The sequence below is a fragment of the Lynx rufus genome, unplaced genomic scaffold (genome assembly GCF_022079265.1).
Source record: "Lynx rufus isolate CCGP_SWC_20201006 ecotype Redwood Valley unplaced genomic scaffold, mLynRuf1.p SCAF_2, whole genome shotgun sequence".
Taxonomy (NCBI): Eukaryota; Metazoa; Chordata; class Mammalia; order Carnivora; family Felidae; genus Lynx; species Lynx rufus.
In genome coordinates this window covers 83,316,220-83,460,398 of record NW_025814834.1, presented here as the reverse complement: position 1 = coordinate 83,460,398, position 144,179 = coordinate 83,316,220, and the positions used below count along the sequence as shown (strand labels likewise).

Sequence of the window (144,179 nt, the reverse complement as noted above, 5' to 3'; positions counted from 1 at the left end):
ATCCTTCAAATACTCTGATGGTATTATATTTCAATGGAATGTAAAAGCAACTTCCCTTTCCTCCCTTCCTCTATCCCAACAGTATAATCCCTTCCCTACTAAGAACCCTGCTGTTATTGGGAATGTAATTGCCTAGCATCCCACAGAGAATGCATTCTCTGAAGTGCCTGCAAAGTTTTTCCTTTGAGACAGGGCAGAGTACTCTGAAGGCTGGAGGATGTTCAGGATCTGTTAAAACAATGAACTTTATTTCTGCCCCCCCACCCCCAATGAAAATAGAAACCTCCCAAATTAAGGACCTGACTCTAAGCTCCATTTTCATATTATCCTTGGGCTAGATCTACATTATTCAGTTTATGCAACTACAGGATTCTGAGCAGGACCCGAACGTATGATCATTGAGAATCTTACTGACGCATGACTGCAGTTTCTAATTCCCACTGAATACTAGACATGCAACTCTTACATGCAGCCCACACCACTACTTTTGGTTTTCCTAAAGCCTGTGTTTGGTGACCTTGAGTTAGTGAAGGAAACAGAGAGGCCATGTCTTCCCTTCACTGCCACCATTCCATCGTTCCATCACAGCCACCATTACGACCTTGTGTTGGCCCAGGGGGATGAAAACAACTCAGGATCAGGCAATAACACTGACCAGAGACCAACAATCTCATTCATCTTGAGAGGCTTTCCCCCATCTATCCTTTCCAATACGACTTCATGTATCACGTATCTACAGTGTGGCTTTCTCTTGATTATATTGAACTAGAATAGAGTGACATCTACGCTTGCTTTCAGGGTTGCCAAATACCTATGCTTGTAGCTTAGATGCTGCAAATTGACAAGAGGTTGCTCTGTATGTTTATATTTTAAGTGATAAGGAAATATATGTGCTGTTTGCTGCCATGACAGTGAGAGAGCTCTGATGACATAAATGTCTCCAGAAAGATGAGTGAATTGGCCCTTTCAGAGAGCAGGGCTGCCAAGAAACCGAGGGAGTGGAGGTGGTGTCAGCTTCAGGGAAACACAGTCTGGCCTATAAATTAGGCAAATCACTTTCCCTTATAACTGTACTTTAGAAATTGATTTTTATATTAAAATGGACAGATAGATAGGACATTCAATTAACATGCCTCACTTTTATCTCTTTTGGTTCAAATTAACCCCCTTTTAAAAGCTCTGGGCACCACTGAAAATAAATTTAACAAATCATTTGAAAGTTCCTAATCCCTGATTAGAATCAAATCATTCTGCTTTTTCTACTGCAAGCATCAAAATGCTTTTTGAGAGGTTTTTGGGGAGAGGTGGAAGGGGAGAAGAGTTAATTTGTTGGAGAAAAAAGTAAGACATTTTCAAATGACAGAAAAATCTTTACACGTTGGGGACCAAAACCTCATTTTGCATTCACAAAATCAAACTCAGGATCTCCCATCCTCGGATCAGTTCTCTTGTTTTCTTGGATGATTTAATTGGCACCCACCAATTAAGAAACCAGTAATTCATCCACAAATATTTACTGAGTACCTACAAAGTGACACACAGAGGTAGAAAATAAGCAGACAAAATCTTTCTCATTGAGTTGACGCAAGAGATAGACAATACACAAATTAATGGGGCTGTGTTGTCATATACATGGCTGTGAAGATATATAAATCAGGGTAAGGGGATAGGCAGCATCAGATTATATCAGTTAACACAGGATGGTGACAGAAATCCTCTCCGAAGAAGTAACTTTTGAGTAGAGACCTATATAGCTAAAATAACAATGTTGTGCAAACATCTGGGGAAGAACATTCCAGATGAAGGAAACAAACAGCAGGGACAAAGACCCTTAGATAAGAAAGGTGCTTACAGAAAACTGGTGTAGCTGAACCACGAAGAGATTGGGTGGTAGGAATGAAGTCAAAGAGGCATCCAGGGGCCCAGACATGTAGCTTCTCACAGGCCATGGTAAAGATGGATTTAATTCTAAGTATCATTGGAAGCATTTGAGAAGAGGAATAGAATAATCTGCTTTATATTTTTAAAGAACCTTCCAACCAATAGGAATTAAAATCACTTTTTAAAAAATATTTATTTCTTTTGAGAGAGACAGAGCATGTGTGCACGCATGCAAGCAGGGTAAGGGACAGAGAGGGGAGAGAGAGAATCCCAAGCAGACTCTGCACTGACAGCACAGAGCCTGATGCAGGGCTCAACTTCATGAACTGTGAGATCATGACCTAAGCCAAAATCAAGAGTCATTGCTTAACCCACTGAGCCACCCAGGCGCCTCTAAAGTCACTTTTAATTCTCTGATATTTGTATCCTTCATCTTTGGTTCACAAATTCAGTTGATTCTTCTCCACATATCCATTCTTTTGTTTCCAGCCACATTATAGATCTAAACTACATCTCCTTATATGTGGACCATCATACCGACTTCTAGCTCTCATGCCTGCCCCCAGTTTCTCCAAGATCTAATCCAACTAGCAGAAGTGTCAAATTGCTCTTCCCCAAATACTCACCTGTCCATGCTATTGTCCTGCTTTGGAAGAAGCAATTTACTCTCTGCTGGCCATAGGATAACACTTACATTTCTCACTCTATAGTGAAAACTTTCACAATAAGACCCAAATATCAACCCCTAAAGACTCCCTTACCCCTCACCCCCAAAAAATTTATCAGCCAACCTCCTCATCTGTCCTTAAACATGCCTGGCTAATTCTTGATTCTAAGCCACACCTTTCCTAGAATGAGACTCTTTTTCCCTTTATATCAGCCATTTACATGATTTGTCCTTGGGGACTTAATTCAAAGAGCACCCTCTTCTCTGACGTCCTTCAAAATGCCTCCAACTCAGAGTGTGTGAAATGCACATGTCCAGCATTGCCCATTTTGGTATATATTTCATAGTCTACCTTGAGATACTATGTACTTGGCTTCACATAATTATATGCTGTCCTCACAATAAAACTGTAAGCTCCCAGGGCCCTTACTACTTCTAAACCAATTCAATGGCTTACACACATTTGGCACAGAGTCAATCTTCAAGCACTTCTTAGAATCATAGACCTTTTAACTAAAAGAAACGTTAGAGCTTTTTGTTTCTGGTCCCTCATTTTATGGGCACAAAAATCAACACCCAGGGATGTGATGAGCTTTGCCCAGACTCACATAACTACTCAGTGACAGAAAAAGAACTCAGGCACAGGTCCCTTCACTCTTTCCAACACATCATGCTGAATGGATCAAAGAATCAATTCCAGTAACTTGTCTTACTGTTATCACATTCTAACTATTATGGCTACAAACTTTCCTTCTTTTTCATACCTTCCCCCCCACCTACAACACTGCTATGGCATGATCAGATGTCCTCCACCAACCATGAAAAACATAATTATGATTCTCAGTGAGAATCCAGCTCTGAATGTCTTTACAAAAATGGAACTCATTATTAAAGATATCAAAGGGATTGCACAATTGATGAGAGGCTTGAAAATGGATGGAATACGCAGTCACTGAGGAGGTATGGGAGGTAGGCTCCACAGTCATGGTTCCAGAACAGGGTGAGTGTGAACAACATAGCACCGCCATGATGTGATGAATGAATGACCCCAACTGCTCCTTCTATCTGGTACCGTATGTGCAAGACCAAAGTCCCCACTCACCCACAAAGTGGCAGATTGCTCAAGTGTATGTACCACCAGGGGACGGGGAAAGGAGAAGTCTGGATCTTTCAGCTTTGACAGTAGGAATCAGGGAACCAGAAACAATACTTCCACACAGACCACTCATGAAGGGGTTTAATCATCAAAAAAGTAATTGTGTACTCTCACCAAGGGGGAATGATGGAATTCAAACAAATTTCAAATGTCTACTATACTGACCATCCCTACAAAGATCAGAGAAAACTGTCTGCTCTTTAATTCCACTTCTGCTCAGCATGATAGTGTAGGAAAGGGGTAAGGGGATGAGTGTGGTAATGAGACATGTATGGATGTTTGGCTGTCTTGCTAAGAGATCTACCACTTGTTTGAAATGGGCCAGGATCATTTCATCTTTGATGAAATGCCAAAGCATAGGCATAATTACATCCAATTATCCTTGATTTTCACATAGGGAAACTGACTCAGAGTGCTCAAAAGGAGGTTAAAATCAGAATCCTCCTAAGAGGTATATTTGAATGCAAATACCCATAATTCTACATTGATTTTTTAGCCCCCAAGTACTATCATTTCAATTATTACTAAGATGATAATAAAAGATTATTTTGTCCTACCATATGCCTGCATTTTACTAGGAACTTTATATACATTATCTCATTTATTCCTTAGGAAAATATTGTATAGTATTATTTTTCTACATTTTAGGCAGAATAACTGAAGCTCAGAAAATCCAAGCTACAATTTGAATATTGATCTATTTGTTTCCAAAGTTTCTATGCTTTCCATCTTGTTGTTGGAAAAACAGATGATACAGGAAAAATAGAATATTTGGATCCAACTCCTGGCCCTAGCTGTTATAAGTTCTGTAGCTTTGAGCAAACTGTTTTAATTTTTCTGTATCACAGTAGCTTTATCTAGAAAATAGGGATAACTAATAATCACTACTCATTTTCCCTCATAAGGCTGTTAGGAAGAACACATATAAAAGGGCCTTGAAAACTGTAACTATAAACCTATAAATGCTGTTCAAATAAATCTTAGTAATTACCATTATTATGATGTATAAGACAACTGGAGACAGTAGAATACAGGCTGAGACACAGAAAATAATCTGGCTGAATGTGCTATGCTGGTGAGGCAGGGGAAGGGGTCCTAGAATGTAACTTTGCTCTGACCAGGTCTACCTGTGTATGGGAAGGAGGAGCAAGGAATATCTTAAAGGCTGTACCCTATAGGATCTGAAATTAGGATATCATTTTGCAGATGTCTTGCTGTTACAGAAATGAATGAAACAAAATAATTTGAATTTAAAGACAGTCTCATTGCTCTTGACAGATTGGTTGCCTGACAACATTTTGGAACTGCCAGAGGAAGCAAGGTTACTTTTATGTAACTTTAAAACTGTCAGGAAAGTGGAGAGTAAAATTAAGTTTGTTCCGTTTTACAACTACAGGTAGAGGTAAATTGCACTGCTAGATGAAGGAGAAGGAATGTGACAGCTCTAATGTTATAAATGAATATCTTTATGGGCACTGAAAGTTTGTGTATGGAGAATGATTTTTCTGCCATTCAGTAGGATTATAGAAAACTGATGTATTGCAGATCAGACCCAAAAGAGAAAAGTGGAACCAACAACAATATAATAACCACTCAAAAGGAGTACAGATGCAAGAAAAGATCCATTTGTTTTAATTTAAAGATATTTCTGTCTGAAGGAAATGTGAAAATAGGAGCATCCAAACTGATGTTTACATAGAATTACTTCCAATTTACATTTCGCCAGTCTTCTTCTTTTTATTGGAGTTTATGAATCATGATTGTAACATGAGTATTTATTTATGAATATGGAACAGTGTGCATTTAAATACACCCTTCAAACACTGAAAGCTGTACCTATAACCGTTTGCCCATCTTTTCAATTACAATAAAGAAATGTCCCTCCTCTTTTGAAAGGCCAAGACTTACAGATAGGCCCTGGATCCTAAGTCCTCTAACCTTCCCAAAACCCTATTAACAAACCCCTCCCTCTGCAGTCTCATCAACCTTTAAGCTCCTCTCCATCATCACCCAAATATAATCTAATATCTCTCACCTGGGAATTTGAGGAAAACATGTCATCTCTTACCCACTGTCCTGTCCCTCTAGGACCCTGCACAGCCAAGAGTCTCAAAGTTAGACATTTGGATTCTGTCTCTTTACTCTCATGCACTCTGCAATCCACTCCCATCAGGCATCTTCCTACACTAAAAACCATCCTCTTGATAAAAATTCTTCACATTGCTTGATTAATGCTTCTCAAGTTCTCAGTATCATTCAAGACATGTGGCCATGTACTCCTTTCTTCTTTCTCTGGGCTTCCTTAACATCACACCTCACTCCCCAGTTGTGCTATCATCTCTCTGTGGCTGCTTTTTAAGCTCCTTTGCTGGTTCTTCCTCTCCCACCTGATATTAAGTGTCCTGGACACTCTTTTCTTCTCATATTAGAGTCCCTCCTGAGGCAATCTCATTTACTCCTATTGCTTTAAATTCCAGATATGTGAAATGACTCCCAAATTTATACTTCCAGCCTACCCTCTTCTTTCAGGCTTCAGAACAGCATACTAGAACTAGCAAACACTTGGTGTTTGCCCTCATTTTTCTCCCCCACTACCAGTATCTCAGAATAGTCCGAATTCAACTTTTGATATCCCTTCCCACTTTGTATTGGCCACTCATTCAATATACTTCACCTCAGCACTTGACTTTATTATGTATACCCATTTCCATGCCAATGACCTCAGAGTTGCCTTTGAACTGAGAGGTCCCACATCTAGTCTGTATACTTTACCTCCAGAACATACCTCTCTCTTCTCAACAGCTGTTAATAATCAAATTCCAACTATTAGCATCCTTTACCTGGGCAGTTACAATGACGTCCTAATGGACCTCCCACCGTCATCTCCAATTTTTTCCATATATGGGGGGATGTATGCTTCTAAAGGCAGCTCTAATCATGCCACTTCCATACATAACACTTTCCTTGGGGAGTTAAATTGCACTTAAGATAAAATCTTCACATACCCGAAAGATTATATACATGAAGCTATACTATGAGCAGAATGCTACTTTCACCTCTGTCACCATATGGATCCTGCCAAGAGGACAACTTGCAAACCCCATAAAGAACCAACCTAAGACAGCCCTGCCTTCAGTGTGCTTGGGAGATTAAATGTCACATAAAATAAGATGAATATGGGTCTGCTAGAATGAGAAATTACATTTTAATCATTTTTAAATGAATAAATTCATAAAATCATTTATTAGTGTATACCTTAATGACAATAATTCTATCCTTCCATGAAATGATCTAAAATACACTAAATTACTAAAGTCACCTTTTTAAAATTTGTTAAATGATTTAAAAAAATTAAAATGGACTTATTCTCTTATTCAATAACCAACAAATACTTTTGCTACCTTGGAGTGCCCTAACATAAAGAAGAAAAGGAAATCCAAATTTTATACTCACTTGACCTTTGTTTGAAGCCATTTCAAGATACGTGTTTTTAATATAAAATAAGATTAAGTTTTATTTCTTCAAAATTATTTATACAGGAAAATAAGGTACATTAATTTTATCTGTAATTTTATTTCATTATTTTTTGGAGGACCAGCAAAAAGATGCCAAATGTTAATTCCTTAAAATCAAATCCACCTATGATCTCTCTCTACAATAATTAATCAAGCACAATGAATGGCATCGCTCAAAATTTGCTGAGCTCCAGAATATCTTTATAAGATGATTTTTGCAGCTGTTAATAACCGTATAAACTCGAGTGATAGTTCATCATTTATTGACTGTCATCATTATCCTTCATTCAATTATTTTAGTGCCTCCACAGAGTTATATAAAATTGCTCTGGTGCCCACTCTCTACTACCTGGCACCATGTGCTCATCAGGCAACCAGGCAAAAATGCACAAGGCTTCTCTGTTTTAATACCAAAGTATCAGTTTTGCTACCTGCCTTCAGTTTATGGATTGCTCTTTAGTCATCAACCCAGAAAACCGCACGCCCAGCAATCATTGGAATGCTACACCTACTTGACCCACATTCAGGGCCTGCCAGAGCCAACTAATGTTCCAATGGAGAAACACATTAACTACCGATTCTCTAGGTTCTCTGAGCTCTATTCCCATAACAAGTTAGGGCATCAACAACCAATGTCCCCAGACTGTACTAACCTACTTCCTGAATTGCAATCTAATGTAATGAGAATTGGCCATTTCAATAGTGGCTAGATCTTTTGCAAAATTGTAGCTGCATATATCGTCTCCTATGTCTCTCAGAGACAATTCAATAAATTTCCTCCTGATTTTAGCACCGAGAAATGTGTCCTTTTCAGTAAATGGGTATACTTCTCTATGTTAGCCTAGGAGAACTACCTAACTTGCCATGTTCACTTTTTGCTTTAGCAGCTGGGTATCAAAGAACTAAGTTTATTATTGAATTCCTCTAACTAGCTTACTGAGAGCTCCTGGTATAATAATTTCTCCTCTTTTCTAAAATCTAATTTTTCCTGGGTGCCTGGGTGGTTCAGTTGGTTGAGAGTCTGACTTTGGCTCAGGTCATGGCCTCACAGTTGGTGAGTTCAAGCCCCATGTCAGGCTCTGTGTTGACAGTTCAGGGCCTGGAGCCTGCTTTGGATTCTGTGTCTCCCTCTCTCTCTGCCCCTCCTCCACTCACACTCCGTCTCCATCTCTCAAAAATGAATAAATGTAAAAAATTTTTTAATAAAATTAAAAAATAAATAAATACATCTATCTTTTCCCTCCCTCACACACTAGAAAGATACAGCACAACTTCATCAGTAACACTGATTCAGTACAACAATAAGGCACAAACCCAGAAGTAACTAAAAAGTTCCCCAAAAGGCCTATGTATTGAGCAGGGATATCACCTTGAAAGAAAAGCAGATTCTCCTCAGTAATTGCTTTGTTATAAAAGTGAGGATTCTCACTGGGTTCTTACCCTAGATTATTCTGAGTCTACACATTCCTTTCAATTCCTCTGTACTCTCTCTACCCTCACCTCAGTTAGGAATCATTGATCTAAATCAGGAGTTGGCAAACTTTCCGTAAAGGGCCAAAGAGTAAATACTTAAGGCTTTGCAGGCCATACAGTCTCTGTAACAGCTACTCAACCCTGCTATGGCTCGGAGGCCACCATGGACAATACATAAACAAATGAACGTGGCTATGCTGTAATAAAACTTTGTTTATAAAATCATGTTGTTGGGGGGGGGCACCTGAGTGGCTCAGTTGGTTAAGTGGCTGACTCTTGGTTTCTGCTTAGCTCATGATCTCACAGTTTGTGAGTCCAAGCCCTGCATCTGACAGCACAGCCCCTGCTTCAGATTCTCTGTCTCCCTGTCTTTCTGTGCCCCTCCCCTGCTCTCTCTCTCTCTCTCAAAATAAATAAATAAACTTAAAGAAAAAAACAAAACAAAACAAAACATGTTGTGGGCTGAATTGGGCCACGGGCTATAGTTTGCTGACCCCTGATCTACATGGTTTCTAATGTTGTTTTTTAATTTTTATTTTAATGTTCTGAGATGTTTATGTCTAATATAGTAGCCACTTGGAAATATTTCATTGGAGTAGAAGAGAAATAAATTATAAATAATGGAACAACACTCAGAAACTCTATATTATATATGCAGTCAAGATATAGTTCACTAAAGTCCTGGATACTGAAAATTTTGAATGGGATCTTTGTTTTCCAAAAGTTTATACTCTCCTATAGGAGAAGGGTGCCTCTACAAATAAGTATAACACAGGTGCTGAAAGAAAGCTGCAAACAATGTCCTGTGGGGAATCACAAGGCCCCCTCTGGTCCTTCAAACCCAGGGAGTAGAAAGACATCCTATAGAAGTGATATTGGGTCCAGGTGGGACTTCACCAGGTGAAGATAAAGGAAATAGGCATTTCAAATAGAGGGGCGGTATGATCCAAACAGAAGTGAAATAGGCTGGCAGTGTGCAGAGAAATTCCTTAGTGTGGCTGTAATATAGGACAGGCCTAGAAGAGAACTAAGCAGTCATAATGATAAGTTTTGTCAAGGATGCAAGGTTAAGAAGTTTGGAATTTTTAGTGGGCAACAGAGAACCATTGAAAGCTTTTGAACAGGGAAAGAACTGTACCTTGGTCTTTATTGAGTATCAAGACAATTAATCTGCCAGCAGCAAATAAAAAAGGACAAAAAGTGAACATAAAGTCTTCTTAAAAATGATGTGCAAGGTGGTAGAGGCAGAGAAGAGATGTATGCCTCTCCTTTGGGGCATATGCAAATCAACTACAGGTAGGGCTTTTTCAAACTGCATACTCTTATCCTAAAGATTTTGATATGGCTCTTATTGGAGAATCCCACCCCCCATGCTTCATTCACAACTGGTAACTGAGAATCAATGCCTTTGGAAGTCATTGTTACAGTGTGCTGTATGTCTTAGAAGTGTTGGGATGGGGGGCAAAAGTTGATAAACTCAGGGAAGAAATATAAAGGAGGTGAAATATGGTAGTAAGAGTAGAAATACAAATGGATTTAAGAGTCTTTTCCCAAACAGGACCCGGAAAGTCCATTCTGAAGTATCTGGGAGCTGGGGCAGAATCTATAGAAGTGGGGGTGTCAGAAAGGGCACAGTCAGAGCAAAGGTCATTTCAGTGACAAGCACATAGGATCTGAAGTGTCAAGCAGACTGTGTAGGTGAAGAACAAGCCAAATATGGAACATGTGGATCTGAAGCTTGAAGGAGTTGAGGGTGAAGATGAAGTAGAGATGTGGGCATTGACCAGAGAAGTGATAGTCATGGACCCTGTTCTGCCTCAGGTTGCTGAAGGAGCGTGTCAGAGAGAAGTAAGTGCCTGAGGATCACACACGTTTTAGTGCCACAAGAGGAAAGAGAACCAAGAAGGAGCAGTAAGAGAAGGAAGGAGAAAAAAATAAACTGTCCCAGAAGGAGGGAGTCAAAATAAAGGGGACCAACAGGGGAAAAAAAGGTCAAAAAACCAAGGACTGAGAAACAGGCCTTCATACTAAACAAAGATGTCACTGTTCACCTTTGGGAGGACAGATGGGTTATAGCAGAACACAGGCTGCAAGGGATGGAGGAGTGAGCTGGGTGAGGAATTGCAAGTAGCAACTGTAAATCCTCTTGAGAAATTTGGGAGTGGTTTGTTCCTGGGTTACTATAAATAATAGGAATGCAGGAAGCAGGAAGTCAGGAGATGAAAGGGACATCTCAGTAACAGGAGAAGGGTTTTCAGTGGACAGTGTTTGGGATTAACTAGCCCCAAGGTTACAATCAGCCCATGGTATGATGTACAGGCCTTGAGATGTTTGCCACCCAGAATACAGTGGGTTCTGGCTTTCAGTAATGGGACAGGTGGCCAGAAATCATCACCATTATCATCAAAAGTAGTTAGAAAACCTCTGAGTGAAAGTCACATGCACTTTGCTTAAAACACTTTGTTTTAAGCAAGTGAAGCTTATAGTATGGAGAAACTAAGAATCCCAGAGAGAAAACACAAACTTTGAGTGCATATTAAAAAAAAAAAAAAAAAAAAAAGCAGCTGAGAACACATTGACTAATTGAAATAATAACTATACATTATGGGCAAACGATGGAGACCATTCATTTTGTGAGGTGGAATGTGAAGACAAAGTTATAATTTGTACATGATTAAGCAGTGTTGTTGAGGGGTGGCTCCAATCGTTTTTGGGTGACCAGAGAGTGTCATAACTGCTAGCCATGCACCAATTAACCACAAGGATTCACAGGCCAGCTCATCTCAGTAGCTGTGTCAGATTTCTGGGTGTCCTGGCTATCACTGCTGAATTCATTCATTAGTTCCCTCTTTTGTAAGTTCAAGTTTTCCACAACAACAAATATATAAAAATAAAAATAAAAAAAAAAAATATATATATATATATATATATATATAAATGTATATATAAATTTTTTTCTCTGTGATTGGAGCCCACCCCTGACTGTGCAAATCAGAGTTATGGTAGGTAAACACACACCAGGGAAGAGGACATTTCTAAAATGCATTTCTACTCACATGCCATTTGTTCAAAAACCCCTGGTTCTTGAAGTACCTGAGAAAGGTGTGGTTGGGAAGTTGGGAATTCCGTGCTGTCATCAGAGAACAGTCACCACTCTTTCAGGAGGGATAAAGAAACTGCTGCCATTTCTCACTGGTCAGAAAGAAATCTTGAGTTGTGATGTGAGCCAAAGCCAAGCACTTTTTCAGTGTTCACTTTTTTACTTTGTCACAGTGTCTACAAAGCTGAGCTGGGCAGATCTTAACAGCCTGGGCAATGTTGACTGTAGGCTTGCCTTTACAGAGTTTACTTTTCCCCTACTGAAAAAGCTTCTTTCTCCTAGTTATTTTGTGGCTAGAGCCTCCTAGATGGGGAGGCTGCTGGACCTTCCCACCCCATCAGTCCCAGGCCTGGGAGATGACATCATGCCCCCTGACTGACAGGTGGATTGGAATCAGTTGCATGATGAGGCAGATCAGATTGAGTGATAATGCCGGAATGTTCCAAATGGCCAAGTAAGGTATATCCCTTCTGCCTTAGAAGGAGACCTTTATAATTCCTTTGTTCCAAAACATCCTCAGACACTGCTGTCCCCGCCCTAATCCAAACCATTCACTTTTAGGCCAGGTCATTGAAAAACTTCCAAATGATGCTCCTAAAAACATAGCTCCATTCTCTTAGCATCTCCACCCATTTCAGTGAGACTCTCTCCTTCCTCTGAACAGAAATAATACTAAACTCAACAGCTAATGACCTCTTCTGTACTGGATACCAGCCATGTATCCTTGTTGGTCTTACTGGGAAGGCCAACAGTCTTATACGTGTCCTGTCACGGGGCTCTTTATATTCTTGGAAGAAGTGGAAAAGGCAACAATATAGTGACCACACAGCAATCTCTCAGAGACCACCCAGCAAGTAGCTGAGGAGCACAGCTCATCCACAGATGGCCTCTAACAGGCTCACGGGATATTCTCCCATCCTGTGAGAAATCATGGGAGAGGCTGGGAGACACTTTCTATTACAGAATCATTAGCAAATGATCCACATACAGTTCTGTCTCTTGGCTGCTTCTAATCCTCACTGAACTGATCTTGGTACCAAAATAAAACAGAAGCTGAGGCCCAATCTACCATCCCAGTATCTCTCCAATCGATCACTTCATGAAAAAATTTTAAGCTTCTGCAGAGCAAAAATAGCATAATTTCAGAAAAAAGAAAACAACAGATTGTCATCCATATTTGTTGAAAATATTTTCCCCAAAGAGTTAATATTTATATTACATAAAATCTCATATAAAATGATGAGAAAAAATATCTAACGACTGCCACTTATCAGCAATTCAACTTTGGGCATAAAATTTAATTTCTTCCAGACTCAGTCTTCTCATCTATAAAATGCAGTTAGGAACACCAATCTTGCTGAAGTAGTGTGTAGATTAATGAGATAATGTATTCAAAATGCCAAGATCAAAGTACCAGCATAGTAGGTTCCTTTCTTTCCCCTTCATGTGCTCCAACATCAAATTGGGGAAATACTTTTATTTTGGAGGGAATATAGTTAGGAGGAAGAAATGAGAAAATATTCAATCTTACTAGCTACCCAACAAATGCAGATTAAAAGATACCTTGCATCTTTTACAGAGGATAAATGAAAAATAATGATACTGTCTTAACCTTGTCAACCCGGTTGTCAGGAGGACTGTGCTTTCATTCATTCTCCACTAATGGCAGCACAAGCTGGGAAACCCTTCTGGAAAGCCATTTGGCCAAACCCTTAAAAACATAAACTGCTCATATCCTTTGACCTGCACATCTATCCTAGAAATTTCTTCCAAAGGAATTGTCTGAAAATGCAGAAATACAAGGACAAAGATTTTCATTGCCACGGGATTCATCATAATGAAAAGATCTAGAAACAAGTTAGCGTATAGTATCAAAGTACATAATTTAGTTACATAAGGGAAAAATCAAAGAACGCAAAATCAGATCGGTATTATGGTTATGTTTTTATCTGTGCATGTAAACAAGGAGAGGGCAACATGAACAAATTTTAAAGGACTGCTAGAATCTGAGGTAACAATTGTACTGAGATAATTGTTCCTTTGATTTGATTTCTGACATTTTTGTTGCAATTGTGTGTATAATTAGTAATTTTTCCTTAAAAAAAAAAAAGGAACATTATTCCCATTTCCACAGCCTTTACCTTAACTAGGACCTCCACCTTTCAGCTAGCTCAGAGACTCACTCCGTACTATTTTTTTTTCTCTCATTGTGTTTCTCTTCCTACCAATGTAGGCAACAATAACATTCAACATTTATTGGGTACTTTCTCACTTGTCCCAGGCACTCTATACAAGACCTTTAAATACATCTTTGTCTTATATAAAATCTTTACAACTGCCACATGAGGAAGGTATGATAAGAATCCTCATCATTCAGATGAAGAAAAAGAGTTTAGGAGTCTCTTGTGCTCTAGGATCTGAAGCAGAACCTATATTTATCTGACCTCAGTTTTAATATAGATTTTTAGCACATAAAAATTGTTACTTTTAACTAGAGGTGAGCATAAAGGGGTGTATCTTCTTATTTCTATAAAGACAAAAGAGAGGCCTAATGCTATGAGGCCCACTTCAGGGATCTAATGGCAAGAGAGTTTCTGAAAGGATTATCTTTATCCCTTTAATCCACAATCTCAAGAATCTTACTTGCTCAGTTAGTCAATCTGTTTGGTTCAACTGAAAAGAAAATAGCAGGTAATTTTGAACACACTACTGAATATAGAGTAGGTATTTAATGAATATTCACAGAGTCATTAATGACTCTGAAGACTTACTTGGTCAGAACCCAGGCAGGATTGTGAAGTCCGTTTTCAAAACCCACTGTCTCCCTTCTTCTTTCTTTCCCTGCTCATCTCTTTCCTTCAGTTCTAACTTAACCACCTCCATCCTTGCTAATGCCCATTATCCACATACTCTGTCCTGAAACCATAAGAAGATACTATAAGGAAGGGATATAGTAAATTTGTACATGCTCATATGTGACTTTTTAAAAGATTACTATCACGTGAAGCTCAAAACAAAGAAACAAATCTCTAATTGTGAAACATTAGCTTCTCAGGTATCAGACACTAAAGAAAGAAATTGCTAGAGAGAGTCAACAGTCAATAAATCCATTAAATGATAGTTAAAAGAAGTGTCCTACTTTGTTAACAAAGGGCATTAATAGATCTACCTATTATCAGATGCATGCATTAAATCACTTTCTTCAAACCATAAATAAATATAGTACCCAACTATACTTGGGTATCTTAAATACAAATTGTTGTGTACTTAAAAAAAAAAAACAACTTTGTATGCACATTCCTTCTTAAATTAAAAAAAATTAATGCACTAGGATGCTCTTGTATTATATAGTGCAAATAAAACTAATAGAAAAATAAAAACTTCCTGATTATATAATATTTTTGAAGGATAATTATATCTATGCAAACAGTGTGATGCATCAACTGAAAACAGTGGTAAGATATAAAAAAAGACATTTGCCAAAGCCCTTAAGGCCTCCTGGTTGATTAAACTTGACATCTGTCCAACTTAATAGGACTGATCTTAAGGAATTCAGCTCTTCTTTCCTTATCCATTGTTACTTCAGTTGGACCTTGTTAACGGCTTTATTAGTGTCAGACTAGATAAGAGGGATTGGCCTTTCCACCTTCATCCAAAGCATTTCCTGGTGTGTAGACTCAGGTGATGAAAAAGAGCAAGCACTTTCAGAGTTTGCTTCCTCTGAGGAAAACTTTTCGTGAAACCATTTTTGGGTCTTAATTGGAAATGCTGATTTTATTCGACCAGGAGGGTAGCCATCTATATGAAGTCAAATATATTTCCTGATAAAAGAGATTCACCTGGCCAGGATGGCATTCACATTTCTGGCAGAGGATGGACAAGTCAAAGACTCCAGGTGGGTTGCTGTTATCTTGAGACAACAGTCTGCTGAACAGGATGGGCAGTAATTGACCATCATGTTACACTAGCAGAACAAAATCCATTCCAATGGATTGAGCCAGCTCTCTTCCCAGGGGGTCAGAGAGTGAAGCAGACATCCTAATTATCCACAGCCAGCTGAAACCACACATACTGAGGCTTTTTCCATTGGCTTCTTGGTTATGAGAGATACAGAGAAGCACACAAAGTGTCTAAGCAGATGTTAGATCTGCAATGTCAATACCCAAAGAATACATAGCCCCACATTAGACAGGGTGTTAGTCTAGTGCCCCTGGGGTCCATACTGACTCTCCTCCCTCAGCTTCCTTAAAACCTTGACTTTGGGAGTGAATCCCGGAATAATGATCAGGGCCGACTTAAATAATGAAATTGAAAAACCTTTGCTAGAAATTATCTCCATATTAAACTTACTAGCAATTGCCATCAGTGTTCTCTCTTTCTCCACCCCCTTTCCCACAGAGACTTTGAACTAAATGTAAATTATATGGAAGTTGAATTAATAATATAATAATCAGGGGCACCTGGGTGGCTCAGTCAGTTAAGCATCCAACTTCAGCTCAGGTCATGATCTCACAGCTCATAAGTTCGAGCCCCGCATCAGGCTCTGTGCTGACAGCTCAGAGCCTAGACCCTGCTTCGAATTCTGTGTCTCCCTCTCTCTCTGTCCCTCCCTGGCTTGCACTCTCTTTCTCTCTCTCTCAAAAATAAATAAACATTATAAAAATACATATAATCATATGTTGATCTTGAAAGATAAAATGAGAATGCTAGCTTCTCACATTAACATCTCAATGATATTCAGTCAGTTCCATCCAGTGACCCTCCAGAAAGCTGTCACAATGTACAATGTTTCTTAAATCATTATAACCAGGAAAATCTAATAAGTAATATGAATTTCCTCGTTAACATACAAAAACTTATTGTGAGCCTGTTCTCACAGCTCCACTGGGATCTGGTCCATTTTTTTCCACCAGCCTCACCTCATACTCTAGCACTGTTTTTCTTCTTTGCCTGACTCTACCTAGCCTTCAAAATGCCCTTCCTCCAGGAAGCCCTTCATGATCTATTTGCTATTAGGATCTCTGCATTACCATTGTGCCATTTGCATATTCCTGTGATAGTATCTGTCATGTTTATGATGATAATATGGCTAAATTGTTTGTCTACCCACCAAATTATGATTGAAAAATCCATTGCAAGTACTCACTTCCAAGTCTGGTCCATACTAAGGACTGAATAACTCTAAAATAAATGGATGGATCAATGACCAAATAAATGAATGAATCCTAACCCTCTTGCCTATAACATCCTTCCCCTCTTCTTTTATCCAGTTATCAAAAACCTTTCTTATCTCAGAGACAAGCAGGTATGAACATACTAAAAAAACAGAAACGTTAAAACAATGTAAATATAAATGGAGTTCTAAAATTAAGTGGCACAACTCTATAAATTGACTAAAAGATATTGAATTGCACAGGGGAATCTTATAATATGCAAATTATGCCCCATTACAGCTATTTTCTAATGAATAGAAAATAAAATATTTATATTATAGAACGGTCCAGAGTGAGAACATTTCAGAAATAGAAAATGGTGGGGCATGAAAAGTAACAGGAGTAACGGAGTTTCCTCATTTGCTTTTTTTGTTTGTTGGTGAAATTGTTTTTCACCAGGACAAGATGTTGCAGGAACTTTGCATTAAAAATATTTAAATGAGAGTGTCAGAGGTCACAAGTCGAAACTGGCCTATTTCCAAATTGGCAGAAGGGACCCACCCAGTTTCAAAGTTTGATATATACATGGTTTGGAAAACAACAACTTTTGTTTTATTTAAGTAATGAATTGAATTCAAATTTATTTAACTCTAAAAAATGTATTGACAATAAATTAAAAACAATACATTTTTGCAATGGAATCTTATTGACATAAGTTTTGTAGTTTGCTATTTCTAAGCAAAGCGTTATCTGTTTCAATCATCCTCACTGCCTCCTAATTTCCATTAAAATTTTCTTTGGGGTGTGCCAGGTCTCGTCTGCTGAGTTGCAAATGAAAGGATTTCTTCATATAGTCTGAAACATCTCAATTACATAAAAGTAGCCCTGTTTTCCTTTTAAGTTCTTAACTGCCTTACATTGAGAAGGAGTCCATTTTAAATAGATCCTCTTTTATAAATAATAGTAAATGCTTTTATCTGCCCATCAAAATCATGTTGAAAATTCCTTTTCGACCTCATTTTTATGACATCCCCACCTCTTCCGATAGAATTTATTCTTAGAAAGGGAAGTCACACCACAACAATAACTTCAGACCTCTTTTCATTGCCCGAGGTACAAATTCAACATGCAAATAATTCTTTTCATTATCTGCCTGTTAAAACATAGAACAAAAGTTAAAGACAATGAATTCCTGTTGGAAACATGAAAGTTAAATATACTCTTTGACAGACACTTAATAAAATCAGATATGAAGAACAGGAAGGCTAAGTTGTTATAAGCATCAGTTGGCATGTCTTACAGTTCTTGGTGGTCTAAGATCACCGCTTTAAATTTCAAAGGATTTGAATAAAGACAGCTTCACAGTTGCTCTGGAGTCTTCAGATCTGAAAGAATCCTTTTACAGATCTAAAATGGACTGATTTGATATTTATTACCAAGCCGTCACGGTCTTGCAAAAAATCAGTGATTTATATTTGTAACCATATTTCCAATGAGAATATCTTTTTTATTGGGGGAGGGGGAGGGTGTGGGACACATAGATCATTCACAGCTGTCCTTGTCAAACAGTTGCTTTTTATGTGCGATCATTGCTAGATTCAACACTATACTGGCATTTCCATACTTGCTCTTAGTAGGTTTTCTTGTTGTTATTGTTGTTCTGATTAGAAGCATGCACTGCATTCTTTCTAAATTATGTGTCACTTTGTTGTGATTGTTATTTCTGGCAATTTAACAGTCTGTGAACAGGAAAGCTTTGAAATGACTGTCCTCTGTCCTTTGGCATAAACCAATTACCAGGATTTAAACCTATCTGACAAAAAGTGTAGTGACAGATTTGAGAACAAAGTGGTTTTAAATTGTCATTTTTGAATATTTAACCTTCCCTCTTTTCCATAACTAGATGTTTTCAAGTACAGTATGTGATCATGAAAACAGCATCAGCTTTTCTTATTTCCTTAATAAAAAGTGCATCTTCCAGACTTTCCTATATCCTGTAATGACGAGCAAGAGCTTCAATTCACTTAAATTAACTACTTCCACTTAATACAATAGTGATGTGTTCGAAAACTTTAGAACCAAGATTGATTTCTGAAAACAGAATTTCATTCTCGAAGAAACACATGCAGCCGTTTTCCAAGTTTTCTTCAAGGGAAGAGAATAAAAGCAGAAATGCGTTTTCTCAACTTAAAACTCTGAGAGATATGCAAACCTAGTTTAGAATGTGGTGCTCCCAGGTTTCCCTGCAAAAGTTAGAGTGTTTTCTTAGCTGTAGCCGATTATTATTCATGATGCGTCTACAGAAGAATTCTTCTGGCTTTAGCTCACCAGGCAGGCTGTCAGGTGAAGCAGCTTGGAGGCAATTTGACACAGTAACAAAAGTAACCAGATTCCTTCCCAACCACATACTGCACCAAAGCTGACATCACTTTCCCGAGCCATGAAAGTGTTGAAACACTAAAAGATATGTCTGGCTAATAGGATACGAAGTAAAATAATGAAAAGCACTTTTCTTTGGTTATTCTCAAACAGGTCATAAATATTTACATCCCATTATAAAACACCTTAATAGCTTGGTGAGATTGAATGCAATAGTGCTTAATGCAATATAACTCCAAACGCTTTATAACTCCAGTGGACTTTGTAACTACACCTTATAGAGTTTACCGTGCAGGAAAATCTGTGAGCTGACTGGTTAAAGTTCTTTGTTTAAAAAACACGCAAAAGAAACACTATGTTCACTATGTGGACAGTATTTATTAAAATAACATCTACATTTTTTTTATATACAGTTTCATCCAGGGGCTATGTGAGTCTTGGAGGCATCAGACAAGGCACTAGTTTTTTTTTTTTTTTTTTTTTCCCTGAGGGTTCCTGCACCACATATTACACATCTTATGAAAAGGAAAATGCATGTGCTTAAAGCAAAGCACCTTCTGTCTCATGAAACTTACATTTAAATAATGCCTTACGGTTCACCAAACATTCTCTTGTTATTGTCTTACTCAATCATCACAACAATCCTCTGAGGTGAGTAAAATGAGTAGGGGGGAAAGGGTGTGGGAGGGAGGGAATGGATATTTTTGAGCACCTACTATGTACTAAACAGCACAGGAATGTAAAACTACTCATTGGTTGCATTCTGAAAACTATGTGGGCTGCGTGATTTCATTGCGTGATTTTATTTGTGAGGCTCAGAAATATTAATTATCTCAGCCAGTGTCATATAAGGAATAATTGGCAGAGCTGGGATTCACTCTTGAGTCTTGTTCCAAAAAGAAAAGTGTTCTTTCCTCCATTCGATTAACTGTGAATATTGACTTGAGTAATTCTGAGACCGAGGTTTCCCCAATATTTTGTTGTTAAAATGTCCCGTCTTTTATGAAGTGTGAAGCTTCTTGAGTATCCTTCAGTGGCTGCTCTTAGAAGTATCCTTTCTTGACAAAATGAAACATTGAAAAGCCCATATTAGTCTCTCATATTTCTTTTTAATTCTATAAGTCAATGAAATACAGAACTTTGAGAATGAGTATATTCTGGTTTTCTTCATGCAATGATCTGGAGCAGGTCTGTCAGGTATGATCACAGGCTAGAGTCCTCTATAAATAGGATGGGGAAGAGGGAGTCAAATTCTCTGTCTTCATGAGTAACATATGAATGATTCACAGGTGGATAAGCAAAGGGAAACTCTCTTTATCTTTTGACCCATTTACTACTGGCCCAGTTACCTACTATCTGCATGTGAGAGAGGGATAAGAATACTGCATCAATGAGTTGTTAAAATTCCCTCCTTCACTTTTTGTTTCTTAGTCTGATGGAGCTCAAATTATGTTCCTTGGACCCCAAGAGTTTTGTTGAGGTACATTTGGAGCAATTAAGAGGTAATTGTAGCAGGGGCATCTGTAGTGGCTCAGTCAGTTAAATGTCCAACTTCAGCTCAGGTCATGATCTCACAGTTCATGAGTTTGAGCCCCGCATCGGGCTCTGTGCTGACAGCTCAGAGTCTGGAGCCTGGTTCCGATTCTGTTTCTCCCTCTCTCTCTGCCCCTCCCCTGCTCACACTTGGTCTCTCTCTCTCTCTCTCTCTCTCTCAAAAATAAATAAACATAAAAAAAAATTAAAAGAGGTAACAGTAACAGATAAAATTAGAGTGCTCTTCAGCGGTTTCAGCAATATTTTTAGCTACTTTACATATGGAGGTTTCGTTTTATGATTTCTTTTGAGAAAGACTTTTGTACTATATATATAAGTGCATATATATATATACATATATATAAACATACATATGAATACATATAGAAGATATTGAAAACAACCAACCTTAGCCTTATGCTTATCAGTCTGAGGTCCTCACACACCGAAAGATCTGCAAACCTGTAATAAAGTTTGGGAAGTTTTTCTTAATAATACAAAAACACTAACAGTCAATTTTAGCATAATGAGTTAACTTAAAAAAAAAAGATACTTGTGAGTAAATGCTTGGTTAACTACTCTGCTTTAGAGAAAGAAAACATAGGATTTACATCTCAGGGAGTTCAGAACATCAATTACATAGGTCTTTGATGGCCAAAAAGAATAAAGGAATTAATTAACACTTTAAATAGAGAAGGTAGTTTGAAAGACCAAATGATATAAAACATGAATTCTATAATGAAAGACCATTATCAAGTCAGCAGATTTTCTCCATCAGGCTCTCTTCCTTCTCTGTCTGGTTTCCTTCTAGTTTCTCTCTTGATCCTCACTAAATTCCAAAAGTCACTAAGAGCTTGCAGTGCATTAAATGTGAAAACTGGCATCCAAAGTCTTCTCAGTGGGAACATCCCAGAGATCACTTTTGGCAGAGCCAGGAATCCTGAATCTTGTCCTGAACATGTGTCCAAGGACTGGTAGAAATCCCTCCTTCTGGAGAAGTAATCAAGCATCTAACAGTACTATTTAGCTGTAAAATGGGATTAAAGGTTAACATGAATGGATTCATATTCACAGTGCCAACAGTAAGAATAAATACTTGACAGAAATTTAATATGAGTATCACAAGCCATAGGTGAAGAACACTGTTGGCATAATTACATTAGGATTTCACAGCATTCACCGTCAGATTTTCTCCTCCTCTGACCACGAAAGAAAAAGCCTTTTCCACCATAAGTCAGGTAAGTGCCATTGAAGGGCTTGCATTCTATATTTGACTTCTTGATGTGATAGTCATGATGTGACAGGCTTAAAAGCATTTTTAAAGTGTTTCCCTCTTAGAGAAGAAGGAAACTCACAGTTTTTGATTTCTTGCTGTGTGTCAACCTGATTTAATTTCATGAACCCCCAATGTGCAGGGGAGATTATTAAGGTTTTAATTTAAGGGATTTTTTTCTGTTTTTGTTATTTTCATGGTTGTGTTGGCACGGTTGGCCAGTCGTGCTGTTCTGAGGCAGCCCTTGACCTCCAAAGGAGAACTTTGGATTGCTGAAAGAATAACAGTACCTGCCATGGCCATTTTGTCTGTGAGGACCCTCACCTATTCAACTGGAATGCGACTTCTTCATATACCATCTCGTCAATCATGTGGCAACATAGTGTCCAAATCCCTCTTTCCTGACAGGTGGGTCAGGGCCAATCACTGAGGGGTAAATGGGTATAGATCAGGAACTGGGTGGAAGAAATTAAGAACACATCCAGAACAAAGAGGTGAGTAGACCAGAAAGCTAGAAAAAGAAATACAAATGAGTCATCCAATCAAGTGGTACTTCCCAGTAGAAATCAGAAATGAAGACAGTGGGCTAGTATGATGACAACAGTGAAGCTGGCCCTTTTGACATCAGGGACACAGGGAAATGCAGAACAAAAGGAATACAATTAAAGCTTAAATAGACCCTCCACCCAGTCTCCAGTGCTCACATCCCTACCTTGGTCCTTATAGCATTCTTTACTCTTTCCCTTTTGAGGGTATGATTTTGAAAACTAAGATTGATTTGCCTGGATGTGGCTCTGGGTCACAAGCAGAAAAATGCCAAACCATTGCACAACTTTTCTCTAAGGATCAGAGATAAGGATCTCTGTTGCATTAACTTCTTGTTAATGTTTTTCAGCAAAAAGTTCAATGGTTTTGTTTTTTTTGTTTTTTTTTTTTTTTAAGGTCATGAAATACTGAGAAACTCTTGCCCACTTTCTGTTGTTACTGTATGGTCTGATTTTGTCATTCACATTTTACACTTCAAAATGTGGTCAGCACTGAATGAGACACATCAGGGAACTATGGGATGAGGGAGTTAGAAGGTCCTCGGCAAAACTTGTATAATGCAACCACCAGCCTCTTCCTTTCTTCCTTATCAGCTGTGCCTCTAGTAACCTCTGGAAAGGAATTCCAGAGGATTAACTGGCCTTACTAGTTCTCCAGCTTGGATAGCTGTATGTATTCCCAGTTTTTTCATCTTGTACATTTCACAGCTTCACATAGCTATCAGTTGAATGTCCATGGCTTTTGTCTCTGTTCTGCTGGCTTCATTGAAAACCAGTTCTACCAAGACTAAAGTTGATCTCTGGTCCAGGAAAAAATGATTCTGGGCTTCCTGTTAGATATGGTTGGTTTTCTTCTAAACTAGGTAAAAACACACCTTGCCATCACCTGGTTTTCTTTCTTTCCAAAGATCACCTGTCTAATCTACCTGATGGACTCCTCTTCCTCTATTTATTTGACTGTGACCCAAGTTTATATGAAATAATAACCTTAGCCCCACCATATTTAAGACACAGTCATCCTCTCTCTGCTCTGGATTTTATTAAAGAACTTTCTATACCAAACATTTAGATGTACTGAAAAGTCTCTCCCTCTTGTTTTGCCTACAACAGGCATCCATCTCTACAGTTAGCTTCTTTGTACTTCTTACTAAGAAGAATGTGGGAGAAACCACCAAAACACAGGTCCATAGATAGGACAGCTGGTTAAACCTCCATTATTACAAATGTCAGACATGAGTGTCAGAGAAATTGAGTGACTTGGCCAAGTGAACAACTACCAAGGAGAGAGATTTGGGTCTAGAACCCAGATTTCCTAAAAAGAAATGCAGTCCTCTATCCATTATAGTCTTCTATCCACTACAGGACACATCTTTACATACATGTCACAGAATATTTTTGTAGAATGAAGTGCTTTCACAAAGACCAGTTCAACAGAGTAGAAAGATTGGAAGCCACAAAATAGAATTTGGGAAGATATTTAATCCTTTGCAAAGACCAGATACCTCTGCTCCATCCACTGCAATAGCAATAACATAATCTTATGAACTCACTGAGAAACAAAGAGTCTTCTGTCTGCTTTTTAGCAAGAAGGAATCACATTGGGCCTGAAAGTGCTGGACTCTTTCTCCAGCCCCAGGTCAGATTTCCCTGGGGATCAGCTTAAGTCCAACACTAGTTCTTGGGGCAAAATTTTATAGTGCTACCTCTAGTTTAAAGGTGTTGCTCTCAACTCAAGAACTGAGATAAAAATATTTCTCCTAGTATAAGTTGCTTAGAATATACCTTCCCTACCCCAGGGGCACCAATATGATGGAAACCTGCAACCAAGAATAAGCTATACAATGAGTATCTAAGGCATCTGGTTTTCCCAGCCCCAGGCATAGATTAAAATTTTATAGGTCACTAGTAGCAAGATGATGACTATAAATGTCTAACCTCAAGCTATAGGAACGTGAATCTTTCAGCATTTAATCTACTTCATTATTCTCCTTGGGATGATAAGACAACTTAGCTTGGAGGAATTTTTATTATTTCTCAGGAAATGTAGGCAACCCATGATCAATATCATGAGAACAAAAGCCACTGAGAAACAATAATTAACAAAAGAAGAGGAGAAGGCTTTGGGCTAGCACCAAGAATTTAACAAAAAAGCTAAGTCTTACTTATCCTAAAAAATAAGTAGACAGTTCTCCAGGTTTTGTATACTACTGAGCCACTTCTCCCTTCCCAATAGCTCCCCAATTTTCAGTGTGACACTCCTGCAAAAATCCTTATATAGTTGCCATGACTAATTCTAGAACTATTCTCAAATAATGCCAATTGGCTATTAAACCATGATTGTGGCCTAATACTTAACTGATTGACAGCCAAAGAAAGGTCATTGGTCACAAAAATACCCACTAAAATCCTGGAAAAATCACTTGATATGAACTGCCTCTTTTGGTGGCTTACGTTTACAGTTCTTTCTTTTTTAAAAAAAATTCAAAGCCATGAATACAGATAGATTTCAGTTGTCCTTGTGTTTCTTGCCTGAAAGAACCCTTTAAGTGCTCTTGAAATGGTTAGATGAGTAGCAGAAACAATTGCGTCCTTTCAACCCTGATCACAACAGTTCTAAGATTTTGATGAGTAAAAAGAATTGGAAAGATTTTAAGTTAATAGTGGCCCTCCAATTTCTAAAGTTCTTCCAGAGTACAAACTATGTTGCTTGTACTCTTCTGGCATGGTTTTGCTCATTTGCAGGAAAACCATATTTTGCACCACATCCTCACATATTGATATGTTGAGGAAATAAACAGCAAACATCACTTCCCATCCATCTGCTAAGCTTGTTAGAAAGATGAACACCCAGCGTTCAGATGTTTTGCACTCAGGTTTGAAATTCCACACTAGGCATAATTTTCTTTTACTTTTCAAGACACATTTTAGTCCAAGAAGAGGGAATTTACTCCTTTGTTGAAAATAAATGACATCAGTAAAATAGAAAGGCCAGCCATATTGGACATTGTCAAGACATGTCTACAACTTGGTTTCTTTTGAGACTCTAGAAACATAAGCAATAATTCTGAGGAAAGAAAATTTTTATTTTCAATTTTCTTATAAGCAAGTCTAACCAGTACTGTTTATGTGGTGATAACATAAATCAAATACCAGAGGAAATACTGAAAATGGCACTTAATCTATTATTTCTAATAAACTGTTCTCAGAAGATCTTTATAGTCATGCATTCATACCCAGAGTTACACAAGTTCTTCTTGGGTTGCAAATATTTTAAAAGTGTGAAGCAAAACAATAAACTCGAAGGAGTAGGCAAAACCTCACAGTCACAGTGCCCACCAGAAACGGAGCCAAACGCTCTTATATAAAGAGCAGGAGAATAGAAAGTACATGCATCCCTAGGTTTGTCCCTTCCAATATTTTGCTTCCATTTCTATTTGGAATTCCAGCTCTTCAGGGAAAGTTTGCCCTTCTCTTCTGTGTCTGATTTACTCCTCACACCATAAAAGATGGAACTGGTGACCTTGAAATTATGTCAGTGAGAGAGAAAACAGCAACAAAGCAGATGCACAGCTGAGAATTTCTAAGTTATATCTAACACAAACCCTTGGGGTCCTGTGCAACATAATATTTTTATATCAGTGTTGGTTTTCTTTGTGTGATTATAAAATGAATATGTTATAGATCTTTTAATTTTTCATAATGACATGAAGAACTTCAGTTAAACGAGTACAAGCTCATCTGTAATTTTATAAAATTAAATATATCAAACTTCCTCATGGGGCAACAGTTCCTGGAAATTGATCTTGTAGAAGCCATAGTGAGGGCCTAATGAAGAAGCAAAGAACAAAAAAATAATGAGTTTTGAACAAAAGGATTCGAAAAGGTGTCTATAGGCCAGTGCTTCTCAAGTTGTAATGTACACTCCAATCACATGGGAATCTTGTTACAATACAGATTCTGATTCAGTAGATCTAAGGATGGAGGCACAATCTTGCACTCAGCTCCCACATGATACTGATGTTACAACTCTATGAACCACGTCTTGAGTGACAAGTGTCTAGTAGCCCATCGCCCAGGAACCAGGAAATTCAGAATAGGAAACTAGACCTATTAGACCTCATAAATATTGCAAGGAAAGAAATGAAGAGTAAGAAAGATAAACAGATGAGTTTCATGCAAAAAGAGTAAACTATTGTAAATCAACAGACATTCATTATGGACTTCTTTTGTGCAAGGCGATGTTTTATGAGCAACAAAGGACTAACATATAAGTAAAGAAATAATCCCTACTCTCAAACTACTTAAGTCCAGTATTCTAGCTTGTCAATTCTCATCTTTCTTCAAATACAGGACACCTCTTTAGGGAGAATCCCTTTTATCTCAGGTACCAGATTCGATGCCCTCCTGCCTATTCTGAGATCTTGTTTTTCCAATTGTCCCTCCCTTTCCTGTATTGTTCAAATGTCCTCCCAGCCTCCTTGTCTTCTGCCTATATATTCTCCTTAGAGTAATCTTACCTACCCTCTACTGCCATGGCTTCTAAGCCAGTGGCTCCTAGTTCTCCATCCAAGGCAGAGATTGCTTTCCCAAGATAAAGTCCTTTTTTCAACTTGCCTATTGTATATCTCCTCCTGGCATGTACAATTTAACTGAATTTATTATCATATCCACAGAAGGTTCTTCTATTTTTTTTCTATTTCCCAGAATCTAGCCTTTCTTCTGTATCTCACAGCTACAGTTTAGTCTCATAACTGGCCTCTTTGCCACCTGTCTCTCTCCTCCACTGTGTCCATAATCCATATATGTGCCAGAATTCTCTTCCCATGAAATAAATCTGAATATGTCAGTACTTTTCTTATACATTTCAGCACTCTGAAAGCTAAATGTACAAACTGCTTAGCTCCGCATAGCAGATAAGGACCCTGACAAGCTTGGCCCCAGCTATCACTTTAATCTTCTTTCCCACCCTCCAAACCACATGCACACAGCATATGCTTAGACTCCACTATTCGGTTCACCAGTCACCAACAACATCACACCCTCTTAGAACTTTGCCTCTGCACATCTTGCTCCCTCTGCCTGAAATATCCTTCCTCTTTCTCTGCCTGGAAAATTTCAATCCATTCTTTAAGATCCAGCCAGTCTCCGTGAAGCCTTTTCTGCTGAGTTATGTATGTCTTCTTCTAAGAGCCTACAGAAGTTACTCCATACTTCATTTAAGGCACATACCAGATCAGAGAGTGCTGTCGGCCTCTGTTTTCTCCATTAACACAAGAACTGGTTGAGATCAGACAATGCCTTACTCTTCTTGTTACCAGTGCCAGGCACAGTGCCTGGATTAAAGCAAGTATTCAGTAAATATTTACTGAATGACTAAAGATGTAAAACAGAAACTAATAATGCAAAACTACAGATGACAAATGACTGGTACATATTAAAAGGGTTATAAGCCTCCAAAGGAAGGAGTGTTTACTGCGTACAATTAATTGCTAAAATGTGTGAAGTATGTATGACCTTCACAGTAGACATTCAAGGCCAGCCTTGTGCAGGAAAAGGAAACGGGAGTTGGGACTTGAAGGATGTAATTAGTAGACAAGTGTAGGTATCATTACCTGTAAGGTAGTCAGAGGTTAGGGAGGAGAGGCAATTATATGCTATATGTAATAAGGTGACCATCCAGATTAGGTTGGACAGTATTTTTTTAAAGAGAAAGAAGAGGTAAAATTGAGTAAGGGACAGAAGGAAGGAGGAGATAGGTATCAAACTTCAGAAGAAATTGGTTTTGCTGTGGTAGGAAATAGGACAGCAGGTGGCATGCCACACCCTCCTGCGGCACCAAATCACATTTATTATCAGGAGTTGTTGCTAGTTTCTTAATACCATTCTTCAAGCGATACATGTTCACTTTTTCTGGTTCTGCCTTTATATCTGCAATCATAAATTCTCCCTGTAAGCAACCTCATAATAATTGAAACTCATTTAAAGTTTTCTTCACTTTCTTTTCTCAAAACGTACCACCCACACACATAATATCCCTTCCTTGGGGCTTCTCTCCTCCATTCTTTCTATGTTTTGATCCTGTTCCTAAAACACGGAAGCCTTATGAAAATTTGAGCAAAGCTGAGGAATCCTGGCTCACGTGCTGCATTTCCAGCCACTTAGTTGACTGTACTCGTAGCAAAGGCTACTACTATGAACAGAGCCCCCGCAATACCCCACTTCCACCTCGGGGTCTGGAAAGCCATCTTGGTCCCAGAAGACTTCACACCAGTCACCCAGCTGGATTAGAGCTCTGAAGGCAGCTTCCAAACTGCTAATGATACCAGAGAAGAGGAAGAGAGTCAGCTATTATCAATGGTTTCTGCATTCCTGATCTTTCATTTTTGGGGTTAGATGTCACAGGAAGCAAGCCCTGTAGAAACAGGGTAGATGAAAAGTCAACTTTGGTGCATAAATCATTATTACACTTGTGCAAAAGGGTGTCCAGATGCAATTAAAAGTGTACCCTCAGATTATCCTCTCTTTAAAAAAAACAAAAACCAAAAAACCGTGGTTATGTATAGCCTGTAAAACTGCCATTTTAAAACAAGGCGGATTTTCTTTCTAAGTAAAAGGACTGAATTCACCTTTGGGATAGACTCTTCCTTTGATTTGGGGTAATTGTTTCAAGAGGCCCGTTCACTGACAAGAATATAAAGGAATTCCCCACCCATTATTGTCCTTGGGGAATACTGTGAAGTAAACTGAGTGCAGGTGTTTTCAGCTGAGAAATTAAGTGTTCTGTTTGGTAATATAAACCATGGGGTACAGGTTTATTGCCAGATTCTTCATACTGGTTTCTTTCAGGGAATGTTTCTTTTATTGTACTATTTGATGTAGACAACCTGCAGCTCATCCTTGTGGACATGTGAGTATGTGCATGTCTGTGGTGAGTGCATGTCTATGTGAGTGTGTGTGTGTTTTCTTGACCACTTGAAGGAGACAAGTTGGAGAGAGTGAGAAAAAGGTCACACCAGCCTGATCTTGACCTCATGATGGATGAGAGACGATGAAAGGAACTGGACTGGGAAATCTCAAAGAAACACAGACTGGACATTTGAGGTTCTTTATGTAGAATTGTTTGAAACCTTCAGAAAGAACTAATGTAACAAATAGATTTTTAAATAATTTATAGTTGGTTTTCTGTTGGAATGCAATGACCTGGCCACACACACTTGACGGGCGGGGCTTGAGTTTCTTCCTAAGACAGCAGCTATTCTCTTTGTCAATCATCCTGGGAAAATACTGAGACCAGAAATAAGGCCTGAGGAGGTGAACCTTAGTCTGGAAAGAAGGAGGAACACTTTGGTCTCTTTGGGATGGCTGCAGATGTGAACTCCAAGGCCTAGAAAGCATTCCAGGAGGTGTGAAGAGTGAGAGGCTGGGCAGGTGGGCAGTAAAGCAGTGGGAAAGGATTTTGAGGGTATTTGTGGTCTGTGGACTTTGAGGCCAACCCCGTGTAGTCACGGCTGTATGTTAGCATCTAGAATGTATTTCCCCCCAGCGTTGCTCCATGGCTTCACCAAAGCCTTGGGAAATTTCCCAACTTATTCTCAGCTATGCTTCTGGGAATTTGAAGAATGATCCTAGAACATGCTGAGGAAAGGGGTAAAGGGAGGGACAGAGCTCCTCTCCCCTGACCAGGGCCATGGTGCTAGCCAGCAATGTCACCAGGAAAGGCCAGTTACCTTGCACTAGAAGAGTACCTGCCTGTACACTATAGATTGACAGGGAAGTTAGAAAGGAAGAAAGTACTGGAAGATTGCTCATAAAAACCTAGAGAGGAACTGAGGAGCCTAAGTTCCTGCATGGGGGTGGCAGGGAGCCCAAAGGCATTATAATTTGCATATGAATAAACATGTGCTTTAGTTCTAGATACACAGGCCAGTGAGTGCTAGGCATAAAAGCAAATCAAAGAATTTTTGTTACTTTTGTCTGATTATAAAACTTATGCATGCTCATTGCAGAGAAATTAGAAAACAAAGTTTTCAAAAAGAACACTAAAACAACCCACAGCTCTACCAAGAGATAACCATACTTACTGCTGCACAGTTTTATAATCTGCTTTCTTGATCAGTCATTTACCTCTGGGTTCAAAGAAATCCAAAACTATTTTCCACAAAAATTCTTTACCCCACCCATAGATATTCCTTTGATTCACCTCTAAGCCAAAGTGAGAGAGTCTTTTATTTCAGCCTCCATTCTAGTATGGTAATTTTCAAACAAGGATATCAACCAACCCTCCACCCCCACCCCAGCTCTACCTTACACCTAAACCAGTAACATAGAAAGACTGCATTCCAGGTGTTTGTGAGAGTGTGACCTTGAAGTCACTAGCCCCCACCCCCATATTTTTCAAAAACTCCACATAGAGAAAAATTCTTGACCAAGGATTCTCTGAGGCAACTGTAATCCAATAATTCCTCTTCATAGCCCCAAATCCACTCTAATGTGCCCACAGAACCACATGTCTAAACTATATGCTATTTTCTCATTTGACTTAGTGACACTGATATTTCCTTGGGTTATTACGTAATTTTTTAAGACATCATCTGTAATAGCTTCATGTTAGACATTTGAGAATATCTCACAATTTATTTGGATATTTAGCTTAACTCTGTTTTTTATCATTACATCTAAAACGGCAAAGAGCATCTTTGTACACAAATCTTTTATGAAGATGATTAGAGAGTGGAACAGAGAAAAAGCAAAAGATGGGCTGGTATAGTAAAAGGCCCCTGTCATCCAAGGGCCATGGGATAGGGAAAGTCCTCAACAAGAGCCCGAGAGCTACACAAGGGAGAAGAAATATGAGCAAGAGGAACAAACTCCTCCCCCTTCTCAGTTTCATCTAAGGGCAACATTGCCTTCAGCTTGTGAGGTACTGAGATACCCACCAGCAGTGTCACCTAATTCTATAAATTCCCTATTATTCAGTATCACCAGGAAATGGTCTATTTTGATTAAGAATATATTCTGGTTAATAGAGTATTGTCACCAATGACTAACATTATAAGGGTTGGAATAAAGTAATGTTTACTAACACTAAAGCTAAGGTGAATAAAAATGACATTTTTGTCAATAATTCTAACAATTTGTCAGAATCTACCCATTCATTCATTCATTTCCCAAATATTTATTGAAGATCTATAATTATGTAGGGCACTATATTAGGTGTTATTACATCAATGATCTACTGTCTATTTATCCATATCAGTACATATTTTAATCTGTCTGCCTTTACATAAGATTTGAGGTGGCCATGTCATGTCAGAGGGTAAAAATCATAATTTACAGAGAATCAAGCTATTAAAATTATTTAAAAATAAAAAAGACTGCTTTATAAAGCTGCCAAATATGTAATCTGAGTGGATCTAATGTTATATTATTTTAAAAATTCGTCTTTCCTCAAAGCTCTTAAATAGTGTGAAAATAGAACCAACATCCAAGTAAAAATCTGTGGCAGATCTAATATTTTTAATGATACAGATAGTAAGTATGTAAGAAATACGGCATGTCTTTATTTTCTAGAAAACAATTTAGTTTCAAGTTTCTTTCCTGCCTGGGTGATGGGAAACACAACTTCGGTCATTCTAAGGGAGCCCAGTGTTGGGCTACATTTCAAGGTCTTTCAGAGTTCCAAGGCATTCTAAAGTCCCATGGGGAGCACAGGCCATCAGTGCCGAGTTGTTGGGACACCCTCTGTCCCAGCCTGCACAGTCTCTCTAGATCCACTGCTCCATGCTTCTGAGTGCACTTGGGCCTGGAAACATGAGCAAGGCCAGCACTCCAGGCCCAAAATCTGTCCCTCGGGTAGCCTCTAAGACTGTGTTTTCACCTCAAGATACAGACCAGCAGCAAGATATGTGGCCCTTTGTCTGTCCCAGACCCCAGAAATCTGCTCTCCTTCTGGAACCCCAGAGGGGATCCCTTTGGACTCTCATCTCTATGTGTTTCCCCAGAAGCAGTCAGTCCTCTTCAATGGATTTCACTGGACACTTGCATGGTTTCAAAGCTATGTGTGTATCATCTCATTGAATTTCATTCATTCTTCGTCACAACTCTGCAAATTAGGCTTTATCCCTACCCTATAGGGAAGGAAACAGAGAGTTCAGGTAATTTGGCAGAAATCACACAGCCAGTGAGCCAGCACTGCAATAGTCATCCCTTATCACTCTCAATCTTATATTTCTGTACCTTCTAGTAACTCTTCTCATTCTTTTAAAAAGACAGAAAACTTGAGACATTAAGATTTTATGTGGTTTATTCTGGGGTATACCATCCCACGTTCCTCTAGTTTTTTGTTTGTTTGTTTTTGTTTTTAATCATAGAATTTAGGCTCATAAGCACATAAACTAAGTGAGACATCATTACAGTAGTAGTAAGAATTTAAATTCAGCCAGACTTATCCAGAGAATAGGATACCTATCAAAAGGACAAAAATGCATGACTTTTTAAAAAGAAATTAGTACCATTTAGCAAATATCTACCTAGCAGTTTCCACGGGCAAAATTCTGTGTTCGGTGCTCTGAGAGATAACGAAAGAGATACTACCCCTGTCTTCCCCGGGCTTGCCGGCAATGGAAGGCACATAGGTACACAAATAGATCAAAGAAGTGAATGAAACTAGGCAGGAGGGACGCCGAGAGAGGCACAGTGTGGGCTGAGCGTGGACACAGCCAGACTCAAGTTTCCAAACCAGAGTGTAGGAGCGTTGTGGGTATCAAGGCAAACAGTGTGGGTGACCCCGCCTTTGTCCGCCTCCCAGGGGAGGAGAATGCTAGAAGCTCAGCTGTTGCAGAATGTAAACCATACGATTGCCCAGAGTTACTGACTCGCCTAAAGCCATAAAAAAAATTTTTTTTATGAGTTATTTTTCACTTCTTTTTCTGCCAGGATCAAGTATCAGCATTGTTATATTCAGAAACATACCACTTTTAACACACTCAAGAAGAGCTGGCCCAACCTGGGTAGGCATAAAACAGTTGTCAGAGGCAGGAAGTCTCCCAGACTCCAGCCCCGAGCTACAGCAGAGTAAATTTGAGACATTCAACAGATTTCTAATGCACTGAGATGCCTGAACTAGCCTTCATATTTACTAGTAAAGAGACAAAGAATGTTGTTTTGACAGAGCCAAAAAGAGATTTCGGGCAGATTTGGAATACTCAGATGAGTTTTTCTAAACTCATCTAAAAATCTAAAAATTTTTAAAGTCACTGCTCAGAATCCTAAAAGTATTGCGAAGATTTCTTCTCCATCACTGCTTTCTCTGAGCTCCTTTAGGGTGTCCCCAACAATACCAGGGGCTTCGAACTATCAGAACAAATCATTATACTCCATCTGTACCCCCCTCTGCCCCCCACCATTTGTTGAATTCTTTACCAAAGAGAAAAATGTCAAGAGACTCCAGTTGCTTGGGTTTTAGGTTTTGACTGACTCCTACCCCATCAGGGGCCAGGATCTCCATTTTCTTTGTCTTTGACTTTTCAGGAGACCCAGAGAATGAAATCCAATACTTTTGTCTGCATTTGCTGCTAAAAGCCTTTTTTCCCTGGCCATGCCACAGCTCCCTTGAGGCTCATTAAGCACATTTACATTTGGCTCTTAAAATCCTAAATACCCCATTTCACGCCTAGCAATGGTGTATTGATGAAAGAAGCACTCAGTGATGGCCGGCAGGATGAGAGTGAGGACACTTTTGACTCTGGATATCTCCCACAAAGGATTTGTACATGCTGTTAAGGACTTAAACAGAATCATGTGAGCAAGAGACAATTGTTGGAAAGACACATGCACACAAACTCCAATGTTATATACTGTCAGATATACCAGTTCGTGTGCAGAGAAAATGGCAAGGGTCTAAAATTTAGTGGAAAGGCACAGAGGTGTTTGAGAAAGAAAGAGGAGAAAGTGAAAAGGAAGAACAGGAGAGAGGGGAAGCAGAGAAAACAGGAAGGAGTATGTGTAGGGAGGAGAATGTGCATTGGATTTTAGTGTAAATCTTCCCGTCAGAGTTGTAAGGATAAAAATGAGGAAATAGGGTAGGGCAACTAGTAAAGACATATGAATCATGTTTCTGCTAGATGACAGTGAGTGTGTGGGCCTGCCACATGGAAGGTTAATGAGGGACCAACGGGTCCAAATCACCATGAGATTCAGATGGAGACAATTGGTTAGGTCTTGCCCATCTTCCTTTCCACCTACACCCTACACTTAACGCCCAGAATAAAGTGATACTTATTTCTGTGACTTCATCCCCTCAGGATGAAGGGGACTCGGCACACAACAGAAAGTGACCTATCACCCCTTCTAGTGTCCTCAAGAGACATTCAATTCCACATGGTTTCCTCAAGGATGAGCGAAGAACAATGCTCAATAGTGGGGGCTTAAGATGGAAAAGAGATCTTTTATTTTTTTATTTTATAACTTTCTATATTTAAAAAAAGTAAAAGTAATAGATGCATTAGAGTAAAGTTTAGATGGGGTTATCTGTGTATTTACAGGTAATTTACATTTTGGTTTTCTTCATTATTTTTTTATGTATGAAAAACTATCAATAAAGACGTTTTCATGGGTAGAGGGATGTCCCTTGTATCACCTGTGCCTCCCTCTGCTATGTCTGTAAGCTGATTACAATTTTACATCAGGTGAACTTCCTGGTATAGAATAGATATGTTCCCAGAGACAAATGCATAAATCAACCTTTTGCCAATTGAACCTTCTTTTCAGTGTGCCAAGAGCATTTGCTATTTACAGAAACATTTCATGAAATCCTCCTATAAAAGTGAATAATCTAGCTTTATGTATATAAAGCTGCAGTTGGTACCACTGTTAAAATGGAGTTCACGTGTGCAGTGCAGAGAATTGATTATGAGGGCAGGTTCCAGAGCCGGATCACATGGGTTGCAACCCCAGGGCTGCTACCTCCTACATACATGTGCCATGCCTGGCAAGTTACTTAACTTCTGTCACTTCTCATCTGTAGAATGGACTCATCTATTCATCTATAGAATATCAGCAACTTTTTCATGAGGTTTATGTGAGGATTAAATAACATAACTACTTAAATCACTTATGAGCTGGCACACAATAAATGATCAATGTTAGCTGTTATCCTTAGTATTATTTCTATGACTATTACCGTTGTGGTTATACTGTTACTAACGCAGCCCTTGCGAAGGCTGCAAATAAGTCTTCATTCTTCCTCCAACTAGATGGCAAGCCCATGAGGGCAAGACTGGTCTCAGTCTAGGCTCTATGCCAGCTCCAGCACTAGAACGGAGACCCCAGGACATAGAAAACCACTACTGAAAATCTTAATTAGTTGCAGCCGCCAGGTAACTAACGCATGGTTCCCAGTAGTGTGCCTGGGGCCAACCGAAGCAGTCAAATGAATGAATGAATGAACGAATTCACTAACTGTGGGGCACCCCCTAGCGATCCTAAAAAATAATATATAGGTAGTATAATTCATTTAATTAAACCCTAATTTTATTTTTCTTAAAAAGGCCTTTAGGAAATTTAGGGCCGTCAAAGCTTCAGCTAAGTGAGGAAAGGCAAAAAGTGTAATTAGCAAGCCAAAAACAGATGATGTTTTCAGTAAGGTTTATGTCTTGTTAAAAGGAAACAATTTGTACGATCCTCACTAAACACACCTCATCTGTCACTCTCCCCCAGCCCCGCTCTCCCCAGGGCTCAGCTTTCCCTCTGCAGTTCTCCACACTCCACAAGTGTGCAGCTGACACACTTGAAAGGTTTGCCAACTGACAGTGAAGCCTGGACTTTGCAACTGGCCTCCCCCACGACATCTACTGCCAAGGGGGTCTCCTCAGCCAAAACACGTGTTTTATAAGATGTGCCCCCAAATCCAGTGATTCCCACATCAGTAAAGTCTTGGGCTGCCAAGTCCATAGTTTCCACATTAGTTGAAATTATCAAGGTTCAGCCAGGCCCTTGATGTTGCTTTTATTGAGCCGATTATTTTGTGCACATGGAGTGTACGCGTAAATTGTTAAAACCATTAGTTACAACCCTCCTTAAGGTGTATTGTTCATGCAGCTAGTGTTGAAAACAATGCGGCCCCTTAGGGAGGATTGGAGGCAGTTGGGAGCAGAAATTGAGAGTTAAGAAGTAGGTGTGGTTAGCCCTCCCCTGGGGGAGGGCACAGCACAAGTCTAATCCACCCCCTTTTCCATTTTACAGAGGAGGAGACTGAAGCACAGTAGAGAGGGATAACTTCTCCAAGAACACATAACCACATGTAACAACTAGGGTTTGACCCCCGCCCTGTGCTCCCTCTTACTTTGCTCGGCTTGATGTTAGAGTATTACCAAGAAAAACCCAAGAAGAGCTAAGAGGAGAGCCTAAGAGGAGGACATGTCCAACGTCACTCATACTCAGTTGGGCTTTGACAAAATTAATATGTATCTGCGTTATTAATGGGAGCAAAGAGTCACTGAGCAGTTACCACATTCAACACTCAATGCTAGGTGAGATGGTATGAGATACGGTCCCTATCTTCAAAGGCCCTAAGAGACAGTCTCTGGTTCAGATACAAATACAAGGAGATGACCTCATCTAATATGGGTCACAATCTACTGCTGGCCCCTTTTCAAGGGTTACCTCACTGTATCATCACAGCATTACTATCAGGTGGGTGAAATTATATCCCTATTTTAAAGATAAGAAAGGTAAGAGAATTATATCCCCATTTTATAGTTAAGAAAACTGAGTCTCAGGGAGGTTAAGTAACTTGCCCCCACCCAACTAGTAAGTCAAAAGACAGGATTTTAACTTAAGATGACTGGATTTGGAGCCTGTACTCCTAACCTGGATAGTTTCCTAGACCTGCCATAACAAAGACCACAAACTAGATGGCTTAAAACAATAGAAGTTTATTCTCTCAAGTTCCAAAGCCTACTTCAAAATCAAGGTGGCAGCCCTTCTAAGATTCTCGGAGAGAGAGAGTCTGTTCCATGCCTCTTTTGTAACTTCTGGTGACAACAGACAACTTTTGGTGTTTATTGGCTTGTAGATACATCACCCCGATCTCTGCCTTCACATAGTATTCTCTCCGTGCATGTGTGTTCAAATTTCCCTCTTCTTTAATACACTTACTTTTTATTCTTTTTAATGTTTATTTATTTTTGAGGGAGAGAAAGAAAGAGAGAGAGCGTGCATGTGTATGAGCGGGGGAGGAGCGGAGAGAGAGGGAGACACAGAATGTGAAGCAGGCTCCAGGCTCTGAGCTGTCAGCACAGAGCCCAATACAGGGCTGGAACTCACAAACCATGAGATCGTGACCTGAGCTGAAGTTAGATATGTAGCCGACTGAGCTACCAGGCGTCCTGAAAATTCCCTCTTCTTATAAGGACATTAGTAATATTGAGTAAGGCCTACTCTCATGATTTCATCTTAACTTGATTAAATGTGCAAAGACCCTATTTCCAAATAAGATCACATTTACAGGAACTGAAAATTAGAACTATGATGTATCATTTTTAGTGGGACACAATTCAACCCATAACATAACCGTTACATCACGGGCCTCCCATAATCCCAACTTTGGAAAATATCTCCCATCAAACCCTCTCAAAGAGATATTTGTACTCTTTGCATATTCTTTTTTATTCAACAAACATGAGATCACATCCCATCATCTACACCAGCAACTAAGCAATTATATACATATATATATGCACACACACATAAAATCAAGGAAGCTCTCTGACCCAGGGCAGTAGTGTCCAAACCCCGATTCTGTAGTGATTATTTGAAAATAAGTATCTATAGAGTCTTGAGCTCCCTTTTGCACCAAATTAACTTTTCTGAAGAAGATTTAGCCCTAAGCTGCTATTAGGTCTTTGGAAGCAAGTCTTATATAGAATTCTAGAATATCCCACAAGAAAAGGTTCTGATGGGTCCGCCCACAACATTTTATAGGTGATTAACATGAGGCCTGGAGTCTACAACTGGTCTGAAGTCACGTGGCTAATTATGACAGCAAGAGGAGGAGGAGCATGCAGGTTTCATGGCCTCTAGCCCAAATCTCTTTTCAGAACTTATAGGGCTGCTGGTCTTCTGTCTGTTCCAGATGTGCCCAGAGGTGTTCTTGGTACTCTGCACTGTTTTAGAGCCCCAAAGAGGTGCGTACATCCACCCAGGGGCACAAACATTTTCCAAGATAAGCGGGCTCCTATGCCCCATGCTTTCTGAAATATCTCATTTGACTGATGAAGTTGAGCAACGTCAGTCTGGGTAGCTCGAAAGTGCCAAGTGCCAGTGTTTTGCTCTGGGTCCCAGGAGCTTCTCTCGCTCTAGAATCCTCCACTGTAAATGACACCTCAACAGCACTTCCTTTCTTCATTCCTTTCAGTTTGACAATTCAGATATGAAAACATTTGCCAAAGATAAGAGTGAAGTAAAAGACTCCAAAGAGAAAAATTACACAGGCTCACCTTGGAGAATATGATTCTCTTCACTTAGGCCCAGTTGGCAGTGTCTGATCAGGAGGTTGAGTGGCAGAGAGCCTCAGTAGAATCACACTCTGAGATTTCCCAGGCCAGGACAGCGGTAAAGGGAAGCTTGCTCTCTCCCAAGACTGTCCACCAAAAGCAGAGGGCGGCCTGTAGCAATTTCAGTGTCCGGCTTTACGAATAATTCTCTTTCCCAAGTGGCCTTTCCACCAACAGCTTGTTTGAATAAATCAATAATGAGAAGCTCTAGTGTGTAACACAATGGAACTCTAGTTAATGGTCACTGAAGAGACTAGATGAAAATGTCTATCTCTACGGTTCTGTTCTGAGAAGCCAAATGACAGTCCCATCTTACCTCATCTTCACAATTCCGTCCTTTGGGGGTCGGAATGGCAGATATATTCATGCTTAGGTAGTAAACTGGGCTGTGAGATATTGGGGAAGATCAAGCAATTGGGGGTGTCACAGGTTTGGATCTGACACCCAGTGTCAGCGTGCTCTTCACTCTACTGCCCAAAGACTGAGCAGTTTATTACTGGGTAGACAGGAAGTACTAGAATATCCTGACTGAAAGTCCCTCCCAGTCCTTCTCCTTCTGAAGAAACTCCTGCTCAACCCTGATGCTGGATCTCCCGCCCCAGCCCAAATGCTCCCACAGCTCTCAAAGGACTCTTCCAGCACTCGTGGATCATCTCTCCCCAGGGAATGATGACAGGGAGCCTGTGGGGAAGCTGGGGGCTGAGTGGGAAGGAGCATTTGGAGGGAGTAAAAGAAGCAGTATGTGTTGTGCCCAGACGGGTACCCAGAGTTAAAAAGCAAACCTGCCTCAGTCCAAGGGGCTGGCACAGGATGAAGAACAGAGTTGCAATCAGAGATCAAGGGCCAGATCAATGCAGAAGCATAAATGGCAGAAAAAAGCAGCTAGTGGAGACAGAAAGGGAAGCAAAACTGAAGGACTACCCGATCCCCATAACCAGGCTGTGCAGGTGAGGCTCAGAGCGCGTGGTGTCAGCTGCAGTTGTGAATAAGGATGTTCTTGGTGGAGTCAGACAGGACACTGAGGGAGGGTTGGGCAAGAGACTGTCTAAGGTTGAAAGCACAACACATGTGAGAACATTTTTCACATGGCATCCTATTTTTCCCTGCCACTTGACCAACGAGGGGGTAATCTTTATCAGCTCTGTGTTCCTGGAGCCTAAACAATGCCTACCACAGGGTCAGTCTCCATAGGTGGGTATTGTTATACACTGTCCAACTCCCCAGTTGAAAGGACTCCTTTCTGACAAGATTGGGCTGAAAGGTGCTCACTGACCTGCACTTGACCCTTTTGCAGGCATATAGGTAAAGCAGCTGGCTTCTCCCAGGCAGGCAGGGCTTTCCTTCGCTGGGTAGCTGTTAGAAGGACCTCTCATATACTTTACATCCCTGTAGCCTGCACACTTGAGTCCTGGCTCTGCTCTCTGCAGCCACTCAAAATAATTCTGACCACATGGCAGTGCCTACCGTAAGGATGGAGGCCCGTGGAATGTTCCCAGAGAGGTCTTCTGAAGTTTACATGGCCTTGTAACCTCACTCCTTTAAAGAGATTAATGGGGAACAATGTAAGTTTAGAAACCCATGAGGAAGCCTTATCTCCCACAGTCTTCTCCTCAGTTCCTACCCTCCACAGACCCACCCTGTGGTCCCTGCCATATCCCATCTCAGGGCCTTCCTGCCAAGTAAATTTTTCCAATAGCAACATAAATGTTACTTCCTGTGGGAGGTCTTCCCTGAGCTCCCCTGCTCCTCAACCCCAGAGGGTCCTCCAATTTTGTCTCACTTCACCCTTTCTTCTCCTTTGTAACGGTCTCACAATTGCAATTTAAATAATCAGACAGGGACTCTGTTAGTTAACATCTGTATCCTCCACTAGAAGGCAAGGTTTTGTCTGTTTTACTCATCTTTGCATACCCATCTAACACCTGGCTCATTTTACCAGATACTTAAACTTTTCTATTGAATTACAATTTCTCAAATATTTCCAAGGGATCAGCAGCAGATTCATAGCATTATAGTTTATGACTTCTAATAAATGGTATGCTCCCAAAAGCAATTTATCAAATCTTCAGCTTTTAGCAGAAGGAAAGGTCAATGGACACCTGGATAGTGGAATCTGCCCACACTACTGCTATGCTTGGACTATGTTTCAACTGTCACGTAAGCACTGCTCATCTGGCCAGGGAACTCACAGTCTGCCCTCACCCCCTAACCCCAAATCACTTGTAATTGCTCTCCTTTATGCTATTAATGTTCTCCACTGTGCATGTATGCTCCGATTTTGCAGATTTCCAGAAATAACCAAGGCTCTGGGGCATGTCCATCATTTCTATTTCATCAGTTTCCTTTGGGCAAGACCAACCTTTGCATGTTGTTCTAAATTCTAGCCCATAAAGTCCCAGTGTTTTCAATGGCATTGGATTTGGTTCTAGTCGATTTTGGTTCTGAAACTCCAGATTGTTAATTCACTATTTTTTTTTTAATTTTCTTTAACATTTATTTATTTTTGAGAGACAGAGAGAGATAGAGCACAAGCAGGGGAGGAGCAGAGAGAGAGGGAGACACAGAATCCGAAGCAGAGTCCAGGCTCCGAGCTGTCAGCACAGAGCCTGACGCGGGGCTCGAACCCACAAACCACGAGATCATGACCTGAGCTGAAGTCGGTCACTTAACCAACTGAGCCACCCAGGTGCCCCACTATTTTTAATCTCTATATAATCTGAGATTATGAATGTAGTTCTCAAACATCTCCCCTGTTATTTCCTTCAGCAAATTATTGAGCACCTTCCTCATCACTGCGTCCTCTGCCATGCTGTCTTCCTAACATCTAGTTTGTAGGCCTTTTTCCTCTCCTCGCCTCAAATTGCACCTGCAAGTCTTCTTGATAAAACTGGTGAGCCTTCTTGCCCTTTTACTTTATTCTTTACACTTCCTGGTGTTTTGGTGTGTGCTCAGCCTCTTGTCATTTTGCTTTCACAAGCCACATTTGAGAAAACTCAGTCTAACAGTGTCTCTGGGGCTAAATGATACCTTTTCAGATTCTCTTTTCTCTTTCAAAATTATGATCATTACCTTAGAAGGAGAAATGAAACAGCACCCATGTTCAGGAGTTCTTGAGATTCCTGACCCTGATTTTTATAGGTAATGGAGAAATTTGGGCAAGGAAAAGTGCAAGCGTGGGTTGCTGGTGGAGGCCACCAGCAGAGAAATAATGGGTTTGTTGAGTCTCTACGGCTCTACCCTTACATCCTACAGCCTGTGAAGGAAAAGTGATAATAATGAAAATAATCAACACTTACTTAAGAGCTACCACATGCCAAACACAGCTTTACAGACTTTCATTCATCAACCTGTTTCATGCAAATCGAGGGAGACAGTGCAGTTTTCTATTAAACCATCTTAGGCCCTTCTTGCAGTGTTTCGTATCCCTTCTGGACCAGTAACGGGAGTCCTAAAACCTGCTACTTGATGTTAATCCTCTCCATTGCTTGCTAAGGCGTAGAGTGCTAGTTCTTATACAGGATTCCAGCTTCACCACCTTGAGAGGAATAAACTCAACCTCTTCCCAGAACTCCAGGGATACAGAGTTTAATATTCCTCATCCTCTTCTCCATTTCATGTTCTTCTAATCAACGTATTGAATATTTTTAATTTCCTCCTACATCCTTCAATATCTTTTTTCTTTCTGGTGTCCTCCCTGGATAAAACTTTCTGCCTGTCCAGAAAGGTTTGTTAAGCCCTTCCAAGAAGCCAAGTTTCAGAGCAGCTTTCTTCCTGGGGTTTGATCTTACATTCGAGCAGCAGGTTGACACGCATCAATAGCACAAAAATGGGGGTGCCTGAGTGGCTCCAGCTTCAGCTCAGGTCATGATCTCTCTGTTCATGAGTTCAAGCCCCGCACAGGGCTCTCTTTGGATCCTCTGTCTCCCTCTCTCTGCCCCTCCCCCACATGTGCAGGCATGTGCGTGTGTGCACTCTCTCTCTCTCTCTCTCAAAAATAAATGAACATTTAAAATAAAATAGCACAAGAATATCCATCCCCTGAACCCACAGAGATGTAAACAGCTAACATAATTTCTCATGCTCAAGGATGAGAATATCACTTTTCCAGTTAATCCCCTGGGATAAGCTATATAGACATTAAGACACAGCAGGAAGGAAGGAAGGAAAGAAAGGAGGCAGGGAAGAAAAGAAGGAAAGAAATATTCAAGATTTAAAAATTGTATTTCTTCTATTTTTACAAGAGAAACATGTCAATTTAGTTCTCTACTCAACAAAGGCAGTTCTCCGGATACATGTATAGTTCATTGTCACTTTACTGGACCACTTCTCAGTTATTACTTCTTAACGATTCGTTTCTTTAGGTTTGCTAAATTAGACACATCTATAGTCAAAGGTGCTCTGGAGGCCCTGCTGATTTCTGCCCTTTATTCCCCCCTCAAGGGTTACTAGAGGGAGGGAGGAAGAGGAGGAAGAGGCACGTGCTTTCTGAGAGGGGAAATGGTAACAGTGGCACTGGTTGGCGGGGACCCTGCTTCTATACTACCTCAGTCATCCTCCTTTGCTTTTCCTATTGCAGAGCAAGGTTAGGTTTAATAGCCAATTCATTCAGCAAACGTTCGTTACAAGCCTACTTCATGCCAGACTGTACCTAGGTGCGAGATACAAGAATGAATATTTCAGGCATGAAAGGGCCTCAACAAAAATGAACCTAGAGCTTAAAGAATTTAGCTGAAGAATAACACATAAATATGCAACATTTTAAAAAACTTTGAAGGACCTGTTGTAGAGCCTAAACACTGAGCAGCTCCTCAATGAATACTTTTTGAATGAATAAATGACTTGTAAATGTCGAGGAGTAACTCTCTTCAGCCTCCTGACGATACTGCCTACTTGATAAGAACAGTGACAATGTTACTCCAGGAGGTTTAAAGTGACTCACACTCATGTGTTTCTAGATGTGTATTGTTTGCTGGTCTCCTTCTCTGTCAGGGAAACACATTTTCAAAGCCCAGTAATGGTTTTCCTGTTTCAACCTGTAGCACTGCTGACATAGTTCAGACCCTGATCTGTGCAACTACCCACATCCGATTGTGTCTTTTCCTGTTCAACATCATTATTAACCTGTCCTGCATCCCGCATCCCCATCACACACCAACTCCGCATCAGTCAGGGTGGAGTCCTCAACAAGGGTCAGTACGGTTCAGAGAGTCTGTTGAAAGGACTGCTGATACCCTTCGAGTCTCATTTTTGCCTCCCTTATAAACAGTCAACATTTCCTGACAATTCAACTTAAGCATCATTCCACTGAGGAAGATTTTCTAGAAAAACCCAGACTGACTTAGATGCCTCTTCACAGGCTCCCAAAGCTTCCTGCGTGCACAATGTTCTGAAATTGTCAGCATTTTTAAAATATATCTCATCAATTACGCCAGCTGCTAAAGGGCCAGAACTGTGTCTTTTTCTTCACTGTATCTCTAATGTCCATTTCAGTGCCTGGAACACACTAGGGGTATGTGTGCATGTGCATATGCATACACACATATATGTAGAGAAAGATAATGGAAAAGAAACGTAAAAAGTAAATGCACCTGGCTCCCAGAGGTAGCTGGTAGGCAGGCAGGAAATTGCCAGTGTTGACTGAGTTCTCACTCTAAAGGCTGGAAAGAAGCCAAAGGAATAGAATATTCTAGCACATAGAGATACTGCAGGCTAAGTAGGGGGAAAAAGGCAATTTTTTAAAAAGATGAACCTTGGAGAATCACAGGGATGGAGAAGGACAAAGTAACAATATGCAAATTACATTATTATTTTGTTACTGGATTTTTAGACAATATCTGGTTATATACCCTTGGCATTATTCCCATGTTGTGGGGAACGAGCAGCTGTAAGAAATATAGGCCAACACCAGAGCCAACCTGCAACATCACTGAAAGATAAGCAGTCTGTGGTCAAAGCCCCCAGCAAGCTTGTGGCTGCACTCATTCCCCTCACCCAGTGAGCTGGTTTGGAGGGGGTAGACGGTCACCACATGGCCACAGCTGCCCCAAGTGGTGTTTCGCTGACAGAGAAAGTCTTCTTTGTGCCACCATCTTCCTGATCCCTTGACCTCTCCACCCATAAAATAGCTTACCTGTGCAGCTCATTCCCCATAGGCCCTGTTCTCTGAAGGGAAAGGGAACATTTGTTGAGCACTTTCAATGTGCCACACACATCCAATTCAATCCCCAAACACCTTCTGGTACAGAAGACGAGGGCCATTTTACAATGATGAAACACAGACTCTGGAAGATGAATAACCCTTCCTTGATACCATAGGTAGTAAGCAGTAAAGCCAGGATTTGAACCCTACTGCTTGATTCTAAGGACCGAGCTCCTTTCATTACAATAAACTATTTGTGCTAAGGTAGACTTAATGTTTCTCTTTCCCTGTTAAATTTACACTGGGCCTTTGGTTCCTTGCCCCAAATAAGCACCCAGCAGGGCCATGCCAGGTACCATAGTAGGGTTGGCAGATGGGGGAATTTGGGACATAAGTGACTTGCACACACATACGCACACACCCCAGTCACATCCGGTGAGCACCACAGACTCTAACAACCACTGTACCGAGTTTCTTAAAAAGGTTCAGCATGTGCAATCAGATGCAAAATTATATGGAAATTCATAGTAAGGTAAAATAGAACACCTCATATATCCACAAAACTGCCTTTGTATTTATAATTTCATCAGGAAGGGCAAACTTATAGAAAGATAATGGCACCATTTATCCTCAAAAGCAGGTTTATACCTATGCCTACATGAGTTAAGGTTAGTTTAAACACTGTAATCTCTTTTCATGCATTTTTAAAATTTTAATTTGTGTTTAAAATATTTAGATGACTTCTTTGTACCCATGAATAAATAATCCTTTATATGCTTTTTTGGCCCACTTAGCAAAAAATGACTGATCTATATTTTAATCCTTTCCTACAATATCACTAAAACCACAGCTTTCTTAGGAACTCAGAAGACGAAATGTGGACTCTGCCCTTTGTCTTCCATTCATCTTCTCCCTACTCCAAACTGGGAAGAAATAAAAGCATGATCCTCCTAAAAGGGGAGGGGAGCTTGGTATCTTGGAAGCCTCCAGAAAGATGATGTCATGTAAGAAAAGAGTTCCAGGTCTCTTGTCCATGGCAGTCCATGGCCATGCAGGGATTATCACGGAGCACTCAAAGAAACCTTACATCACTTCTTTCCTTTAGGACTAGAGTCTAAATTTCTGTAAAAATTCTTCCAAGATGCATCTGTTAGAATTGCACTGAGGATCAAGGTGGTTCATGATGACTGAAAGCTCAGAATGAACATGAAAGAAATGTGAGATATGGAGAGAGGTGTTAATTTGAGGCCTGGCGCTGGCATAGAATTATTTAGAAAAGTAGTCAGAGTTCAGTGTGTGAGCCAAGTTTATTTTTGCACATGATTAGCTTAGTTAACCAACATCAGATGCCCTGAAGCCAGTCCTCCCCACTCCCACCACCGAATCCAAAACTCAGAGTTTCAAGAATTAATAGCAATAAAAAATAATTAACTCACAAACATGATAAAGGAACTTCCCCTTCTGAGAGTCTCTATGAAGCATGGCAAAATAAATCTACGTGGCCATTTGCACGGCCTGAACTGTATAGTCAGAGAACCCGTTTATATCAGAAGTATTCATCATCACAGATTCTGTGAGATCCAAAACTTCCACTTTATAGATCAAGGCTCTTGAGTCTGACACTCAAGAAGTTATTTGGGGGGAGATCACATTGCCAGCCCCAAAATAATGCCCCTTCTATAAGGGGTGGTACCTTTGTAAGAAGTTGTGGTTAGATGACAAAGCCTAAGATTCAGGTAATCAATTATCTAATCAATACCTTTTATTAAAAAAAAAAACACAACTCTTTATTAAAGCAGTTAGGTCTAATGATATTAAAAAGCACATTAAGAAAATGTAACATTATAGTAGGATCTAGAAAAATATTTTTGTTAACTCTAGAATAGATTTTACTTTTATCACTAATATTTCATTGATGTTAAACAGAAAGCAAATTTGGAGATATAAACTGGTTTCAGTAAGAGTGTATGAACCTCACCCCACCCCCCCTAAAAGTTACACAAGGTCCTGAGGGGACGTATTCCACACAAGTAGGAATTATAATTAAAATTGACAATATACTTGACAATATGACAACATTGGTCTCAGGCTAATAATAGCTGGTATTTAAATAAAATAAATGTTAGAGAAGCACCCTGCCTCTGATATAAATATATCTTATCTGCTATTTCTTTATATTTGTAGAAAATTCTCATGTTATATGTTAGGCAAATGTTACCTTTTTCAGTTTTATAAATAAGAGTGTGAGAGACTAGAAGAAAAAATTGAAATGTGTAATGATGTTACAATAAAAATGCCTGCAAAATATTACACAGACAGGTATTACAAGAACTGGGACAAAATTCCCGGTCTCCTAATTCTCATTCACTGATCTTTCCACCAGACCAGTCCAGCTGCTTTGTACCTGTCATGCCCAGCGCCGTCATGGGTCCCTGGGCAAATAGTGGTGAGGTGAGACTGAATAGTCTTAAATCATATTTCTAAGTATGGATAGACCCTTGCCCACTAAAACTGCATTTGACATGAAGCAAGGATAGAATAACTGAAGGATGGATGATAGAATTATGATCTAAAAAAGATCCTGAAAGGCCAGGACATAGACCATGTTGAAAACACACTCTCTACTGAAGAGATCCATCCATCCTTTGATAGCTGTGATTTACACTTAGTGATCAGTAGTCATTCTTTCATGTATGACTTTATTAAAAAAAAATATGTATTATGTGTTTATCCCATGATAGTGACGCGTTTTTGTGCTAGGTCCTAGAATCCCAGTGGTATATTAGTTAGCTATTGCTGTATAGCAAACTACCCCAAAACTCAGTGAACCTACTGATTTGAGCCAGCCTCACTCATTTATCTGGACAACTGGCAGTTTGGTTGGTTAGGCTAGTGTAGACAGTAGAATTCACATGTCTGGCAGTTGACTGACTATTGGCTAGGGCAATAGTGACTGGAAACATACCTTTTGTCCCCCAGTAGGTAGTCACAGGGGACCAAGAGAGCAAAGACAAGCATGCAATGCTTGTGAAGGTCTAGTCCCAGAAGTTACACACCACCCCTCCCACTGCCCGTTATTAGCCAAAGAAATGACACATCCAGCTCAAAAATAGAAGATGAGATGATAGAATCTATGTCTTCATGGGAGGAGCTAAAAAGTCACATTACAAAGGGTATGGAAACAGAAAGTCATAAACAACTGTGATCGTTCTTGTAATCAATCTAGTACAAATGATGAGTCAGACAAGTATTGTCCCTGCCCCATCAGAACTCAAGAATTTAGCTGCTATAACTTCCACCCATAAACTCTGGTTTACAGAATAAATCCAATCACTTTCCACATGAAAGGCTAATCATGTCAAGTTCCTTCCAACTATCATGATGCAGGAGTAAGACAGGACTCTGAAGTAGTGAGAATGTTTATTTCACAAGGTGTCTGAAAGCCAAGAGGCAGAAATCACTGCAAGGATATGTTGCAACTTGTTTCAGCTCAGAGATCCCCTCAAAGTAATGCATAGCTGCCTGGCAGAATAGCTCTAGTATATAAGCTTGCATATGGTGGATTTTTAAATGAAAACCAGTAATGTCAAATACAAGGTGAAGTTAAATAAATCTTCAAGTGAGCCAGTAGGAATTATCCCCAAAAAATGTCATGAGGATAAAGTAATATCAAGTGAAAGAGATTTTTACAGAGAAGATGTACATGGTATTGATCTAAGTTATCTGTACATAGGACTTATGAAAAATGGCGAAAAGGTAAGAGATTTGGGGTCATTCAAGTAAGGGGCCAAACACAAGAATCTGGGCTCACTAGGTTTGAGTAAATAAAGCAATAGGTTCACTGTAGGAAAAAATTAGTCAAGCTGTTGCAAAGATTGTACTGCATATTACTAGGACTACTCAGAGATGACAGCAGGTGTTTTTATCAATCAGGGAAAATTAATAACAAACACCCTGTTTTTAAGAGCTGCCACTAGTGATGAAACATGAAGTTTGCAGCATGACTAGAACATACACCATGAAGGATTCCAGTAGAAAGCCTTAAGAATCATTCAAAATAAAACAACGTCAACAAAAATATATATACCCAAATCACCAATACAGATGATGTCGAACTTGTTTCTCTGATATTGGTGGCATTATCAGAAAGAAAACACATCCTTAAAGCCAGATGTTCCATCAAATTTAACAAAAAACTATTTGAAAGATTTGAAGGTGTGCTCCACACAAGGGAGAGAACAGTAGCCTATTATGGGGCTCTAGCTTGCAATGAGCTTTCCCTGAAAATGTTTTTGAGGGAAAACACCATGACCTTGTTTGATCACTCATCATATTCATCGGCTTTGGCTCTGAATGCCTAGTACAGGTATTTCCAAAATTCATATTCAAATTAAAAGGCACAGACACACCAGCACTGCCACCTCATCTCTGAAGGGAATTCCAAAAGATAACACTTTCAAAGCATTTTGAAAGATAAAGCAGCATTAGAATTAGTAGGTAGGTCCCTCTAGTAGCTACTTTGAGGGAAGTTTTGGATTATAGGCTGGGCTGGTTTTCATCTTGTAGACATTGGGAAGACATGCCAGACAACATCCAGGTTTAAAATTTTTAATTAGGGGTCAGGAAACCAGCACCCTTAGGCCAAACCCAGTCCTCAGACTGTTTTTATAAATTAGCTTTTGTTGGAACACAGCCCTGCCCATTTGTTTACATATTATCTCTGGCTGCTGTTGCCTACAATGGCAGAGTTGAATAGTTGAGACAGAGACCTTATGGCCCACAAAGCCTAAAATATGTATTATCTTGCCCTTTCCCAAAGTTTGCCCGCTCCTGATTGAGATCACACCCAGTGTACATAGTTAATTGATGTTTGTGAGTTTCCAACCATCCCTTTAATTTTATATTTATAGCTCTATGTAGTTATTATCCGTTGGTTGGCGGGGTTATTTCTTTGTATTGTTTTAGTTTGTTATGTTTAAAGCGTTTTATCGAAAACCAAAGAAGAGATACAAAAAACTACACAAACAAATATATAATATAATGACTTCTTATAAGGCAAAAACTCTTGTTCCAACACGGAGGTCAAGAAATAGAATATTGCCAGCTACCCAGACCTCCTCTCCCCAAAAGCATAACCAATAACCTAACTTTGATGGTAATCCTTTCCTTGCAATTTTTTTCTTGTTATGTTTATCACCCAAATGAGCATCCCTAGGCCCTAATTTTGTCTGGCTCATTTAAAAAGTTGATATACCTTTGAAGTCATGTTAGTCTATACTCACAACCACCACCACCACCACCATCACCTCTTTGTTTCCCTTACAGTTTGCCTGTTGAAGGCTCCAGGTCATCTGAGCCAGGGAATCTCCCACATTGGCCTCTTTCTCACTGCATACCACGGTGTAGTTCCATACGTTTCTCTCTCTTAGGGATTTCCTACAAATCACAGGGTTGATCAGACTTCTTTGATTTATTTTTCTTATGTAATTTTCATTTGACAGGGCTTCAGAAAGCAAATGGAGTCAAATACACCATTTCAGTAAATGTGAAAAAAAAATATGACAACCAACAAAAAGGTAAGACAGAGTGGCCTGTGAGCCCTCCCCTCCGCTTTCATTCAGTCCTCACAAACCTTTTAGGATGGATATGCAGCTATTTGTGGCCCTATTTACAAATAAGGAAAGGGAGGCTAGGAGAGTAAGGGGCTTGGCCAACACCATTCAGCCAATTGGTGAGGGAGGCAGGACCAGAACCACACCTCCTGCCTTCTAGACATCTGCTTTCGTTCCACAACCTCACAATGTCTCCCTGCTTCTCTGTCCCCAGTCTGATGATTAATTTAACTTCTTAAATGTGGTATATATTAGTTTAGTGCCTACCATGGCCTACGTACTCTGCCAGGTGCCGAGGACACAGACAGACACGGTCCCTACCCCCGCATAGCAATCTAGTGAAAAAGAAAAATATCTTCATTATTCAAATAATCATTTAACCACCAATGTGCTTTGTGCAATAAGAGAAAAATACAGGGTGCTTTCAGAGTGAGTAATACGGTCAGTAACTCAGTTTGGGGTAATGGTTAGGGAAAAGTGCTATTTAAAGGGACAGCTAAAAGGGTGATTGCGAGAGGCAGGCAGACTGGGAGGAGAAAGGGGTGGTGATGGTGGTGATGGGAGTAGGCAGGCCCTTGGATTCCTGGCAAAAGGAACTTATCTTTGAAGTCCTTGCAATGAGTAAGAGGATGGCAGGCACTGGAAAGCAACAGAGAAATGCAGCGGCTGGGGGACGGACTCCAGAGTCAGGCTGCTCTGTCACGCTACACAGCCTCTGATGTTCTGGCCCCTACTCATTGCCTGACCTTAAGCAAGTTCTCCAGTCTGTGCCACGGTTTCCCCGGCGGTATAAAGGGAACGAGGAACACAGTAACAGCCCTATAGGATTAGCATGAAGCTTAAAAGCGTTAACTGATGTAAAAACACTTATAACAGGGCTGGCGCACGGTCAGCAGTATGTACACATTTGATGAATAAAAGAAGGTGAGTATACTGAGCACAGACAAGGTGGTGGTGGTTACATTGTCATTCTTGGACTTTATCCTAAGAACAGTGGCAGACCTCGAAGGTGTTAAACAGGAGAGTGACAGGATCCAAAGGGCTGGAAAAACAAATGCCTGAAATAGCAACAACGGCGAAGTGAACATAAGACAGGTGATTACCTGACAACACTAATATTTTTATCTGCTACAAACTTCTGAGGAAAAGAGCCACCATTGATTAAATAAACGAATGACTGGATTAAAAATGAAAGTATCCACATAAGCACCATCTCTTTCTCCACAGCTAATGAATCATCAACTATAAATTCAACATTCAGAGAAGGATGACTTAGATGCTAGACAAGACTGATAATTGAAATGGGATGTTTCTGGTTTTGCAAAAGAGTTATTGGTATGTGTGTCCCAAGCTAGGTTATTATCCCCTTTCAGGGCAAAGATGAAGTCTCCCTTGTTTTTGTAACCGGCTCTGCATCTTTGTTCAGGGTAGGCACTCAGGAAATTCTGACTGCAGTGGGTTGAACAATTCTGTGCTATTTGATCTCACAACTGTCTCCGTGCATGCCACTCCACGCCAGAAGAGACTACACAACACCCCACTGGGAAATTCAACCCCATTCCAGGGATATGATCAGGCAAGAAGCCTGAGTGACTGCAGCAAATAATGTGAACTCCCAACAGGAGCTGCTCCCCCCAACAGGGGGAAGTTCTAGGCTTGTAATATACTGTCAGACCGCTCCATTGATACATTATCATCTACCCAAAAACCTTTTGAGAATCAGCCTACCATTTGGTTACACCCTTGCATCTAGCATAACTACAAAATGATGAACACTTTCTTGATGAGTCCAATACCTTCCATACCTTCCAAAAGTGTGGTTTTGGTACCTGTGCATGGCCCCAGCAGCCTTAATGCGATTAGCAAAAAAGAACTACCCCTAAAAGCATGTTATCTGGTGACCCCCCAAAGAGCTACCACAAGAGACCATGAGATGACCTCTCCCATAGGCCTCAAATACAGCAAATCCCTTCCCTGACTGAAGTAGGATGAATTGGTCCTACTTCAGTCAGGGAAGGGATTTAATTCCCACATCAGTTTTGACAACCACCACCACTACCTGCTGGGTGACCTTGTCGATGGACCTCACTTCTTTCTGCCTTGCTTTTATCTTCTCTACAATAGTGCTCGTAACAAGACTACCTCACAGGGTTGTAGGGGATATAAGGATATACATTGCTTTGCCCAGTGTCAGGCACATAGGCAAGAACTCAATCAATGTAAGCTGTTATTACCATCCCAGTGTCTTTGGAGCAATGAATTCTAGCCAGTTTTACAATGTTCCAAAGTCTGAAAACAAATGGTGTTAATTCACTTTCATTTTAAAAGTACCACCCAGCACTTTTACGAGGAGTGGGTAGGTGCAGTGATGTCAAAAGATCTGGTGCTTGTAATCCCCAAAAGGATCAGGAGGTTTGGCCCTGCTGCCCCAACCAGACTCTGAAGAAATTGTCCTTCTGGGTGATAGCGAAATGTGAAGGGACCCACAGAGAAAGAGACCTCTTCCAAGATACACAGTAAGGACATTATAAGAGATGAAATTCCAGAAGAGGGACATGGAAGCTCTTGGTCACATTTCTATCAACAAAACCCCAAACTTGGTTTGCCTATGGCCCATTTTTCAATGTAAACTGAACACATCTCACAAAGGAAGATAAATCTAACATGCACATACACTAGTGGTGTAGTCTGTCTATCTGTCTCTCTGTCTGCACCTCTCTCTCTCTCTTTCTCCTCTCTCTCCAACAGTTTAGGTTTAAGAATATAAGATCATTTCTTACACCTCCTGCGAAATCATCTTTTGGAACCATGGGCAGCAGTAAGCCCTGTAAAACCTATCATCAAAGAACATTTACTTGCACTTCAGTCTTAAATGAATTAAATCTTTCTGTTTCTTATTCACAAAAGCACAAATATGCTGGGGTGTCTGGGTGGCTCAGTTGGTTAAGCATCCAACTTCAGCTCAGGTCATGATCTCATGGTCTATGGATTTGAGCCCTGGGTCTGGCTCTGTGCTGACAGCTCAGAGCCTGGAGCCTGCTTTAGATTCTGTGTCTCCTCTCTCTCTCTGCCCCTCCCCTGCTCACACCTCTGTCTCTCTGTCTCTCTCTCTCTCTCTCTCTCAAAAGTAAATACACATTAATAAAAAATAAACAAACAAATGTGACCTGGCCCAATTATCGCCTTCTTGTTATAGATAAAATTGTCATTTCTGACCAGGCTAAGATTTTTTTAATCATAGAGAACTAGGGTGTTTTATTATTAATATTTTCCAGAAGAGAAAATTCTCTATTTAATAAACCTTAAAGCCTGCAAAGATTAATTCTTAATGATAATACAGCCTAATCTGCTGTGTCAATCAACAAGTGATTATTAGCACAGTGATAGTGTTTTTAATCTAAACACACAAAGTCACCAGCCATCTTTGCTGTTATTGCTTACAAATTAAATCAGAGAAAAGCTAAGTACAGAGGAGAAATTTGGGCACAAAATCCTTTTCCTTTGCCCTACCTATTTTCAAATTTCCTGGAAATGCAAATGTTAGCCTTTAAGAATTTCAAAGGTCCCTCACAATTTTACATCATTTTACATCAATAAATCAATGACAGCTGCCCATAAAAGTTTTGACAATATTTATTCAAAAGAGTTGAACATAAACAAATGGAGTCACAGACTGAAATAAGATTAGTGAAGGGGAAGGACCAAATACTCTTACAATCAGGTAGTCCTAAGGACAAATTAATCCTCTTTCTTTGTAGATAGTTGAATAGACAGGCAATCGTTGTTACTAAGCCAATATGAGACATTGGCTCTTTCCTAGTTAGGGTCCCTTTCCCAGTTAAGGGAATAGAGTGTCCTAGCTGGTGTGTTCAACAAGGGCATCTCTGTCCATCACCACAGGGCCCAGAGCAACCCTGACTCTGACGAGAGCCTAGGGGATTTAAGGGATTGACCGATGTGTTAGATAAAGGATCAGCCTGTAGCACTGGGACCTAAGAAGGAAAATGAGTTCCCAAAAACCCAATTACTGGCCTTCTGGGCAGCTCACTGGGCACAGCTGCCATGGTGTCCAAAGGTACCATATATGTCAGAGTCTTTGTGGGCAGTCTATGGTCCACACAGCAGGATACAACAGTTATGACCAGAAATTTGTCTTCTGTACAGATAACATGATGACAAGAATGAAGCTCTATAATAGGCAAAGACACTCCAGAAAAATATAGCTCTTCTGTAAAAAAGGAACAAGGTTGCCCAGCAATTACTCACCATGTCACTCCTTCAAGGACAATACTGTACTAGCTTGAGTAAGAGCTGAGACAAGAAATTGCCACACAGGACTCTAACAACTTAGATAGCTGATCGTCAGATTTCCCAATCAAGAACTGAAATACAATTCCCTGAAATAATCATTAGGCCCCTTAGGTCTGGTTCTGATTCTGATCTCAAATTTATGTATGATTTTAGAGAAATCACTCAATTTCTCCTTATGTCATTTATACCTACCTTATTTATTGTGGAAGTGAGGGTGAAAAGTTTTGAAAGTTATTAAATACTAAATATATATTAACTATTATTTTTATAATGATGTTATTGCAACAATATAGTATTAGAGAAACCATGGGATTTGAAAGATTTGCTTCAGTTCAAATCTTCCCACTCAGTTCCTGGGTAACTTACTTTTACCACTGCTTGACTCATTTTCCTCATTCTGTAAAATGGGGGTAAAAACTTTATATTTTATCCCATCCAATCATCTGTGAATTAAATTCAGGATACATTGTAGATTCTCAGCAAAGGTGAGATTTCTTCTCTTTCTTTTGTCAATAGCATCCCAATAAAGACTTCTCTTTAGGTGATCATTCTCTCCCCAGGAATCCTGTTCCAGGGAGCCCAGTGAAATTCTCTACAAAGGGCTGAGACCAGCTGCATGGAAAGGAATTTCCCAGAACTTGGCTCTTCCTTCACAGTTTCTTATTTAGTTGTGTTTTCTATCCCAGACATATTTAACACAAGCAGCTCAAGGGAATTGCATGATATCTCTGGCCTGGTCTGAGACACGAAGCCATCTGGAGAACATAACTTCCAACACTCATTCCTGGTTGCATCACACCTAACCACAAATCCCCATCCAAGCACAGAGTTTCTCCACCACTTTCCTCTCTCCATGGACTTAAATTCATGGGCCTGTGATGACCTTTTAAAGCTTAATAAAAAGGAAAGCCACTCTCCCCTTAGTCTCCTCTGGGTTGTTTTCTTAATTAGGGAACAGAAATATGGAGAAGGCAACATAGGAATAAAGCCAAACTATCCAAAGTCATTTCTGCATTGTTCTGGAATGTATGGCACATGTTTTCCTGGGAGCAAATTTATCTTCTTAATTGGGTTTTATTTAGTCAACTATTGAAATTAATTTCCATTCTCTGAGCATATTCCATTTGATAACAATGGCAGACAGCCTGAGATTAAATTTTCACTGTGAATATGTTACAGAAGAAATAGTTTGTGTGGCTAATCAAGAACAACACATCTTTGATAAAGACCTAAAGATTTCAAAACTTTAGCTCAGAAACAGCACTCAGTGTCCCGCTAAACAACCAACAATCTATTAAAGTCTGCCTTTCTGCCTGCACATTCGGTCTTTATTCTTATTCTGGTACCATTCCCAAACTTTCCTTCCCCACTGGGCTAAAGTTACTTCAGAAGTCTGTCCACACGAAATGCAATCATTTTGCTCTCTGCCACCTTGGCCCAAGCCAAGGAGAGCTGGCCCACTTCAAATGCCTCATGGTGGCTTATTGTTACTAAAACACATTTTGAGCATAGAGAATGGCTGAGTCTCCTGCAGTCCTGAGGTTTGGCTCTATCTGGTGGGTTGACTCTGCCTGTGACCAAAAACACAGCTGAGTAGCAAGGTGGTGAGTGTTCTCTACAACATAAGGCGACCAGACACTTAGAAAAAGGCATTTCTGAAATATATGCAATAAATATCCACATCCAGTTGTGGTCTCTTTGGTTATGACAGGGAATAGAAAGAAATCAACAGTACACAATTAGCTCTTCGTGCATGGAATAGAATTTCTCAACTTTCCTACTTGTGACCCACTCTAAGACTGCCACATAAACCAGACACCTGAAAGATATTGCCAGAGATGTAAACAAGGTACTCCTTTGGTCACCTATGCCCAATGGCCCAACTGTATTCTCAGACTCTGAATTTGTCAAGCCTTCTTTGCCCTGGTAGTTAACAAAGGGCTAGATCTGCAGTTGTTTGAAATGAATTGATCAAAACATTGGGGATGTTTCTCCCAGAGCTGGAGGAAAGAAGCAGCTCTAACTGTATCAGTATTTATCAAGAGACATGTCCATAAACATATAACACAAATAGGTAGAGATAGAACCAACATGATAATAAGTTCAGCAGTCTAATTATCCCTAGGCAATTTGATCCAATGCACCCATGTGTTTTTATTCAGAGATTCAAAGTTGGGAACAGTGGGGCACCTGGGTGGCAGAGTCCGTTAAACATCTGACTTGATTTTAGCTCTGATCATGATCTCGCCCCACATTGGGCTCTGTGCTGACAATGCAGAACCTGCTTGGGATTCTCTCTCTCCTCTTTCTTTTCCCCTGCTCCCACTCGTTCTCTCTAGCTCTCTAAATAAGTAAATAAATAAATAGGGAACAAAAAAATTAGGAAGGCTTGGGATTCTCTCTCTCCTCTTTCTTTTCCCCTGCTCCCACTCATTCTCTCTAGCTCTCTAAATAAATAAATAAATAAATAAATAGGGAACAAAAAAATTAGGAAGGCTATACAGACAGTGGCTAAGACAAGGGCTACTATGTCAAACCTGGCTTCGAATTGCAGTTCCACTATGTATCGACTCTGTGGTCCCAAACAAGATATTTAGCCTCTAAGCCTCAGTTTTCCCTCTTTATATACTTAGTGGAGGGTAACACATATTTTTTATGAATATAATTTATTGTCAAATTGGCTTACATACAGCACCGAGTGCTCATCCCAACAAGTGCCCTCCTCAATGTCCATCACCAATTTTCCCCTCTCCCCCACCCCGCCATCCACCCTTAGTTTGTTCTCCATATTCAATAGTCTCTTGTGGTTTGCCTTTCTCCCTCTCTGTATCTTTTTTTTTTAGGGTAATACATATTTAAAAATGAATAAAAATGAGGAATATTAAACAAATACCACAATGTTATATAATTCTTTTTGTCTTAGTTTTAACCGAGCCCACTAGAGGGGTGCCAATTATTCCCAACTTTCAAAGTGAGATACCAAACAACCTGAACAGGATTTACAAAGGAGAAGTTCTCAAATTGTTTTCTGACCCTGTCCCCTCAGCCACTCATGGGCATCTAAAGAAATCATTTGATAAGGCTAGGAGAATGAAAGGTTGGAAATTTCTACCTTCACCTCGGTACTAATGAGAGAGAATTCAGGAGATAACTTGGTGAGCTTGTTAGAGGTCTCATGGACATTGAGTGACATAGTGAATGGAAACTGGGCCATATATGAGAAATATAAAGAGCCAGAGCTGGCTGTAGTGGCTCGTTGAAGAAGGGTAGAGAGTTGGACCTGGAAAGTAATTGCATTACTACAGAAAGAGTATCACAGACGTGGGCCACAGGAGAGATGATGAGGAGCATGGAGGAACTGTAGGCCCTTCCCAAGAGAGATATCATGGGCAGAATTCTAAGTCTTCAAGATTCCATTTCCCTATGTCCACTCCTGTAAAATCTCCTCTCCTTCTATAATCATATCCAATGAGCAAGACCCAGGAATATGATAGGATATCCCTGCCAGGATTAGGCTACTAATCCTCTGAGTTGATCAAAGGAGAGAGTTCTGAGTCATCCTGACCTAATTAGATGAGCCTTTAAAGGATGACAAAGTGCCAGAGAGACACTCTCCTGCTGGCCTCAAAGATGTAGCTTCTGTGAGTTCTAGAGTTGCAAGGAAATAAATGTCACCAACAACCATATGAAATTGTAAGAGGACCCTAACAGCATTTGAGATCACCACTCTGGCCAACACCTTGATTTCAGCCTAGTGAGACTCTGAGCAGTGGACTCAATTCAGCTATGCCTAGACTTCTGATCTACAGGAACTGTGAGATAATAAATTTACATTATTTTATGTCACTCGTTTTTTAGTAATTTACTTCATGGCAATAAAAATACTAATATGAGGACCCTCCAGAAGAGCAAGAAAACTTCAACAGAAATGTGCTGTTGATCACCAGATGCCTAGAGCTGAAGAAGGTAACATAGACAACCAGTCAGAATGCACCTCACTTGTGAGGGAACACAGCAGGCAAAAGATCCTCAGTGATGCATTGTTGGGGAAGAGGTGCTCCAAAACCTCTAAAGTACCCCACAGGGCTCCAGCACCAACTGGTAATATCCTAGTCATGTAAGGCCTCTCCTGTCCTTCACCTTTTCTGTCATAGCTATTCCTCAACTTCAAGCTGACTTGTGGGGATGAGGGTCAGAAACCACGGTTGTTGGCAAGCTGGGGGAGAAGGGGTAAGAATGCAACACTGAAAAGAAGAATGTAGAAAAAGCCACTCAGGTACCTCCCACCCAGCCTGCTTGCCCACTACCAGCTTTCTACCTATGTAGGCCTAAAGTGTTACCTTTGAATGAGGTTCCTACATTTGATCATTATCCTAAACCAAGACTAAAAAAAGGAACTGAGTCTAGTTTGTTTGTTTGTTTGTTTGTTTGTTTGTTTTTTCTAGCTAAAGTGACTACAGAGCATTTTATTATCTGAAAATAAGATGAATTCCAAGCTTAGCCAAGATTTTATCCAAGGGTAGGGGAAGGACCAACTGAGTTTATAGAAGCAGTATTTTTGAAAAATAGAGTTAGTTTTATAGTGGCACCATGGTAGTTTGTTCTTGGAACATAAGAGTTACTGTGATTTGGGGGCACCTGGCTGGCTCAGTTGGTAGAGCATGAAACTTCTTGATCTTGGGGTTGTAACTTCAAGCCCCATGTTGGGTGTAGAGATTACTTAAAACTAAAATCTTTAAAAAAAGAGTTTTTGAGATTTTAGTGATTCAACACACCATGAAAAATCTTTCTGCCCTGTTTCTAGATAGAAGCCATCAGGTTGGGAAAATGAAGTAAGAAAATTTTGTCCATGTGAGCTGAGGAGAGCCTTGAAATTGATCTAGTATAGTGACTAATAATACTAATCAATCCATGATCAAAAATTCTGCCATCAGGTTGTGCTGAATTCTGTTCCAATGGGGATCTCAGACTCTTGTTTCTACCTTAGTAGGGAAAGGGAAGAAGGTTGGGGTACTCGAAACCACTCTCAGACTCAAGCATAATATGGTGGTGACAGTTCTTCCAGCAACTCTGCTGTACCACTGAAGTGAAAAGGATTTCCTGTACACCAAGAATTGAAAATTCTTCCATGGTATCCCATTATTTATTCAGTGCAAGTACACTTGACAGCTATCCTATATAAGATACATAATTTACCTAAAAGGCATGGTCCTCACTCCTGAAAAGACTGTTGTCTAATACACTGTTTTTACTATAAATCCCTCTGAAAAAAAAAGGTGAGCATGAATGGCAAGTACAAACACACACTCAGAGACACCCCCTAATTAAAAGATGTCCGTGTTTGGGGGCACCTGGGTGGCTCAGTCGAGCGTCCAAGTTCAGCTCAGGTTATGATCTCACAGCTTGTGAGTTTGAGCCCTGCATTGGGGCTCTGTGCTGACAGCTCAGAGCCTGTAGCCTGCTTCCAATTCTGTGTCTCTGTCTCTCTCTGCTCCTCCCTTGCTCATGCTCTCTCTCTTTCTCTCAAAAATAAGTAAACATTTAAAATAATAATAATAATAATAATAATAATAAAAGATATCCATGTTTCATTGAAGTATGAAAGTCACAAAATTGCATTTTTATTTCTACTCCTACAGAGGAAATAGTTGAGAGAAAGTCTGGGCTATTGGAGAGACAGAGTCTCAAGCAGTAAGCAAAGAGAATGAGAATGGGGCAAGTGGGGTAAGAAGAAATGCTGAGGTTTAGACCAGAGAAGAGAGCAGAGAGAAGCAGGCACAGAGAATTCACCAAGCCAGAAGCAAGGGAACAGTGTGAGGACCCCAGCATTCCTCCAATCTATGACTTAACTTCTGGTGAGGACAAGGCCTGGAGGGCTGGGCCCTGGTGAGAAGATCTCATCACTGCATTTCACTTATCAGCATAAAATGAAGGAGGTGACCACTGAGGAAGCCTCCTTCTGAGCAGTTTTATCTCCTGTCTGAGGAGCTGGGGCTGATCACTGCATATTTCTAGCAGTGAGTCATCTGAAGACTTACTCTAAGTCTCTGTCCATAATCAACGCTTCCTCCCACCTATATCCCTGCTTGGAATGTCTTTCTGTGACACCCTTTCATCTCCCTATTGAAATCTTGCCCTACCTATAAGACCTAACTCAAAACCCATCACACCACAAAGCCCTCAGCCATGTCCCTGTTCTCTAACATCGAATTAAATTTAAAAGAATTAAATTTAGAAGGACATGCTCACATCACCTACTTTATACAAAAGACTGTGTTGGATGGTGTCCATTCTGTTCCAATTATCTCTCACTGTATAACATACCATCCCAAAGCATAGTGACTTGAAACAGCAGCCATTTTATCATGCTCATGAATGCTGTGTGTCAGAGACTGGGAAAGGACACAGAGGGGACAGTTCGTCCCCGTTCATCTTGTTTGGAGCCCTGCCCAAAGTAACTTTCAGGGTTGAGAATGACTCAGTAACTAAGGCCTGGAATAGATGGAGGATCCACACTCAAGATGGCTTCTTCACTCACATAACTGTTGCCCAAGTGGGATGGTGAAAAACAACTAGGACTCAACCAGAAGGCCTACATGTGGCCACTCTAGTATGGTGGCCTCAGGGTAGTAGTCAGACTTCTTGTATGGGAACTCTAGCCATTTATGACCTAGCTTTGGAGGTCACATGGCATCACCTCTGCTATACTCTTCTGGCCCAAGTGAACATAATCCGTCCAAATTCAAGGGGAAGGTACATAAACCTGCACCTCTCAATGGAAGAAGTAACAAAGAATTTGCAGTTGTGGTTTTTTTTTTTTCTCTCAATGTTTATTTATTTATTGAGAGAGAGAGAGAGAGAGAGCACAGGAGAGCCTGATGAGGGGCTCAAACTCATGAACCGTGAGATCATGACCTGAGCCAAAATCAGGAGTTGAAAGAATTTGCAGTTGTGTTTTAATTCCACCATAGATAGAGTGACACATTTAATTCTCACAGAAATGTTAAGAGAATATTAGTATTTATACTTCACATATTAAAAAAAAGGTTCAAAGAAGTTAAGCAAGTTGATTATTATGTCACATGCCTAGAGAAAGGCATCCAAGTTTGTCTAATTTCAGTGCCATTGATAATTCCATTTAGACTTTCTGCCATCCTTGAGTCATCATCACATTGACATTTCCCTAATTCTAAACTGTTTGAGAGCACAGATTGTATCATTTGTTTCTTATTACATACACATGGCCTAAATACCTAAGTCAATAGTGAGACTTGTCATTAATATTAGCCAACTGATTTTCAACCCTTTCCCCTGCCAAAAGCATTGTATCTTTCATCTTGCTTCTCTTCCTTATATTGCATAGGTAAATAAACTTGACTGACACAAAGGCTACTCCCTCTCCAGGGAAAGAGGGAAAGTATGGCAGAAAGTCAAGTACACAAAAACGGAAGTGTTTTTTTTTTTCTGGCAAAGAAAACAATGCAAAATGTACAATTCATTAATTCAACAAATATTTATAGAGCATTGCTATTTGATAGACACTGTTGCAGGCAATGGAGGTAGGAGACTGACTAAAGTCCCTGCCCTCATGGACTCACAACTGAGCCTCACTCAGGAGGCTGAGTTGGATAAATTAATAGAAAAAATATGTCAGGCAATGATAAGTGCATAAAGAAAAATAATTCAGGGCAAAGGTGTAGAAAGTAACATGGTACTGTTTTAGATAGGGTGTCAGAGAATACAAATTGAAAAGGTAACAAAGGAGGTTTGCCTGGGTGGCTCAGTCAGTTAAGCATATAATTCTTGATTTCAGCTCAGGTCATGATCTCACAGTTCGTGAGATCAAGCCCTGTGACAGACTTGCACTGACAGGCTGACAGTTCAGGCTGCTTGGGATTCTCTCTCTCTCCCTCTCTCTCTGCCCCTCCCCCCCCAGATGAGCACTCTCTCTCTCTCTCTCTCTCTCAAAATAAATAAACTATAAGAAAGAAAGAAAGAAAGAAAGAAAAGAAAAGAAAAGAAAAGAAAAGAAAAGAAAAGAAAGAAAGAAAGAAAGAAAGGTGACAAAGGAAATGATGTTTGAAATTCAAGTGAGTTGGTTGAGTGTCTGACTCTTGATTTCAGCTCAGGTCATGATCTCATGGTTTGTGAGATCAAGCTCTCCACTGGACTCTGTGCTGACACTGCAGAGCCTGTTTGGTATTCTCTCTGTCCCTCTTTCTCTGCCCCCCCCCTTTAACTTGTAAGAGTTATAAAGCAATGGAGAGTGACATTATTTGATTTATATGTTTTAAAGGTGGCTTGTGATACCCTGAAAATAACTGATCATAGAAGGACATAGAATATTAAAAGACAGTTACATATTTTTTGACACTCCTCCCATTAAAGGGTGGGATCTATTTTTTCCTCCCCTTGCAACTGGGCTGGCTCTGTGATTATTTGAACTAATAGGATGTAATGAAAGTGGTGCTTTGCCAGTTGTCAGAACCAAGGCATTCAGAAGCTGGCAGCTTCTACTTCCAGTGTCTTGGAATACTCATTCATGTAACCCAGCCACCATGATGTGGAAAACTCGGGTAGCCTCAAGTAAAAGCCATTTTGGAGAGGAAGTGAAGCCCCCAGATGATAGCCCTGGATAGGCTTATAGCCAAGAGCCAGCACCCACATTCCAGCTATATGAGTGAACCATCTTGAAAGCACCTTCCCCAGCTTCAGTCAAGCTGTCCCAGGTGACAACACAAGGAGTAGAGACAAGCCATCAAGCTGAACAATTCTGAATTCCTGACCCAAAAAACTGTGAACAAACATTTCAGTGTAGTTTGTTATGCACCAATTAAAGGAAGAGCAGAGCCAATGAGAGAGCTCCTGTAGTAATCTAGGTGAGAGATAAGGGGGCTGAGTCTAGGACGTTGTCAGTGGAGGGGATGAAAACTATTAAGAAGAGTCAGGAAGTGTTTTTACATAGAAGGAATTACCAACTATCTACGGTTGCCTAAAATCCTGTGCCCAGACTGAAAGTACTGTGATCTAAAATTAATGGTAATGAGTTAAATTATTAAGTGTTTTACCAAATGTCAGGCATTGTTCTAAAAGTGTATTACATGCTTTACCTGATTTAAGCCTCACGACAACCTATGAAGTGAGTACCACCCTCAGTCACATATGAGGAAACTGAGGAATAAAGGAGTTAGTTAACTTTCTTACATTTCTTATTTGAGGAAGAGCTGTCCCTGGTAACTTGTATGCAGGCGGGCTGGCTCCAGAAACTGTGTTCATAATGAATCTTAGCCTCTGTGTTATACAACATACACTATAATCTGAGTTATTCCAGTAACTAGCTCTCTGACCTTTGAAAAGTTACTTGAACTTCCTGGGACTCAGTTTTGTGATCTGCAAACTGAAGAGGCTAAAGAAGATGATCTATAATCTCTGAAAAATGTAACATCCTGTGATTCTAAATGCCAGAATTCCTAGAATTGGGCCTGTTTGTTTCTGGAATTCAGAATGGATAACCTCAAGTGCAGTCACAAGAAATAAGAGACAGAAAGTTTATTACAGACTCTAGAGAAACTCAAGGACCAACCCCCTCAAGACAAGAGCATGCACCCAGAGCCAGCTGCAGCTTGTCTCCCTCTCTTCTTTCCTTCTGGCTCTGTAGCCCAATGTGACAGCAAGATCACCCACATTTCAGCCCCATAGTTCAGACAGTGCTGTTAAAAAAACTACAAGTTCTCTCTGGGGCCCAAAGACCAGACCAGCTATCATGGGTGGTACATGGGAAGAGACGGCAGAACTTCTGGGTGCTAACCATAGGGCACTGCTCTAATCACCTCAAGCATGTTACCAAAAATCAATGTATTTCATATTGAGAATACACACAGGGCTTAGTTGTGAGTTCCAAAAGTTTCCATTTATCTCAAATCATTTCAAATCCCCATGTTATCATGAAGACAACTAGTATTACCACTAGGAATGCATTTTCATCTCCTTAGAGGAAGGGGGCTATCTATATTTGATAAACCTGGAGGATCATTCTTTGCCAATATGATCATTTTTCCCTGAAAACAAAACCAGTTAACTTTTTGAGTCTGATGTTTTGTATATATTCTTCCCTTTGACATTTTTACTAATGTCATCATCCCATTTTACAGATGAGGACACTGATATTTAGAAGTAGGGAGGGGCAGGGCTCCTGGGTGGCTCAGTTGGTTGAGCGTCCGACTCGTGGTTTCTGCTTAGGTCATGATCTCATGGTTCCTGAGTTCAAGCCCCAAGTCAGGCTCTGCACTGGCAGCATGGAGCTTGCTTGGGATTCTCTCTTCTCTCTCTCTGTCCCTACCCGCCCCTCTCAAAACAAATAAACATTTTTTTTTTAAAGAAGTAGGGAGGGACAGAATTGAGATATGAGTTCAGAAAGTCAAACTCCAGAGTACAGGCTCCTAACACTATACCACACTGCTCTTCTGTTTCTTATAGTGAGAAGCTAGGCTGACCTCTCCTGGAGATGTTTCATGTTTCTATAACATAAGAATGAGGCTTTCAAGACCAAAGATAACAACCATAGGTTCCCAACAGCCTGAAAGTCAAATTTTCTTGCATCTTTGAGGAACTAAGAGTCATTTTAGAAATTATCCCATTCCATGTAGCATGAATATTTTGGGGGAATGGAAAGATCTTAAGCCCTCCCTGCCCACCCTCACCCCAACTCACAAACCAACAGAAAGGATTGGTAATATTACTGGGCAGATTCAGGTTGCTGACAAAACCACATTGAATAGGGCCATTGTGCATTAAATATCCCACCAAAGAAATAATTTTTTTCTACTTCCAGCTTCCATGCCTTTGGGTAGTTAAGACTTGAATTGATTTGGTCACCTTGCTCTGGCCTCTGCCATTAACATGTTATATGGCCAGGCTAGTGAGCTGAGCCAGATCTCCCCAGAAACCTGGCCATCTTGCTGTCTGTGTCCCATTTCCATGTGGCTAAATGGCCAGGAAAGCAAGCCAGGATTTACCTTAGACCTATTTTATGCTTTGCCACTCTCCCCATGAGGTGGGTTTTACTGAATAGGCCAAGATCTACTTGGGAACTGGTTGTCTTGATGCTTTTCCTCCTCTTATGTCCTCTGAACTATGGCATTCTCATTCCTCTGAACAAGGTCCCAGCTGGCAATGGTAGAGACATGGTTCAGTGGGTGGAATCACTATCCATTTGAAGGTCACCCAATTATGCATGGCTTTCTTTCACTGTTTGCAGCTTTTGTTCTCCTGAATGAGTAATGGACCCTCACCTGAGCACACAGATTATCTTGCTTTCCTTTGTGATACTTTTTTCTCTTGCCCAAGATCGTGGGGTAAGCTGTGCCAAGATATCCCGAGGTCCAGATTCTTCTCTCTCCTCAAATATGATCATAAGTGCATGTAATGCTTCACATGCCTCTGTATCTATTGGTTTGTCAAAAGGGATTAGGATACAAAATTTTGGAGCTTGTAGAAGAGCTCTTCAGGATCTTTGGCTGGCCATCTATGCCAACACAGCTTTCAGTAGAAAGTCTTACATCTGTAAAAGGGATATTCATCCAGACACTAGCAAAGTAAAACTTAGTTTCATATTTGTCATTTTTGCTCATTGGTGGAGCTTTCTGGGAAACTTCCTACAGTATAGGTGACCAAGGCAAAATTCCTGTATTTTTATATCCCATGACTATAATACATTTTTTTTTAATTTTTTTTTCAACGTTTATTTATTTTTGGGACAGAGAGAGACAGAGCATGAACAGGGGAGGGGCAGAGAGAGAGGGAGACACAGAATCGGAAACAGGCTCCAGGCTCCGAGCCATCAGCCCAGAGCCTGACGCGGGGCTCGAACTCACGGACCGCGAGATCGTGACCTGGCTGAAGTCGGACGCTTAACCGACTGCGCCACCCAGGCGCCCCTATAATACATTTTAATACCATCAAAACCTCACCCCAAATTTATATCATACTAACTCAACTTTTACTAGAGAGCTTTGTGTTGATTTTACCAGTTTATTTAAAAAGTGGTGCCTTTATCTCCTATCTGTATTGTTTCTTATGTGTATCTGCCTCAGGAACTTTATTAAAGAAAGCTTATACCAACACAGCATCAAGGCATTCTTCTTTCTCATTTTCTTTCTTTCATAATACCATCAAAACTTTTCCCAATTCTTAATTCTCCTATCCTTCCTAAAGACAGAAGCCAAGAACAATATTCTCTCTCCACTGCTGGAGATGAGCAGAGAATTGAGGATAACATCATCCTGTTACTCTCAAAGACCACCAAACAAATTCAGATGGGGAAAGTTATGCTTTAGGAAAGCCACTGCCATTTGTAAGTTTGCTCTCACAAGCATCATGTTAATTGGGTTTTTATAGCACTGTTTCCATAGAATAGATGAAAACACACAATCCTGGCATCCAAAGTCACCTGACACATTTCAACAGCATAAGCAGGAAGAGAAATACCATGGTGCATCCCACGAAGTTACACGGCCCCTCAGGCCAAACATAGAATCTTATAGTGAGGTGTGGGACCTTAGGTTGTATAATATAAATAAATCCTGAAAGAGAAAGGCTGTTCACAATACCTCTGGAACTTGTCACCAGCCTCTACTTTTCCCACAACTGAACATTTCTGGGGTTGGAAACATCTTTCATCCTAATCTGTCTCCTACCCTGTCCTCATTCTACTCTAGAAGGCATCAAATAACAAATCTAAATCTTCTTACACTTTTTGTCTCTTGGAGCATTTTAAATTAATCATTGTGTCCTTGAACCATCACCCTGAACTACCACCAGGTTTTCTCTTCAGAAAAATGAAACTTCCCAGTTTGACTGAATGCTTTCTCATGGGACTTGGTCCCAGACCTCATACCATTTTGTTCACTTGCCTCTGGATGTGCTCCAGATTGTCAAAGCTCTTGTTTAGGTGGAGTTAGCTTCCATAAGGGAATACAATTGCAGATATGCTGCGGCCACCACAGAGTGGAATAGAATCTTTCCCTTTGCTTATATGAATTCTAACATCTCTTTAGTGCAGTTCATGATTGTGCTGGATTTTTAGCAGCTATATCACACCAGTGGCTCCCTATCTGCAGATAGCTAAGGACTTGGTTTGAAAGGGAAATTTTAAGAAAATGACTACGCTTCTGACTCCTTCCTTCCCTGAGCCTATACTCTTTCCTGGTCCTAAAAGCCAATTTCTCAGGCCTCGTGAATGAAGGCATTACCCCTTCTTGAGAAACATACTGTAGCTGGCTAGAGTGGGAATCCAGTGGGTTAAGACGACTGAAGGAGTTGGAAGGGCACTCTAAAATCAAAGCAAGTGCAGCATTAATAGGAGCTTCTAGTAGCTTTTCACTGGTCCCCATCCAGCCACTCACACAGTTTAATAAAATTGCCCCAGACTGCAGAACTAACTACTCAGTTATACAGCTGATTTATCTGAGGAGTGTTCTTGTCCGCTATTCTATACTCTCTAACCTGTCAGTTTAATATTTCTCAGACCACACTCCATGGACCATTACATTAGAAACATAAAAATATGCATTCTTTGATGCTACACCAGTCTTATTGAATCAGATTCCCTGATGGGATCCTGAAGTTACCTTTTTCACAAACTACCCAAGTGATTCTTAAGTACATGAATGTTTGGGGACCAGTATCTTAGGTAACTCCAGTTAAACCATTCTCCACCCGGAAAAATAAGAGGATAAAGACCAGACAGTCCTTCAGGAAACTAACAGATTCTCCCAGGTGTTTAAGTGGAAACTCCTTATCTCCTAGTCTTTAAGATTTACTGGAGGCAAAACAACAACAAACCCCAAACTTATCCCAAATATCATCAAACAGTGGTTAAGCAATAGTGCCCACAATACTTTCCTCCCTCCCTCCCTCCCTCCTTCCCTCCCTCCCTCCCTTTCTTTCTTTCTTTCTCTCTCTCTCTTTCTCTCTCTCTCTCTCTCTCTCTTTCTGTCTGTCTTTCTGTCTTTCTTTTTGGTGGGAAAAGTGTTGATAAAAGCTAGTTCCTCTCATGGGACTAAAGATAAGAAGATCAAAAGATTTGAATAATTGCTAGTCACTGTTCTACCGGCAAACAATATTATTACCTGAACTATCAACATCCTCTATGATTTAGAGACCTGAAATGGAATAGGTTCAAGAGACAAGATGAGGCTCTAGAGGTAAACAGGAACAAACTGTAAATGACCCTGTAGTCCTTGATAAAGAGTTTAGACTTTATCTCCTTGGAGATAAAGATAAAGATAACAGAAACAGGTTAATTGTTCCCCACTCTCTTTTCTTTCTTCCTAAGTGAGACTGAAGCTGGACTACATTTCCCAGTATCCCTTTAGTTAGATGTGGTCATGTGGCTAATGTCTGGCCAATGGGCTGAGGGTGAAAGTTTTGTAGTCCACTGCCAGGCTTGGGACATAAAAACCTCCCTTTATATCCTGAATGGTTCTTTTTATCCCCATCTACCAGCTAGAAGTTAAGGACTACAGACATCTAGAAGATGATAGAATCAAAGGAAGGAAGGAGCCTGGGTCCCTGGCTCACCACATTGGAAGCTGCTTATTTGAACATTCATATTACACTATTGCTGGAACAAGAACTAAATTTTATTCCATTAAGATACTGAAATTTGATAATTTATTCATTACAACGACTAGTATTATGTTAATACAGGAATTATAACAGTATTTAAGTTAACATAATGAGTTCTTTGTATAGAAAAGCCACCCTGATGTGACACCACTTGATGTGGTGAAAAATTAGATTCAAAGATAAACAAGCACATCATTTGCTTACAAAGAATCATCTCTGTTTACAATTTAAAAAAGAACACAGGGAAAACAAACAAACAAACAAACAAACAAACAAACACAGGGTACCTGGGTGGCTCTGTCAGTTAAGCATCTAACTTCAGCTCAGGTCATGATCTCGCAGTCCATGAGTCTGAGCCCTGCGTTGGGCTCCGTACTGACAACTCAGAGCCTGGAGCCTGCTTCAGATTCTGTCTGTCTGTCTGTCTGTCTCTCTCTCTCCCCCTTCCCCTGCTCACGCTTTGTCTTTCTTTCTCTCAAAAATAAATAAACATTAAAAAATGTTTAATAAAAAAGAACAAAGATCAAGCATATTAATGATCACGCAGCTCAAAATTACTTCTATGGGTCATTTAACTTAGCAACGTGCCTATAGGCAGATGAATATCCATCAACCACCAAATCAAAGGGTGTTTACATATTTTTAAACAGCTCCAATAATTATACTACCTCCCATAGTAATTCAGAATTTTTCTTTGGCTCAAGATATTTTTCTTCATGTATAAATACAGTTTTGCTACATTTGAAAAATAATCTCTGAACAATTGGTATGGAAGGCTGATAGTTTCTTCCAAAATACACTCTTCCCTTCTAAACTATCATACTTCTTGAAAGGCCCATGACCAACCAGTTAGAAACTGTTTTCCAGCCTTTCTTGCAGCTAGGTATGACTATTTGATTACATTCTCTCTGATAGAATGGAATGAAAGTGTTGAATGTAACCAACTCCAGTCATAGAGAACATTTGTTCATGCGACTGACAATGTAGTGCTCTTTCCTGGCAACGAGGTTCCCTCAATAAATGTTAAATTACTTTCTTCTCCCCGTTATCTCTGTCATAAACTCAAAACAATGTGCTTTATGAGATACTATTTTCTGAGTGGGAGAAAATGGAAGTAGAGGAACAGGAAATTAACTTTTTCTGGCACATAGTACCATATTTTAAGGTTCCCATTTGGTGCTCAATTTCTAGGCCCACAGTGTCTCTTTAAGAAAAAGAGAAACATTTTAGGGGCGCCTGGGTGGCGCAGTCGGTTAAGCGTCCGACTTCAGCCAGGTCACGATCTTGCGGTCTGTGAGTTCGAGCCCCGCGTCGGGCTCTGGGCTGATGGCTCAGAGCCTGGAGCCTGTTTCCAAATCTGTGTCTCCCTCTCTCTCTGCCCCTCGCCCGTTCATGCTCTGTCTCTCTCTGTCCCAAAAATAAATAAACGTTGAAAAAAAAAATTTTTTTTAAATAAAAAAAAAAAAAGAAAAGAAAAAGAGAAACATTTTAAAGTATGTCTAAAAGTTTTAGACATCTTCAAAGTTTTATAAAACTAACCAGCATAATTTTTGTAATTAGAAAAAATAAAATACAAAAAATTGGAAAATGCAAAATTCTTATAATTTCATCCATAGTGGTAACTGTATTATTCTAGTTTTAATTATAGTATTAATTATAGTTATTAATATATATAGTTAATATATAGTTAATATATTTAATATATTTGTATATTTGTATATTTACATATATTTAATATATATGTATTAATATATAGTTAATATATTTAATTTTAATTAATATATACTAATATATACATTTAAATAAATATATTAATATATGCAATATCTTTTTTTACAAAAATAAAATCATAAGTGCATGGAGTTAGGTAATTTGCTCTTTTTCTTTTTTGTTTAGCCTTTATTTAATAACAGTTTTATTATGATGTAATTCACATAGTGTAACATCCCTTTTAAAGTGTACAATATAGTTTTTCTTAGCATATTTAGAGTTGCAACCATCTAATTGCAGAAAATTTCTACCACTCCAAAAAGTAACAATATTCATTAGCACTCCCAATTCCCTCCTCTGTCTAGGTCCTATAAACCACTATTGTCTGTCTCTGTCTATGTGTCTATTATGAACATTTCACATAAATGGAATAATATAGCATGTGGTCTTTTGTGCCTGTCTCCTTCCACTTAACATAATGTTTCCCAGGTTTATCCACGTTGTGCCATGTATCAGTATCAGTACTTTATTCCTTTTTTAGGCCAACCAATATTCCATTGTATGGATATACCACATTTTATTGTCCATTCATCAGTTGATGAACATTTAGGTTGGTAATTTGCTTTTTTGCTTATCAAATTTTCATTAATATGGAATTAAGAATCTGTTTAATGCCTGTGGAGTATACCATTGAAGAAGAAGAACCATTGCACTGAATGAGATGCACCATGTTTCTTAATCCAGTTCCCTATTTATAAACTATCTTGCAATAAATATCCCTATAGACAGATCTTAGCAATTCTGTCTCACTTTAAGTTAGAGTTGGGCAACTGGAGTGAGATTGACCTTTTCTTTAATGCCCTTGTATTCTGGAGGGTAAGGTAATTGCAAACATGGGACAAAATAGGCAATGGAGTAAGAGAGCCATGCCACTTTCTTATCTTCAGTCAGGGAAAGCAGATTTAGGAATATGCCCCTGAAAATGTCTGTAATTCTACAAATAAAATGATTTGCCTGACCAAGGGCAGACATAGGTCATAGACTGCCAAGGTGTGGTTCTAGCCTCTTTCAGATCTGAAGCAGCCTGAGGCAGTACTCTCTTGGCCCCAAAAGGCTGAATATAAATCGTGCTTGTTGGCAATTTCTGCTGACGTGCTGCCTGACACATGGCTAAAAGCCTTTCTCAGAGCTGAGAATAAATTCCAAGACAGCAATGACAGCTATAACAATGATGCCACATGTTAAAGCGTTTAAAAGCCCTCATCAGGAGTAGTCATCCAACACAACATCCTTTACATAGATGGATCCTGCACACAGGAAGACAATGGGGAGGGGGTGTGGTATGCTAAAGAAGGGGGAAAAAGATTGTTCTGCAAAAGGCTGTAAGAGTGAGGTTTATAAGCAATATTTAGATGAAGTTGCCCCTGTTCCACCCTTACCTCCCCAAGCCCAAAGGGATCAAGTTCTTCCAAGGCATTTCAGTCATGAGCAGATGTCTACTGTGCAACAAGAAAATGAGACAAAGGGGAATACAGCATCGCTTGAAAGAGCATAATAAACACAAATTATGCTGCCTCCAATGGACCGTACGGCTTTCATTTGCAATCTGGCTTATTCCACGTGATTTGTTTCAAAAGGATTCAGGTTTGTTCTGGGATGGGATGGTGAGAGGTGGTTAGGCTGACATTGTGTCTTGGGGATCAGCTTCTTTAGGGTGTCCACGCAGGGCATGTGCTACAAGAGCATTTCTAGGGGGTCAATGGTTTTGCTTAAAAAGCAAAATCATGAACAGGAAAGGTCTGCCAGCCTCTTTGAAGAGAGAGAATTTATCCCTTTTTAGCAAGAATTTGCCACAGACTAATTTTTTAACTAATAAAACTGTGTGTGTGTGTGTGTGTGTGTGTGTGTGTTTTCAGAGAACTGTTTTGCAAAAGGAACATGCCTTGAGATTTACAAGAAGAATTGGCAACATGAAGCAGACTGAGGGACCTTCTTGAGTCAAAAGAAAAAAAAAATCCCCGGTGGTTTCTGGCTCACAGATACTCTACAAAATGTCCTGGGATGGGGACCATCTGGACAAAGATATTCCCACCCCACCAAACAAAATGCAAGTTAGAAAACAGGAAAAACACACCCCCACACACAAAGCGAGCCAAGGAGCCAAACGATTGAAGGGCAGCAACTTTGCACAATGCAGGAGGAAATGGAGCTCCCCAGGCACCTCGGGATGTACATCTGCTGGCAAACCTGAGGGATGCCCCCCAGAACACCCTAGGAGAAGGAAAGATCATAGGTCCTGCTGAAAGTTGGGCTAGAGAAGACTGCCTGGCAAAAAGAGAAACAGGAAGATAGGAAATGGAGAAAATTTCATTTTCATAACTATTTTCCATTCTGTCTCCAAGCACTCAAAAGCTGTTCAAAATAAAGACTACTTTCTGGATGGCTTAGGATGGTCATTCCTTGGGATTCCTTAGTATATTTAAATGGTTATGAGGTCTAAACGGGTGCAAAATTTTTTCTGTTAAATCAGATGGACAGTCAAGTTATCAAACATATAGGTAAACATGCAAGGTAGTCACACAGACAAGGAACTTTCACTGGCATGATATCCTACATGCAAACCTAACCAAACATTTTTAGTTTACTAATGTTTACTATTACCCTTTTAAAATTCTTCTACTTGACTAGATTCTCCAAATGTACAGGTTTGAAAAAATTTTTATCATAGTCATTAGAGGTCAACAGGAATAACATACATCTTTGTACTGTAGTATCACTGTTGCTTTCATGGTATTTGTTTTCCAAGTATAGTAAGATGTCAGGCTATCCGTTCTTTCCATAGGAAAATGACCAGTGATTTTATTTGGAATGGAGTCTAAACACATAAAACATTGTTTTCCCATCAGAGTGGTGAGGGCATGTTTTCCTTTGTGTCTCATAGCTGAACACCTCAGGCTTACCCACTCCCTGTAAATCATTTCAACATCTATTTCTTTGCATTGGATCTTTGAACTATGTAATCAGAGTCTTTTCTGCCAATCAGCAGCCCATCCTTCTCCATTTAAGAAAGCTGTTGGTTATAGACTTCTGCTTTCCGGAACAGCTCTCCACAACTTGTGGTACACCATTCTGTGCTGGTCCAAAAAGACTTGGCAAGTGATCCAAAGTGCCCTCCCAACATAGAGGTGAAGTAAAGGCAAGTTGACTGCTGCCTATCAAACAATAACCTCACAAAGACACACAGGGAATCACTAATCCAGACCACAGGATAGTCTCCAGCTATTATCAGAGTTTTAAAAAAGAAAATCAATTCATGTGGCCAGGCCAGAAACATTGTGGTCCTCGTTGCTAAGCATCCACTTTCTAGTCAGGAATTTTGCTTCACCATCCAGCTTCCATTGCTTTGCGATTTTTTTTCTAAAATGCTTTTCTGTGTGTTTGTGTATATCTCTCTATCTTCACCTCTAAAATATGAGATAAAAAGATCTGGTCACTTTAAGATTAGACTATTTAGAAAAAAGAAAATAAAGTGAAGAAAGATAGTCCTGTGGTAGCCTGCCTTCCTTCCTTCCTTCCTTCCTCTTCTTTTTTTGGTAATGCAATGATTTTCCCCTAGAATATAAAAATTAACCCCATTATATAAAAACGTAAAAGTGGAGCTGCTCTGGTCAGATGGGATCAAGGACCCCGATCCTTGCTTCATCTCCCCCTTCCAGTACTACTCTCCTCTGTCAGAGACAGAAACCTACCTGCTGTGTCCTCGGGATCTACAAGAGGTCTGGAAAACATTGGTTTAGTAGAAAGACCATTGGGTGAGTGTCAAGAGTCCCAGGTTTTCATTTAGAAATGGAACTCAGGCCATGTCACCCCACATCAGGAACCAGAAGGACCAGGATTATCTAGGAGGTCAGAGACAGTCTCAACAGTCAACATGGTGGAAGGGAGTTGGCATAGCCCCACATTTCAACAAAAGTAGCTCCTCTTACAACTGGTTCCTATATTGGGGTTCCACTGGGGTTCTAGAATTTGTAAAACTACTTGAACAGGTGATCTCTAAGGTCTTGTCTTTTAATCATGAAATTCTACACTAAGTTGCTAACTTAATTGTAGTCTATCTAACTTTTCCTTGGAGAAAATACTTTCAGAAAGGCCATAGAATATAGCCAATTTATCCATTTGCCAGCTGCTGAGAAAATGTTAGTATTTTTCAGTGCTCCCTCCCTTTTATGCTTAAATTCCCATAGTAAAGATACCTGGCTACATTTCTTTTATTTTTAAATTTAAATTTATTTATTCAAATTCAAGTTGGTTAATATATAGTCTAGAATTTGTTTCAGGAGTAGAACCCAACGACTCATCACTTACATATAACACCCAATGTTCATCCCAACAAGTGCTCTTTTTAATGGCCATCACCTATTTAGCCAATCCCCCCATTCAACACCCTGACAGCAAACCTCAGTTTGTTCTCTGGATTTAAGAGTCTCTTGTGGGGGCGCCTGGGTGGCTCAGTCGGTTGAGCGTCTGACTTCGGCTCAGGTCGTGATCTCGCGGTCCGTGGGTTCGAGCCCTGCGTCAGGCTCTGTGCTGACCGCTCAGATCCTGGAGCCTGTTTCGGATTCTGTGTCTCCCTCTCTCTCTGACCCTCCCCCGTTCATGCTCTGTCTCTCTCTGTCTCAAAAATAAATAAACGTTAAAAAAAAAATTTTAAAAAAAAGTCTCTTGTGGTTTGTCTCCTTCTCTGTTTTTATGTTATTTTTCCTTCCCTTCCCCTATGTTCATCAGTTGTGTTTCTTAAATTACACATGAGTGAAAACATATGATATTTGTCTTTCTCTGCCTGACTTATTTCGTTTAGCATGATACACTTTAGTTCCATCCACATTGTTGCAAATGGCAAGATTTCAGTTTTTTGGTCACTGAGCTGTATTCCATTTTATATATATGCCACATCTTCTTTATCCATTCATCAGTTGATAGATATTTGGGTTCTTTCCATAATTTGGCTATTGTTGATAGTGCTGCTATAAACATTGGGGTGCATGTGCCCCTTTGAATCAGCATTTTTGTATCCTTTGAATAAATACCTAGTAGTGCAATTGCTGTGTTGTAATTCTATTTTTATTTTTTTGTGGAACCTCCTACTGTTTTCCAGAGTGGCTGTACCAGTTTGCATTCCCACCAACAGGACAAGAAAGTTCCCCCTTCTCCACATCCTCAGCAACATCTGTTGTTTCCCAGGTTGTTAAACTTTAGCCATTCTGACAGGTGTAAGGTGGTATCTCCTTGTTGTTTTGATTTTTATTTTCCTGATGATGAATGATATTGATCATCTTTTCATGTATCTGTTAGCCATCTGGATGTCTTCTTTAGAAAAGTGTCTATTTATGTCTTTTGCCCATTTCTTAACTGGATTATTGTTTTTTAGGTGTTGAGTTTGAGAAGTTCTTTATAGATTTTGGATACTAACCCTTTATCTGATAGGTCATTTGCAAGTATCTTTTTCCATTCCATCAGTCGGCCTTTAGTTTTGTCAATTGTTTCCTTTGCTGTGCAGAAGCTTTTTATCTTGATGAGGTCCCAATAGTTCATTTTTCGCTTTTTGTTCCTTGCCTCCTGAGACATGTCCAATAAGAAGTTGCTATGGCTGAGGTTGTTACCTGTTTTCTCCTCCAGGATTTTGATGGTTTACTGTCTCACATTTAGGTCTTTCATCCATTTTGGATTTATTTTTGTGTATGGTATAAGAAAGTGGTCCAGTTTCACTCTTCTGCATATCGCTGTCCAGTATCCCCAGCACCATTTGTGGAAGAAACTGTCTTTTTTCCTTCAGAAAAGAAAGATAATCATGACAGTTCAGGAAGCAGGGTATTTCTTCATTCAGTTCTTTAAAATGGCTTATTATAGTCATGTACATAAAATGTAATCACTTTAAAACAAGTTAACTTTATGAGTTTGACCCAATTCAAATCTTTTAGCCACCATGCTGTTCCCAAGCGCACACATTTTAGAAACTCACATTCTACATGGTTACTCAAATTATACCAAGCATCAGTTAGTTGTGTAAAAATTACATATTGAAGAAATGATAAAACTTTTATAAATAACTTTTTTTAAAAAAAAGAAACAATTAATCCTCAAATAAACCAAATTTACCTCTATTCTTAACTTTGCCTATTACCTTCCAGTTCCTATGTATTCTTTACAAATCTATCACCATGGTGTCCATGCCAATTTGCAATACGGTTTTCAATTATTTTGTAAAGAGTAGTAAGTTTCTGTATTTTCTTCCTAGTTATGATTGGTGAAGACTGCATAATATTCCATTGTGTTGATGCATTATATTTTGTTAACCATTCCCTATTTGTATTTCAGTCAGAGATCAAACAGCAAGAAAAGCTCAGAATCATAACACTAAAGGTTGTAGCTCTGCTTGTGAAGGCCTATTTCTGAACTACCAAAATCCTCTGCTGTGTCACATTACCACTGGGTCAACGGTTAGCAGATTACAGTGCCTCACTTGATGTTCTCAAGGCTGGAAAACATATACGGCAATGGGGTGCAAAATGCATACCATAGAGGACTTTTCAGTCCTTGGTCTCTAAATACAGAGAAAATTGGAAATGTGAACCTACACAGTTTCATTAGGTTTTGATGAAGTTTTTATCAGGTGGTAGTCATTCTTGGTTATCTTTGATTCTGCTTTCCAGAAATTTCTATAGAAGCAACTCAATTCAGAAGTAATATTTTTCTTTCAGAAAGAATTTAAACTTCAAATAAACTCACAACTTTGGAGCTGGAAGTTTTTAAGGATGGACCCATGGTAACTAGGAAATATTTCCTCATCTAAACATACTTCTGCTTGGTGTTCTATAAGCATTTGGCTATTGTGAACAAAGCTTTTGTCATCTGCTAAAACATCAGGTGTGACATTGAACTTTCAGAATAGGTAGGCCTTGACTTCAGAATTTGGTTTTCACATGCAGTGTGCGATTATTTTGATTATGTTCCACATATGTTCAGAAGGTTTGTGAACAGAAGCCTAAAAATGTCACTTTTGAGAAATGTTCCTTTTTGTTCTCCTCTTACTGTGAGTCCTTGTCATTCTTGTTCCAAAACATGCTAAAAAATTCCAACTTTCCAATGCTGTTTGCACCTTTGTACTGCTCATAGCAGGTACATGGGGCTGTATAAATACTAACGAGGAAATCAGTCTCTGCAAAGTGCTAAATAATCACATTGTTGGAGCTATAACAGCAATACAAAGCACTTCCATTTTCACAAGTACATTTTGAATGTAATAAAATAAAGAGTGTTAGTTAAACAGAGACATGTGCACCGGGAGAGGTTGTAGAACTATTCAAAGGTAACATTGATAGAGGTTAATATACGAAAGAGGCTATTGGGAACAGGTTATTATTATTTTAAGTGGAAATATACTTAAAGCATCAAAAGGAATAGGACTGCAATCTTATTATGACAGGTCCTCAAGTTTGTGATTTTTTTAAAATACAAATTTGCATGTGTATATCATTCAATAAAAGTTGAAGTGCTTCCAGTATTTTTCCACCTTCTTCCTTGTTTTTTTGTTTCATTTTGTTTTGTTTTTTTCTCTAAAACCTTCCAAGTTCAGTATGTCAAATTGGTAGAGTCCAACTGAGACAGACTACTAGCTTGAAATGAACTTTGATTTATAGCAACCGCAATCATGCAGAGAATAATGACCACTTTCCTCAGCAACCACCAGAGTTCATGTGTCGTTAGGAAAATGGAATCCTAGCCTTTGTCCTCACTTAGAAAACCTATTATTGGAACTTTGAAGATGGGAACTCCATTGCAATCATCAACACCAACCACTTGGAAGCATTTTCTGCCAAAAATAAGTACACTTTAAGCCTTCCTCCACACCCCTTCTTTTAATAGTTCCAAAACTACACTTGGACAATCACTAATTTTTTTTTGAGAATGTTATTGACTCATCCAATCACAGTGAAGATATACACATGGTCAAAGTAGTACTTACCTTTCCAGAATTGTCCTAAATGCATTTAAAATTCCCTTTTTACTTTCCCCTGACTCCCAACCTCATGTTTTATACAAAACAAATTTAAGGATATACTGAATTCCTTTAGTACCTAGCATGATTGAGCCTCAATATTCCATCAAACATGTTTTTTTAAAAAACCTTACTCGCTAAAGTCATTGAAAGTAATCGAAAGGCATTTTGACAGGTGTGAGGTGGTATCTCATAATGATTTTGATTTGTATTTCCCTGGTTATGAGTGATATTGAGCATCTTTCCATGTGTCTGTTAGCCACCTGGATGTCTTCTTTGGAAAAGTGTCTATTCATGTTTGTTGCTCATTTCTTAACTGGATTATTTATTATTTAAGTATTGAGTTTGGTAAGTTCTTTATAGATTTTGGATGCTAACACTTTATCAGATACATCATTTGCAAATATCTTCTCCCATTCGATAGGCTGCCTTTTAGTTTTGATTGTTTCCTTCGCTGTGCAGAAGCTTTTTATCTTGATGATAACCGTTCATGTTAGCTTTTTTTTCCCTTGCCTTTAGCGACATGTCTAGCAAGAAGTTGCTCTGGCCAAGGTAAAACATAGGTTGCTGCTTGTGTTCTCCTCCAGGATTTTGATGGTTTCTTGTCTCACACTTAGGTATTTCATCCATTTTGAACTTATTTTTGTATATGGTATAAGAAAGTGGTCCAGTTTCATTCTTCTACATGTCACCGTCCAGTTTTCCCAAAGCTATTTGTTGAAGAGACTGTCTTTTTTCCATTGGATATTCTTTCTGCTTTGTCAAAGATGACTTGACCGTATAGTTGTGGGTCCATTTCTGGATTTTCTATTCTCTTCCATTGATCTATGTGTTTGTTTTTGTGCTAGTGCCATACTATTTTGATGACTACAGCCTTGTGATATGGCTTGAAATCAGGAATCATGATGCCTCCAGTTTTGCTTTTCTTTTTCAGGATTGCTTTGGCTATTTGGGGTTTATTGTGGTTCTATACAAATTTTAGGACTGTTTGTTCTAGTTCTGTCAGAATGGCTAAAATTAACAACACAAGAAACAACAGGTATTGGTGAGGATGTGGAGAAAGAGGAGCCCTCTTGCACTGTTGGTGAGAATGCAAACTGGTGCAGCCACTCTAGAGAAGAGTATGGAAGTTCCTCAAGAAACTAAAATAGAACTACCCTATAATCGAACAATTGTACTATTAGATGTTTACCCAATGGGCACAAACATACATATTTGAAGGAGTACATGCACCCCAATGTTTATAGTAGCATTATCAACAACTGCCAAACTATGGAGAGAGCCCAAATGTCTATCAATTGATAAATGGATAAAGAAGATGTGGTGTATACATACAATAGAATATTAATAAGCTATCAAAAAAAGAAATCTTGCCATTTTCAATGATGGGGATGGAACTAGAATGTATTATACTAAGCAAAATAAGTCAATCAGAGAAAGACAAATACCGTATGATTTCACTCATGTGTGGAATTTAGAAACAAAACAGATGAACATATGGGAAGGGAGGAGAAGATAAGAAAGGGAAATTAACCACAAGAGACTCTTAATGCTAGAGAACAAACTATAGATTGACCGAAGGAGGTAGATGGGAGATGGGCTAGATGAATGGTACTAAGGAGGGCACTAGTTGTGATGAGCACTGGGTATTCTATGTAAGTGATGAGTCACTTAATTCTACTCTGGAAACCAATATTGCATGGTATGTTAACTAAAACCTAAATTTTTAAAAAGCAGGAAATATCTCTATTATTGCCTCTACTTCTTTACAGCCTTCATAACCCCTGAGTCTATGACTACATCATTATCCGAATTCTCAAAAACCTGCCTGAGATACTACAAAAAAATTACCTCCTCAAGAAATAATTATAGCTCTGGGCCTCCAGGAGCTTATAAACCTATCTTATTATTCTAATTCAGAGGGTGTTCATTGATTCAAGAATCAATGGGTGTTCAAGAATCCCTAACTCTCCATGATTTTGTTCGTAGCTCCTCCACCACCCCAAATGTAAAAATTTTGAGTTTCGGTAGACAAACATCTTACCAGACCCTAGGAAAATAGCACAGCATACTGACCTAAAACAGATGTCAAATCAAATTGCACCTCTGCCACCCCCTAGCTGTTTGATATGCAACAATTACTTCTCCAATCCTCAGTATCATCATCTGAGGATAACTGCGCTTATTGGGATTATTGTAAAGATTTAATAAAATGCTTATGAAGTAGCACCACAGGACTTGACACAAAATAAGCCAAAAAATAAGGTTGCTTTTTATTAGCTTTATTTTTAATCTTAACCATTTCATTTTGTTCAGTTATGGCCACTTACCCAAGACCAAATGAATATACCCTCTATGCCCATTCTCCTAGGTTGAAATCCATCTGTCCTGTATTATTTTCCTTCCAATGGCCTGTTAACTTATAATATACTCTTAAATTACTTCTTTTTTTAAATTACTTCTTGTTTGAACTTTTCACCTGGATTATAAATGCTTTTAGGGAAAGGACTGTTTCATATGCTTTTCTGTTGTAGAATTATTTGGGGGGAGAAGATCACTTATTGAACACTATTAGGTGCAAAGTGTTCCACACGCTGTCAATCACTCAGCAAGCTTTATTGAGAGTTTATTATCTACGTGTAAATATATCAAGATGGTTCATAGGCCTCCAAAGGCTTACCTTGGGTAGAATTAACTTTTCGTGTTTTGGTCATTATTTTCTAGAAGGTTCATGTTTAAAATAATGGTACCCGTCCTTTTGGTGTAGTTTCACACTGCCAGCAAATCTCCCTGTTTATTTGTAAACATCTCAATGTGAGCAGGAAGTTCAAGCTCTGCTAGAAAATGTTCATGTACAATAAACACAAAGTAATAAAGATATCACAATTTCAACACAAGTCTGCAGGGAGCCTGAGAAACTCACAATCATATAATGTCATAATTTCAAAATACTTTTAATGAGCATCTGTAGGAATTGAATTATAATGCTTTTTTTTTTCAAAAGATTTGCAACATGACATGAATTCCCCATCAAAGTGAACCTCACGTTAGCATCCAATTTAAAATGTTACAAAAATGACATTATTGCCCAACATCTGTTTTATCATCTGATTATTCTGTTGTAAGATTATAATGGTGAAGTTATTTCAGCAGAAGTCAAGAGAGACCCTTATGCTGTCATTATCCTTAGATTACTTTCCTATTACTCCTACATCAGGCTCATGGCTGGGAGGGTAGACAATTATCTGGTCAGAGGAGATGGTAGGAAGTAACCTTAGCCCATTCTCAGATTCCATGTAGGGCCCCACTTTATGTGCTCCAAAAAAATGATTGTCTATTTGTTAAACAATACAGTTGTTGGCATGCTCTGAGTGTTTGTGTGCCCCCAAATTCTTATGTTGAAATCTTAATACTGAAGGTGATGCTATTAAGAGGTAAGGTCTTTGGGAGGCTCCTAGGTCACTAGCACCTGAGGGTAAAGCCCTCAAGAATAGGATTAGTGACCTTGTAAAAGAGATGCCACAGAGATCCTTTGCCCCTCCCACCACTTAAGGATGCCAAGAGAGTTACCAGCTATGAACCAAGAAGAGGGTCCTCACCAGAAGAAAACCACACTGGTGCCTTGATATTGGACTTCTCAGCCTTCAGAACTTGGGAAATAAAATGCTTGTTGTTTATAAGCTACTCAGTCTGCAGTATTTTGTTATTGCAGCCTAAATGGACTAAGACAGTTGTCAATTACCAAACATAATTTCTAGAAATTTAGACAGAGAATATATTCTAATTCCAATTTTATTTTAATCAATTATATTTCTTCCTTTGGCTCCAAAGTGGTTTTGTTTTGTTTTGTTTTTGAGAGAGAGAGTAAGAGCAGAGGAGGGGCAGAGGGAAACAGAGAGAGGAAGAGGGGAGAGAGAGAGAGAAAGAATCTGAAGCAGGCTCCACACTCAGCATGGAGCCTGACAAGGAGCTCGATCCCATGACCCTGGGATTATGACCTGAGTTGAAATCAAGAGTCAGATACTCAACTGACTGAGCAACCCAGGCACCCTCAACCCCAAAGTTTCTTAATTTGAAAGATCCACAACAAATGTGATGATCTGTCTATTGGTAAGATATGTAAATATTATTTCATGGCTAGAGATTGTTAATAAAAGCCATCATGCTACTCTTTGTAAAAGTAACTACCATATATATGATTAGTAGAAAATTATTTTGTAGGGCACCTGGGTGGCATCTGACTTCAGCTTAGGTCATGATCCCATGGTTTGTGAGTTTGAGCCCTGCACTGAGCTCTGTGGTGACAGTGCAGAGCCTGCTTAGGAGACTCTCTCTTTCCGTCTCTCTCTGCCCTCCCCCACTCATGTTTTCTCTCTCTCTCTCAAAATGAATAAATAAACTTAAAAGAAGGAAAATTATGTTTGCATATTTAAGCTGTTTGAAATAATCCACTCAGACTAAATTTGTGATCAAGAGTCTCTACTACCATACCCCATGCATATATGGCATTCAATTATATGCTGAAAAAATAAAATAAGGAAAGCAACTTAATATATACATGGAACTTTTGCTAAAGCCTCGAGTTTTATATTCTGGACATTAACAAACCAAACCTCACTAACTTTCATGTTGACACTAAATATTTAACACACATTTGCTCATTCATTTTTTTTTTCAATGTTTTTTATTTTTGGGACAGAGAGACAGAGCATGAACGGGGGAGGGGCAGAGAGAGAGGGAGACACAGAATCGGAAACAGGCTCCAGGCTCCGAGCCATCAGCCCAGAGCCCGACGCGGGGCTCGAACTCACGGACCGCAAGATCGTGACCTGGTTGAAGTCGGACGCTCAACCGACTGCGCCACCCAGGCGCCCCTGCTCATTCATATTTTTATAAGACGTGTTGTATGCGCAAAGCAGTAGACGCCATGAATTTTTTGGAAGATACAAGGCCAAGGTGTGAGCTTGGCTTTTTCCAGAATGAACAATAAGACAGGAGAGACTTAAGGTAACATAAACACATTGCAATCACTATTACTGGAGAGAATAGAGTCCCTCAAATAGAGGGACTGATTTTTTACTTGGGTTATAATTTTTATGGTGAATGTGTTGTTACTACATATAGGGAAAGCCTCTAGCACACTGCCTAAGACACAGTAGAGACATGAAATAAATGCTAAGTATCATCTTCCATTCAAAATTAAAATAAGAATAGGAGCAGCGAAGTTTTAATGCTACTGATCTCCCACATCTTGTCCCCACTTTTCTGGTTAAGAAAAACAGAACTCAGCTGTTGGTGAGCAGGGAGTGCCTCTTTGATTCACTGCTGCATCTCCAGGATTCGGAAGACTACCTGGCATATACAGGCATTCAATAAATGATTATCGGCCAAATAACTGTCTCTTTCCCTACCTGCCCCCGTCACCCCATCCCTGCCTCTCCTCCTCTAATATCACTGCATGCTAAACCCAGGAAGAGAGAGCAGGGCAAGGAATAGAGAGGAAGGCAGATTGGGGCTGGGTGTCTGGAGCCTCAAGGAGGAGGCTCAAAGCTTGGGACCATATACTCTGGCCAAAGTCTTTTTTTTAGCTCTAAGTTGCCTACAAAAGCATTAAAGATTAATGCACAAATGCACTATTAAGACTTGACTGTTCATTATGGTAAATAAAGCTTTGTTTGAAATTTGTAAATAAAAAATAATTTCTTCAAACTTCACAGAAGTTTCCATCTTAATCAATAAGACCTTTGGAATCATTCAGAATGGCAGGAGACTCAGATGGGAAAAACATTTTAAAATGCAAATCAATATAGGAATCCCATAAAAAGATTGAAAAGCAGTATCAGTTAAAAAAAAGAACAACTAGGTTATTTTATTTTCTGTAACAAAAATTGAACCAGGCATGGTGTATCACTTCGAAGGGTCATCAATCTCCAAATTAGAAAAACATCACATTCTGGGATGCCATGATATTGGCAGGTTTATAAATCAGCCTTGTTTTTGCTCAATCATTTCAAAAAAAAATAGAAGATTTGAGCCTCTAGTCTTTGCAGAGATAGGCTGCTCCAGAAAAAAATATAGCATATACACACACTGTTATTTACACATGTTTACATAGAGACATATACACATATATTAGGAAAAAACATGCCTATATTTGATCCATATTCTTTTTTTTAAGCAAAAAAATATTTTAAAAGATCCAAGTTGAATTCTAAACTCTATTCAGCCTGGTTTTACTGCCCATGATTCCCCATTTCAGCCCACTGGATACAGTACTTTTTCCCTAGAAATAATGCAGCACAAATACTCTGTCGACAATGTGGAATAATCTTAAATACAGTTAGAACCCTATTAAAACACACACGTGTACACACACACACTTGAGCTTACACAACATATAGGCCAGAGATTATTTTCTTCATTGCTTGAATCAAGAAGAATTTAACTCGTTTTATAATGTTATATACTTACAGGAGACGTTTAGGAATTCTAGCCAAAAGAACGCTTATATTCTAAGAGTTATATTTGATTTTTTAAAAGTCAGCTTAATAAGCCAGCCACATTTCTGGAAGCATTTAGGTCCTCTCAGCCTGATATTGTGCGGAAGAGTAGGATGTTACATTGTGATAATGAATTATAGATATTCTCCACTGAATTGAAATTTCACTGCTATTAGTAAAATAGGATATAATTCTAAAGGAATGTTGGAGTCTTCTTGAACATATGGGGCAAATTATAAGTAAGATAAAATAAGTAAAGTGGAAGATGTACCATCATTATGTAGAAAAAATTTACTGACTTCAAGAGGTGTAATTCTAGAAGTTGAAGGCCAAAGGTCACTTACCCCACACATATGCACTCAGCAAATGTTGCTTTAAATAATGAATAAATGTTGGTTTAAATAATGAATCTCCACTTTACAACATAACAAGTTATGATGCAGAAAATCTAAATATCTTGGCCAGATCACAGTTTTAGAAGTGATAGCGGGAACCCCACATCTTCCAGCAGTGGCGGTATAGCTCCATACCATGCAGACAGCTCAGGTTTAGACACAGAAAAGAGGAGAGAGATGTAGGAAAGGAGATGGGGAAAGAGAAGGAAAATGTATGGGATCCTGTAGTGGGGGAAGGGAAGTGGTCAGAGTCCAAAGGATAGGAACCAAATTCAAATCCAGCTCAAGCAGGAATGGATTCCAGGCAGGAGATATAGGACTTCAAGACTTCTGCAACGTGGTAGTTCTTGTAAGGGAGCAGGGTTCTCCACTAGGGATTAGACAGGTGAAAGCCAAGTGAAGAAGAGGCTCCTGGCCTACTGGCCAGGGGTCCAGAGTAAACCCTCAGAACACTGAGTGCATTTGCCTTCCACACAGAGGAAATATGGCAGAGAGAACGAAGGCCAAGGCTCCACTCAGAAGATCAGTTGGGATTGCCTGGTCACACATTGATGGGAAGGTCTCAGTATAAGCCATTGCCAGACCAAGACTGCAACAGCTTCCAGACACTTGGATAGCCTACATTATTTCTAAACCCTACCTATAATAGGGATATGACTATAGATACCACATTCATTTGGTGCCCAGCGGTTCCATGACTCCCGAGGTCTGAGCCTGCCAGGGTTAGCTAGATGGGACTGGGACAGGCAAAGGCTCAGGCAGTTCATCCAGAGCTGCTCCCACAAACCACATGGCATCCAATGTCCCCTTGTCACAAAAACCAGCATAACTGATGGCTTGGTAATTTCAAGGTCACATGATAACAAGCCAAAAGGTAGAGATATTACGAATGCAGTAAAAATTTAGTCACATTATAGAAGCCAACTAAAAGAATCAAAATGATGTACATGATGCTGTGAAAGATGGTATGAACTGAAAAACATGAAAAAAAAAAAGCTTAAACTATCAATATGCCATTTTAACTAAAAATTGCAAGGAATTTCTAATAATAATACTATACGCAGAGATTGATATTGGTACTTCCCTATATTGAAAATTAAGTGCATCAATTGGGCAATGCAACTTGACTGTTACACAGAGCTTTAAAAGTTGTGTTTATACCCAGTAATTCTACTTTTAAGTATCCATCATGAGGAAATAATCTGATAATCAGATACTTTTAAAACTACAAGACTCAAGGCGCCTGGGTGACTCAGTTGGTTAAGCATCAGACTTGTTTTTGGCTCAGGTCATGATTTCATCGTTCGGGGGATGGAGCCCTGTATCGGGCTCTGTGCTGACAATGTGGAGCCTGCTTGGGAATCTCTCTATCCCTCTCTCTCTACCTCTCCCCTACTCATGCTCGCTCTCTCTCTCTCTCTCCCTTCCTCTCAAAATAAATAAATAACCATTTTTTAAAAATACATAAAGTTACAAGGCTCACCACACTATTACTTGTCACACTAAAGAAAGTTGGAATTTCCTAAATATCCAAAAATAGGTAAATTACAGTATATATATTCCACGAAGCATTAAATAATCATTAAGCACATTGATTTTGAAGAATTGTAAGTACTATATTCTTTGTTAACATACATCATAAAATTATTATATGGTACCTAATTCCAATTATATTTGTGTATGAACACAAAGAATGTGTCCCTATGCTTTTGTTCATATACATTTCATATACACATATATTTGTATACATAGATATAAAACATATAGATGAAAAATATATTTATATAACACAGAAAAAGACTAAAAGGAAGTTGAACAAAACTTCATCAAAACACAATACTTGTTAAAAAGTTTTTATTTTAATTCCAGTTAGTTAACATACAGTGTAATATTAGTTTCAGGTGTACAATATAGTGATTCAACACTTCCATACAACACCCAGTGCTCATCACAACAAGTGCACTCTTAATCCCCATCACCTATTTTGCCCATCCCCCCCCCCCAACGCCCCCCAACTTCCCTTCTGCTAACAATCAGTTTGTTCTCTATAATTAAGAGCCTCTTTCTTGGTTTGCCTCTCTCTCTTTTTTCCCCCTTTGCTCATTTGTTTTAAAATATAGTGCTTTGGGTGATTTTCATTTTATTTACTTTGAACTAAGTTTCCTACAATGAACCTTTTTTATATACTGCTTTTTATAGTCATAAAAATATAGCAAGTTATTCCTTTGTATTGGTCTGTTTTTCATTTTAGACAGAAAGACATACCTGGGACTTTGGAGCCATGTAGCTTTGTACTAGAGTCTTATGATCTTGGACAGCTTATTTATCTTCTCTGAGATGAATTTTCCTCATATGCAAAATAGAGACAATATCACCTCAAAGAGTTTTGTGTTTTTTTTTAACATTTATTTATTTTTGAGACAGAGGGAGACAGAGCATGAACAGGGGAGGGGCAGAGAGAGAGGGAGACACAGAATCTGAAACAGGCTCCAGGCTCTGAGCTGTCAGCACAGAGCTCGACGCAGGGCTCGAACTCACGGACCGCGAGATCATGACCTGAGCCACCCAGGCACCCCAAAGAGTTTTGATGATTAAATTAAAAAAAAGAAAAATATAACATTTATCATGATACCTGAATTTATCAAGTTTAAATGGCACCTGTTATAATATCGTTCCCAGTAACCTTGCCCCCACAACTCTACTATTCTACCACATACACTTTCCAAACACATGCATCCAATCTTCAGAGAACAGGTTTATAATGATGTTCAATTAGCACCCTATACCCGGCAGTATACTGCCTCCAGGGTTATGAGAGACTCAACTCTAGGGTGAGAAAAGAAATCTATTTACAACAACATTGTATATACAATTAAGTCCCAGCAGCTTCCCTGGCAATTCATTCTAGCCCCATAATTACCTCCTTCCATATCTGAGGAGCTTTAAGATCACTGCTACAGTAGTCTGCTCTTATCCACAGGGGATATGTTCCAAACCCCTCAGAGAATGACTGAAACTGTGGATAGTACCAAGTATTGTATAGACTATGTTTTTTCCTGTACATACATACCTATGAGGAACTTTAATTTATAAAGTAATCACTGTAAGAGATTAGCAACAATAAATAATAATAAAATAGAACAAGTACAACAATATATTATAATAAAAGTTATATGATATGGTCTCTCTTTTTTGAAATATCTTACTGGGCCATAGTCAGTTACCTTCCTCCTTGAGATAATGTGACATGATAAAATGCCTATGTGATGAGATGAAGCATGGTGAATGACAGACATTGCGACATAGTCTTACGCGATTACTGACCTTCTGACAATACAACAGGAGGATCATCTGCCGCTGGACCACAGTTGACCACAGGTAACAAATTGTGAATAAGGGGTGGGGGACTACTGTACTTATAAATCTAACTCTTCTGTTGAATTGCACAAAGTCCTATACTCCCATACTCTGTAAGATTACTTTCATATGCCATAATTTGACCTCCATGCTAAAAATATAATCTCCTTCATCTTTATTTTTCAGACATTTATTTTCTCTTTACACAATTCTGGGCATATGTGGCGTTAAACAACTCGATCAACACACAGAGTCCCAGTTGTACTCTCCCAGAAGTAATGTTTCACCTGGGAAAGTGAAGATGATAGCCTGATAGCCTAAAAGGTCTTGATGTATAGGGCTATTGTCTACCCTGGCATGAGAGAGGGAGAGGGAGAGAGGGAGAGAAGGAGGGATAAGAGGGACAGAGGGAGAGAAGAAGGAGAAGGAGAAGAAGGAAAAGGAGGAGAAGGAGAAGAAGGAGGAGAAGAAGAAGAGGAGGAGAAGAAAGAGAAGGAAGAGGAGGGGAAGGAGGAGGTTTGAGAAGGAAAAGAAGAAAGGAAGAGAAACAGAGAAACACAAAGAGAGAAAGACAAAGAGGGAAAATTTAACATATAGAAAGATAAAAAGAAAAAAATAATAAGATTTTATTAGGTGACGGAGCTTTTTAAATACTGACATAAATACTTGGGAAAGTTACGGATTTTTCTTAATTTGGAGTAGAAGTAGGAGATGGGGAGAAAGTTTGGAGACAGATTTTCATCTTCCTAAATTGATGGCTAAAGTGAGGTCCATTGATTCCATAGATCCTATTTATTTGATTATTCTACTTTAATCCTCCTCTTTGAAGACTGTGTGCAAAAAAAAATAAATAAATAACCTAAGTGATGGGGACATTTTTGGATTTCTGAGATGTTTCTACCTGAGGTCAATATGAAAGAAAGAAAAATATGCTATTCTATGCAACAAGTGCCATTTGCCAAACCCTCATCGACTCTCTCAACATTCATTGAGAATCTACTGTGTTCCATGCTCTGTTTTATGGTTGGGAATATAGCAGTGAATAAGAGCTGCAAGTCCTTGATCTCAGGACTGTATATTTTAAAGAGTCTTAAAACCAGGATAACGAAGTCACATTTGCAATATACATTACCAAAATAAAATGACTAGAAATTCTCAGTATGCCTTATGCCCTGAAAATAAATAAAGGGATGAATGGATGGATAATAGATCAATGAACAGATAGATACAATCAATCCTAATTATTTGCAAATTCTGTACTTCCAAATTTTCCTGTTCATTAAAATTTGTCACGTCAAGATCAATACTCATGTATGGTATTTTCAGTTATTCATGGACATGCTGGAAGCAGCAAAAAAATGGAGTCACCTGACATACATGTCAGCTGAATAAGGCACTGTTCTACCTTCTTGCTTTAGTTTTCATACTATAGACAGACCTTTTGCATTCCACTTTGTGGCATAGTTTTTACATTTTTATGCTTTTCGGTTGATGGTTTCACTGTTTTAAATAGCCCACAAGCATAGTGGTTAAGTGCTGTCTATGATGTCTAAGTGCAAGAAGGCTGTGATGTGCTTTACGAAGAAAATACTTGTGTTAGACAAGCTTCATTCAGGCATGAGTTATAGCACTGCTGGCTGTGAGTTCAATGTCAAATGAATCAACAATACATATTAAATAAGATGTCTTTAAACAGAAACACACATTGAAACAAGGTATGTAATAATGAGTTGGCGAACATGGAATCCAACCCTGCATTTATCCTAGGAGCAGTGGTTCAGCATTCACTAATTCAATGTTCACAGCAACTAGATAGAACATAACTACCATGTATGATGAGAATGGATGATAGGTAGATAGACAGACAAACAGGTAGATGAATGGCTCTTAGGAGCATGGGAGAGAGATCATGTACAATGGGATAAAGATACATGGTGTTTGTTCTTTGGTGATATGTCTTGCTTCTGAAATAGACAGAAGTTTGCCTTGAATTCTGTTGGAGCAATCAGGTCCAGTTAGGAGACTGGGCATTCTGAAGGAACATTCTAAAAAAGAAGGTCTAATCCCTAAATTTCTCCATGTGTGCCAGCTGTTGGCCTTTCCTGCCTGCCCCATCAGAAAGGAATATTTTCCCAAGCATGTGTTTGATTTCAACACTCAATTATTTTCTTCAACCTCACCCACATGCTAGTACATGTCCAATAAAGTGTTGAATTTTTTTCTCTTTAACTGTAAACAGTACAAATCCAACTCCCACATAAACAGTATCTGCTGCAAAATCATGTAGCACCCACATATTTGTTTAATGAAACAAGACCTGAATGGAAAAGTTACAATCTCATTTAAAGTTTAGACGCCTGGGGACAGTTCTGATAATGTTTAGATGTGGATAATTGTGGGAAACAGAAGAAATGAAAGGTAAATATTGGCAGTAGCTGAAAGAAAAGGAAAACGCTGTATTTGGATTTGTGAGCAACCCTAATAAGTGGCATGATGGAAAAGACCATGGATCTCATGAGTATTTGATGGTAGGTATATATTCCCCTCAAATGCCAGGAGACTTCTGATTTCCACAAGGATAACTAACATATGAAAGGAATACAAAGTATTTATTATTGTAGAGCATTCACCAATAGCCTGGAATTTACAAAATTTAACTGGAAGCCCTACTAAGAGTCTAAGGACTTCTAGGTGGATAAAGAACATTCTAATAAATCTTGATATTGATAGCTGGATAATGCCATGAGGTAAAAACAAGAGAAGAAAGATGCTTTGGAAATGCTCATTCCCAGGGAAAGCAATACCACATTCTACAAACTTAGAGTCACTGAGAATCCAACACTTGGAAAATGAATGAAATAGAAAGACTAATCACAAGGTTCTCCTTTTGGTTGTCTTGTTTTTCAAGATTAAAAAAAATAGAAATTATGTAATTGGACCTAAATGTTTATGTAGCTTAGAAGTGACTTATTGCAACATTTTGACTAGTGTTTATAAAAAATCGTTCAATTTATTTACTTTCATTGAAGGATCCAAAAAATTTGAAATTTAACTTCTTAGATGTATCTTATGATCAGATTTGGTTTTAGCTAAAATTACACGTTTTTATTATTCCTGTTTTTGCATCTGGTGTGTGTATATCTGACTAACACTGATGTTTTTCCTCTCAGAAAAGGCCCTCTAAATATTCCCTCGAGTTTAAATTCTCTGTGGCCAGGAAGAACATCAAAGACAAGCCAGAAATGGGGTGGGGAAGTGGGGGGGAGAGGCAGGGGGCTAGGGGCCCATAAGTGAGGCTAGAAAACGCAAAGATCTAAGAGAAATAGATCAACAGAGATCAGAGATTTGAAAAGTCAGTCTCAGGGATATTAGCCATGCTGCTTGGTTAAGTTGGCCAAACTACAGGCTCTGAACTAATCAAGCACCTCCCCTGTTCTGTTCCTGACTATGGCTGTAACAACCTGCCCCACCCCTAGTGACATTATGGTGCTAACAAAACCAATGTGCCCATGGGGCGCCTGGGTGGAGCAGTCGGTTAAGCGTCCGACTTCAGCCAGGTCACGATCTCGCGGTCCGTGGGTTCGAGCCCCGCGTCGGGCTCTGGGCTGATGGCTCGGAGCCTGGAGCCTGTTTCCGATTCTGTGTCTCCCTCTCTCTCTGCCCCTCCCCCGTTCATGCTCTGTCTCTCTCTGTCCCAAAAATAAATAAAAAACGTTGAAAAAAAATTAAAAAAAAAAAAACAAACCAATGTGCCCAACTCCTGTACAGGTGGACCCTTTACTTTCACTCTGTTTCACAGCCAAAAACCTCCTTACTCTCTCCAGTATATCACTATCATCCCTGTGCACACCTTATCAAAGTCTTTATCACTCTACAGTTTAATTATAGGATGTAGTGGCTCAGAATATGAGTTCTGGAGTCAGACTTCCTGTTCAGGTCCTTCCTTCACTGCTTTATACTACTGTGGCCTTGGACAAGTTACTTTCCTCATCCATAAAAGATGGTTTATGAACAGCTTTCTTTCTCTCTCTCTCTCTCTCTCTCTTTTTTTTTTTTTTTTTTTAGCTGATCATTATTTGTAACTCTACTTATGTCTGGAGAATCTTTCCCTTTAGGAATCTTGATGCAGGGCAGAGACAGCTTCTGTATGGAAACTGGCAATGTGGGACATTCATCATCCCAGGCTACCTTGCAACTAATGTAGTCACATGGTCAAACCTAGCCAATCAGACTCATCTACTCAAGACTTTGATTCAAAGAAGCAGGGCTGGCAGAGAATCATTCCAAGGCTGGGTGCCACTTTCTCAGGCAGCAGAGGCAAAAGGACCAGTGGGGACATCAGAGTTGTCAAAATCAGCAGCTCAAGTTGGGGCATCTGGAGTTTAGTGGTGTCAGTTCCGAGACGTAATTTTGACTGAGGTAAAAAGTAGTTGCTTAACAGAAATATATTAAGACTAGAAGGAAAACAGAAATAGGGCAAGAGAAACAGAAATGATCAAATCAGTCCTCTATTTTAAAACCTTTAAAAAGTTCTATCCTATAGAATAATATGCAAATTGTTAGCTTGACCATAAATTTTGTCAGAATTTGGTCAAGCAAAACTTTCAAACTGAAATCCTGGGACTAGATCCGTACAGCTTAGTCACAAACCACAAGACTCCACTCCAGGTTGCAAACATTATCATTCACATACGCACCTTTGCTACCTACTTCTACTTACTCTTAATAGCCCTTCTCAAAAATACCTTGCTTTTCTAACTCCTTTACCAAGGTAGAATTAATTGCTCCCTTCCTCAGTATTCCCCTAGTCCTCTATAAGTGCCTAATGAAAGCATTTACAATAAATTGGGATTTGCATGCCTGCCCCAGGGCAAATTAGTTTTCAAATTTTCTTATTCCTAGAAGCTAGCACATTGCCAGTCAGTTGATAGGTACTCAACGAATAACTATATCTAAGTATGAAGGGCAAAAATCTAGTTTGGAAAGAAACCAACAAGAAAAAAAAAACTTTAATAATTAGGCATACTTTGGTCCTAGTCAGGAAATACATTTGTGTCTAGAAGGTCTATATAGAAAAAGCAAACAATTGTGATTTTTTTTTTTGCACAGAGCTTGCTGGTGGGGGAACCACATAAATTCAGGCATCTAACTAGAAGCAGAATTAAGTGAACGGATCCTGACATTCCAATAAACATTCTTCTCCAACAAACACATGATCAATGCTCCTCAGGCCAAAAAGAAGTATGTTAAGACAGGAGGCAAGACTAAGTGAAATTTAAGACATGCTTATTTGTTTTACTTTTCTACTTTAGTTTGTAAGCATGGGAATTTTTTGTGGAGGAGTTCTAAAGATATTTGGCAATACATAATGCAAACTAGGATGTAGGGCAGTTGAAAAAGAAAGACCCTAGTATGTATGGGTGAAGCTAGCATCCATGTAGAAACTCTTGTCCAAAGCACTCATTGCCTTCAAGTCTTCAAATCCATAGACTTCTCCATTTCTCTATTCATTAAGACCCTGGTGTCCTTACTTCCTTCCTTACCCACATCAAAATCATTGATCTATCATTAAAATTACTCCTTGGCAAATGCCTGCAAATCCCCCGCCCCTTCAATAACCCCTGCCTAGAAAAATCCCAACTCTGCTAACTCTGACATTTTAGCAGAACTCACTCTTAATCTACCACCCTTCCCACCTTCTCAGAGGGGCTGCTCCATCATTAATCCCTCTCATCCTCAAACACCTCCTCTTTCCTTCCGATTCCTATCAGTACTCAAAGATGCTCTAGTATCTCCCATCTTCTAAAAAGTCCCCCCCTTGACCTGTAACCCTCACCAGAGACCACACCCCTCTCTGCTTCTTTTCACAGCCTATCTTTCCCTAAAACATTTTCTATACATTCTATATCCATTTCCCTACTGCCCATTTACTATAATCTAAATGCTGCCTCTACTTCCAAAGTTATTCTTAATAAATCCACCAACGACCTCTAAATTATTAGGTTCTCATCTTACTAAACTGCCAACCACATTCAACCAAAATGACCTCCCTCTTCTTGTTGAAATGGTCTCTTTGATCCCTTCTAGGACACCATATTATCTTAAATGTTTTCTTATTTCTCTTACTTGTACCTTCTTAGGCTTATTAAACAACAAGACCTCCTCTGTGTGACCTTTAGATTTTAGAGTTCTTCAGCTCTCCATCCTGGAGCTTCTTCCTTTCTTAGTATATGCTATTTATCAGTAAAATAAATATACATTCACATGGCTTTAAGTGGCATCTATGTACCAATTAATTTTCAACTTGCATCTCTAAACAAAGACCCTTTTATCTAATGAATTCTTTAACATCACCACTGTAAAGTCTCAAATATATTTCAAACATAACATATTAAAATTAAATTTTGATTTCTCCCTCCAATTTGTTTCAACTCCAGCCTTCCCTATTTCAGCAAATGGCATCTTTTCCACACACTTAATTGCAGTAGCCAAAAATCTGGAAGTCACACTTGTCACTTCTTTCTTTCTCATCCCCTCCTGCAAGGCATTTCCAAGTTCTATCTGCTTTACCTGAATCCACTAACTCCAGTCCATCTTCATGCTATCCCTGGAGTCCAAGCTGCTATGATCTTGTCTTGGGCTAAAGCAGTAATATTCCATTTCCCATTCTTGCCTCCTCCTCCAACTGATTTTCCACACAATAGCCAAAGTGGTATTGTCTACTTAAATTCGATTGTATAATTCCCTTGCTTAAATTCTTGCAATGGCTTATTATCCAAAGTCCTTAAAAAAGACCACACACCTTGCATGATCTGGCCACTCCCAGTCCCCAGTAGCTCTGGCCTTAGCCCATCACCCTTACTCCCACACCCATACCATGCACACCACACTCCAGCCACACTAGTCACCTTTTCCTTCCTCACACGCTCCCAGTTCTTCCCCCCCTCCAGGACCTTCATCCTTGTGCTTCCATCTGGCTGGAACAATCTTCTCTCCAACTCACTTCTCAGCTAATTGTTACTTGTACTTCAAATCATCTTCATGTCATTCTCAGAAAGACAAACTAACTTCCCAAACTAACATCAATTATAATTATCTTCAAAGACTGTACTTTAATTTTCCACTGAAGTTCTTACAACAAATTGAAATTATATAATTTTTCATTTGACTAGCATCTTTTTCTCAAGTAGATCATAAGTTCTCTGAGGATAGAAATTTGTTCACTTTGTTCATTGCTATGTTCTCAGCATGTATATCTGGCCCACTGATAAGCATTTGTTGATGGATGGGAAATGATCATTTTTTATAAAGCTGCATTTGGCTGTCCCCATCTGAATTAGGAGGGTAGGAAGTTGTTGATGTCCAAAGAGGGCAAAAATGACTACACAACATTAAGTCACAGAAGGACAACACACAGAGCAAGGGGTATGGCCAAGATACTGTGGAATAAAACCCCAGCTCGTTCTCTGAATGACTGGCTTAGAAACAAGGGGTCAAAATGTAAGATTAAAGCTGATTAAAGTTACACATTCTATTATATGGAATTGTAACTATTCATTTAATTTCTGCATCTCTTGCCTCTCTTCCTATTGTTCATGAACTTAAAGATTCTATTAAACCACCAGACTTAAAGCTTTAAGTGAATGTACAAAAGTACATAGTTTTGCACAGTTTGCACAAAAGTATTAGGTTTACTGCCTCATTTCGCTGAGCTGTACGCTGGTTCCTCTGTCCAGGGGTGCAAACTGGAACATTTTGCATTTGATTTTATGACTCATCTTGTTACAGACATAAAATAATGAGGCTGAAAGAGATGCTACATGGATGGGCGGGGTGGGGGGGGGGCGAGGAGGTGGTGGGAGAAGCCGAGAGCTCTGAATAACATTCTTGTAGACTCTCCAATAAAATGAAATAATAAACAAATCTCATACCACCCTTAGTCCAGTCTAGATCTAGTGATTAAAATGTTATATTCCAGAAATCCTGTCAATGATCATGGGAATTACATGAATAAATAATCAAAAGAGTGTTCAACCCACCATTGCTTCCCCCAAAGACTAGAGATCAGAACCTAAAAATCATAAAATGTTTATTTCATTTTCGTCTTTTGTTTCCAGAAATTTTCTCATTCTGAAGTTTATTTTTTTTTTAATTTTTTTTTTTCAACGTTTATTTTTTATTTTTGGGACAGAGAGAAACAGAGCATGAACGGGGGAGGGGCAGAGAGAGAGGGAGACGCAGAATCGGAAACAGGCTCCAGGCTCTGAGCCATCAGCCCAGAGCCTGACGTGGGGCTCGAACTCACGGAGTGCGAGATCATGACCTGGCTGAAGTCGGACGCTTAACCGACTGCGCCACCCAGGCGCCCTTCATTCTGAACTTTAAACACTGTGTTAAATGTTCCTCCTTTAGCCTCATTGGGTCTTTCCTAACTAAGCATAATTTTCTCATCTTCTGCAGAATACTCAAACCAAATAAATTAAGAATGAAGTGGATATTAATTCCTTAGCCACACTGGTGACTAAATCTAAATTTATATTATAGCCTTCAAAATACACCTTAAATATACTGTCTTTCTTGCTAAATGGGAGGTCAAATACCATTCCATTCAAGCACCTAGCTTAACAAGATTTGGCTCTTTTTCTAAAGGGTAATAAAACTTAAATCAATCAGCATATTCAATATAAGATTTGGTAATGAGGGTTGTTAAGCAAGAAAAATTGAGTTTCAAATTTTGCTATTCTTAAAGCTTTCTGGATCTTTAACGATTTGAGGTTTTGCTTTGCCTTTGGTCATTTGTGAATGTTAATCATAGTCATAAAGTATAGTCATAAGATAGCAGGTACAGGAGATTAAACGGATTTTTCACTAATCTCAAGTCATGAAATGAAAGATGGTTTCTTGAGCAAAGCACCAGTAGGTATTTCACTGGCATTTCCTTTTTTCTCCTAAAGATCGATTATACAAAAATTACCATCAATTAAAAATTCTGCTAAATTAAGACCTTTGTGTTTTAAGAACAAACAAAATGTTCCTGGGTAAAATCCTGTAGAGCTAGGGAACTTCTAATACAGTAATCTTTTGCTGCCTTAGAACCAGTGCAAGAGCTCACAAGCAGTTTCTTCTCTTAGAATTCAGTAGCAAAGATGTAGTTGTTAGAAGAGTAGGCTTCAGATTCAGAAAATAACAAAAGCTATTTTTTCCCCTTTCTTCTTTTTTTTTTAAATATAATTTATTGTCAAATTGGCTAACATACAGTGTGAAAGTGTACTCTTGGTTTTGGGGGTAGATTCCCGTGGATCATTACATATAATACCCAGTGCTCATCCCAACAAGTGCTCTCCTTGATGCCCATCCCAAATTTTCCCCTCTCCTCCAACCCCCATCCACCCTGTTTGTTCTCTGTATTTAAGAGTCTCTTATGGTTTGTTTCCCTCCCTCTCTGTTTGTAACTATTTTTTCCCCTTCCTTTCCCTCATGGTCTTCAATAACAGAAGCTATTTGCTCAGACCACCACGATGTCTGTTTACTGAGTCAAGGAGCCTCTGTGAAGTATTTTACCATAATCATTTTAATATTGTAATAAATGAATATGCAGCTTGAGAAACCACACATTTTCACAATTAAGCCCAAATAAACCTGGACCCAAATAAACATCATACATGTTTCCTTGTACCGGTCTACTTCCCCAATTTAGGCCACAAAAACCTTATCTGAAAGGCTTATTTTCATTCTTGGAGTGGAGTGCATGAGAATGAGTGATTTTTTAAATCAGCAGAAGTGATGCAAAAAATAAAAATAAATTTAAAAGGAGACAGGCTATGGAAAGTAAAGTAAGCAACAGGAAAAATAATGACCATTTGAATCGGACTTACTTTTGGGCCCAAATAACCTCCTACGCTCTGACAGACACAGACCAGCCATCTGAGAGCACAGTCGGGGAGGAGTCTGCTTTCCAAAGATCTTTGCGAAATGGATCTGCACTGCCTCACTGGTGACATTGCTCAACTTTTCACCTTGGAAGACCCAAGGAAGCTAGTGCCAAAGAGCCTCCCTGTGCTCTCTCCTCACATGGCAGACCCTGAAGCATTCTAGATCAGCTTTCAAGAGGCTCCTGAGAAGCTGAGGTCCAGTGATTCTCTCCATTCCTCTTGGCGTATGTCTGGGCTGTCAGGGAGTCAGAGCCACAGGAGCAAAATCTTGAGCCCTTAAACAACTACTCCATCTTTCCCAGCACTCAGGACCCAGTCAGAATCAGAACTGGCCTCTCATTTTAATATGATGAAATCACAGACTAGAAAGGATGTGTTACTTAAGCAATGTCACACCGCCAGTGGGGCCTTATATGGGGAGATGAAATGACAACTTGACCCTGGCCATCTCTTCTCCCTTTTCTTCTCCACAACCATCCCCCCAACCAAACTGGACGGCTGGAAGAAAGGCTGGCTCACGCAGCCTTGTATTTTGCTAGTTTATTTGTCTAAAACTTTTGTTGATATGACGTGAGTTGAGAAGGAGAAGAGCCGAGGAGGAAAGGCAACAGTCTGCAACATGATAAAATTTTATAGAAGTCACTTCTCCTTGTAAGATGGTCCAGCCACCAGCTCTCTGTTTCTCCATGTTTCCCAACCATTTTGGCAGAGTGTCATCTCTCCAGCCTCTAGAGTTACATATGGTGTAAGATCTCACTGTGTAAACTGACAGCGGAGCCACTCCAAGTTCTCCCCCATAGGAAGGGACTGGTAGGATCCCCCGTGTCAGAAAAACAGAAAGAATTTGTATTGCAAGTAGCAAAGTTTTCACCAGGAACAAAAGGTTCCTCTTTCTAAGTAAGGGTCCCTAATCATTTTGTGCATAAACCCCTTCGCAGTCAGGTAAAGTCTATGATGCCTTCTCACAACAACGTTTTTTTAAAGCAAAAGAAAAAAAAAAACCCACACACACACCAAAAAAACCCCAAAAACAATACAAAGAAAACCAGTTATAGTTAAATACTAATATCAAAATGTTAAAAAAAAATTATTGATATAACAACATAGTCTTTATTAACGTATGAAATAGCAAGATCCATTTGCGGGTCTAATTATCATATTTTCAAAGTACTGTTGAATGTAAACAATATCTTATAGGATATAGGAAACAAACGCAATGTGATACAAAAATAGGTGTAGTTTCTATTCATGACGAAGTCACAGGTACCTTGAATACCACTGTAACTTGCTGCCCATATTCCTGATGAAGGAAAATGCTAAACTTCATTAGAATTTAGGGAAAATAAGGTTGTACTCTCTTTTTAATCCAAGTCCACAGACTTTCTGAATTCTATCCATGGACCCCAGGTGAAGAGCCCCTGCTCTAAAGAATCATTATGACTTACTGATGGCCATTTGCACTGCCTAATGAGTACATATCATGTACACTTGAGCATACTCAGTTTAACATTTCTTAATGTCATTACCTTTAAATTGAAGGTTATCCAGGAGCCAGTAGGAATTAGATTACTCTGCCATCACTTTCACTAGACCAATAGCTAATATATTCTCATTAGCTCAATTAGCTCAGAAGCATTATTTCCCAGAGTGAGATCATTGCACCAGCAAATATTGATTATTCACGTGGATTATAGCAGGTCTTAGGTGCAAGTCTGTCTGTCTCTGGGGTTGCAGACTCAGGCCAACATCGCAGTTGAGAATGTGGTGGTGAAGCACTGATTAAATGAGTTTAGGGGTCTCCATTTATCATAGGGAAGTAAAGAAGGATCCCCTACACAGGAAGTGGGGACCATCCGTTGCCTGCCTCCATTTCAAGGAATTAGACAAAACCACAATACTGACAGAAATTCAACTTGGTTCATGAAATTCACCTTGCCTTCTTTGTGTTTACTAATATTCTTATCCCATTCTGTTATTCCTGTCTCTAAGCTTCAGTAGATAATAAATGCGTTCTTCACTAAACACGATCTCTAAATCATTCTTTTTTATCTCTGCATGTTAGTTTCTGCTACATGACTAAATTATAAGTCATGCATAAGGCAGAATACACACTTTACTTGCCAAAGCACTGAGCATAGCACTGGCACATTATAGAAATTTTTATACATGCTTGCCTATTGACCAGAAGTAAATGAAAAATATTGAAAAAAACCCAGAAGCAAATGTATTAATTTCTTTGCTGACCACTCTTTGTTTTCATGGGTGTTGTGTTTCCAAAAAGAAGTAAATAAATACATCAGACACATCACAGGGAATTGGTGCATTGGGATGGTTTAGATAATAGTTGCCAAGGATGGATACCATTTTCTTCGGGGAAGCCATAGTAAAAATGTTATTTAGAATGTATGCATGTGATGGCACTTGGCAACAGCAGCATTGCTAAAGCCTAGTGTTCAATTACTCATTCATCATCCATTTATTAAACAAACCATGTAATGAGGGCTCACTGGGTATAAAAGAGGAAGAAAACTTGGTGCGGGCCTTTTAAAAATCAAAGCTTGAAAAGCTCACAATAATCCCATAAGATTTCCTCCATTCCTTCCTTCACTCCTACCCAAATTAGACGTGGAATCAATGAAACTTCTTCCTGTCATTGTCTCCCATTTCAGTTATGTGTTATTGTGTAACATAACCTTCTTCTCCAAATCATGTTGCTGCCAAATGAATCTTAATTAAATAATTATAACATGATTTAATAGTAAATAGATGATAACTCAAATGTTCAACATTAAGGAAATGGTTGAGAAAAAAAGGATTTCTACAAAATATGGTACAACCAATTAAAAACTATTCGTGAAGAGTTTTAATAATGTGGGGCATTAGTGTTGTTACGGTAGGTACAAAAACTGAAAATAAGTTGTATACACATTGTAATCCCAACCATATAAACATGCACAAAGAAATACAACTGGACAGAAACAGCAAAATATTAACCACTGAGTATGACTATTAGTGACTATAGAAATTTTTGAAATGTAGACATTTATAAAGAATGAGAATGTACAACTCTTATACATCTTTAGGTCCGCTATTTCCTTTTATCAACCCAAAAAGAATTCCCAAACTACAAATCTGATTTTGCAAATCATAATCCTGGCTCATAATCCTTTAGTGCCTTCCTATGACTTAGTGAACAGAGGCCCATTCACTTAGACTAGACTAGTCTTCACAGGCCTCTACAAGCTGATGCCCCTCCTTTGCAGCAGTTTCTTTCACTACTTCTTTACAGATGATATTTCATATTCTGGAATGTCACCCCCAAGCTCTCCAGTCTGAACTTTTGCTCAGGCTGTTGCTTCTCTTCAGAGCTAGATTAGGGAGAGGGCCAGATGGCAACTATTCCAGTAGTGCTCAAGAATGTAGCGAAATGGAGCAAACTGTGTTTACTAGGACTCCATTCAGAAACAGCACTGTAGGTGTTAAGAAGGAATAATTTAATAAAGCCACTTGGGCTTGGGGAGGATTGGCAGGGGTAAGTGTGAATAACCACAGATGGCAGGTGGCTATACTGCCTTCCAGAGGGAGTGGATCCAGGTAACCACAGAGCTTTTCCCCTCCTAAATAGGGTATACAAGCTGGGGACCAGAACTAAATCACTTGAGGCAGTAGAGAAGAGGCTTCTGTGGGTCTTATTTTCCACTAAACAAATGTTGAACAGATATTTTTAAACCATCAGTTAGAAGGACTACCAAGCCATAAACCTGGTCATGAAGCTGACACCTTTGTTCTGCTTCTCCTGTAAGGCTCTCAGCTCCCTCCTGAGAGGGAGGATAATAGAGCTCTCCCTCCATTATCAACCTCTCCCACCCACCGCCATCTGAACACTGCCATTCTTGGAACCCTTCTTGCTCTTGGTTGACATGGCACTTCTCATTCCATTTTGTTTTAAGGATATTTGAGGATGTTCCTTACCTCCTTCATTAGATTAAAAACTTCTTATTTATTTTTAACTGCACTTAGCAGACTAATCAACACATATTAAACAAATGAATGACTGAATAAACTGTCAGGATGCTAAGCCTAGAAGACAGAGATTCATTAAGAATAAGAAGAGGTCCAAATATATTACAAAAGGTGATTCATTTGGACCACTATGACTTAGGACATGTGAAAAAGGGCAGAGTTGCTAAAGATTCTACCTTGGTGTGGCCCTAAGCTAGAGAAATAAACCCCACATCCAGGGCCCATCTCAGAGCACATTTCCGTGTCGCTGACAGCTGACTATATATCAGCAGTCCTATATCTTTTGTGAGGAAATGTCATTGAAATGTGAATAATCTGAAGCTCCACTGGAATCCCCTTAGTAATTTCACCTAGATGAGCAGCTCTCCAGCCTGATGTCACATTGAGTTCTTTGGGTAGAGGTAGAGCTGGACAAATGCTCAGAACAGTGTGCTATAAATAGAAGACTGCCTCACACATTCTAATAACAATAACCACCACTGAACTATTTAGCCATCGCCTGCTATATTTCACACTCCTCATATTTCCCGACTCATTTGCAAGAGTCAAGACTCTGCCGTGAATCACAACGGTGTTGCTGGGCTTAATCCACTCTTCCAGAATTAACCTCCAAACTCAGCAGAAAATCACAAGTCCCACAGTAAGTAAACTGGATCTCACACAGGTAAACTGGCCCATCTATCTCCCTTTTCAATCTCCCCTGGGAAGCTGTTCCCAAACACATGCCAAGCCAGCTCTTATCACAATCTTTCCACAACAGCTACAGTGCTCTCTCTAGCCATGGCTGCCAAAACTCAGTGTTATCACTTCCTATAGCTTGTTTGATAGGAACGTCATTTGTATGGGCACTGGCTATCCAGTTAGGCTGGGATATTCTTAAGGTCCTGGTCAGATCTTCCCTTCTCCTCTCCAACCAGAGCTCTGCAAGAATAACTGCATAAAAGACTTAAATACTAATTTATTGTGTCATTTGTTTTCAATTTTGTGAGGCTCCCACTAAAAATCCTACTTTTAAGGCAGTTCAGAAACAAAGAAAAAACAAAGTACCATCCAAAGAAGATGCTTGTAATACATTAGGTTACATGCTGCCTATTAACTACAATTTATACATCTTAAGTTTGTTTTATCTGTGTCTAATAGGTCAGTCTAACTTTCACAGTCCTAGGGAAAAATATCCAAATGGACTGTTTAGAGGGACTGGATGAAGTCAGTATTTTCAGGTCTGCTGAAGTGAATATTCTGCTAGCTAAAAATCTTCCTTCACTAAGCACCAGAAGTCAGCCTTTTATGAACCTAATTAGGTATTGGGATTGATAGGAGTTCTGAAGAAATTCACGGTTCTCATGCCTCTTTCCTACCACAACAAGCTGCCACGGAACTAGAAGCTGCTCTAACCACATTTATGTCTTTGAGTAAAGGCAGTGGGTTTCCCAGAAGCCCCAGAACTTGATGTTTGAATGTCCCCTACAATATCCTGAACACTGCAGTAAAAGAAGCAGGCTGCCTCTTGACTCATTTCATCCTCTTTGAGACATTTCCAGTTAAAAGCTATGAGATATCATAGCAAAATAAACACCCAAATTCCTACCAGTTATAATTTTCATTTTGATATTTTATCTGTTTTTCATTATTATAAAAGAAAGTAATTACAGATAAAGTTGAAGTCCCTCACCATTGGCCAGCCTATATCGCCTTCCCCAGAAGAATGTAGTGTGATAAATTCCTAAGTTTCTTAAACTTCTGATAGTTTTTTAAACTTCACTTGAATGATATGGATTTGCTAATCCTCAACTATTTTTTGACCTAAAGAATGCAATTTCACATCATTCAACTTAACACATAGATATTTTGTGAGTGTGGCTTTTATAATGTACATAAATGATACTGTACCATATATATCTCCCTGTAATTTGCTGTTTTCACTCAGCATTATGTTTTAAAGACCTCTAAATACATTTGGAGAGTTAGCACATTCACTTTAACAATTATATGGGATCCGGGTATATAATGGTGCTGCTTTGAATTAGTTTGTTTGCTATTACAAAAAAAGGCCAACAGTAGGCCTCTGTGCCCATGCCATCCTTGAGTACAACAGTGAAAGATTCTCAAAAACATATAATAAAAAGTAGAATTGCCTGATTATAAAATGCATTTTCAATCAAACAAGAGATTTTCAATGATCTATCCCCAGTGATTATATCACTCAAACTTCCACCAGCAATAAATGAGAGTTCTTACACTCGCACACTCTCACCAACTTGATACTATCAGATTGTTTTAATTTTGCCAATGTGAGGGGTAGGAAATCATTTCTATCTGGTACTTTAACTTACTTTTGTTTTAATTACTAGTGGGATTGTGACAGCTCCAATTTCAGATAGTACTTCCTATCTTGAACTAAAATATACAATTTATACCCATTTATTTTCCTATGTCAGTAATTCTCAAGCTTCTGTCCTTGGAACCCCTTTATAATCTTTCAAAATTTGGGGGTGCCCAGAGAGCTTTTGTGCTTGTGAGTTCTAATATTAATACTTACTATATTTGAAATTTTTACAGAGAATTACTTAAATATTTAGTAATAAGTATAAAAATAATAAACCAATTATGCATTAACATATATAAAATATTTTATTAGAAATAACCACACTGTCTTAAAACAAAAAATTTAGTGAGCAGAGTGACATTATTTTGTATCTTGGCAAATAACTTTAATGTCTCTGACTTAATAGAAGACAGCTGGATTCTCATACCTGCTTCCATACAATCTGTTGTGATATGTTGATTGGAGCGTAAGAAGGAAATCTTGGAAGTACTTGGAAAAGGGACGAGATTTTTGATATCTTTTTCAGGTAACTGGAAATTTTTTTTTTAATTTTATTTTTTATTTTTTAAAATTTACAACCAAATTAGTTAGCATATAATGCAACAATGATTTCAGGAGTAGATTCCTTGGTGCCCCTTACCCATTTAGCCCACCCCCCCCCACAACCCGTCCAGTAACCCTCAGTTTGTTCTCCATATTTATGAGTCTCTTCTGTTTTGTCCCCCTCCCTGATTTTATATTATTTTTGTTTCCCTTCCCTTATGTTCATCTGTTTTGTCTCTTAAAGTCCTCATATGAGTGAAGTCATAGGATTTTTGTCTTTCTCTGACTAATTTCACTTAGCCTAATACCCAAAACTCAATTCATGATAGTGTCTTACAGGTTAGCTGCAATATAGAATCTGAAACAGTATCAATGGCCATTTTGTCTTCTGCTGCATTAAAATCCATTGATCTATCTTAACGCTTTAAATGGATCTTTGATCCATGAATGATTTTATGACAGCATGCATTGGTTATCTAGAAAATACTAATTCACTAGGTTATCAGATCTTCTAAATGTTGACACATTTCATTATAGAATATCAAAAAGTCGTATTAGTGATATTGCTACTAATCTTGTCAGAGGAATCTTTAAGGATTAGGAAGCTGTCAAGCTCATGATGGGAGATTTAAGTTTTCCAAAATTCAAATTTCCACTTGAAAGCTTGAATTTTATCATTGGCAACACATGCTCAGGTTTCTGTGGATTGATAGGTTCATTTTGTTCACTTTTAAGAAAATGTGTACCAAATACCCAAGTCTGCATCACCATAGGTTATCATTCTTTCAAATTAAAATATCATCCTATGATAAAAAGTAGCCAATACAGTTTACGACTAAAACAACTGTACAATTGCTTTTTACTCAGAGCAATTGTTGTAACTGGATACACAGAAGAATTACTTTATGCATTCTTCCCATTCCATCACGCAGAATATTTTTTAAAAAATATGAAATTTCTTTGTGGATACACAAAGTTAATCATTTCTACTGTTGCATCAAGGAGATTTTTAAAAGAAGTTATTTATATATCACATGAATGGTAGTAAAGAATACAATGACTATTAGTACAGTTTGGTGCACTGCTTTCTTTTTGGCTAAAGTGCCAGCAGTTTCACTACCATTGTTTTTGCACCACAAGTGCCCACACAGTTAATAGGCAAAAAAGTAATTTAATATTATAAAAAAAAAAAAAATAGGGGCGCCTGGGTGGCGCAGTCGGTTAAGCGTCCGACTTCAGCCAGGTCACGATCTCGCGGTCCGTGAGTTTGAGCCCCGCGTCAGGCTCTGGGCTGATGGCTCAGAGCCTGGAGACTGTTTCCGATTCTGTGTCTCCCTCTCTCTCTGCCCCTCCCCAATTCATGCTCTGTCTCTCTCTGTCCCAAAAATAAATAAAAAACGTTGAAAAAAAAATTAAAAAAAAATAGTTTTGACCTCACAAGGGCCCTGAAAGGATCTCAGGGAACCCAGAGATTCACAGATCACACTTTGAGAACCATTGTCCTATGTTGTATGCCCTTTGGGACCATTTGCCAGTTATCAAGTTATTGCCTCTCAATTCCAAATTTACCCCTCACTGACTGCTCTGTAAATGAAGATGAGCCCTGTGAATATTTTCCTCTGTCAGCAGGCATGATGTTAAGCTCTGTCAGCAGAAAGTGCTGGAGAGACACTGTGTGAGGAAGGGAGCTTCCTTCCTGATTTCAGATCCAGCACGCATGGCTTCTCCAACACCCAGACCCTGCAGCATAAACAGCTTCTCCAGCATCCAGATCCTATGTGCAGAAAGGCCAGCATCAGTCAGTGGCCGACAGCTTACCCCAGCACCCTCCTTGGGTGGTTTCACGGCAGAAAGTCTCCAGCAAGACTCCTTCCTGTGAGGCTTTCCTTGGCATTCCAGAAGTTAGGCTTCTGTAACATTCCAAAGGACAGATTTTCAGCAGGTTACACCAGCAAGGTACCACAACAAATATCCAATGAGCCACAGCCATGCCCTCCAGCAAGATCTGGATCTCAGCCCTGGGGGCACTTTTCCTCTGGTGCTCTAGCTAAGCCCCAGGTAGTTCATGCTCCTTATATGTGTTTTTTCTATATTCTCTAGCATTCTTTAGTTTTCTAATTCCTCAAAACTCCAATCCTCTTGCTATAGCTAATAACTCTTTATATGTAACTTTCCTTGTTCAAACAACTACATGGTGTATATCTTCATACTGGATCCTGACTGATATGGACCATATAGAACATAACTTTCCCATTTCTAAAATATCAACTTTGATAGTTATTATTAGAGATGTTCTCATCTGTAGAAAGAAACCCTAAACAATGAAACTTGGGTAATTTTAGAGAAGAAAATAGGAGATACAGGAAAATTTTTAAAAAGTCCATGGCATACAGTTTGAAATGGAGAGGATATGAATGAGGGTTAATGAATATGCCCTCAGGAAATTCAGGCAATTTGAGGGATCCAATCAGCCAGAAAGGGAGTTTATCTATTGGGGTGAACCATTTCATGTTTACCTTGTGTATTAGTTTTCTATTGCTGCAATGTATTACCACAAGGTTAGTGACTGAAAACAATAAAAAACTATGACCTTACTCTTCTGGAAGTCACAGGTCCAAAATGGGTCTCACTGCACTAAAATCAACATGTTGACAGGGCTATACTCCTCTCTGGAAGCTGTAAGGGAGAATCCATTTCCTTGCCTTTTCTAGCTTCTGAAGACCACTCATATTCCTTGGTTTGTGGCCCCTTCCTTCATCTTCAAAGCCAGCAATGGAGGGTTATGTCCTCATGTCACATCTCTCTGACCTTCTCTTTTGCCTCCCTCTTTTGCTCCTAAAGACGTTTGTGATCACAAGGGACCACTCAATAAAACAGAATAATGTCCTTATTATAAGGTTAGCTGATTAACAACCTTAATTCCCCTTTGTCAAGTAAGGTAGCATATTTACAGGTTCCAAGGATTATAATGTGGACATCTTTGAGATATCATTATATTGCCTATCACACCTTAGTGTAGGATGTCTCATGGAGTTTAGTTAGGCTTAACAGAAGGAATGTTGAAGAAAAAAAATAATGATATCAAAGAAAGTCACCATTTTTGAAGACATAAGTTTTTTATGAGACTGTGTTGTGTTTTGTTTTTGTTAAGTACATTTATGACTATAGCGCCAGCTTTTACTTTCAATGAGGTTAAAATTTAACATAGAAAAATAAAACAGTCAGAGGGGTTGTTCAAGATGGTGGCGTAGGAAGATCCTGAACTCACCTCCTCCCACAGACACAACAAATTCACAACTACATATGGAACAATTTCCTCTGAAAAAGACCTGAAAATCTATGAACACAGCCTCCACAAGAAAGGATAAAAGCTCAGCATCACAACAGGTAGGAGAAGCAGAGACACAATCCCACGAAAACACACACACACACACACACACACACACACACACACACACACACAAAGACACACCAGGCTCTGTGATCCACAGCTGGGAAGGATCTGAAAAATATGGGGTTTTTCCTGAGATGTGAAGGGTCTATGCTCCACATCAAGCATCCCAACACCTAGATCCTACATAGGAGACAAGACACCAAAACATCTGCCTTTGAAACCCAATGAGGATGTCCAGGAAAACCGTAGAACTGTAGGGAACAAGAATCCCCTCTTAAGGGGCTCACACACAGATTCACTCACCCCAGGCCCCAGCACAAAAGCAGCAGATTGAAAAATGCCTAGGGGCGCCTGGGTGGCGCAGTCGGTTAAGCGTCCGACTTCAGCCAGGTCACGATCTCGCGGTCCGTGAGTTCGAGCCCCGCGTCGGGCTCTGGGCTGATGGCTCGGAGCCTGGAGCCTGTTTCCGATTCTGTGTCTCCCTCTCTCTCTGCCCCTCCCCCGTTCATGCTCTGTCTCTCTCTGTCCCAAAAATAAATAAACGTTGAAAAAAAAAAAATTAAAAAAAAAAAAAAAAGAAAAGAAAAATGCCTAGACCATATGTGAAGGACACACACTAATCTTGATATGTCTGCCAGAGAGGCAGGAACTTGTTGAGATGCCTTCCAGGGACAGAGACACTAACGGGGGCCATTTTTACGATCTCATTCTAACTTGCTGGTGCCAGTGCTGGTGGGCACCATTTTGGAACTCTTCTTCTAGCTTGCTATTATGAGAAGATCCACCTTGCCAAGGATACACCCCATGCCATAACAGTGCACAGTGGCTGGGCCAAATGATAGCCTCACCCATGCCAGCACCACAGATGTGGCCCCATGGCAGCAAGCAGACACACAAAGCTCACATAGGCAACACCCCTCGAACACCTAGCCCAGGTAGGGAGGGATAGCACACCTGAGCCCTGTGCAACAACATCTGAATTGCAAGCACAACAGTTAGAGATATATCTTTCAAGTCCATACTGCTTTAGCTACTACTTCACTATCCCAGTAGGAGGAAGGAACAGCTTACACAATGACAGACTGTCACAACTCAGCCAAATAGAGAAACCAAGAAACAAACTCTTAATTAAGAGAATAAACTGATGGTTACCAGAGAGGAGGGAATAATAGGGGGTTGTGTTAAATAGGTGATGAGGATTAAGGAGTGCAGTTGTCATGATGAGCACCAGATGATGTATGAAATTGTTGAATCACTATAGTGTACACTTGAAGCTGATAGAATACCGTATGTGTGTGTTAACTGACTGAATTAAAATAAAAACTTTATTTAAAAAGCCATTATACTTTAAACTCCCAGTTTATAATAGCCCTCTTTACTTCCTTCTTTGTTTTCTAAAAAAAAAAAAAAAAAAAAAAAAAAAAACAAACAAAAAAAAAACCTCTCTTTTGTTCTCTGGACTTGCCAATGCTTTTACAGTAGCTTCCTTGTCCCAGATTACAATTCTTTGCTATTTCCTATTAAATCCACTTTTGTTGGAAAAATAACTGCCTTTTTATTTTTAAGATTAACATCCTGAAAGGAAAATACTTCTAACCACAAATTTTCTACATGGCAAGGTTATCATTCAGAATTTAAAAGGGGATAGTTTCTCAAAAATCACAAAAACTATAGTTCAGCACCATTAAACCAGCCTTATAAGAAATTGTAAACTGATTTCTTCAGACTGAAGAGAAATTAATTAATTAATGACAAGAAAACACGTGAAGGTAAAAATCTGACTGGAAAAGGTAACTATATAAAAAAGGTAGTGGATCAATCACTTATGAAGCAAATGTAATATAAAGGTTAAAAAAATAATTATAGCAAAATTAACTAAAACTTCAATAATAGGTAAGGAATGCAGAAAATAAGATGTGAAATCTGACATCAAAAATATAAAATGTGGTTTAGGAGGGAGTAAAAATGTCAAATTTTGGAGTGTATTTAAATTTAAGTTTCTATCAACTTAAAACTTTCTGTTATATACTTAAAATATTATACATGAACCTCACAGTAACCACAAAGCATAGTCATACTCATAGTAAATACACAAAAGAAACAGAGAAAATCTAAACACAATAGTAGAGAAAGCCATTAAGTTACAAGGAAAGGGAGAAAGAGAAGAAAGGAACAGGGAAGAACTAGAAAAACAGCCAGAAAACAAATAACAAGTAGGCAATAAGTACATACCTATCAATAATTACTTTATATGTAAATGGACTAAATTTTCCAAGACACAGAGTGGCTTAATAGATTAAAAAAAAAAAAAAGACGCATTCATATACTGCCTTCAAGACTCACTTCAGAAATAATGACACATACAGTTGAAAGGGACTGGATGGAGAAAAATATTCCAAGCAAATGTTAAAAAAAAAAAAAAAAGAAAGAAAGCTGGTATATCTATACTCATGTCCAAAAAAATTGACTTTAAAACAGACTAATAAAAGACAAAGAAGGGTATTACCTAATGATAAAGGGGCCAATCAGAAAGAAGATATAAAATTTATTAGTATCTATGCACCCAACATAGAAACACCAAAATATATAGAGCAAATATTAACAGAACTAAAAACTGATGGTAATACAATAATAGTAGGGGACTTTAACAGCCCATTTACATCAGTGGATATACAGAAAAATAATAAGAAAACATTGGCCTTAAATGACATATAGATCAGATGAATTTAACAGATATACACAAAACATTCCATCCAAAAGCAACAGAACACACATTCTTGCAAATATGTGCGGAATATTCTCCAGGATAGATCACATCATGCCACAAAACAAGTCTCAAGAACTCTGAAAGTATATCAAGCATCTTTCCTGGCCACAGTGGTATGAAACTAGAAATTAATTATATGAAGAAAACTGGAAAAGCCACAAAAATGTGAAAATTAAACAACATGCTACTGAACAACCAATAAGTCATTGAAGAAATCAAAGGATAAATTTAAAAAATATCTAGAGCAAATGAAAACAAAAAATATCACATCAAACTGCAGCAAAAGCAGTTTTAAAAGAGGAGTTCATAGCAATACAGGCCTACCTCAAGAAACAAGAAATCTCAAATAAACAATCAAACTTTACACTTCAAGAAGCTAGAAATAGAAGAACAAATGAAACTTGAAGTTAGTAGATGGAAGGAAACAATAAAGATCAGAATAGAAATAAATAAGATAGGGACTGAAAAGGTAATAGAAAAGATCAATGAAACTAACAACCGTTTCTTTAAAAAGATAAACCTAATTGACAAAGCTTTAGCTAGACTAACCAAGAAAAAAGAAGGATCAAGTAAACAAATATGAAAGAAAAGAGGTACAGTTACAAGTGATACCAGAGAAATACAATGCATCATAAGAAACTACTATGAACCAACAAATTAGACAACATAGAAGAAATGGATAAATTCCTGGAAATACACAACCATCCAAGACTGAATCATGAAGAAATAGAAAATCTGAATAGACCAATTTCTAGTAAAGATATTGAATCAATAGTCAAAAATTTCCCAAAAAACAAAAGTCCAGGACCAGATCATGTAACTGGTGAATTCTACCGAACATTCAGATTTAATACCTATCTTCAAAGTTCCAAAAAATTGAAGAGAAGGGAATGTTCCCATCTTATTTTACAAGGCTGGTATTACCCTGATACCAAAATCAGACAAGGTTACCACAAAAAATAAAGAAAATTACATCCCAATATCCTTAATGAATATAGATGCAAATATCCTCAACAAAATATTAGCTAACTGAATTCAACAACACATTAAAAGGATCATATAGCATAAGCAAGTGGGAAAGTGGGATTCATTTCAGGTATGCAAAGATGGTTCACCATCCACAAATCAATCAACATAATACAACACATTAACAAAATAAAAAATAAAAATCATATGATCAACTCAATAGATTCAGAAAAAGCATTTGACAAAATTCAACATCCATTTATAATTAAAAACTCTCAATAAAGTGGGTATAGAGAGAATGTTCCTCAACATAATAAAGGCCATTTATGACAAACCCACAGCTAATATCATACTTAATGCTAAAAAGCTGAAAGTTTTTCCTCTAATATCAAGAACAAAGCAAGAATGTCTACTCTTGCCTCTTTTATTCAACATATTATTGGAAATCCTAGCCACGGCAATAAGGTAAGAAAAATAAAATTATTCAAAATTGAAAAGGAAGAAGCAAAACTGTCATGTATTTGCAGATGCCATATTATATGTATAAAACCCTAATATCTCTATCAAAAACACCAACAAGAACAACAAGAACAACAAACCTAAAGTTACAGGATGCAAGATAAATATACAGAAATCTGTGGCATTTCTACACACTAACAAACTATCAGAAAAATTAAGAAAATTGCATTAAAAAGAATAAAATACCTAGGAATAAATTTAACCAAAAAGGTGAAAGACCTATAAACTGAACACTATGAGACAAATTGAAGATCTCACAAATAATGGAGAGATATTCCACACTCATGGACTAGAAGGACTAATATTGTTAAAATGTAGATATTACCAAAGAAGTCTACAGATTAAATGCAATCCCTGTTAAAATACCAGTGGCATTTTTCACAGAACTACAACAAATAATTCTAAAATTTATTTAAAAAAAACACAAAAGATTCTGTTTTTTTATTTTTTTATTTTTTACTAGAACCATGCCTTTGATTTATTTTTTTCTACTTAAAACTTAATTTTTTCAATATACTTTATTGTCAAATTGGTTTCCATACAACACCCAGTGCTCATCCCAACAAGTGCCCTCCTCAATGCCCATCACCCACTTTCCCTCCTCCCCTACCCCGCATCAACCCCCAGTTTGTTCTCTGTATTTAAGAGTCTCTTATGGTTTGCTTCCCTCCCTCTCTGTAACTTTTCCCTTCCCTTCCCCCATGGTCCTCTGTTAAGTTTCTCCAGATCCACCTATGAGTGAAAACATATAGTATCTGTCTTTCTCTGACTGACTTATTTCACTTAGCATAATACCTTCCAGTTCTATCCACGTTGCTGCAAATGGCCAGATTTTATTCTTTCGCATTGCCAAGTAGTAGTGCATTGTATATATAAACCATAACTTCTTTATCCATTCATTAGTTGCTAGACATTTAGGTTCTTTCCATAATTTGGCTATTGTTGAAAGTGCTGCTATAAACATTGGGGTACAAGTGCCCCTATGCATCAGCACTCCTGTATCCCTTGGGTAAATTCCTAGCAGTGCTATTGCTGGGTCATAGGATAGTTCTATTTTTAAAAATTTTTTTTCAATGTTTATTTTTTTGGGGACAGAGAGAGACAGAGCATGAATGGGGGAGGGGCAGAGAGAGAGGGAGACACAGAATCGGAAGCAGGCTCCAGGCTCTGAGCCGTCAGCCCAGAGCCTGACGCGGAGCTCGAACCCATGGACCGCGAGATCCTGACCTGGCTGAAGTCGGACGCTTAACCGACTGCGCCACCCAGGCGCCCCAAGATAGTTCTATTTTTAATCTTTTGAGGAACCTTCACATTGTTTTCCAGATCAGCTGCACCAAGTTTGTATTCCCACCAACAGTGCAAGAGGGTTCCCATTTCTCCACCTCTCCGCCAGCATCTGTAGTCTCCTGATTTGTTCCTTTTAGCCACTCTGACTGGAGTGAGGTGGTATCTCAGTGTGGCTTTTATTTGTATTTCCTGATGATGAGTGATGTTGAGCATCATTTCCGAATAACCAAGGCAATCTTGAGAAAGAAAAACAAAGCTGGAGGTAGTTACACTACCTGGTTTCAAACTGCACTGCAGCAAAGATTACTATAGTAATCAAAACAGTGTGGTATTGTCATAAAAAACAGATACATAGATCAATAGAACAGAAATGAGAGCCCAGAAATAAACCTATACACATAGTAACAATTAATTTGCAACAAATGAGCCAAGCACATACAACAGAGAAAGGACAGACTCTTCAAAATGGTGCTGGGAAAACTGGACAGCTACAAGCAGAAGAATAAAACTAGACCACTCTCTTACACCATACACAGAAATTAACTCAAAATGGATAAAAGACTTGAATGTAAGACCTGAAACTATAAAATTCCTAGAAGAAAATTTAGGTAGTTAGCTCCTTGACATCGGTCTTGGCAATGAGCTTGTGGATCTATTTCCAAAGGCAAGGGAAAAGCAAGAACAAACTAATGGGCCACATGAAACTAAAAAGCTTCACACAGCAAAGAAAACCATCAAAATGAAAAGATAACCTACTGAATAAGACAAGATATCTGCCAATCACGTATCCAATAAGAGGTTAGTATCCAAAATATATAAGAACTCATAGAAGTCAACAATAATAAACAACTATATATATTATATATGGACAGAAAATTATAAGCTATAAATCGGCAGAGAATCTGTATAGACATTTTTCCAATGTCTTATGCAGATAGCCAACAGGCACATGGAAAGATGTTCAACATCACTAATTATTAGGGAAATACAGAGGCACCTGGGTGGCTCAGTTGGTTGAGTATCCACTCTTGATTTCAGCTCAGGTCATGATCTCAGGGTCATGAGACTGAGCCCGACGTTGGGCTCTGTGCTGAGCATGGAGCCTGCTTGGGATTCTCCCACTCTTTCCCTTCACCCATCCCTCTCTCTCTGTCCCCCCTAAATAAATAAATAAACACTAAAAAAAATTTATTATGGAAATGCAAATCAAAACTAAAATGAGATATGACCTCACACCTGTTAGAATGGCTGCTGTCAAAAAGCAAGAAATAAGCGTTGAAGAGGACGTGTAGCAAAAAGAACATACTGTTGGAGGGAATATAAATTGGAGCAACCACTATGGAATACAGTTTTGAGTTTCCCCAAATATTAAGAATAGAACTACCTTATCATCCAGCTATTCCACTCCTGGGTACTTATCTAAAGAATATAAAAACACTAATTCAAAAAGAGGTATGTACCTGTATGTTTATTGCAACATTATTTACAATAGCCAAGATATGAAAACCACCTAAATGTCCATCTATAGATGAGTGGATAAAGAAGATGTGCTTCATGTATGCAGTGGAATACTTCTCAGCCATAAAGAAGAATGAAATCTTGCTATTTGCATCAACATGGATAGAACTTGTGGGTATTATGCTAAGTAAAATAAGTTAGCTGGAGGAAGACCAATATCATTTGATTGTACTCATACGTGGATTAAAAAAATACAACAAATGAACAAACAAAACAACACAAAAATAAACTCATAGCTACAGAGAACAAACTGATGGTTATCAGAGGTGAAGGGAGTCGGAGGGGAGGCACCAAACAGGTGAAGAGGGTCAATTGTATGAAGATGAATTGTAACTAGACTTCTAGTGGTTACTTTGTAGCACATACAGGTGTCGAATTACAAGTACAGCTGAAACTTACATAAGGTTATCTATCAATTCTACCTTAATGTTAAAAAAAGAAAAAGAAACAAACTAAATGTTTCTCCAACAGAAAAGAAATTTGCTATTAAGGACAGAGAATATTTTATTATTCTTTGTTTTTCTGAGCCCAAAGCACACTGCCTTGCAGATAGGAACAAATGTTTGGTCTGCGAGGAGGTGGAGAGAGGATTGATATAAAGAATAATATATTTTATACACACAAGCACACACACATTCTGGAAGGCAAAGAAGAAGATGTAAATTAAGACAGTATTTAAAAATAAAAGGGAGCTGTGGAAATAGAAAAAGTTTTGCTTCCAAACCCACATTACATTATCTTATTTCAGAGGTCTCTCAAAAATAGCCAAATGAAGTAGGCATTCTATGTTTCTTTTCTAATTTTAACATGGCTGGGGAGGGGAGTACATCCTTCTCCTTCTTCAAAAAAGCTGCAAAATACCATCAAGATAAGTTTCCAGGTGATAACTCTCAATCCAGAGGGTAAATGTTTAATTTACATTTAGTTACAGTCACCTGAGGGAGGTCTCAGTAATGGAAATGTTTGCAGGCCCTGAAATACAGGCTCAGTACCCAGGGCCTCCCACCCTCTCCGGTCCACCTTCTTGACTGTTCCTCCCATTTCCACTATCACAAGGGAATGGTGCTATTTTTAGACCAGTTTTTGATTTCTATACTCAAAGAAAACCCTACCTTGTATCAGAACTCATAAAAATATTATTTATTGGCCAAAGGCTACTGTATCTTTGATTGACATGTCTGTCCTTGAACATGCTATCTAACAACATCGACTTTGTGTGACCCCAGACCTTCCCAGTTAGGTAGGGATTCCGAAGGGCAAAACCAGAAGCAATAACCAACAACCCTTTACATGGGAGTCCCTTGCTAACTGTGTATAAAGGGCTCTGAAGAAAGGCAAGGGAGAAGTACTGGGAGGGGGTCATGAAGGATGCAGTGGGAAGTGTCTTGGGACACATTGCCTGTGACTGTTGCCAGAGTTTCCTTCCTCTTGGAAAGTTCTAGCATTGTTATGCTCCCTCAGGATCACTATCTGGATTTACATCCTGCTAAAGTCTTTTGGAGGATTTTAAAGGAAGTGAATGCTTTTTAGAAATTCCTCCTATGTGCAGAATCAAGTCTTGCTGATCTGGAAAGGATGGATGTCCTCACAGGTTATAGCTCACCCCACCTGACGACAGCCACCTGCAGTTCTGCTGAGAGCAGTCACTGAGGGGCACACAGACATGGGTGCATACACTAGGGGTCTGTGTTGGGAGATGGCAATTCTGTGGGCAGGCCGAGACTGCATTGCAACTCCTAACAGGCAAGATTTTCTAGTTGCCCATCTCTTACGCTGGCAATCTTAAGAAACATGCAAAATATACCTCTTTTGATACTATCTTACCATCTCTCAGCAGCCTCTTCCCCCCAGATCCCCTCACGTAGGACTGTCTCCACCAGCTGCGCTCCAACTTTACCTCCTTCCCACCAGCCTTTCCCATTCAAAACACACCTACCTGTGTCCCATGCCTGCAAGGCGCTATTCCCAGGTAAGACTTTTGATTTCACAGAAACTTTTGGGTTTCTTTTTTTTAAATTAACCCCAAGAAAGTGACAATGAAATGAAGAAACTTCAAGTCAGAGACAATACATTTAGAGACAGTGGGGTTTTCATATCCCTCAAATAAAAACATGTAGTTTTTAAAAACAAACAAACATGACTTTCTCCTTCTATCTGTATCTTCCATTCATTAAAGTAGCATTTATTAGCTGTTGCTAATAGAAAGGTTCAGCTGCAGATGTTGAAGAAGACAGAAAGCTCTTGCCTTTAAGGAGTAGACGATATGGAAGACAAGAAGTGGATGTAAATACAATCCTAGGCAGAGACATGGAAACAGAGTACCACGGGACTTCCAGGAGGTAACAGGCTACCTCCTCCTGAGAAACGGAGTATCTGCATTTATTAAGGATCAATTTCAGACGCAGTATACTTATAGTCGTGATTACACTTTTTCAACTGTGCATACTGGTCTCACTGGGACCCTAGCGAGGCTGAACCCCCTGTCTCTGTTTATGGTTTAATGGCAGTAATAGCAAATGGAAGAAGAAAGTTATCTGATGAGAGAAGAAACACAATTATACAGCTTGTAAAAAATACCCAGGGTGATTATTTTTTTCCTTCCTAGCCGTCACCAATGTTAACAAAAAAAGACACATCTGTAATCTGATAAAGAAAGAGAATTGGGCACCGATTTGATTTTGTAGGAGATTAAGAACATCTTTAAATGCATCGTAGTTCTTTATACTTAGTGTACTTTGGCCAGCCTGATGGGCAGCAGGAGCTAGTTTTCTCTAGTTCTGCTTATCTCTAACTACAATAACAGTTAAAATATTCATCAAAAGTCCATTTGGAAATATTACTGGTAGAGGAATAGCCTCCGAGGCTTCTGGATATTTTATTGTTATCATTTCAGAAATCTCACCTGCCTAGCAGATTGCTTTGCTTAAAGTGAGAAAAAAAAATGTGGTATCTATTTTAAGCATCATGATCCTTAATTTCTTAATCTTCTGTTCTTGAGTTCTATAATAAATCCATTCAAAGCTGCACATATGCATTAAGAAGCATACAAAAGTCACCTTTTCCTTTCTCTCCAAAATATTAAAGTCTTTTCATTCCGTTTCAAAAGACTCTTTTAAAGTAAGTTCTCTAAGTCAACTTTCTAACCCACACATCACAGAACACCAGGACCCAGTTTTTCTGGATGCAGTAACTGGTATAATATCTGGTATAATTATTTCACCCACCAGCATCTCAAGCAACAGTAGCTTTGAGCAGGACCAGTGCCAGCTCTAGGACAAAGGGCGGGAGTGTCATGTCCAGACGTGCATGCTCTCACAAGCACATTCTCTGTCTCCATTTAAATACAGCTCTGGGTGCCTGGGTGGCTGTCTGTTAAGGGTCTGACTTCAGATCAGGTCATGATCTTGTGGTTCATGGGTTTGAGCCCCATGTCGGGCTCTGTGCAGACAGATCAGATTGGAGCCTCCTTCGGATTCTATGTCTCCCTCTCTCCCTGACCCTCCCCTGCTCGTGCTCGATCTCTCTCTCGAAAATAAACATTAAAAAGCATTTAAATACAGCTCAATTTTCACCAAACCTCCAAAATATTAGCATAAAGATTTCAAGACATATTCTGAGAAGACATCTCTAATATACCTACAGATGCCCAAACCCAATTTATGCCAGAATGCCCCCAGTAGGTTCTGGGATAGAGGTGTTTGTTCAAAGTTATTGATCAGAACAGAAAATTTAATTTTCTGGATCACTAAATTTCAAAAAAAAAGTCTCTCTCTCTCTCTCGAAAGAATAAAAATGAATATACTGGCAATAAGGGAGAGACAAAGATCTGCAAACATTTCCCTATTGCCATGTAGTAATATATTTGCCAGTCTTAGAACTTCAGGGGGAAATTTTCTAAAAACTGGCCTCTTTCTGCAGCTACAGTGTTTGTTTGCACTGCCTTTCAAAGGTTACCAGGGCCAAGAGGCTATACTATTAAAGCAAGTCCCAATGCAACTTATATTAATAAGCAATATACACATTTGCACAACTGATAATTATAAAACGCAACTATTCTATAGTGAAGTAAGTTCTAAGCAGCCCCCCTGTAACTTGTGTCATGCTTTGCCTCCTCAGTTCTGCTCCCATCACTCTATAGCTAGCCCTCTTCTTCTGCCAGCCCATCAAGAATCTCTCCTGGTTTCAGACTCAGTGCAAGGATCACCTCTTCTATAAACGCTTCCCTAATCAGTGGTGTCTCCTGCCTCTTATTACCATCATTTAGTAGTAGCCCACAGGTCACAGCTTGTTTCGTACGAGATCTGGTGTAATTTAGAACATCTCACTCAGATCATACTGCCTTCCACCCACTCAAGGACACTTCCAAAAGTCCTCTACACCAGGTTGCTCCAACACTGCCAACATACTCTGTGACCTCAGCATTCACGTAATGATTCCTTCAACACCTTCATCTTTCAATTCCTCACCGATAAGCTCCGAGCATTCCCTTGGACCACTTCGGTCATTCACAAGCCTTGCTGTGGCCAGTACCTCCCAGCTTCCAAGTCTGCCTTTCTGATGCTGTTTGTCCTCCATCTGACAACCATCCGTGTGGGTCTCCCAACCATCTTAGCCGACCAGCTTCACTTTTCTCCATATCCAACGTCAAGATCAGGCATTACAGCTGTGTTCTTGCTAGAGCCCTAGGTTTCCTCAAACGGTTTACCTTTTCCGGCTACATAACCCCCGTTGCCAACCCTCGATCCTCAGTAAAATTGACCGTGCTTCTCTGTTCCTGCCCTGAACTGCTGACGCCGGCAGAAAAAGGAGCAGCTGAAGGAGAGCTAACTGGCTCCAATACAAAGGCACACCTGAGTGCCAAGAAAGGTCACAGGTTGCCTTTCACCCCTGGAAAGAGAAGAAATGACCTGAAGTGTGTTGTGCTGTCTTCGTTGACTCTGTCAAAGTCTCAACTTATTCTAGCTTTCTTAGCTTCTCTCATCCTTTCCTTCACAGGGTACACTTTCCTAAGGGTTACAGCTCTCCCTTCCCCTTCCGGGGGATACCCTCATGAGCTTTTTCTGCAGAAGCCTAGAAGGGAGAGAAAGCACAGCCATGTGGACAGTGCACATCTTTCAGCCAGCTCCCTGAACGGGGAGACAGACTGCATACACAATGCCAAAGCTCCAGAAACAGACTGTTGAGTTCAGACCCTGGATCTACTGCTTCTTTGCTGTACAACATTGGGCAACTGACTTAACGTCCCTGTGCCTCAATTTTCTCATCTGGGAGGTGGGAAGAGCAATAACATCTAACCCATTGACGATAAAGGAGATTAATACCCATACGTCAAAGCATTCATCTTTAACTAATAGAAATTCTAGGAGCACTCATTTAATTCCATGAACCTTCCAAAAAAAGCCATGTCCCCAGTGGTGAGTATCCTCATCCACCTCAACCCACTTCACCTTCTCTCCCGGGACTCTCCAGCCGAGTGCTGTATTCTCCCCTCCAGAAGGCTGGATTTCTACAAAGTCTCTCTCCATGGGCATGCTCCAGGTTTTCCCCAGCTGCAGCAGAGAGAGGGATTGGGGCCGGTTTGCTGGCTCCTGCTGGTCGCACAGCCCAGACCAAGGTGTGTCTGCCTATCACCAGAGGCACTGGTGGGCAGGACTCCTCCAAGGAGTCCTCCTGTGTAAACGGTGCTGGATTCTACAACTCTCACAGAAACACTTTTGTTCGTGGATGGATGCCTAATTAGTTGTTAAAAAGGGGACAAAAAGGAGCGACCTTTGATGATGCTGACATCATTCCTCAGTATTCTCAGGGGCACATTTAAACACCCCTACCCGTTACAAGATGACGTTCTCCATACTCTCACCTCCCTAAAGTTTTACTTCTTTTTCATCCTTTGGCTTACATTAGTAAGTCTTATGTCCACTGCTAAATGGAACGCAGGAACTTACCTTGGACGTCTTCATCCCCCAAATCGCCGTGACCATAGTAGGTATCAGTAAATATTTCTTGATCTGACTTTAACTTGATTTTCGTACTTAGGTTAATGAAAATTTTCTAAGTGGTTCTTATTATTCGTCCCTCACACCTACAGAATCCCAGCCGATCACCCACAAGCCCCGGCAAACTCCCAAGTTAAAAGATTCTATCCCTCTGGATATCAAGAGCCCATCAGGGTTTTTTCCCAGCTAGGACACACGAGTGTTCCTCCACCTCTGATTCAGGACTCTCTCCCTTGCCTTCTCTCAAATTTTACGGAGATTAACCTGGGAGGCTTGCTTTAATAGCGGATCCCTGAGCCTAACCCCCAGAGATTCTGATTCAGCAGGTTCAGAGGTTCAGAGTGAAGCTCAGGTGTCCGGATTTTTATCAAGTCTCCAGGTGATGCTGAGGAAGGTGATGACCTTTGGAGGATAAAGGAACGTGTCTTATCCTTGAGTGTTTTTTCCAGCACCTAGCACAATGTCTGGAACATGTTTGTTGCTCCGAGCCCAAAGCAGCCAGTCCTATCTAGGGGCAAACGATATGGCATTGAATTAAAATAGGAGCATTAGAGATGAGATTAGAGATTCAGCTGGTCCTGTGCTTTACCTGCACCTTTCTTTTCCCTGCTGGGAGCCACTCTCAGCCTCACTCTGCACTTTGTTTACAACCATCTGTCTGGTTCTGGGAACATCCAGCTATCTTACATCACCATCTTGGCCCCTGCAGTTACACGTGGGCACACAGCTCCGCGTATCTGTGTTCCACCATCCGCACCAGCCTCGAAAATAAACTCAGGTGACTAGAGAGACTGCAAGCAATCTGGAGAAAAGAGAAGAAACTTGGGCCAATTCCAAGAAGAAGCTAAGCTGAGAGTACTCAGCCTTTCTCCCTGCTCTCCCTTGGCTTTACAGGAACTGGTGGCTTTGGGAAAATCGAGGCCATGGCTGCCGGCATTTGTACGTGTTGTCTGGTGGGGAATAAGATGATTAGGTGGGCAGGGAGTGGAGCCAATGCAAATGTTGTGGGCTGGAAAAATGCTTAAGGGGTTTTGAAATCGTTCACACGGCTGACTCCCATTGTGTCCTGACTTCCACACACCCACTATTCCCTGCATACCCCAGCTCCGACCAGAAAGCAAAGCAGAGGGCAGGAGAGCAGCCTCTCTGTGTCACCACGCTGTGCTTGCAGTGGCTCAGTACGAGGCACACTAGGGCTGAACAAAAGTGAGATGTAACAAACAGAGTGCCACAGCTCCTTAGCCCACCAGTGTGTCCATTCAGGCTTCAGGTATCTCCTTTGCAAAATGATGCGGTAGGAGGCAGTGGACTGGGGATTTTGCACGTTGGACACCAAAATAAACCTAAACTCAAGTTTTCTCACCCACCCCTTCTTCAACGTATTGCATCACAGGAAGCTCATCTCTGTGCACTGCAGGGTTTCTGAATCCATTAAGTAAGAACAATTTTGATAGCCTCCATTTTGCAGCTCTGGATGCCCAGAAAACTAATGTGTGAAAGTAAGCACCTAGAAATGATGAATTATTATAAATTTGTACAATCGTCTCAAGAATGATGGTGTTCTGCTGTCTTCTTCATTATTAATGAACTAGACAACCTTATTTAAAAGAGACAATGGTGAATAGCAAGAAGATAAATATGTTACATTTTGCATTCAGGACCGTCTCTCTAGGAAGAGAAATTTCATCTTATAAATATCTCATGTTATTTATTCAATTACTTCATTGTATATGGCTCTTTCCCACCTGAATTTCTATGGAGAAGAGCTCGTGTTGTTTTTCTTTTGTACTTGAAACTCAGGGTCATTCCTGCATTTTGCTCTAAGTAATAGTTTTAACATGTTTTCCTTTGCCTCTTTTAGATTTTAGTATTTGAAAATGGGCAGCTGCTTATCTTCTATAAAGGTGGTGATTTACTACTCACATAGCTCAACTTCAGAAGTGTGAGTGCATAGAACTCATGCAAACAATGTTACCATTTTTGCTGTGACAATTTCAGTCAGCCCCGATACTCATTATGCTCCAATTCTCAAGAAATGACACAAGAGCGCTAGGTAGAAATCCCATTATCGCCTAAACTCTGCAAATATTCATTTTTAATAAACGGCTTTGGACACATCCAGAAGCTACTACATGCCCTTTAGCTAATCTGACCACTCTTGAAGCAGGTTAAACGAAGTGGGAGCATAATGCCTTGTATTTAAGTTGTACCTTCCAGCTTCAGAGATACTTTAACATATCTCATTTGATCCCCACATCAATCTAGCCATTAGCCCATTTTACAGATTAAGGTGCTGAGAAAAGTCAAGAAGTCATTTCACTGCTTTCCAGAAAAGCCTAAAACTGTGCCACATGGGAAGTGGGAGATTTTGGTAACCCCCTCACTTCAAGTAACATTTATATCTCTACGGCAAAGTAGAGTTCACACAGCGCTGGAAGCCCCCAGGTCTGTGTTTAAGTTTGGTTTGGCTGCTTACTAGCTGTGTGACCATGGGCAAGTTACCTAACCCTCCTGAAACAAATTTTTCATCTAGAAAAAAAAAATAGAGCTAATAATAAGCAATCTCTCTGGGTTGTTATAATGGTTAAATAAAATAATGCAAGTAACAAGCCTTGCCATGATGCCTGGCACTCAGTAACCACTCAGAAAAGGATGCTTTATATATCAAATCTACACAGTGCCACCTGCTCCTCCTAATTAACATCCCTCATAAACACACCCAAATGAAATAACAAACCAAGTCAGATTCTGCCCATGTCCCTAGGAAGACATAAAAACATGCCACTTTACGATCAGCAACACTGTTTCTATATCTTTTATAATAATGAGGTCTTCGTTCCAAAAGGCTTACAAAAGCATGTCTTCCTCAGGCTAGATACAGAGAGGAGGTTTGGAAGATGAGTCTCCCAGAGCAATTTCCTTTGCATATTTGACCTACACAGGGAAGCATTCTTACTCCTCTTTACCATTGATTAATGGCATATTTGCAGGTGATTTACAAGTCTTTAACTCGTGGTGTCCTGAATGAGGCATGACAAAGCCATAATTTTCGGTTTATCCGTCCGTCACATTTCACTAACCTCACTTGGGAAACAGGTATCATTCTTTGTAAAGAGGAATTGCTTCATGCACTAGGGCACTCCATGCCGAGTTCCAGGCTTCCTTCCTCCTTCCTGTCCCTGCTCAGACTCCAGGTAAATGGGATTCCTTCAGGGAGGGCTTGGATGGAATCCAATTCAAAGACATATAATTGGCAGTTTTTTCATCTTTCAAAGGCCTTTTCAATACTCACGCTTCTACAGTCAGACTTGCTTTGATTCTTACAAAGCATTGCCTCACCTCTAAGACTGTTGCTAGGATATAGGGATATCACAACTCCTGAATACATAGGCGGAAGGAAAAGATTTTCCTCCTTCTTACAAATGTCATTCCAATTCTTGCTCTGCTTTTCTTCAAGGCCAAACTGAGGACAAAGCATAGGGTTATGGGGATGAGGTATTCAAAATAAAAGTCAGAAACCAGAGAGACCAGAGCCTGACTGGGAATGGGGGTGGGGAAGGCCCTGTGGGAGAGAAAGTTCTGCTTGCAGCAGAGGTCAGATGACTCACCAGATGTGGACCAGATCCAGAACTAGCAAGTGATTGCCTGTGTGTGTGTGTGTGTGTGTGTGTGTGTGTACACATCACAAACAGGGGAGGGTATTAAAAAATCAACCAGGGGAGCCTAGGTGGCGCAGTCGGTTAAGCGTCCGACTTCAGCCAGGTCACGATCTCGCGGTCCGTGAGTTCGAGCCCCGCGTCAGGCTCTGGGGTGATGGCTCAGAGCCCGGAGCCTGTTTCCGATTCTGTGTCTCCCTCTCTCTCTGCCCCTCCCCCGTTCATGCTCTGTCTCTCTCTGTCCCAAAAATAAATAAACGTTGAAAAAAAAAATTTAATAAAAAAAAAAAAATCAACCAAAGACTGAAATGCACCCATTGTTCCCCCTTTAAAGTCAGTAGGTCAAAGAAGGGAGTTCTAGCATTTATTAAGCATTGAACAGCTTGAAGCTTTTTTAATATGCAAATATGGTATCTGGAAGCGTTAGCACATTAAAGGGTTACCCACTGTGATAGTTTTATTTTTTTTTAATGTTTATTTCTGAGACAGAGAGAGACAGAGTGGGGGAGGGGCAGAAAGAGAGGGAGACACAGAATCCAAAGCAGGCTCCAGGCTCTGAGCCATCAGCACAGAGCCTGATGCGGGGCTTGAACCCACAAACCATGAGATCATGACCTGAGCCAAAGTCGGTCTCTCAACCGACTGAGCCACCCAGGCATTCCTCCACTGTGATAGTTTTAAAATACTCCATCAATTCTTTGATCTTCCTCCTTTCAAAAGGTGCAACCTAATCCCCCTTTGCTTAAGTGCAGACTGTATTTAGTGACATGTCTAGTTAAAGAATGTGGTAGAAGTGGCAGTGATACTTTATGGCTTCTGAGATTAGGCCATAAAAGGAGGTGTGGCTTCTTCCTTACCCTCTTCTTTGTTGTTGTTGTTTTATTATTATTATTATTTGAGTATAGTTGACTACAATGTAACAGTGTCAGGTATACAACTCAGTGACTTGACAAGTTTATACATTATGCTATGTTCCCACAAGTGTAGCTACCACCTGTCCCGTCACATCGCTATTACAGTATCATTGACTGTATTACCCTCTTCTCTATCACCCACTCTGAGGGACGCCAGCTGCCATGCCATGAGGGCACTCAGGCAGTCCTGTGGAAAAGGAGAGGAGTTGAGGCTCCAGTCAAAGCCACATGAGCTAGCCATCCTGGACACCGGTCCTTTAGATGATAATTGACTGCAGTGTCATAAAAGAGCCAAGCCAGAACCATCCAACTAAACTCTTCCCAAATTCTTGACCCAAAGAAACTGTGAGATAATACGTGTTTGTGGTTTTGAGCCACTCAGTATTGGGTTAGTTTATTTGCAGCAATAGATGTCTCCTACATCCACTCTTCCTCCACCAACAGATTAATTCAGAATGGCTAACCACTCAGCCACTGAGGAAATCAGGCCTGGGACTAAAGAATTTTAAAGAAAAGGGAAAGTCAGATATTCTGTATCCTTTTATCATTGGAGTCAATTCATACTCTCAGAGAGGACCAGCCAGTGTGGGGCACAGTGGGAAATTTTACGACAGGAGAGCCAGCAGGGCCTGAAAGTAGAAGGGAGGGACCCAGGGAGGAGCTTTGACCCTGTCCCAGTGTTGCCTAGATCTCGCCCTGTCATCACAGATATGAGCCCACATTCTGGTTCCAAAACATGAGGCGAGGCAACAGTATAGAAGACCACGTACACAGAAAACCAGAAGCAGGAAGAAGACCAATCACAACCAAGAAAGGACCAAATACCCCCAATTTAGCCACCTTAAGATTAAAGGACTGACATTGTAAAGAACACAAAAATTTCACAAATACTAGCTCTTAGCACGCGCTACATGAGTTTAAACAAGAGTGTGGATAGAACAAGGTTCCCACTGCAACAGCTCCCAAGCCCAGCTACACATCAACGCCTTGAGGGGCTTGGGGAAAATGCAGATTTGGCCCCAGAGCAGCCCCTATGGAATCAGAATCACTGGGATTGGGGCCCAGGGCTGCAGTTGAGAAGTCATAAACTTCTCAGAGTTAGAAAGCACCAGGAGATGTTGGACCTGTGGTTACCTTGCTAGTCCCAGGTTCCTCATCTACAAAGAAGGAATAAAAACAGCCTCCCCATTTCCTCACAGGGATGAAAAGACAATGAGGTGGATAATGCCAGAACACCTTCCAGCTCATGGTCAGAGAAGCACCTCACGCATACAGGGTTTGCTATGGCTGCTACTCCACTCAAGGAACACATTTGTTCGTGGGCTTCCCGGACCTGCTGCGCAAGCCTGCTTCCCTTTGGAAAGAAATCTTTGAAGCCAGTCGGTATCCACCGGCAGTGGGCAATATGCAGGTGGGGCTTCTTCCAAAGACGTTTACCCCAGAGGTGCCTTCAGGACAACTGGGTTTGCGGGTGCTGGTATGTTCACACACATGTGTGTGCACGTGTGTATTTTGGTACATGGTCAGGGGGCCATATCCACAACTTGCCGTATTTTGGCATTTGTGCCCATCATCCTGAGAACTGGACTGATGTTCTGATAGCAAAGCTTTTATCTCAGAAGCTCCTCCACAAATTATAGCCCCGAGAAGCCACTAATAGCATCTAGTAGATGTTTCCAAAAACATTCCCAGTTTATACGTATTTATAGCAGAAAAATACAGGAAGGAAACACACTGATATGTTGATTATGGTTATTGCTGGGTAGTGGGATTTCAGGTAATTCAACATATTTCTTTTTATAGCTTTGTTTTCTTTTTTTTTTACAATAATCATGCAATATGTACAATCAGAAAATAATGGTTTGTTTTTTTTTTTTTTTTTTTACTACAAATGGGAGGAAGGAGGCAGGAGGTGGTACTACCAGATCCCAGAGCCTGGGGCAGCCTGGAGACAGCTGGGTTTAGACAAGCCTGCCAGGGGGCAGCTGGGGCCACAAAGAGTGGGGCTGTTTGGGAGCTGGAAACACTGCCAGAGTTGCTACCTGAGAAAGAAAGAATGCAGAATACCCAAGTCTCTCCCTTCCTCCCAACGTCCAATTTCCTGCACTCATTGCCTCTCTTTGGCGGAGGCTGACCATGCAGAGCAGAGCCTGAGAAGGGCAAGGAATAGGTCTGAGAGCCAACAAGGAAATGACCAGCACCAGCACATTTCATAATTATTTTCCATTTGTCTTTGGACATTTGGAAGGGAGGGATAGGCCCACACAATCCTATGGTGCTCCTGGCCCCATCACACCAAAAGAGAATGCATTTTTAAAGCATGTGAAAACCACCAAGCTGGATTGCTTAAGATCATCTTTTATGGAAAGGCCCTAAGGCATCACAACCAGAGGTGGGAGGAAGGGGTACAGTTCACGAAACGAGCTCTATTGCTCATTGGAAATATTTTACACACAGGCTTAGATATTTAGGCCTAGTCATACATTTATAAACAGAGAACTCTCGCAGATAAGATTTCATCACTTATTTGCAAGAGGAAGGAGACAGTTACACGAGGCTAGGTTTTCTAGGTAGAACATCACTTTCTTCATTTTCTTTGTTCTTTGTATCATCGGGCAGTGCTCTGAAACATGCAGACCCCATTACGACAACAATACTGATCCACTTGACAGGAGGAGAGCATCAAATACTCACCAAACCAACACAGAAAGTACAGACTTTTGTGGTTTGTAATAGTTCTGAAAGAGAGGCCCAATCTAGTTCTCCAGTTTGTCAGGCACGTCACTTTCCAAAACAACATCAGATTCTCTCGTGTTTTATGAAATGCTCTGCAAGTGTGAGTTGACCAGGTTTCAGTTTTAATTCTCTTTATACACATCTCTCATTCATTTATTAGACTTTCTTAAACTGCAGCCTTTGCTAAAAGCCAGTCCACAAACACAATAAAAATTTTCATTTCAATAAAAATTTTCATTTAAAACCCAGAACAGCAGCAATAACATCAAAACGAAATGCTAGCAGCCTGCAAGAGCAAATCTCAAGAGACCTTTCTACCATGCAGCATTGTGGAAAGAGGTGGGGTTTCTCATTTTGTCCTAAATGTTATTAAGCCCAGCCTCTTGAAGGGACATGGTAGGAAGAGCTATCCAAAATCTTGACCTGTGTAAAGAAAATGTGTGAAAGCCTTCTGTTCTCTCCATTTTCTTTATAATGGATAGTTGAATAGATTTTAGATAGATAGATAGATAGATAGATAGATAATATTGCTACAGGGGGTTGAGCCTGCTATGGATATGCTTAGCAAGGTACAATGCTCTAGTCATGGAGACTTAAACAGGGTCAGGAGTCCCTGATACCCCAGGAAGGATAGAGAGCCAATTTAGCACCAACAGATAAAGACACTTGGGTCTGCTGCCTATATGTATTGCCAATGAACAACTCCATTAAAACGAGAATTAAGTGTCTGCTATGCACCTGACATAATTATGTTTCCCAAACCAAACCCAGCAAATCAAGAAAATGGTTTGATACACAGAGTAGAATATTTAAATGAGGACTGCTCTGGGAAACACTGGCCTTGAGGACTGTAGGGACAGGCCCAGAGAGCTAGCCCATGAGGCATGAGGACATGGCTCACTTCCAGGATTATGCCTATAAGACCCTGCTCCCAAGGGCCCTTTTCCAGAGAATTCTGGAATTGTCTGTAATCCCTTTAACAGGAGCAGGGTTCCACAACTTTCAATAAAAACCTCAAATTGCAAACACACCTGGGAAAGGTAAAACTCTTAACTCGATTTAACACAGAGTCTAAATAGCTGCTTTCTTGAGAGCAGTTTTGGTGTGAGAATGAAGGTTGGGTGATCACAGGGAGGAGATATAAGACAAGGATCTTATGTACCTGAAAAGGAGTTGTCCTGTGGAAGGAGAAAATAAGGCAAAAAGGTTATCTGAAATAAAACTCCCTTATGCCATAGTTTGGCCAGGGAAGAACTCATCTTGCTTCACTTATACATTCACTGACACCCTACAGACATCAGAGCAACTGTCTTAATGATCCCACCCCAATTCAGCTTAAGCTGAAAGTCAATCTCTGGACGGTGGCCAGAAGCAGATTCCAGAGCCTGGTGTCATAAGCTCACAGTGATACTGCAGCCAGGGAGAGAGCATGATCACCATGAAATACTGAGGGCTGCTAAGGAAAAGAGCAAAGAGACTCACATTCTTTCAGACTATGTGTTGGTCTCGTAAAAAAACAAAGAAAATATTTTTCCTCTTTTGTGTTTGGGGTTGGTGATCCCAGTTCTACAACGTACTTGTTAGTTGTGTTGCAGTAGAGTTCTTACTTGCCCTTCACAATCAGCTATCATTTAAGGCACCCAGCAATCCTGTAAGGTAGATGCTAGAATTGCATTGCACAGGAACAGTTCCATGACTTGTCCAAGGTCACAGAGCTAACTGAAGGTAACATTATTTGAGCCCAAATGTGCTTTCCCTTGAGCAAACATTATCAGGACATAAATTATCTGTATTTCAACATACTGAAAAATAGTTTTGTTAACACCAAATATTCCATAAACAAACATATTAATTCACAATGTGTTTTTACATTGTTTCAATTTCCCTCCTCTGATCTCATGGGATTCCTCTTCACTTTTTATCCCTCCCTGCTCTTTCAATGTACCCACTTCTCTCCACGTCTGCCCTTTTCTTTCTTACCTCTCCCTGATATTTCTTCCCTTTCTTTACGTGACTGAGGGTTCTCAAAGCAGAGATAATTAAGCTAATAAGTTTGACTTGACAACTTCAAAACCTTTCTCAACCATGATTCCTCATCTGAATCACAGAATACAAAATGACTGTTTTCCCAAGCCTCCCTAAAATGGTACACAGTATTATTCTAAATGCATAAGTGACAAGCTTATTCATTACACACAGTGGATGCTTAACTCTGTCCTAGAACCTTTACTCAGAAGAGGATACCTTTTTACCTAGCCAATTAGTAACATAATAGTGGAAAATGATAGTTTTTGCCATTTATATAGACATAATTTAGGGGTAGTAAGAAGTGAAACTCACATTTAAAAAGTAGTAAGCAACTCTGATAAAAAAAAAAATAAGAGAAAATGAAAGCAAGTGTTAGAGTTAGCAATACACCCAAATGGTAAGGGAATTTAGTCAGTTTCAGAAACTAATTTTTGTAACATATACATACCACCTATGCTGTTGTTTATTTAATATATTCTTTAAATATCTTCATTTTTTCTACCTAAACTTATTTAAAAGATACCTTGTATCATTACCAAAAGTGGAAAACCAGTATCACTTATACCAAAGACCAAACAATGTTATATTAAACGATGTTATAGTAAAATCTCTCTATATGCTAGTGCAAAGGCTGAGGTTCACTCTTTTTGTTTCAAAGGTAGTAGTGTTAAAGACATACCAGTACTCAACTAGGCCTGAGTATAATCCAAAAAATGGAAGGAGAATTGGAAAAGAATAACTTTCTATGTGATTCCATTTTATGAAATGTAGGGCTCCAGCCCCATCTAAAATCATTCTGACCATCACCACGCTGCTCATCTCACTCTGGAAAATCCTGTATTAAGAAAATCAATCAACAAATGCTTACAGAGCCCAGTGATTTTCATTGCACTGAGCTCGGAATTAAAAGTCTCTTTGGATGAAGAGCTGATATTCTAATTTTGGAAGACCTACTCCACTACAATATGGCAGATGCTCAAAGTCAATCCCATCTGGCTCTTTAGAAGATACATAAAACCTTGCTACATGTAACTCGTTTCAAGTCCCGAGGACCCCAGGAAAAAAAAAAGTGGTTGCCGAAACAAAATCCAGCTCCACAATAAAACTTCCAAGTCCAAGCGCTAAGGAAAGGGTTCCAAAGCAAGGGCTGCAACAGCCCACAGGTCAGATTTGAAGATTAAGTTCATGTAAGTAGCTTTGAAGACATGGATCATTTGCATAAATCTTATTATTAGCCAAAATTCTGAAACAAAATTATTTCATGCCATAGCTTAGCCCAGGAAAGAACTTATGTCTCTCGCTCTACTTCCCCAGTCCTTTTCAGTACTCAGAGATGATACATATTAGAATAAAGAGAAACAAGAAAATTTCAATAAATAAAATTAAAGTAAAATTTACTCTTCCTCTTCACAATTATTTCTATAATAACTAGAAACACAAACACAGGGATTATTGTATTTCGGCAATTGTCATGATGACAAAGTAATGCCAGACGGCTGCATATGATATCTTTCTATGTTTTTATTTGTTAAAATATTTTAAACATTGTTTGGATGCTTATCTTATACTAGCTGGCTAGAAATGAATTTCACTTCACTTCATGTTACAATGTCTCTAAGGCCAAAGAGCCTGAGACTAGGTCCCCCAACTAACAGGGTCCACATGTATAAAATAAGGAAAGCAAGCTTTACAGCTTGGGGGTTTGGAGCTCTGGATCTCACTCCCACAGTGATTGAAAAATTCCCAACTTGATTAACTTTCAGAGCCCATAAAGTATTTTGAGCTCCTCCAAGAAAGACGCTATATAAACACAAAGTATTATTATTAGAGTGGCACTGGAATTTATTAACAGCTTAGTTACTCCATCAGTCTCTTGGCATTAGTTTCTGTTCTGACTTGCACAAATCCACCTGTAGGAATACATCAAAATTCAGCACAACAATTCAAATATCCACTCTCCCTCAGATAGTAAAGAAAGCAGAGATAGCCCCATTAGCCAGAAGTAATTAACCTTGTACCCTATCACAGTCTCTTGACCCAACTACTCATAAGTAAAGTCATGCTAAGCCACCTAGGGTGAGCCATTCCCAGTTATTCTGTGCCTTTCAGGTGATAAGTTTGGTGAGCTGTCACAGTTACTCTCTGTTACATCTATTGCAAAAATGAATGCAGCCAAAATACTCTTTAGTTCCTATCTTGTTGTGTTCTCACCCAATAGTTTAACTAAACTTTTGCGGCCCACTCTTTTCTTACAGACATTTCTGGATATAATGATTTTTGTAACTTTAGTATCAACTATCAAACGTCATATTTTATTTGCTAATTAAGCAAGAGATATTTATTGATTTTCTATAATAAAAACTCATTCATGCACACTCCCATGTGTAACGTATTGTGCTGTGTATTGTACTAGGCAGAAAAGAGTATGGAATATAAGATACATCCAAAGAGCTGAGGGTTCAACTGACGAAGTGAGATGTATGCACCCTGAAAGATGATTAACAATAGAAAGCAGGTAGTTCTTTCTTGTTGAATGAATTAAATCAGACATAATATTAATTACTAGTGAGTTTCTCAGCAGGAGTTCAGAGGAATAAGTGAAATAGAGCAATGCATCGCCAAAGTCCAGCTGGGACTCAACTGGTGGTCCTTAACACCAGGTTTCCATTAAAATCACCTGGAGATCTTTAAAATAATACTGATGCCTGGGCCCCACCCCAAACCAATTACATTAGAACCTCTGGAAGTAGAGCCCAGGCATAGCATTTTTAAGAGCTCTCTAGGTAATTCTAATATGTAGCCAAGGTTGAGAAAGACTGGGCAAGACTGAAGGATTCAATAGGACGCAAAAGCAGTAGGGACAACATAAATGGGAGGGAAAGCCCTCTAGGGAACCAGGAAGGTGCATTTAGGGAACAGTGAGGCAAGCCAGGGTGGATGGATTCTGATAAAGGAGCAAGGAGGAATAGCATGAGGGAGAAGGTTTGGGTTGATGTGTGGAAGGATTTAAAGTCCAGAAACAGCTTAACTGGTCGTTTCTTCCTTGGCCATAGTCATTCTGGGTCTAATCTCACCTCCAGATGTTAGGCTTTTTAATGTTAGAAAAAAAAAAATTTTTTTTAACAGTTTATTAACGTTTTTATATATTTTTGAGAGCGGGGGCGCTAGTGAGCAAGGGGCAGAGAGAGAGGGAGAAGAGAGAATCCCAGGCAGACTCTGTACCATTAGGGTGGAGTCCAAAGTAGGGCTGGAGCTTACCCGACCTGGGGGTCGAACTCACGAACCATGAGATCACAACCTGATCCAAATGAAGTCAGATGCTTAACCGACTGAGCACCTGGGCACCCCTCCCCCCGCCCCCCGGCCAATTTTTTTTTTTAATTTAAAATGCCATCCTCTCAGGGCACCTGGGTGGTTCAATCAGTTGAGTGCCTGGCCCTTGATTTCAGCTCAGGTAATGATCCCAGGGCTGTGAGATCAAGTCCTGAGTCAGACTCCATGCTGAGCATGGAACCTGCTTGAGATGCTCTTGCTCCCCCTTTGCCCCTTTCCCCTGCTCATGTTCTCAATCTCTCTCTAAAAAATTAAAAATTAAAAATCAAAAATTAAAATAAATAAATAAAATGGCATGCTATTTCTAGATACCTTACTTTTCTAGGCTAAATCTCTCCCAGTTCAACTATTCTTCTCAAGATACTCAAGTATTCCAAGAACTCAAAGACCAGGAAAACTTGGTTTTGAGGATGTGGTCTCACCAGGCCAAAGCGCTCCTCCTTCAGCCTCAGTGCTGGACATTTGCTGTGTGAAGCTGAAGCATCCTGGCACTTTTGCATTCCGGTCACATCACTGCATGCATGTGGAGCTTTTAGTCAACCAAAGCCTTTAACGCTGGGTGGATACTGTTTTGTCTTGCTTTGTTTTAATAAACCACAGAGTTGTTCTATGTATGTGCAGTTGATTTTTTTTTTAACTGCAAGACTTTGCATTCATCTCTGTTCTATTTCAGCATATTTGTTTTGGCCCACTCTTCCAGCCTCCTTCCTTGAAAGTTAATTATGTTTGATTAACATGATCTGAATGTGTCTATTTCCAAGTGCCAAAGTGAAGTGTTCATTAGCCCTTTAGTGAGATGCACAAATTACTCCACCAAACAGTAAGAAACCAATTTGGACGCTTGGGAATAATTTAACTCAAGTCCAAGATGCATCTATGCCATTTTCCCGATATTACTGCCACCTAAACAATTTATATTAAGGAAAGCAAGCAAGGAATCAATGTACTAAAGAAAGAAGTGAGGAATCATGCAGCGAGAGTTTCCTATATGACTTTCTGTGAACTTGGATCACTCAGACATCTACACTTGTTTGTAGAAGCCCACCGTGAGGTGGCAACGTTGGCCCTGAAACTTCTTCCAGCCCTTGTGAGTCTTGATTGCCATATACTGACTTATTTCATTCCAAGATCCCAAGCCTTACTGTATTATTTATTATACTCCTCATCAAAATTAAATCTACAAGAAATGTGATTTCTGTTTGGAGGACAGATCGGAGAAAGGCACTGTCTCCAATTAGCGCTACTGTCCAAATAGCCACCTCCATCCTTACCTGGGCTTAGCTCAGGCCGGGGCCTGCTTTCCTCCACCAATACGTCAGAACTTATATTGACCATATAGCAGCTATCAGCGTGGCTAATAGCAAGTCGTGTGAAGCCCCATCCAGATTTGACATGACCCACAAATGCTTTCGGTCCTGCAAGTTGCATGGGACAGCCTCGCATTTCTAAAACTTAGGAGCCACGTGGCTCCAAAGTTTGCATCTCAGTTACAACCAACAGGGTTCCCTATGTCTGAAACTTGGAGATGCTACTTTTTACTTGGCAGGTTCATTTCCTTCAGTGAATTACATAATCCAAAGAACGGTGGTCCTTTTTGTTCTTGTGAATTCCCTACTGTTTTCTTTTGAAATATGGGATAAGAGAGATTAAAGAAAATATTTAGGAGTTGGAACCTATGGAACGTCTTGGAGTTCAGAAGTACACATGAGCCGAACTTCACATTGAAAGCTGAGTTATGTGTGTCAACAGACTTGCGTGTATGTTTTCAAGTATACATATTTGACAGGGAAAGAGGAAGGATAGGAGCTCTGGACACCCAAACAATTAAGACAAAAGGCTGCTTCACGTTCCGCCAGGAACAGATGAGATGGTGGCACCAAGCATTTCATGTTCAAATTCTGCAGCTTCCAAAAGTGTTCATCATGCTGACTTTTTCCCCTTTGCTGATATTAATAATGATAGCACTTAGCATTTCTAAAACACTTTTCATCTTCAAAGCACTACATGAACATTACCTAATTAACTAACATTAACTAATTATAATTAAACTTGCCCTGGGCTCACAATTCAGAAGAACTTTAGGAAGGGATGGGGAAGAAGAAAAGCTTTCTAGCCAGACAGGTTTTCCAAGTTTTCTCGGAGGAAATTTTGATTCAAATTATCACAGATTTTGAAACAATCCTTGAAATAACCTAATAGGCCTTCCTTGCTTCCCAATGTTTAATTATTGATAAGAATGGTAGTAAACAGTCTCCAGAAATGAAAATCGTCATTCTCATACCAACTTGTAATAATAGAAGAGTTTAAATGCCAATTAAAAGGTGCTTCTCTGAAGCAACATGCTCTAAAATATTGAGCAAAAGAAATTTCCTGGAGCAACTTCCATTTCATGCACACACACACACACACACACATACACACACACACACACACACACACATACACACACACACACACACACACACACACACACACACACAAACTCACTGCTGAGTGGCGTCAGAATTCTGACTTCCAAGCTTTAAGTGCAGTGAGCTCAGTGTCCTAACTCACAGGCCTGTTTCAGACATTTTAATGTATCTATTGAATTTCCTTTTTATTAACCTTAGCAAAAACTTTCAGTAATATTATAACCCAAGATCAAATAAAACATCCTGTATCCATAATTCCTAGACAGAAAAGCCATATAATCAAATGAGTCTATTTGGATGCTTATTTTCTGTACATTACACTTATCTAAATTTATACTTGAAGGAACGGGTGGGGAGATAGGGTTTAAGGCCTTTTAAAACTTCTTTCTCGTTTTCATTCTGGAAATGTCTAAATGAAATATGTAGCTATGCTTGACTGGAAGCCACCTCTAAGACTTTGTTCTAGTCAGAACATGCTCAAACTGTTCTCCAGTACGCTCTTCAGTAACCCACAAGTTAGTATTGTATCAAAAATAATGTTCCTCTTTATATAAGCTTCTCTTAAGACGTCAGTGTTTACTAGGGCGGCTGTGAAAAATGTGACAATAATGGCATAATTTATCTTTTTTTTTTAATTCACACTGCTTGCATTGGTGAAATTATTCTATTTCCATCAGTAAAACAAACCTTCAAAATGTTAAAGAGAAATCATCACAACACGCCTGTATCCCTTTAGGTATTTCTGGCTTTAAAGTTCCCCCAGCTCGAAAGGGATGTGATCTTCACTCCTTGGTGGGTCTAGGAGAGACCGACTCAGATCAGCTGACATTGGTTACTCTCAGAAGCTGGTTATCGATCAGTTAAGATGATGCGTGCCGTTTATCTCTGCTGAATTTGATCTTTTTATTGCTCTCCTCCAACCTCTATGTAATGAGAGCCTGCGGGCCAGTGCTTGGCAGACCTTTATGCACTGAAGTCACTTCCACCTTCTTATTACACATGTGCCTCCCTGTGAAGACACACTTCATCTTTCTCTCTGTAGATGGAATATCCAAGATAACAGAGGCTATGTGCATCAACGAAAACTGAAAGCACCATCAAAATGTCATCCATGAAGAGGCCAGAGCATCTCATCTTGTGCTAAATATTTGTAGTTATTCAAATATGACACAGGCTTCTGCTTTGCAAAGACACACAGCCATATTTTAAGGGTTTTGCTCTCTTAAGGAGACTTTTGTTTTGATTTGTTTTTTTAAACAGCAGAATTAATTCGGCGCTTGGACAGTATCCAATATCAAAGAAAAAAAATGTGTGGATTATACAAAATTCAACATGTCAGATTATAAGAGAGATGATCCCTTGGCTCCCCCCCACCCCACCCCGTCACAGACCTCTTTCAGAAATATGAGACAAATAAAAGGACCGCAGAGTAAATCACAAGAGAATATAATTTTGAAAAAAAGATATTTAAAGCTGCCTCTCCATAAGGCTAATGACACGTGCCATTTTTATTTGATAGCCTGAAGCAAAATCACCTAACAACCCATAACGCTCACAGAATTCATCTTTATTTTTCAGCTTCTGCCAGGGAAGTTCTACAACTCCTTATGGCATCTTCTGAAATCTCAGTACATGGTGCATACAAATCTGCAAAGCTTACTCTGCTACCTTAATCCCCTGGAGACTTTTATTCCCTTCTGATGAAAACCTAATTTGTGAGCCCCGCCTTTTGCTGAATCCAAAAACTCAGTTACACTCCCGATAACTGCTTTACCTAATTCCAGCTTCAAATAGCATAAAATCTGTCCACACAACAAACAGCTTTACACTGGGAGACCTTCCTCAAACATTCTTCTAACATTCTCTAAAAAAAGGAAATATTTTGTACACCAGCTGTACTAAGCTTGACAATACATAGAAAGCCACAAAGATTTGGTGTGCAAAGGTAATTCAAACTCAGTGTAAATATTGGGAGGCCAAAACCTGCTGGGCATAGGTTCAATACAAAGGCTATCACAAAGTGTTTTTACATTATTTAAATTTATATATAGTCAATGCTGTGCATAATTCCTGCTGAAAAACCCATGGAGCTATGGCACACAGAATCTCCACCTTTGCTTGATCTGTGCTGCTTGAGAGAAAAGGAGGACTCTCATTAGAAGTTGAGTTTGAATACATTTTTCAAAATAAAGGTAAAATAACTTCAAAAAAATGGAATCATCATCTTCCAAAAAGAAAAAGTCTCAAGATCAAGGCAGTCGTTTGGGGGTTTTGAAGTAAAGAGGGATTCTATGTGTAAGGTGGCTAGGAATGGAGGAAGGATCCATTTATAAATTGGATTTTTCAGAAAGAACTATCTAAAAATACAGAATATCTGAGTGACACACACATCCCATTTGCCAAGAATGTCACCTAAAAGGGACTTCATGCTCAGAGTCCCCTTCAACCTGAAATTTGCATCAAAGCAGGGAATAGAAGCCCAGCCAGGGAGTCATGCACAGAACAAGGGAAAGAGAGAACATGGATTCATGTTTAGTAAATGAACCAAGACAATCTCTGTAATGACTGTTACATTTCATTTGTGTACTCCAAGCAAAATCTGTTAAAAATAAATTATATATGTTTAAACTGGAAGTGTTCCTAGCATAATGGTATAAGGTACCCAGGGCTAAATTGAAATGATCATTCTAAAACTACAAAAATCTCAGGAACATAAATTATAATTTCACGGTATGCCTTGAAATGGTAGTTTTGCAATAAAATTAAAATATATATTCTCAGTGTTTGTCTGGCAAATGCAAATACATGAAACAAACATGGTTAGTAAATGAACCAACAATTTGCTACATTTGGAGAAATCTGTTTTTACACTGAATACTTCAATTGGCAAAAACCTAAAAATTTTATCTTTCTAAAGGAATTACCATTGGTATAATTCACACGATGCTTCTGAAATGATCAGTGAATAATTACAAGAGAGATTTGCTATTGAAAGAAGGAAAGAAAGGAAGAAAGAGAAAGAGAGAGAAAGGGAGAGAGAGAAAAGAAACCTTCAGTAACAGGAAATACTCTTTCTACATTAATTTTCTTTGTTGTATGTACATAGATTTCAAACAAGGACAAACCCAAACCAATTCACGTTCCCTAGCTGAAGGATCAAATAAAGGTAAAACTAGAGGTTAGAATTACAAAACAAACAAAAACCAACCTTAAATTAAGAAGACATATTGCCCAGATGGCTTTTGCTTGCTTCTTACCTATCTTGTTTGCCAGTGTAATTGGACAGCCCAAGGGCGGAAAGCTCACACTGGGATTGCCAGCGCTCCAGCAACCCACCCATTCAACAACCTGCGCCCAAAGTGCTTATTTAATGTCAGTATCATCAGTTCTGGTTTTTAAATGTAAACAAGCGTTCTTAATTTGCTAATTTTTAGAGTGATGCCACAAATTAAGTATTCTTGCCGTGGAAAACTTGCTCAGAAGTTACTTCATTCTTTTTTTTTTTTTCTTTTTTTCTTTTTCAAAAGTGCGTTTTATAGTTCCAGCTGCTTTTCTCTGAGGGAACACTTGTGTTTTGACCAGACATACTGGCCATATCACGCCATCATCAATTCTAGTTTTCAAAAAAGATATTGACTTCAAAGATGCCGATTTATTGTTGTTGTTGATATTTCCTGAACTCTGCTCCAACCAAGTACAGATGCTCTGGCGTAGACCCTGTACAGACAGGCTAGGAATCCACACTATTTGATCAGAGTTTTGGAGAGAAAAAAAGGAGGAGGGGGCTGAATTAGCATACTTGTTTGATCTTTTCCCTGAAAGGTTTTAAGCATTGTGTTTAAAACTCTATGCAATTCTATCCATTGAAGCACGCCTTGCCTGAGGCAACAGTGCAGGAGGAGACAGGGAAGCTGCCAATTTAGAGAGACATTCCGGGTCCCAGCTCCTACAGATCTCCAGTGGAGTTCGGGCCATTAAGCTCCCACCCTTTCCACCTCAGGATCCTCATCTATAAAGCCAGGAGGTTGGGCTTGTTAGAAATACTGAAGGCAGCATATCAGAATATCAGAGCCTCTGATCAGTGAAGTGAGGAAAGGGATGAAATAGGGTCTTTTTTTTTTTTTTCTAGAGCTGTTTTGGGTTCCCAGCAAAACTGAGAAGAGGTACAGAGATTTCCTGTGTGACCCCTGTCCCCACACTTACATAGCCTCCCCCCTTACCAGTACCCCCCACCAGAGTGGTGCATTTGTTACACTGAGGGACATCACACTCACTCAGAGTTCATCTTAAGGTTCACTCTTCGTGTTGTACATTCTATGGGTTTGGACAAATGTATAACAACAAGTACCCATCATTAGAGTATCATTCAGAGTACTTTCATCCCCCTAAAAATCCTCTGTGGTCTGCCTATTCATCCCTCTCCCCCTTTCCCCACACCAGTCAACCACTGATCTTACTGTCTCTACGGTTTTGCCTTTTCCAGAATGTCACACGGTTGGAATCATATAGTATGTAGCCTTTTCAGATTGTTTTTTTTCACTTAGTAATATGCATGTAAGATTCCTGTGTCTTTTCATGGCTTAATAGGTCCATTTCTTTTTAGCACTGAATAATATTCCATTATCTGGATGTGAAATAGCTGTTTATCCATTCACCTACTGAAGGACATCTTGGTTGCTTCCAAGTTGGGAAATTATGGATACAACTACTATAGACATTGATGTACACGTTTTTGTGAAGACATGTTTTCAGCTCCTTTGGGTAAATACCAAGGAGCATGATGGTTGGATTCAATGGCAAGAATATGTTTCATTTTGTAAGAAACCCCCACACTGCCCTCCAAAGTAACTGTACCATTTTGCAATCCCATCAGTAATGAATGAGAGTTCCTTTTGTTCTATATCCTCACCAGCATTTGGTATTGTCAGTGATCTGGTTTTGACCATTTTGATAAGTACATAGTGGTATCACACTGTTTTAATTTGCATATGATGTGAAGCATCTTTTGATATTTTTATTTACCACCTGTATATCTCCTTTGGTGAAGTGTCTTTTAGATCTTTGGCCCAATTTATTTCTAATTTTTATTTATTTTTGAGAGAGCAAGAGAGAGACAGAGCATGAGCGGGAAAGGTGCAGAGAGAAAGGGAGACACAGAATCCGAAGGAAGTTCCAGGCTCTGAGCTTTCAGCACAGAACTTGACATGGGCTCGAACTCATGAACTGTGAGATCATGACCTGAGCCGAAGTCAGATGCCTAACCAGCTGAGCCACCCAGGCACCCCTCTTTGGCCCAATTTCTAATCAGGTTTTTGGTTTCTTATTTTTGAGTTTATATATTTTGGATAACAGTCCTTTATCAGATGTATCTTTTGTACTATTTTCTCCCATTCTGTGGATTGTCTTCCCATCCTCTTCATATTGCCTTTTACAGAACATAATGTTTCCATTTTAATGAAATCCAGCTTTCAATTATATATTTCATGGATCATACCTTTGGTATTATATATAAAGTCATCACCATACTCAGTCTCATCTAGGTTGTCTCCTATGTTACCTTCTAGGATTTTTGCAATTTTTCATCTTATATTTAGATCTATGAACCATGTTGAGTTAATTTTTGTGAAGTAGTGTAAGGTCTGTGTGTCAATTTATTTTTTTGCTTGTGGATATCATGTGGATGTCCAGTTGTCCCATTACTATTTGTTAGAAGACTATCTTTGCTCACTCTTAAATACAGAGAACAAACTGAGGGTTGATGGGGTGGTGGGTTTGGGGAACAGGGAAGATGGGTGGTGGGAATTGAGGAGGGCACTTGTTGGGATGAGCACTGGGTATTGTATGTAAGTGATGAATCATGGGAATCTACTCCCAAAGCCAAGACTACACTGTAT

The 144,179-nt window shown here is 39.5% G+C and overlaps 1 non-coding gene across 1 annotated transcript; it reads left to right on the top strand.

Annotated features, from left to right (window-relative positions):
- Positions 1-76,125: 76,125 nt before the first annotated feature.
- Positions 76,126-76,210, top strand: TRNAR-UCG (transfer RNA arginine (anticodon UCG)). The gene has a single exon. It is a non-coding gene; the product is annotated as a tRNA-Arg (tRNA).
- The last annotated feature ends 67,969 nt before the right edge of the window (positions 76,211-144,179 follow it).